Genomic DNA, 144,179 nt, shown 5'->3' on the forward strand with positions numbered 1-144,179 from the left:
TCACTCTCCTTAATGATCCTTTAGATAACAGTATAAAAAAATGCAAGCTTCTTGTACCAGTGCCATCATAAAAACAATTAATTCAGCTAAGTTCTCACTAACAATCCTCTGAATGAGTTTCAGGCTCCAGTTTCTAAGCAGTAATTTTTATAATTGAGGTACAGTACTGAGTAGTGCTCAATAGCCTGAGTCAGAAAGGAGTCCTCTGAAAAGGAGGACTAGTTTAAAGGCATAATATCTGCTCTGTTTAACTTAAAGACACCTAAAGATTTAACTGGATTTAGTCTAAGAAGATATTTGAAGGACTATCTTCTGATATATAACTAGCTCTTCTTAAATGTACAGGACAAACAATGCAGAACAAAAAAATTGGTACCCCCTTAACTGCTGGGCTGTTTAAGTTATTATCCCTTACTATTTCAAGAAAAAGATTTTTCTCTTCCGTTTAATCCATCACCAAGTGGAGATTATTTAATCTCCTAACTCAAAGGAAAACTGTTATTTAATAACTACCACTACAAATTCCTCCATCATGCATATTTTCCTTGAGGGCCTCCAATCCAGACTGAATGCCTCCACTTTACCTTCCTTCCACACATCATTTATAAGATCTGACAGGATCACAGTCCAGAGTAATATGGCTGCAGGGCACATAAATAAATATTTAACATCTACTAAAGGAAAGATATTTCTTTCTTAATAACACTGAATTTTACAAATGCAAGTCAGAAGTGTCTGCAGATGCTCTATAGCACTAAATGAGGTTCCATTCACATGATAGAACTTACTAATATTCTCTCCAAGTGGAAAAACAAGCAAATATGGTCTTTAGAAGCTGGTCAAGTCATACTATCCCCAGTGTTAACAGCTTTTACTACTGTCAGGACAAACTGCACCCGTACTCTGGAATGCCTCTGAGAGTCTCACTACTACATGATCAGGACAATTTATACTTTTCTCTATTTTTCCTAAATAAAGAGTGTGGAGAGATGATGAATTCATGTACATCACAAACTACAGGTATCCAATAAGTCAAAACAACTTATTATTTCTAGATTAGTAACCTGTTTATGACCAGTTTCAGTGATTTTTACATCATCAATAACCTCTTTCTTCTATATGTGAGGGATGTAAGAGGATGTCCTGGTTTAGCCAGGATAGGGTTAAGTTTCCCCAGCAGTGGGGGGGGAGCTCTAGCCGGGTTATTCATATATCATGTGGATGTCACATCCTGGCGCCCAAGCGAGACGGGTCGGTTAACGCGTGTGTTATGCCATCGCGCTTCTCACTGCTGTATTGGTAGATATTTTGCTCTGTTCATTATTATTATTGTTACTGTTATTGTTGTTGTTTGTTGTGTTGCTGTTGCACTGTTGTATTAAACCTCTCCTTATCTCAGCCCCGGGGCTTTGCATTTCACTCCCTTTGTGGGGGAGCGGAAGCGGCTGCGTGGTCTCAGGCCCCGGCAGGGACTAAACCACTACAGAGGACATGATCTTGACTTTCCTTCTGTGAAGTTTACTGAAATTTCATTTTAATCTACATGAAACATCTAGTAAGAAGAAATGTGCTTTACCTGGAAAAATTCGTGCAGAGCTATTGTTTTTATTAATGGTGAATTCGTTCCTAAGAAGTAACTGAAAAATTGTCATAAAAGAATCTCAAAAACACAAGATGCATCTAAGAATATATCCCTTAAAAGAGACTCCTAATTTCCACCACAGAATAAGATATTTTGCTGAAGCCAAGAATGTGCAAGTCAAATCACTGATCAGTCAGTCTGGGAGCAGTGTTGGAGCAGACGGGGAGTGTGCAACGTTAAGGGGTTGCCAAATTCAGTAGCCTTGTAAAGAAAAGGCTGCCACAGCCCCATGCCTGCAGCTCCAACAGATAGCAAAAGTAAGCGTGTACTCTCAATAGGCACATGCACACAAACACATGTATACAACATGCATACATATACAAATGGCCAATCACATAAATCAACACAGACAGACACACTCAGCACCCATGTGAACACAGACAGCACCAATGACCTCATCCTGTTCCCCTCTCTGGCTGATCAGGATTAAGGTCCTTCACTGTGAAATACATTGTTGTTATACAAAATGGTTCCCTCAAGCAGCTGGGCTCAGACACCCAATCTGCCCAATAATGGGCCCTGCTGCTGGAACCTGGGGACAGATGAGCTCCCAGGGCCACAGTCCTACTACAGCTGCTGATACAGACACAGGTGCACACACACACACACTGTGGATGCCCTAGTCATGGGCTCAGATGCTCAGTCTGTCCAGTATCTGAGCCTGCATCCTCAGTCTCCCCAGTTGCCTTCTGCACTGCCTCCAGCACATGTGTGCACACACACACAGAGACAAACAGGTCTCTCAGTCAAACTCCAGACCCCATGGCCTCTCCAGAAGCTGGCTTGGACCTCACAGTTTGTCCAGTAGCCACAGCACAGACCCCTTGTTTTTCCAGTATTCATCCTAGACCAGTGGTTACTCTGATTTTGAACTGCCATACACATACCAACATACGCACCCTCACACAACATGCACACACACCCTAGTCTCTCCAGCTGCTGACACCACAGGCACACGGGCCCCCAGCTAGTAGTCTACCCCTGGCACTGGCACTCAGCTCCTTCCCCCAGACAGCCACACATCCCAGAGAGCCCTGCACCCAAGAAAATCACTAGACATGGAGTTTATTGAGAAGCCGGAACAGACTGGTCAGGTGCAGGCACGACTGCATAGGCACCCATCCCAGCACCTGTTTGCACAGGACTAGCTCCTTTTCTCCCCTTCTCGCTCTGTTTTCCCACAACTGTTCCTTCCCAAACTACTGTGATCCTTCTGTTACCCCACCTTCATTGCTTCCCCTAAACATCCTATACTAAGTCCTGTGCAGTTCTGAAATGCTCTTCCCTGCACCCCACATTAAGCCCTGTACCCCAGGCAATGCCCTCATTCTGTGGGTTGACACAGAGAACCTCCTCTTTGACTCCTGGTGCTGGGTCTCCACTGGCCTGTGGTGCTGGGGTTGCACTGGGACAGCCCTGGGGCCAGGGCAGGGCTCCTGGGTGTCGTGGTTTGAACTCAGAGGGCAACCGAATACCACACAGCCATTCACCCTCCCCTACCCCCACAGCACTGGGAAGGAGCGAAAGAAAAGACCCAGGAAATTGAGATAAGGACAGGGAGGGATGATCTCATCCTTTAAGGCACAGGCAAAAACCAGACTTACTGGGGAAAGAAAAAAAACCCCATAAATTTAATACAGACACTAACAACAACATGTAACAGACAGAGTAGGGCTGTGAGAAGCATTACCACATCTGAAAACACCTTCCCCCATCCCTCCCTTCTTCCCGGCTCAGCTTTGCTCCCAATATCTCTACCTCCACCCTGCCAGCAGCACAGGGGGCAGGGAATGGGAAGTCCAGTCAGTCCAGCCGCTTCTTCCAGCTCAGGGAGGGTGGGAACTTCTGACATTCCTCCCCTGTTCCAGCGAGGTCCCCCTCTCACAGGAGACAGTCCTCCACAAACCAGCTCTGACATGAGTCCCTCCCATGGCTGTGTGGGTCATCTCCGCATGTTGCAGTCCTCCCAGCACCAAACTACAGCAGCGCGGCCTTCTTCCCACAGGGTCCCGGCCTCCTTCAGGTGCAGTCACCTGGGTCAGTGCGGGGCCCCCCACAGGCTGCAAATCGTTATCAGCTCCACCGGTGACCTCCATGGGTGGCAGCGGGGGCAGCCCTGCCGTCTCACCCCGGGATACAGGGGAGTCTCTGCTCTGGTGCACCCCCCCCCCCCTCCTCCTTTCTTCCACTGACCTCGGTGTTTGCACAGATGTTCTCCTCGCAACTCCTCCTCACAACTCCAACCATTCCTCACAGCTTACCATTCCTAAATAAGTTATAGCGGAGGCGCAGCTAATTGGCCAAGCCTTGGTGCAAAGTCAGGTCCAGCCTGGAGCTGGGGGTACTTTGAGAAGCTTCTCACAGGGGGTCACTGCTGTAGCCCCCTCCCCTGTTACCAAAAACCCCTGTCACTCACTCAAACCAGGACACTGGGGCATTGGGGTCACCACTGCCATTGGTGAGCTCCTCTGGCCACGAGGATGAGCCTTTCAGCACCCCATAAGATCAGACTGTGGTTAACACAGGCAGGGTATGCAGAAGCACCTGAAGAATGGTGGCATGAAGCCTCCATTTTTCTTCCACTCTTGCACACTGAGAAAACTCTAAGTATATGTGAATCTGTAAAGCTCTCATACAGGACTCTCTTTTTTAAGAGATTTGAGATCTCTTTATTGTTCCACAAATCAAGTTGGCTAACAAGTACGGAAGTATCTGTGCCTTGCCATTTACACACAGTTTTCTTAGACTGGTTAAAAGAAGAAATACAGTTTGCAAATGTAATATTCTTGTCCGGTCTCGAAAGTGATTTTCTCAACCCCATCAAATGCAACTGGTGAGACTGCATTTCCCAAAGTAAATCAAGATCTTATATTTGAGAGTCTACATGTAAGCCCCCGGGAGATAAAAAAATACCCCTAGAAATATTAGCATTCTTTTTTCCTCTGTTTACATTTGCCCATTCCTTGAAGTGTCAGATAAGAACAGATACTCTCTATAGCTTTTCTAGCTAAGACTTACTTGTTTTCAGCATTTGAAATTCTGATGATAAACTTTCCACTGCTGATTTATATATTCACCTGTATGCCATGATTTATCCTCTAAGTGTATTCTTTGCTTAATAACAATTAAAGGCAAATGCTTTCAAATTCCTTTATATCAAATGTTTTAGAGGCCAATTACAGTCAATAATAATTTAAAAAAAAAAAAAAAAAGAAAAAGAAAAAGAACAGTGGCAAACTCCACAAAAGAAATAAAAGAAAAAAATCTTCAAAGAAAATTATAGACTTAAAATTAAGCAAATAGGTGAAAGAAGATGGAGCATAAAGCAATAGCCATTTTTGTATAAGTATATTTCACTAAAATTAAACAAGTAGGCTCATCACATCAGAGTTGGTTGCTCCCTTATTCATTAATTAGCTAATAAAAGGGATTTTCTACTAAAAGTATTTTTGTGTAGGGGATGTTCCTTAGGATTTTGATGAGAACCACATGCAAGATAGTGTTCCATTACTCATACTAGTCAAAAACAAAGGTCAGCTCTAAAGGGATTATTTTAGGAAGATTTAAGTCTTTTTAAATAAGTAGTATAATATATTCACATGCTATTCTGTAATAATTCCAGATTTATTTCTTACTGATTATTACAAAAGGACAGTAAATTATATTTTGTAAACCCATATTCCCTTAAGAGATGTAAGGATTAGTTTATGACTTATTTTTGCTTTTGAACTGGGTAAGTTATGAGGGGTGACTTGAAGACCAGTGATGGGAAAGATATTTTGAAGTATTAATGTAGGAATTTGAGCGTGGTACATGAACAGGAGTTATCCTTGGTCCATCTTCTCAAATCTCCCAATCCTTGCTCACTCTGCAGTCCTTTACATGTGTGACTGACAAGTGAGAAAAAATTAGGAACAAGTGAAAATAAAAGCTTTTTTATTCCATTTGAACACATAAAAATGGCTTAAGTGAATTCTGTGATATGGCTTTTATGATGTGCCATTCAAAGTGATGTTTTAGGGATGTTATACTTCTCAAATGAAATAATGGACAAATTTAAGCACCTGTTATTGAATGTAAGTTCAATAAATTGACCAGCTCTTCAGTCTTCCTTCTCTCAGCATTAGCTTATCCTGTATCCATGCTCTACTGCCCATGAATGGTGCCTCCACAAGGCATAGCCTATACCTCTGAGGGAAATAAATATGCCATTTTGCTTCATGATAGGATACTTTGTTTCCAGCAAATTTCTGATACGGTTACCCTTTATCCATTTTATTTTCCTAGATCAAGGAAAAGAAGAACAAACAAACAAAAAGTAACTCCAATATCTTCACACCTGATAAAACATCACTGACTGCTGAGAAATAGTTTCAGGGGGATAGAAGATCAGGAAAGAACTCTGTAGTAGAAGATGCATAAGAATAAGCTGAGATGAGTTACTAGAAAAAAACTTGCAACTAGAAGATTAAAGACCTTAAGTCTGATTCTGATTTTAAGACATATATATGAGTTGATTCCTGTATTATTTTAGTTTTTTTTTGATTACTGACTTATATTTGGTTCAGCAGAATCTTATTCTTACTGATGATCAGGAAGAAACAATAATTACCATCATTTTCCTTTAATCACTGAGATATTATAGTAAAGAACAGCACACTCTTGTAAAGTTGGAAAGATGAAGTCCAAAAATAAACAAAAAAAAAAAAAAGAGGTAGGCAAGCATAGCAACATGACTAGGAGAGAAGGAAAAATATTTACAAATTGGAAGAGATTGAAATAGTCACACAGATTTCAGTCATTTCTTTACTGACAAAGAGACTAGATATGGTGCCAAGCAGCTTTGGTTTTCTTTCTGTTCCTCACTAAGGCTGACCCAATCTCACACTTAGTAATTATGTGTCTTTCATCACAAAAAAAGTACATCTTTGAAGTGAGACTCCATGAGCCAATTAGGCAGATTAGTTTCAAAACACACAGGATGTAGTAGTTCTCATTTGTTGACCCTTGGACAGTTGTGCTAATGGCTTTGTCTCTAGATTATCAATGTATTAGCTCAATTACAGCTACTTCAGTTTTTTAAAATGTTAGGAACCTGAAGTGTTTGCAGCCCAGCTGAAATTTGTGGACCTGCTGTCCAGCTGTATATTCCGTTGCCCAGTTTAGAAAGCATAAAGAGGACAAAGATATAGTCAGTGGAGTGTCAGCTCAAAGTCCAGGTCTAAATGTTCCTAGTTGTGATTGCTTTAATTGGCTTTATCAACAGAATTTTCCTCTGTAAACAGTGCATTGTTTATTTAAGATACAGACAGCAACACTGACAGAAAATGTACATATTTTTCTGTTACTACATAAGTGATGAATGAATCCTAGCTTGATTTATTTTTTAGAAAGATTTAAATTTCTATATTTTTACTTTCAATATTGTGTTATGTATAAAGATATGTACTTTAATAAATGTGAAAATACAGGAGCAAATGCAGTAGTCATTACTCTTTGGTAGTGCTATTTGTGTCTTTTTAATTTTAGAATTATTTGTAATAAGGTAAGGAATCTAGAGCTATCCCTTTCCCTGGTAAAGTTATGGGTAATAGTAAACTTGCAAACAAATACTAGAACTTCAATTTAATGTTTCAACAGGAATAAATCAGCATCTCATATCATAACTTCCTCTCAGCCTGCTGAATATTAATACTGAATCTAGTTAAGGCCAAGAAAAAATGAAGAGTTGAAACATGATGATCTTCAAAAGATACAGAAGGTATTACATCATTTCCTCTCTTTGCCACTAATGTTGTAGGGAAAAATACAGCTAGACCAGAATTCTGTTATCACATTGGTGCTGGTGATTACTGTACTCCAAAATCCGTTAGACTATTCCTGATGAGAGTAAAAAATGTTGAGGAAGACTGGTCCGTGCATAACACCATCAGGATCGGGGTTCTGTGAAAAATAAATTTGTGAACCTCAGCCTGATCTAGCTCTATCCCAGGTGAACGGTATTTATGATAATACTGATTTTACTTCTTGTTAAAAAAAAATAATTCTTACAGGATTTTTCACTTTGATAGGGCTTTTTATCTTTTTGTTGATGATAGATGAAAACAATTTTTTGTATTTTTTCAGTGAAACCTGAACATTGTGAAGAAAAATTAAATTTTACAGAGAGGAAAGGAGAGGGAGAGGTATTCCACAATCACAGCATGCAGGAAGAGACAGGCATCTCTAAAAAGCAATTAATCTTACCTTACTTAGAGATCTGAGGACAGCAGAAATTCCCCTCTAGAATTAATGACAAGAAAGAGAAACGTGTCTTGATGTGTCAAATGGCTAAGGTATCAAATGTAAACAGTATACTAGTAGAGAGTTATTTTCAAATAATTTAGAACTAGTTCAATAGCACAATACATGCATAAATAACAATTAAGTTTATTGTGAGTAGGAGTACAAAATCAGATCATATAGCTAACGCATTTCTAGTAAAAATGTAGGATTTAGTTATTGAGCTCATGGAGAGTGTTGAAGTGTTATTTAATCAATGTTATGGATACAGTTTTACTTGGGTCTATTTTTGCTTAACTCATGCTTTCACTTTTCTGTATATATTCAATCAATTTCATAGTTTAGACATGTGACACATCAAATCCTCTCATTTTTCCCCACATTATTTGTGACAAATTTGCAGCTCTTAGCACCAGGCTTGGAATGCTCTAGATGATGTATGACTTACATGGTGAGTTCCTCAAATGGTCAAATATCAGGTGACATAGCTCCTTTATATACCAGTCAAATCTCATTTAATTCTGGGAGGGTAATCTTATTTCTTAAACTATTTCATGCAGCCTGTCAACAATTTATTTTTCCCTCACAATGCTGAATACAAATATCTAGCAAAAATAAACCAAGAAATTTCATGGAAAAGTATATGCCACTGGGGTGCAAGGAAGCTATTGTTAGATGAGAGTCATGATGGCTGAAGTATTCCATAATACCATGGAAATAAAAGAAGCAGAACTGGAGGATTACTGACTTTGCACAGGTATTTACTGCAATGCAATGGACAGTACACTGAAAGATCAGGTTAACAGAGACATGCTGAAGGGTCAGGAAGATGTAGACGGCCATAAAATTGAAAATTCTCAGATCATCGCATAAAGAGTTTCTTCAGCACATTAACCTCACCTTTGATGAGTTTTTAATATGATTTTTTTTGCAGTGGGTGCCATTTGTTGTACTTGAGTGTGCCTTTTCAAACTACTTTAAAAGATGTAGACGCCCAAATGGATTTCTTATAGGAAGACTTGCATCATTATTTAAAGCCTTAAACGTACATTTTTATTCTCCTCAGTTCAATTCTAAGCTGCAGTCTTGAAGTTGAGAAGGCCAGGGATGCCTTTCATTTCTTTTGTTGAAGTATGGATTTCATGAAAAGAGCAGCAAGTATGATTTTTGACTTTATGCGACTTCGATTACCAGAACATTTCAGGGCCATTCCTTTAGTCTTCAAGAAGATTCTCTTGATGACTCAGATTATAAGGATAGATATCATTTACTGATCAGTGCAAGCAGACTAAGTTTCTGACACTTTCATATATTGTCTTTTTTTAATAATCTTCCTAACAGAAGAGCTTAAGGAGATGAAATATAAAATAGACAGTTACTCATGAATATAGAGAAACTGCCTGAATTAAATGAGGATTGTTCCCTGTGAGCAGGAAAGCTTTAAAAGTTGAAATAAGAATTTTTTTTTTAATAATTAATATTTTAAAATTGAAATTGATCAAATGGAAATTAATCTGAAAGTTACCTGGAGAGCTCCACAGAAAGTGTACGCTCAGTACAGCAGTTTCTTATGGACCTTCAATGCATATATGCCAAGCAAAATGAAAGTGAATAGATATAAAAGCTGTATTCAATACTGGGGTTTTAAATTATTTGATTGGGATGATAAAATTTTTTTAATGCTGAGTAAAAACTTGTCTGACCTTTTCTGTAACCCTATTTTCATTAAATATAAAAGATACCAAGAAAATAGCTCTGAGAAGTATCTGCTTTCTGAAGCAATTTTCTTTCTTTTGTCTTTAAGGATGTTTACAAATTATTGAACATTAAATAAAATGTGTATACAAATGTGATAAAACAACTTTTACAAATGTATGGATATTTTTGTGTTTATATTTACAATATAAATACATATATATGTATATAGATATAGATAAGTTCCTGGGGTTTAATTTAAAATTGTAATTCACTGCAGTCACAGTCAGTTCCCAGAACTTACCTGCCTACACAACTGGTAGATTTTAATGGTAGGATTTACCCAATGAAACATATGGCTGGTATTTTCAAAGCTGGTCCTGACATCTCCAGCTGAGAATCACCAACTCATTTAAAACAGGTTGCAATCAAGCAACAAAACTGTTGGACAAGTCTGAAATTTGCAGAGCTCTATGAAGACCCTAAATTTTCATAGGTATTCAGAAATTCAGTTGTAAATCTAATAGTAGATTTTGATGCACATCAGAATAGGCATGTTTATTCTTGCTCTGTATTAAAAGATTAATTGTAGAAGGCCATAAACTAGCTTCTTAGAGGTTTATTTGCTTTAACTCTTCTATAAGTTAATGGAAATCACTTTGTAAATAAAAAGCACCATTCAGAATTACATCACAGCAGGGAGAAACTCTGCACTGCATCTGTGAGTCACTGTCATGTAATGCAATCAAAGGCAGGAAGCTAACTGTGATTCTTGTCAGTGCACAAAATGTTTCAGAAACACTATTGTTAACTAAAGCAAAGAGACTGCTACACTTTGAACTTCGTAAATCAGACAAGCACTAAGAAACAGAGCTGACCATGACCTTTGTGGATTTCAGTCATTGTTTCCTTCCTCCCTTCTCCTTGTCTTTGTGCTGTTGAAATGAAGGCTTTGGAGAACAGCTTAATTCCTGAGAAGACACTGTTTTTTTCACTGTAGTGTCCTCAGGCAACTGATTTATGATTGTCTTACAGCCACATGTACAAGCATATATGGGTTGGAAAAGCTGGAGCAATCACAGCATGTGGCACTAGACGACCTCCCCATACTCTCCTCTCACCTTGTAGCCTTACTAATGAAGAGTCAGAAGCTTGTTTGAAGTGCTGATCATCAGTCCAGATGTTGCCCATGAGGACTTCTCATGCATACCCTGTTCAAAGTCGCCTACCTTTGTACAGGAAGTTGTTGTGGTTTAGAGAGCTATTTGTTTGGTGATGTGGATCAGTCAGGTTTAAGGATAGCAGATAGAACAGAGATGATGTGGATGATATCATAATCTACTCCATCTTGAAGCAAGTGTCTACTCTGATGTAAATGTTTCACTGAATGACTACAACATAATATGTCACAACCTGTCATGCAGTAGCAGAACCATACTGCAGTAAGATTATTCCTACTCAGCAGCAATCATGTATATTTTCAGTTAGAGAGCATTTTGAGAGACATAACAGTGCATTTGCAAAGCACCTGTGAAAGGAAACAGTGATGGAAGAGCTAACCAGGTAAGGACCAACTACTAGATTCCACTTACTATCTTTTAGGGTAGGCGCTACTCAGACATTACTGGGAAAGCAAAGACTTTCCCATTTGTTGCACCCTGTCTTGAGACTGGGAACTGGGAGAGCATGCCTTATCTTGTGAAATGGAGGAAAAGATGTAGTGGGAAAGAACACGTTATACCAGCATAGCAGCATATGAACTTCTCTTCAATCACTGGTGACAAAAAGGAGCTGTCTGTGTTTCAGCACAGCAGCTAGGAATACTCAAAGGAGTAGGAGGCCATATGGACCTTCCCTTTGCTTCACATCCTCTGCAGGTCCACAAAGCTATATAATGTTAACCAATTAATACAATGTAGGGGTAACCGACTGGATTTACAGATACTTGTTTTCGTAGTAGAAAAAGGAGATACGGTGACTGTGAGCAAGATGACTTTTCAGACAGACTAGACACTGTTTCTGAAACTCTAGTGCTTGATTTATATTTTTAACTTCACAGACCATTATATGTTGACATATAATAACATATGTTAACATTATATGTTAGCATCTAATCCATTAGCACTGTTACAAACGTCCATATCTATTTCTTTCTGTGCTAATAAAGCCCACTTAGAAATAAGTGACTGCGTAGAGTTGCCTTTAACTTAATATGTGGCTTTGAGTTTTGCTGAACTCTGAAGTTATTTCTAGGCCAGAGGTGTTAAAAAGCGAGTAGCTGTGTGGTACTCTTTCTTCAGGGATACTAGCAACCTCATGCTGAGAACTTATTGCCTGCAATTCTGTAACAGGGGAAGTGGTTCTTTAGCTGCTACAGAGGTGACAAGGAAAACAGTATGTGTTCTGAGAATACAAAAATATTAGTAATCACTGATACTACACCTTGGATTCATAGGTTTCGCCTTTCTTTGCAAAGGTCTCAAGACATAATTTCTTGTATGCTTAGAAATGTAGGAAAACAGAGAAAAATCAAATCCAGAAACTTGCTTGGAAATTTCCTAATATAATCCGTAAGACAGATTTGAAACAAATTCCAGTTATCATGCATTTTAATTTCTTTTTATTTATACTGGAACCCTATTTTAAAGGGACAACTAAATATATTCTAAATAACACAAGGTTTCCTATAAAGCCTCTATCAAAAGAGAAAAAATTTCAAGAGTGGAATGTGTTATTCCTGAGTCTTCTTATATCTGAAGGATTTTTGTGTTCATTCCACCCACCCAAAGATACTTCCAGCATGTGATTGCTTAGAATTTTCATAGTCACATGTGTTGGTCAAAGAAATTATTCCAGAATGTATTTTCTATAAAGTGAGTGAAAATTTCTTGGCAGAGAAACCCTCCTAAGGACAGGCATCCTGAAGTGGAAAAATCTATACACAAAGCTTTTTGATTGGTTCCGTGTGAGTTTCTTAAGGTTTTTGGCAAAATCCATCAGAAAGAGAAGTTCCAAAATTAAAAATTTTACATTTTCCCTGTGGATTATATTCATGCACACTGAAGCTTACAAATACCAGAGAAAGAATGACACAAACTGTTTAGCCTAAAAGTCTGGAGTCATCCCTCGACATGGTTTGGGGCAGAGTGAGGGAGAATCTGGACTATGTTCAAAACAGATACTTCTTAGCATAACTCAGTGAGATGAGCCCCTGAACTGAGCACCTTGCGGCACTGAAGCAAGACATTGCTTAGTTGATGTGTACTGTGGATGTTTAACGGTAATCTGGAGAATGCAAAAAGTGTGAGGCAAGCAATTTTCACCCCAGGCTCTACAGTCAGCTGTCTGGTCTGCACTTGGAGAAAGGTGAGAGAAAGGTTATCATTGAGGCCTCTCAGTGACTGCTGTTTTCATAAACAGAAAACACATTGCTGAGTCTGATGACATAGATGTGGGAATAAGTTACTAACTGATACACAAAATGGAGTTGTAAATGGTTCCAGGGTGTTTTTTATGATTGTTGCTGATGCCCTACACCAACTGCAGAACTTAAAGCAGTCCTCTGGCTGCAAACTCCTGTTAATCTCAAATTCTTGAGGGCAATTCAGTATGTCACACTTTTGAGCCCCTGGGACTACATACTTCTGTTAACAGCCCACTTGCCACCTCTACCAGCTGCGCTGAATCTCCAGGTTGCTGCTGCTGCTGTTAAGGCAGAGTTTAAGAAAGGGTTTTTAATACCTTTTCACTTGATTGCTTTTAAGACAAAATCTTGCTTTAATAAACCTGAGTGGAACCCAGAATTAAGACTATTTAGTGACATTGTTACTTGTGGGAAAAGTATTGCTAGAAAGATTAACTCTCCTGAAAAATAATTGCTACTCTGGGGCACTGTTTCCCATTTTCAGTTACTTTTTGTATCCAGACTGAACTTCTGTGGCTCTGGGTTTGAGGATGGGAAGACAAATACCTAGTTCTGTGAGGCAGTAATTTTCAATCAACTCAGACTGTACCTCTGATAAAACAAATCCAGTGTTCATGTAAACATCAAAGAGCTGACTGTGGATTTTATTAATACCCAATAACCAAACCTTTTATTTGCATTGGGCATCAGCTGAGTAAAAAGGAAAGTGGACATTATCAATGCCAATCTATTTTATTTCAGTCTTTCAAAAACTATGTATGGCGTATCTTTTGAAACCAACACATTTCCTATGATATTCCCCAAACACAATTCCATAGGATTTTCCTGGTGTGCAGGTATTACCAATTTCTTTTATTGGTGCTCCTTTACTTTCCATTTGCTGTTGGAAGACATACAGTCCAGGTGGCTAGACTGGCAAAAGATTGCCAGTCTCTGCAGTACTAAAAATTATCAGCAGGACAGCAACTCACTCCTGAATCCCCAGCAGCTTTACAAGAGGGAATCATGGGTTCATTCATGTCAGGCAGAAGAAAGAACTGAATGTGTCTCTCTGTATGTCTGATTAATAATGTCATCATTGCCAAATCCTGTTTTTACATAAGTGGTCTCCAAATCTCCCTTCATTTCCATTCAGAAGGTCCAAAATGGAATCAAAAATCTTTGTTTTCTAATTAAGGCAAATAAACAGTTTTTCTACAAGGGGAAAAAAAACCCTTTCAGCTCAAACTCAACCATTTTTCCCCAATTATTCAGTTCAGTGATTGAACTGAATAATTATAGTACCTAACTGCTACTCATCTATCATTCAGGCCAAACTGGAATTGCAGTTATTAATCAAAGTATATTATGATGGTTGGCAAAATGAATCACTGTTCCTCCAAAATAAACTCTGTCACTGAAAACTGGTACACGTGTGATATTTCAGAAAACTTTGCCACTTCTTTTGGTACCTACCTACAGTTTTAGGGTTCTATGGGACTGTTTCTGAAAATATTTTTTTGTGGAAAATACAAGCACATACAAGTTATGGATATCTGAATCAGATTATGCAAGACAAATCTTTCCTTTTAGTATTCAGTTTAAACTTATTTTAACAGAAACTTTTGAGAGTTTTAAGATGATTCAATAACACATATTTCACACGGCTTTTGTGCTTAGAATTAGAATACCATAGAAAGAGTTTTATTAAATGGGTTTTGTAGGTCTCCATGAACTTTGATAAGGACAGTATATCCAAAATAGGTAGTGCTGACAAACTTCTGCCTGTCTTAAATGAAGAAACAAGGGTAGTGGCATTAGCAAATTTCCCATTCTAATTTCGTAGACATTAAAGGGTTCAAATAGATTGTGCACATTTCCAGCTTATGAAATATGATATGAAGCAGAAGTAGGAAGGGGAACAGCCACAAGACTTGACTGGGACTGTATGTAGTTGGTATAGAAGGCACCAAAACTCTTCTGCTGTCACAATAGATCTGTAACAGTTTTATAGAAAAAAGATATATTGCTTAATTAACTACAGTTACACAATTTCCAGGGAGAAAAATATAATTAAATTCAGAAAAAAATAGACATAGCAAAATAAAGAAAATTCACAGCTTTTGTAACAAAAGAAACCCTTGCATAGATACTACTGCTTCAAAGTACTCAAATTAAAATTGACAATTTCCAGACTTTAGCATCTAATTCTATCTTTAGTTGAAAAGATATGTGCAAGATTTTAGGATGATATCTACAACTGCTGAACAGTGTCTCCTCCAGTCATGTGTTTCGATTCAGGTCTTTCTTTATGGAGACTTGGCCATTTCCAAGAAATTTCTCAGATTTTTTTTTTCACATGAGATCTGAGAATTTTTACTTTTCCAAATGGTTAGAACAAAACTTTTTTTTTTCCCCAATTTTTGTTTTACTTATTGTTGTTGTTCTGCTGTAATTATTTTAAAAGAAGATCCATGTCTAGCAGCTAAAATATATTACTTAATGGATATTTTTTCAGCATAGTCAGTATGAGTGAAAAAGTTAGGAGGAGAAGTGCACATGAAAGAGGGGAAGTAACTTAATTACCTTCCAGGCCCATTTACTCTAAATTTTGACAAAATTCTAAAAAGAAAATAATTTAAGATGAATAGTAGCTTTTACAACTTACTTTTCTTTCAGATAATTTGAAATATTGATTTAAGGTAATCTGCAATTCTAAAATTTTAAACTGAATTGAAGAAAGTACAGTTCCAGATATTTTAAGATCCATCTGTGCTAATGGACGAAAAGTGGGTTAAGTATCCTTAAAATATCATTCTGTCCCAGTGTTTCTGGATTTAATATCTTGTGAGAAAAACAGTGGAACTGTGGATTAGATCAAGAGTTCCTTTGTACAGAAGAGACTACCATACTGAGATCTCATGCTAGTCAAAGAAACAGAATCATGTCTTTACATATCAATTTTGAGGTCTAAACATTATTACATTATACAGTAGGATCCTGTAGGAAGTTTCTATGAGAAAAACAATTGTTTGGAGGGGTGGATATATTCTAACCAAGTATTTGTTACCTCATGGAATATACTTACCATTTGGTGTCACCAGGCACTGGAAATTAGAAGTCACTTAATGAAAGTTGAACTACTTATTCAACCAGTGAATGTCAATCACCAATTATGTGTCTTTTGTTAATGCATTATATCTACCATTTATTTTTATTTGGCTTATGATTCTGGTTTTACATTTAAACAATAAAATATCTCTGATTTCTAGGGGATTGTCTTACCTCAATTTAAGAAGATGAATTGAAGCATTATGTGCCAGGGCTTAAGAGGAGGCATGAGGAAAAATAAATGTACACAAACATACTAGTAGAGATATAATTATACGTATTATAGTATGTGCATATTATGGATTAGAAACTTTATTGAATGGCAATGCTTTTAAGTCTTGATCAGAGGAATAAAACTGTGGAGGTTATTACTGCTGAGCTGGAGTGGTAAATGTAACCTATTAACTCAATTTCGGATAACCAATAGAGTTAAAAGGGCCCATTACTAGAAGAAAATACCATTTGTAGGAAAGCATAGTAACAGCTGACCTTAGAGACAAACTACAGATTGAGGTCTCCATCTATCTTGCCACTGAACCATGAAAATAAAAAACCTCAGGAATAGGTATGATTTTTCTGAATTCAGTGTCTATTACTCAGCAATGTGTTTTAGTCATGCAACCAGATTGAGTGAGGCAATGTAGCTTTAGGCATGCAAGTGATATCAATGATGTCTTTGAGCAGGGTAAAATATCACACCTTGTTCCCTGTGCCAAAGGGACAATTTTACCACTACGTATTTATAATTTTTTATTTTTTTGCTTGGCCAATGCCTGAAAATGGATTATTTATGAATATTACAAATTCTCAAATATGTAAATATTAGAAGGGGTTAGAATCTAAACAAAATCTAAATATACTCTGGTAGCTGAATCAACATTTCCATATCAAGGAGATTATAGATAACATTTTTTGAAAATAGATTTTACAGTTATTAGAAATATAAAAATAAAGACCATTTGCTTTCACAGAAAATGTTATTTCTTTCTTATTCAATAGTTCATGTTTTACACCTTTGTTTCCTAGCAGCTTATTGTGCTTCTATGTAAAAGTTGTGTAGATAGCATGCAAAGGATGTTAGTATCTCTGATATTAATAATATCCCTAATATCTCTTTAATATCTCTAATTTTAAATATCCAATTACATTCAATAAATAAACACCAGTTTAACTGGGGTGTGGCGTATTGAAAAAGCAATCATAACCTTAAGTCAACTGACAAATATATAAGATCTGGGAACTCTTAGAAGAAGACAAAATAGAGTTATCTACATCCACTGTTTCAAGCCATATGGATAAATTCCTCTTCTCTGTGAAAATGAGTATTAGTGGTAAAAAAATGATATTGCATGTACATGGAATGTAGAAAAACATTTCAAACAGAGTAATGGGGAAAAATCCTGGGTGTCCAGATGGCATTTGAGTATGACGTATGGCATATGGCATATGAGATTACATCATAATTATGGTGGAATTAGGAACAGCAAGGGGCTGGTAGCATGTTCTCCTGCTGCTAGTATCTTTCCTACACAAGGAATCTTCCAGTTCTGTTTCTGTATGCAAGAAGAAGTGATTTTGAGATCTTAGCCACATTTAAATAGTGAATCAATTAATACATATATGAATAAATACATAGATTAAAAGTGTACATAATTTACTATTAAAGAGACTAACAAAACAGCATTTACATCCTTTCAGAAACTTTACTTGGAAATTTTATTTTCTTTTTTCTTTTTTTTTTTTTTCCAATTGTTTATCATACACATTTTTCATTGTAATTTTCCATAAATATATATGGACAAACTTGACGTATTAGACACTAGTACAAGCCTGGAATAGAAGTTAATGAGCAAAAATGCACTTAAATACAATGTAATGCTGTGCGTAAGCATTTTACAAGGTTAATATACATTATGAACAATTAATTTTGTCAGGTCAAAAAAAGAATTTGGCATCTAGAATGTTATCATTTACCCAGATCTCTTTGGAACATAAATAGCACCTCTAGCTAATGAATGATTGTCAAAAAAAAAAAAAAATCTAGCCAATATATTCAAGTAAAAACTGTACAGTATTGCAAAATACAAAAAGGAAGCAAAAATTTGTTAGTCAAGAACAATGGCTACTGCATGTTTAATTATTGCATAGCAATACCAAGTTCTGTTGGTAGACTGCAGGTACAGTGAACTTTCCAAGTAGGCTATAAGTGGAAAATGCACCTATGTCACACTTCAGGAAGGGTATTTATGTAAGTGTTTTATGTACCACTCTGAAAAAATCTCTCAATAACTTTAAGTTAGAACTTTTAAAGAGTCAGAGACGAATGTACACTTCTCACGGACTTGACTACTTACAGACAAAATAAAAAACCCGAAACCTGGAAAAGGTATGAAAAATTGTCAGTGTTTTTAGAGCCTAGTGTTCTGTAGAGTTTCCCATAATAATTTAATGGGAATTTTGTTTGCAGGGCCTTGAGTATTCTCATTTTCCATACTTTTTACAAGAATATCATGTCCATCAATACTTAGTATGATATGTCATACATCCTCAATAGATGAAAACTCAGTCTATGTGTTGCAGTCTGTTCAGAGATCTAGTTAATATTTCCACAACAAAAAACACCCATTCAACCCCTCCACCAACAACGTAGGTTTTAAAGTCTAACAACAATGAAAATTCTCAGTGATCCTAGGATACTTTGAACTGAGTCATGGTTAAAATACTAGTGTTATGTAATATTGCAGTTTTCTGGATGGATTTCTACTATAAATAAAACCAGCAGAAACTGAAAAATAATAAAATATACTCTTACAGAAAACCACTAAATTTATCTGTCATTTGCTGAAGTATTTTATTTACTTACAAATATGTTTTGTTTATCAGACACAGTATGCAATTTACTCTAAAACCCTATATATATTTTATATATACATAAATATATATAATATATAAATTAGAGTTTTATATATAGGGGAATACATATATACACACATACACATATATATTGCCTTATATATATGTCTATATATACATTCCCAAAAGACATAAACTATTTTCTCTGGAAATAAGAAAAATGAAGATAATAAACTGCTGAAGGAAGGCTTGAAAGGAAATAGATGATTTCCTTTGGGGTTAAACAGATTTGTTTGGATATTTATTACAATAGATCCTCTATAATTTATAATCTACACTCAGAGTTTATGGTGTTTTGGTTTTGTTTTTGTCTTATTTACATAGACTATTAAAATAATACATATTGTGCGTTAATTTAGGGACTGATTCATTAGGAATAATATGCCACTTGCAACAAATCCTGCATTTGCTGTGTTATATCTGATACTCCTGAGATTTGATATGGAGAAAATAAGGCTGAAGCCTCCACTGAAGCCATATCACCTCCGATGTCTGATAAAGCTCTTTGCCTTTGATAGGGGTTTTTATGTTGGCTTCAGTGGATTTTATACTGGGTCCCAGAAGGCAAGAATGGTTTGCAGTCTAAAAAGAATATCTTTGAAGAAACAATCATCTCTGGTTTTGTAAAGAACATATCAAGAACAATCATTATTCCTTGGCCCCAATCCAACCTTTTGTGACCATCTCCCTCAACTGCCCCACAAAAGGCAAAGCAAGCTAAAATTCTGTATCATTTATAAACCAAAGAAACATTTTTTTTCAGGGATGCAAAACACAAAATATTATTTAAAACTGTTTGGATGTATTAACTATGAAATGCTTTCATTTAATTCCACTAACTCAGAAATGTAAAGAAAATGAAAAAAAAAAAAAAAAAAAAAAGAGGGCCAAAGAGGGCCAGCATCTCACACATCTCACAGAAAGGGCAGTAAGTAGACTTTGGTTATTTAAATGATACATTGAGTTTTTATACCTGTTCAGTGACATAAAAGCTACAGAGGTATGGGTTAAGTCTTTAGACTTAGTAAAGCTATGCGAATTGATATAAAATTTGGTCATAAATATGCACTGCCTTAAAAATAGAACTGTAAGTTGTTTCAAATATTTGGGAGACTAATAGTCTGTACAGCTTTTATCATTATGCTTTTGGTTAACTGTATTCTTCCAGGGCCGTGGAAGTTTCCAAACTTCAATTGAGAGGTAGATGACAAGAAAAATTTGAACTGCAAAATAACAACATGCAAATTATGTTGAAATTACATAGCAATGCTTATGCAAATTGTGATCAGAAAGGTGATAATACATGCAAACACTTACTATATATATATATGTGCACAAATATCAGAAAAGCACCCACCCCCAAAAAAATCCAGAGCCTTGTTAAAATTGATGTCACCTCTGAAAATAATTTTAAAATTCCCTTTATATTCCTCTCTGTGAGTAGAAAAATAGTCATCTATAGAGAAACTAACAAATGTTGCCTTGATTCAATTTTGATATAGGCAAAATTGTCAGTATCAGTTACAGCACGTTCATCTATAAAAGTGGTAACTGGCTTTCTTTAGTGAAATCCTGATGGCTGCCCTAAATCTGGCTGTATATGGTACCTGTAGCTTATTATATATCTGAATAATACCTCCCCACTAATACTCACAACCATCCAGACCTGAAAGTAGCAAGTTAAAAAATGTTGCTTAGGCATTTGAGGAAGGAGAATGACAACAAAGCATTTAAAAAAGTCACTACCTTCCAGGTCCAAATTCTTTGTGGAGAATGGGGTGGGGGGTGCGGGTAGGGAGCCTTCAGAGGAATAAAAGTTTTCCAGGAGGAACAATTATGCACACACTGCCAAATGTTTTTTAAGCACACTGGATTCACATTAAAATTCATGTGAATTTTGAATCATGATGTGAGTGAAAGTGCTGCCATTCACTTCAGCGGTAAGTAAAGTCAAACTTTCTCTCAAAAGGACAGCATCATTTTTAAAAAAAAAGTCTATTTGAAGATAAAATAAGACTTTCCCTAACTCTGTCAAAACAGTTCACAAATCGCACTCCTGAAATAAAAGGATTGTAGCCCGACTACTTATGCTACAGCATTTGACATAAAAAAGATGCTTTTGTGAACTTAATAGAAATACAGAACTAGCAACAGTTGCAACTCCAGTTCAATGGGGAGAGGTGGAAAGGGTGAACTTTTAATATGTTCTTGAAAAAGCACTGAGAATTATTGGTAAGAAGTCTTTCTCTGGAGTTGGGAAGGGCAATACAGAAAACATTCCAGCTTCTAGAGAGTACAATGTCAAAAAACCCTAAGGAGATAAAAGTATCTGGATGTGTGCTCTGAAATTACTAGAAATTTAACCTTGATGTTTAATTGGAAAAATATTGTTGATGTTATTCCCTTTCCTACTAATTTTACAATTTTGGCATTTTGGCAATCAATTCTTGCTTGATCACATAAGAGCAAGATGATAATTAGGCTCAGTGATATTGTGGCAGAGAAATGAAAAGGATGAAGTATATGTAAGTATAAATGAGATTAAGACCAATTAAGGATTTGCTTGCACTGACTGACAGAGACTACAGGCTCCATAGTGCATAACAGATGCATGTGGTATGTCCTGAAGTTTGAGAGTACATTTCTTCATTGTAGGGCACAGGCATCTCTTAGTCCTGACCCTGCAGTGGTCCACACTGGGGGTGAGGTAATTAAAAGAAACCAGGGGAATTGTGAGAGATGGTATATCCTGAAAGCAGAAATGTAATGATGAAATGATTTGCAGTACAAATTACAGCTCAGTGCGAGAAAGAGTGATATTCAGGGGTTTGAAGGCAAGTTATACTAATTTTACTACTTTGCTGCTCAGTATAGATTTGATTAAAGGCAATTTATTATTATTACTACTTCTAGAAATATGAACTACCTATACGAGGCAATTGCCCCTTTAGGACCTGTTATTTGGAAGACACTTTTTTTAATTCCAGACAGTTTTTGCATAGATATGGTTCCAATTTTCTTCATTGATCTCTGGATTTTAACTTCTTTAATACTCAGTAATATCAAGAGTATTCTGATGGGTTTTATTTTGTGGCTAGTATTAAGAGGAAAAGTAATGGAGGAGGTGTAAGAAAATGTTTCACTTGACTCAGTTCCTACTGCATATTGCTCCAGTTGCCTGCTACATCATTCCACTTTATGGGATTAAAAATTGCACACTGGTGAGTGGTGGTAAAGCAGCTCTTTCATTCCTATTACATTTTAACATAATTGACCAGAGATGAAAGAGTAGTATCTCTGCAGAGGGTTGTGTTTACACAAATTTTTATTTCCTCTGAGATAGTAACATAATTTTTGTTACTGGTGGTCAGGTGTGTCTATGGCTCAAGGAACCTTGTTTGTCCCTTATTTCCTATGCCATGTTACATCGTATTCTGCGATCTTGCATAGAACAGGTAAAGTGCCTGCATGTTTCCTGAGAACCTTTTTCTATCGCCTTTTTTCTTTTTTTTCCTTTATTTACTCAACTGCAACTTTTATCAAGTTGACACTTGTCTTCTATCCTGTATTCTTAATCATGCTGTTTTTTGCAAAGAGATAATAAGCACCTAGAATTTTGCCTCAGTCATTTTGGTTCAGCCTATATATTCATCTCTTTTCAAATAATCTCTGCCTTTCTACCACTTGCTGTCAAGAGCAGAGTGATGTTCCTGATGACTACTCTTTAGCTAAAATTTCAGTTCATCTTTCATAATCCAGTATTTATAACTGATATTCCTCACTGTATGAAAGCTTAGTGTCTATGAAACTCCTCATGACTTTCTGGGTCTAGGCACATAGGACCTTCACAGATCCTGGAATTCACCCTGTATGTTTGTATAGCCAAAACAAGAGCAATGCTTTTACCTCATGGGGTGCTGGCAGGGCTACAGTTTGGAAGGAGGTGCAATGTGTTTATTTCTTCTCCGAAGCTGGGGGCTGGGAGAGGAACTGGGACTATATCATTCATTTTACTTGGACTATATCATTCTCCTTTATACAGTTTCACTGCTCAAATCTGAGCATATAACCCATATTTTCTCCCCAAACTCTGAAATGCACATATTTTGTTGCCGATGCACCTATAAAATTACAGGACTTGTAGAAGATGTTTGGCTTTCCAGCATATAATTAGGTAAAAAGTAGGTATTCATTTCTATGCCATGCTGTGAGTAGATTCATGATGCTTCTCCCCCAAAACAGTGCTGAGATAATGAAAAAATTCAGCATTACTGTGGAACTTCATTGACGATAAACCAGCAAAACAGAAGCAAGAACTACCAAAATCCTTATAATATTGAAAATAATAATACTACTATTAAGAAATAAACACTACTATTAAGAAATGGTTTTCTTAAAAGCACTCCCATATATGCTAGATTTTACTATTAATTTTTTGTTTTGTTGTTGGCACTTCAAAGTGTGTTTAACACAGCTAGCTCTCTGTCCAATATATCTCCAACTTTTTGAGATCTAAAAGAGGGCTAAAATGAATGATATTCTTTTCCCGGAATTGAGTGTATGTGTATCCTACATAAACAGTGCATAATTTTTTTATGAATTAGACCCTTAATTTTCACAATTTCTGAGGCATTTATATGCATCTCTCCAAAACGAATAGTACCTTTCCTCACCTACAAATAGAACAGAAATATTTTCACTTAATACCTTCAGAGCTTGCACTTTGAGATTTCAAGTGCAATGTTTACTGATTTTTGTAAAGTAAATTCAGAGACTTATGCTTTCTTTTGCCTAAAGGAAGAGGAACAATTGTGTACATTTTAATTGAAATGAGTGTCTGTGTGAAATTGTAGACACAAGACCAAATATCCAGCACAAAAATGATATGTCAATACAAAAAAGAAGTCGCTTTTCACTAAATATGTAAGAAAGGGAGGTGAGAACTGGTATGAAGTTACCTGTCTGCAAAGACCTTAACTATCCTTTCAGTAGACCATCAAACAACTAATGACTTGCCAATAAACCCAAGCATCTATTCTGAAGTCATTGCCATGAAACTGACTGAGACCACAAAAGCCAAGGGCAATTATCCATTTACCATCAGCAGTTTCTGAATCTAGTCCCTTTAGGGAGAAGGCTTCACAGTCCAATCCAGATCCTTCAGCCATACAGGAATACATAATTCAAACAAACTAATTGCCACTCATATTAGCAATGTAAATCTGGGTTTTAAATCCTTTTACGTACAGGCAGATTTTAGCTTAGTTTGAATTAGCGAGGTCTGAATGTACTTTGTGTTCAAACGTATATGTTGAAGTACAATATAGTCAGCTATCACAGGAGGAAACAACTTCTGGAATAAATTGTAATTCAGCTGTTTATTGTATTTTAGAGATGTTACCCACCAATTTTTCATCTATTAGCCTTAACTTTTACATCCATATTATAATTGTTTATACAGACATAATGTATCTTTTTGATCTAGTGGGCATACAAAAGAGAAAAAAGTTTCAGTGTGCTTTGCTTCACTCAGGTACTTTGTCTCTTTTTAAACAAATCTTTGAGTTTATATTCTTCTTAATATTAGTGGCAAGTACAGTTTGGGCAGATTATTTCAACAGACTTTAACAATACTCTAAAGATGAACACAAAGTATCTTCCCAAATAAGAGTAGGAAATACTTTTGGATTAGATATACTTTTGAAACAAAACTGTTTGTCACTAGAAGGCTTTATAGTCTGGTTTGCCTTACTCTTGATTGTCCAGAGTCATAGTTTGATGGACTCATTTGCATGGCATCACTACCTCTGTAATCTCAATTTTGTATCACTGAAATAAATAACTCTAGATAGTAATTTAACTTAGAGTCTTGCCACGAGGCAAAATTCTGTTCCCATCCAATATTGTGACTGATCATTATTACCACAAAACCTGGCCTGTGTCTTGAAGACATGTTTCTAATGGCAGTCATAAATGTTGCCTTCTGAGCTATATTGCAGATTAAATATTGGTTTCTCTTTCTGAAGGATCTTCAAGAGCTTTATCAGCTCTGCTGGCAGCATCTTCATTCTCATTGTTTGTTAATGGTTCTGCTTCCTTTGAGTCAGCGTTCTTTTGTGCTTTCTGCTTCTCATCTTCTAACTTCTTTTCTTTTGCCAAAAGCCTGTAGTTAATGGCATTGCCAATGAACAACCAGATGCTGGCCACAATCACAATGACTCCACAGACAAAATACATGTACTGATATTCACCAGTAACATCCACTAACCAACCTGAAATACAAAGACAAGAAGAGAGAAAAAGATTCTTTAGAACAGCATCCCCGATATGATCCAGATCTCTCCCTAGGAGAAGTACCTATATATTGCTTGGTTTGGAAGTTGGAGCAGAAAAGCATTTTCAACATGTTCAAATTGTCTAACATATACAGTGGAACTCTAACGAAACCTGTATTAGTCAAGGTAGCAATTGTCATCGGAATCACTGACAATGATAAAATATTGAAGAACAAAGTAAAGCTTAACGAATAATGACAGACAGTTTTTAGTTCTTTCATTTTCATTCTTCCATTGCCTTATTTTACTCACCTCCTAATTTTGTTTCCTATTGTTTTGGAGTGACTGTCTGACACCCACAGAGGCGGCATACAGACAATAGGATGAAGAGGTATGTGCCTTTTTAGGCTGCTGTCACTGTGCATCAACTGCCTGCTTTTCATTTTTTCTTTCCTGTGACTGGCGAAAGAGATAGAAAGGCTTGTCCCTTCAACTACCATGCTCAACTGCTGAGTTTTAAACTATGAAGCCTGTACCTAAAAATTACATCCACACCTCTGAGATTAATTTGGTCATGACAAGGAAAGTAACATATAACTGTTCTTCCACTTATATAAGCCATTCTTTCTAAATTTTCCCAACTCACAAATCAACATTTGTACATATCCAAGTATTTAGCTCTGAGCTCTGCTATGCTATCACTGAAATTCACAGGATAACCTGTGCACTTCAATTTAGTATGTATTTAGATGGTTTTACTGGGTTGAAGCCATAATGCTAGCCTATTCACCTGATACACATTTACAAGTCATCAAATTATTTTAGTCTTTTCTTTATTTCACAAACCTAGCGTTAGAAAACTCAAATAGCACTACAAGTGTATAATTCACCTATTAGTGTAAATAGTACAACTTCCTGTTTATCAATGAGCAGTCTCATAAAACTGATGATTAAAAATGAAATTCTGTGTTAGCATTACTTCAGCGTAATATTTTAAAGGATATTAACTAGTCAAAACTGGAATTTAGCTTTTCCATGTGTTCATCCCCTTTGTTGTCTCTATTTAACAAGGTAAATCAATTATTCATACAGTTATAGCACAAACACGCTTTTCAAAACTCATGAAAAGCTAATATACTGAAAAATAAATAGTTGTGCATGCTATTGCTCCATAAATATTAAATTTAATATCTTTAGAGTTAATATTAATGTTGATTTCAGAACCAGACTGGAAAGGCTGGACTCCAGTGGTCACAGGCTCAGTCCCCCCACTAGGTGGCACAGGAAGAGTCTGTGTGAGAATAACATATTTTGTTCTACCATTACCAAAATGAATTGGTACGTTAAAAGATGAGGTAAATATGGACCATCTTAAGGACTATTAAACATTTACTTGTACAAATATTATTGTACCGAAGTGAGTGGAATTGTTTTGGCATATTTAAAATTTCACTCAACAATGCTATTTTCATAGAAGTGCTGACAGCAATCCTTAAAATACTTTGATATGTATAAATGGTTTTAGGTATACATAATCTTGCTGACTTTTGTGGCACTGTTTATGTGGGTATAGTGTATGTTCACAAGGCTGGTAATCTCATTATGTTTATATTTTCATATTGTTGGGCTTACACTGCAACATAGACACATACATTTAACTAATACTTTTCAATAAAATTTGAGCATCTGTTTCTTTAGTCTCTTGTCAGAAAGCATAAGATTACAAAACTTACTAACATTACTGCTAAATACTGACTAAAAAGTTAGCAAACAAAATACTTTGGATAAGACTCTTCACCATTTTTGGTGCTAGAAGCCCAAAAGTTATGAGTATAGTCCAAGCTATACACCTATGTTCCCTTTAAGTTCCTCTTACACTCAAATGAGTGAAGTTGGCAACATTATCATCTTTCAGTCAGTTCACACTCTGAATTGACTTACACGTATCTGTTGGCTATAGAAACAGGCTAAAGGACTGGCTGTGAGAAGGGCTGTGGTGTGAAATCATGCCAGGACGCAACGCTCCACAGCACCGCTCTGGAATCCCACCATACGCACAACCTGTCTGGGCTGCTGAGGATGCCTCTGCCCTTTCTGACACTTCCCTGCTGGATTGATTCTTCTCTCTGGAAATGCCAATCCTCTCCATTTAGACAAACTAAAGTTGTTATTTTAAATTTAATCAAGTGCTCCTCTAGCTGCCACTATGTTAGAAGAACTATAAGCCACTCTGTGAGATCTTCACAAAAACTGACGCGTGGATTCGACCAATTCAAGAGAGTAAGAACTGTGGGAAATTGGAGCTGAATACACATAAATGAATGTTGCAAAGTTAGCACTACATGCTATCAGGAAAGCATACGTTTATCACCTGGATTTATGGGCCAGTAAAGATATGTTCTTAATCTCTCTCTTGCATATGCACGCAATGTATGCCTTTAGATTCTCACGTGGATCTGTAGCTGTAAAGCCCAAAGATAATTGATGCAGTGCACTGCTGTTACAGTACATTCCTAGTCACAGCAAAACATTAAATAACATTAAGAACAATGTTTATATTAATTCAAAGATAAATTGCAAGATAATGCTATAATGCCTGAAAAAATGGAATAAAAGAGATTCTTACCTCCTAGAGGAGGGCCTATGAGCACAGGGCAACATTCCACGATGGTGACAAGTCCAACCGCACTAGAAAATCTGGCAGCCCCAACAAGGTCCATCAATGTCTCAAAAAGAACACTGCTAACCATCCCAAATGCAAACCCAAAAAATACAGCATATATCACCAAGCCAGTGTAATTTGTTGCCAGAGGGCACAAGATATGACAGACGCCATTATACAAGACAGCAAAACTAAAAAAGTACTGAATCTTTGGCCGGATAAACTTGGAGTTTGCTACAAGTCCCATCGAAGGCCTAGCAAACATGTCTACAAAGGCTAAGATAGATAGCAAAAAAGCAGCAGAATATTCATCAATTCCCTTGTGTTTAGCATAAGGAGCCAAGAATACTATCGGAGCGAAGAAACCGATAAACATAATGACATTTCCTGACAAATAGATCAGAAACCCTCTGTGTTTGAAGAGGGACAGATCTAGGTATTTATTCATAGTTTGCCAAAAAGACTTCTTGTTGTTTTTGTTCAAGGTAGAATCTACTGTGCCTTTTTCAACATCTTTTTTCACAGGAGGGACTGTTTTCGGTCCAACAGGTCTCATAAGTGACCCAGCCACACAGCAGTTCAAAAGAAGTCCTCCCAGAATGAGAAAGCTTCCTTTCCAGCCAAACGCATTAAAGAGGAATTGATTGAGAGGTGCCAACGTGCTCAGAAACACTGGACTTCCAGCCATGGCCAATCCATTAGCAATGGGACGCTTCTTATAGAAATACTTGCCAATCATGGTCAAGGCAGGCTGTAAGTTGAATGCTAAACCCATACCTAAACAACACATAAAAGACAGTATTATTGTAGGTCACGCACTGAAAAACATATTACCCCTCTTTCAAGTTATTTTTAAAATGACCAGTGTCTAATCCAGTGATTCCCAATGAAGACAGAAACCAACTAGCATCAGAGAATGAAATACAGCTTCATTGCTGTCTATATGTGTTAATGCCAAGACTGTGTCATGGTGGCATTCTGCCATTTCCTCCTGTAGCACTGCAATAAAAGCCAAAACTCCTTGTTGTGTTTCAGCAATGACAGAGACAGGGGAATCACAGAGGAATGATGGTATCAGCACCTTGACTCACCATTTTTATATTTACTAAGCTATAATGCAATTCTCTCTTGCCTCATTTCACAAAAGTTATTAAATGTCACCTCAGCTACAATGAATGTAGGGTGCATTTAAATGCATGTCTCCTCACTTCTTATTTCCAGCCCTTTAAGACCAAACTTGTGTACAAAAGTGGAGCTTAAAATGGCTAATTATTTAGGAGCACATTTAGCTCCACTTCCCCAGGTATGGAAGTCACTACTAAAGGTGGAAGAGATGTAGAAGACATACATGGGACCAGACCACCCATCCACATCATTAGAAATAGTGTGACCAGCAGAAGTAGGGAGGTGATAGTCCCCCTGTACTCTGCACTGGTGAGGCCACACCTGGAGTATTGTGTCCAGTTTTGGGCACCTCAATACGAGAGGGATATCGAGGTGCTGGAGCGAGTGCAGAGGAGGGCAATGAAGCTGGTGAAGTGCCTGGGGAACAAATCCTATGAAGAGCAATTGAAGGAGCTGGGACTGTTTAGTTTAGGGAAGAGAAGGCTGAGGGGAGACCTCATCACTCTCTACAACTACCTGAAAGGACATTGAAGAGAGGTTGGTACTGGTCTCTTCTCACAGGTAATTAGCAATAGAAGGGAATAGAGGGAATAGAATAGAGGGAATGGCTTTAACCTGCAACAGGGGAGTTTAGACTGGACATTAGGAAAAACTTTTTCACAGAGAGAGTGGTTAGACAGTGGAATAGGCTGCCTAGGGAGGTGGTGGAGTCACCATCCCTGGATGTGTTTAAGGGTCGTTTGGATGTGGTGTTGGGGGATATGGTGTAGGGGAGAACTTTGCAGAGTAGGGCTGATAGTTGGACTCAATGATCCCAAGGGTCTCTTCCAACCTGAATGATTCTGTGATTCTGTGATTCTGAGTCTATAAGCTGAACCTCTAGGCCTTCTCTCTGTATTAAGACATCTAGGCAGTAAGGTCTAAGTAGCTATGCATATTCTGGATGGTACAGGAGAGAAGTTTTCTTCTCTGATAGGCCCCTTCCTGCATCCTGACTTTGTTCTTTCAGTGGGCCCCAAGTTTAGGATGTAAAAAATAAGAGCTTTAAGAAATAATAAATGAACAAAGGACTCCTTTACTCCAAACATAAAGAAAGATGAGCTTGAGTATAGGAACAAGTATTATCCCATTCATTTATTACCTACCAATATTTCACCTCACTTGCCTTCTTTATTCTGAGGAGGTAGTTTAAAAATAACCTCCACAACTTTTGATAAGGAGGTTATTTAATTTACTGGCTTTATGATCACTTCAGTTCATTGCCTTAGGCAATATCCAGGCCTTTGATGATATATGAATAATTTTATTTGGGGATTGACACTGGGGAATTTTAAACAGAAAGCTATTGAACTGAAAGTTGGTATACTTTTCTGTGAGAGTATATGTACATACAAACCTACAGAAAGCTGGTACTAGTTTTCTCATTTTTAGTAGAATGCTGATAGCCTCTGCCACCCCATTTGAAGTGCAATATGACTGAAAGCTAAAAGAATGAATACGAAATTCTACACAAATGACTGTAATAAGTGCTGTCATGAGCCAATCAATTTTTATACCATAATTACAGTGCAGCATGGAACAGTACATACATACAGCATTTATTGAATAAAATAATTTCAGTTGTTCCTGAAATATCCTAAGAAATTATTTAACATCATACCAGCTAATTTAAAGAATTAGATAGTTCAGGTAGCTGAAATGAACTGATCTTGCTACCTTCTTGGTTTGCATTTGTACAATGCCTTGCACGGTGGGTTCTTGATCAGCAAGGTTTCATTGGTAGACCAGTATTAGAAATAATATAATAAACATAATTAATGTAACGTAATGTAATGTAATGTAATGTAATGTAATGTAACGTAACGTAACGTAACAGAATAGAATAGAATAGAATAGAATAGAATAGAATAGAATAGAATAGAATAGAATAGAATAGAATAGAATAGAATAGAATAGAATAAACTTTTTTAAACAGGATTCTTACCTCCAACGACACCAATACATAGATAAAGTTCCAGGACACTATTGCAAAAAGAGGAAGCAATCATTCCGAATGAACACAGGATACCTCCTGCTATCATCACAGGCCGGCTACCATACTTATTCACCAAAATGCTGCTTATGGGACCTGTTGGTAGAAAGAAAATACATTAACAGGTAACAGGTAACTACATCATACAGGTCTTTGAATTTAGGATATGTTGGAATGCTTTCCTCTTCTATCCCAGAAAATGTTCAGCTGTTTCTATACCAATTTGTCTTACAAACACTCTCTGTGAGTTTGCAGACACATAAGCCTGGATGTGGATATATTGCCTCCTTGACAATATAAATATTGATTAGTCATGGAGATTAATAAAAAGATTAAAGACATCAGACAAGCAAGAGGGATTGTTACAGTTCACAAGCAATCAATACTTAGATTGGTCACTGGAAGTTTTGAAAGTGCAAGGACTGAAGAATTTAAAGTATGAGACAGATATTAAAACTCCACAGAGCAGGAGAAATTGCCAGGCAAGCAAACTAATAACTGACCTTAATACTGCAGCATGTCCTGGATCCCTACTTAAAACTACACATAGACTTTAATTATCAAATCAGAATGTAAATCTCTGGCTCCTGAAGCTCAGGTTCCCTTACCTCATCCAGATAAGAGTGTTAATGGGTAGTAAGATGACTATAGGTTGTCTGGGAAAATCTAAGATGTGGTTTAGCATAAAGACCTATAAACTTTGAAAATACTGATGCAGATTCATTTTTCAGTTTCAACTGCAATTCAGTTTATGGTGTAATTACATCCATACTAAACAAACAGCTAGTGTGCAATTTAGCATGACATGCATTATATGTATTTTAAACGCCCGTGACTAGAATAGATGGTGTGCTACGTATCAAGATTAAGAAGTTGTCAAAGCTCTTTAGGTAAACCTGCATACCATCTGACTGCACTATATTTGGCCCAAACCATTGTGAATAGTCTTCCTTTTGCAATAACTAAACTTATCCAATTCAAAAATAAAAAAATGAAACATAACAAAAAGCAATAAATTTCAAACTCAAGATAAAGCAGGCACTTACCATAAACTGGAATGCCAAGCTCTTAATCTGATTTCACTGCAAATCATTCACTGTACTGGTATCAGTTTTAAGTCTCTCTTTTTATAAACTTCTAAAGAAATAAATGCCAGAAACTCCATGATGTGAAAAAGCCAAATCCAACCAAATTTAAAAGTATGTTTTAAACACACATAGGCTCAGTGTTAGACTCCACTGTTTCAATTACCTTAAATGTATTAGAGTATTATTATGGATGTACTGTAAATGTTAATTACTACTTGCATATCAACAACAAAAGACTTAAGCATACACTAAATGAACAATTTTTAGCTTACTTCGTTACAGAAATAAGCTTCTACAATACTGTTGCCCTGTGCCTGCCTATCTTTTCTAATAGCTTGTGAATCCAGAGGTCAGTTTGAAATTAACTTGACTGAAAAGCAAAGATTTGAGTCAAGTTTAGATCTTACAGTTTGTGCATTCATTAAATAGTTTGGGGTCCTGAGGAGTCTAGTGAAACTCCTACAGGCTCCCTGTCCAGGCAGCAGAGACACTGGCCAATACACTCAGCTTTTCACCAGTAAAAGCAATGTATCTTCTTGCCCAGGCCGCTGTATCATTCAAGGTAGGTGAGGGCATAGAGGATAAACAGGGTGGTTATTTTACTGAGAAGGTAAAGGATGCTCAGACTGAAGGCATTAGGTCTTATCTTACAGACACATAGGAGATCAGGCTCTGATGCTCACTGAACTGCAAGTTAGGCATAACCATATATTGAAACAGATTTAAACATCCACAGCATGGAATGGCCCACCAAATATACAGTAGCCCAGAGATTTATTAAAAGACTTTAAATCAGATATTAAGCACTAAAACATTTCACCAATAGCTTATATTATGAGATACCTAACTCTTCTTTATTTGCATCTGGAGGGAACCACTGAGCAGTACAGTGACAAGGTGGGCTTTCTCCTTTGAGATCATACAGAGAAAGCAGCAAAACATGAAGGATGGACAAATTTCACTCCAAGCACTTTCCAAATATATCATGCTTACTTCTCCTGTCTTAATAAACTTGTGCTCTCATAACTATGCTGAAGCATAACTTCAATCACATTTTTTAAATTTTGTCTGGACAATCAGTAGTTTGGCTCATTTTTCAATTAGAAAGAAAGCCCTTTTGAAATACATGAACAATATAAGTATCTTCTCTGGGTCAAAAAAGCCCCTTTTAATTGGAACTCTTTCTTTAATGCAAAGCAAAAAGTTTCATTCCAATATCAAGTAATATTTATATTTTTGAAAATAAATTAAATTTAAGGCAATTTAAGTTTTAATTAGTATTGCTGAACACAATAACAGTATTTCACTTCAAAGATACCAAAATAATGACTTTAAAATTATTTTCAAGTTTTTTTTCCTATGATGAGATGGAAGTGTTTACAAAATTGTAGATGAAAAATCTGTTTAGTATTTGTTAACATTCTGAGCTCCCCTCAAATTGCTGCTGTAATAAATACTGCCTTGCTATAGTCTTACTTAAAATGTTCCATTGCTGGTTCTTAGAAAAAAATGTAGGAAAAAGGCATCATAGAGGGGAAACATTTGACCATACTATCCAGATTTATTCACTATAGGCAGCACCTGGAATTGTACCCTTACATAAATACTTTACTTATGATGTAGATATGTATGATGTTAGCAATCTGTTTCTTTTCTCATTAAACAAAGACAGCGTGAAAAGCCAGAAGGATAGGTGTGAGACCAAATGAAAAAGATGAAGTAAATCCACACATAGCAGACTATCAAATGTTGGAAAGAGATGAATGGCATTAAAAAAGATTGTTGTGCAATGTTGCTATACTGTTAGCATTTTAAACAAAATTATGGATCAAAAAGACAGCATTGCACAGCACTGACAAAGTTTTCCAACCATAATCAAGGACAAAGACGAGCTCTGCTGTAATATCCCAAAATCGTACTGACTATAACAGTAATATGCTTTAATACTGTTCCTTCTCCTGTAGGACAGGAAAATGAGGCAGATTCTTGTTTGTTTAGGGGTTTGGGGAAGAGGTTTGTTTTTAGTGTTTGGTTGGTTGTGTTTTTTGGGAGTTGTCCAGAAATGGCAAGTTTCCCTCTACTTTGAGGAAAATAATTTTGCAGACAGTTCCTTATCAAGAACAAGAAAACTGCATCTCTGCAGATCTTAACCATGGCAATTAGTCCAGGACTGCAACTTACAGCTTTTCAGATCAAAGCATGTAATGTTAGGCTCACCTACAAGACCTCTTAGCTGAGGTCAAATATGGAAGTATTAATTTAGGTAGGCCATGGATGAAGACACTAGAGGAAAGACAAAGCTGTCTGATGGGTCTCAGCTCTGTACTTTCAAATGACCTAAAACCGGAATGTACTATGAATTTAAAATTCCTTTAAACATAATATTCTTTTTGAGATGTATTCCTTAAGTAAATTATGTATATTTACCACCACAGCTCCACTTAATTTTGGGTATTCTTTTAGTATATTCCAGTATTTTGATTTAGAATATGTGCATGTGGGAGATATTAATTGTTCTATAAGCCATAAAGCTAGTTTATGCTTACTCCCTAAGTCATCTAGGAACCCTTCCAATCTGATGATTAGTTTAAACATTTTCCTGTGATATCTGTGTATATACTTGGATTTGGAGTCTCATAAAATAATGCATATTCATACTTTAACATATATGAAGCTACATGAATTCCAGCTGTTTGCCTGCCATCACATATTTTATAGCCATGCACAAATTTCATTTCACATCTAACAGTTTCTATAATTATTTAAGCAATGCTCACATGCCAGCATGTATCTAAATTCTTTGTATATTTTTTCTTTTTAGCAGAAGGAAGATTAAGTTGTTTAAGTACTATAATACTGCCAAAACCATACTATACATTAATGCACATTAATGCACTGAAGGACTGCTAGATTTCTGAGCCTACTTTCCCAAAGCCTGAAGTAACTACATAACAGATGTTAAGTCAGGAAGCCCACAAGAATATTTACTCTGATCTCTCCCTTAGCACCTACAAACCATCATCCACAAAAGACTATATGCTCCCTAAACCAAATTTGAAACCATTATCATAATATGCTAACAGTCTCCTGGCTGTATTTTTGTTTTATATCTTTCTGTTTGAGGCAAATGACCAGACTGTGAGAAGGAATGACAGCAACTGTAACTGGTGACACTGAAAGAACAGTTTCAGGAAGGGCTGTGCAGCAGGACACAAATGCTTTAGAAGACAAGAAAAAATAGCAGCTTTTCACATTCTTTGTCATATGTCAAGGGAAAGATGGCAAAAGTCATTTCAGCTATGTGAGCAGAGACTGGCTCATACATTTGGGAGCTGTTTATGATGTTTTATACAAAGCCTATAATAATGTGACACCTATGTTCTGTTTTGATGGCTCAGCAGAACATTCTCTTGCACATCTGTATTGTGCTAAATGTGAGGACAAAGCTGCTTTCGCTGGTCTTCAGTAAATACCAAGACCTCTCGGAAAAAATATATTGCTCACAAATGAGATTAATTATTTCTTATAATAACAAAGGTAACAATAATCCATATTTTCCTCTCATTTCCAAGTTTACTTGGAAGTTGTAAATGAATACTGTCGTAAATGAAAAGCAATAAATAGACTACATAACTGAATAATAAGCAAATTTTAAAAGCCAATGTTTGAAGAAATAATCACTTTTTTCCCCTTAAAAGATGCTTATTGTGCTAATATGGTTTAAACATAACTCGAGCATTAACATTTCTTTTTAAAGAAAAGTACTGCTTGCTATTTTTGTGGAAATTAAGAGAGGGCTCAAACTATGCATTATAAATGTAATATTATTTCTTATATAGTTACATTCTTAGAGAAACACACACTCATATACACACATCTATCCATTTATTCACTTTTTTCAGCAATAAGAAAATATACACTTCAAAAAATGATCTGACTCTGGAGACAATGCAACAACTTTATATCTAGTATTTCTAAAAGCTTAAAGGATGCAAACCAGATAACAATATTTCCATTTTGTAATACCTTGAGGTAACAGTACAGGCACATCAGTGTTAAGGCCACAAAATAGAATAAAGGAAGATTTATTTGGCATAAAATCTATAACTTGCTCAGCTCTCAGGTAGAATACCATTTATAAGTCCAAATGCATTAGGTACACTCCATTAATTTATAAGAGGAAGAGAATCTAGGACACTGGAATTCTTGCTGCCTTTTCTTTTCCATCATTGTTTTTCTTAATAAAATGAAAAAAAATGTTTACTTTAGACAGTTCTCTCATAAATAGACATCACTTTCTGTGAGGGATGAAAAACTGTTCTGCAACTTAAATGCATAATAACAGTCAGAATGTTTACAGTAGTAGGGATTGGTTTGTAGCAGTATCAAGATGCCATAATTGTCTTTTATGTCTATAATGAGGTCATCTTTGGGTCTATTCTATATTCATTCCTGTAGGAATGAAAGTTTCTTTAAAAAGTATCTATATGTATATATATGTATGTATTTGTCTTGGTTTGATTTCTCACTGCTATAATACAGTGATGTAATTAAAGATCATTCTCATTTGTAATTTGTTTCACATACAGCCAATGCATTTATCCTTTTTATTTTGCTACCTGCATTATTTTTAGTATGGCACTAGAGATGAACCTTCTTGATATAAAGGTAATTTTTTAAAAATATATTGACAATGTCATAGTGTCATAGTGCCACTGATCCAAAGCAACCGGAAACAAATCAGGCTGAACAATATGACATTTATTTAAGTAATGTGAATTGCTGAAAGAAGTTGAAAATAAGTGCAACAATAATATTTCAAATTGCACTAATGCAATATTGTAGATTGCATCCTGTCAAGTCAAGTGATTTAAACACAAGTACATTTTCAACCATCTGCTCTGCAGTCAGTGCAGCTATCTTTCCAGTCCAGCTTTATTTTTTATTTGTGTTTCCTACAAGGCTGGAAAAGCCTGATGAGCTCCTAGAATTAACATCAGGATAAACTACTTGCTAATATCAGTCAGACTCTTTTTCTTTTTCTTTTTCTTTTTCTTTTTCTTTTTCTTTTTCTTTTTCTTTTTCTTTTTCTTTTTCTTTTTCTTTTTCTTTTTCTTTTTCTTTTTCTTTTTCTTTTTCTTTTTCTTTTTCTTTCTTTTTCTTTTTCTTTTTTAATAAAATATAAAATCCACTTGCAGGAGCTGATTTGCTTTGTTTGGCAAAGAATCCCCAATATTTTGCTGAAGTAGAGCCTTATCTTTCACTTTAAAACAAGTCCTTCAACTGCAAATGCTTTAAGCAAGTACTTAGTACTGCTATTGGAATGTAATTTCTGGCATCCAGAGGAAAAGCAACTCAAAATTGATTCTGATCATGTTTAAAACCTGTTCATTAAGTTGGAAAGCACTTTAAAAATATGCTGCTTTTCCCAAGCAGGACTACATCAAAATACTGAGCATTATGTGACTAGTCTTATCTCTAGCTCAAAAACCTATGGCTAAATACTTTTTGTACACTTGGATAAGCATTTAAAGGAGACATAAAAAAATCCAAAAAAAGTATTGATGAATTTGAAAATATTAAGATGTCATGCAATTATTTTTGTGTTAGATTCTTTATCACATTTCTGGGAATGGTAACCTGCCTTTCTGACATATCTTATGTGTTTGTGTAACAGCAATGAAGGTAACATAGTTCAACAATTGTTGGAAAGGTTTCTCTGTAGTTCCTCCATGCATTTGGCAGTATGTTTTTTCCATTTCTTACAACATTTACAACTGGCTGCACTGATTCCATAAACCTAAATAATACAGTAACCTTGACAGAATCAAAGAGAAAAAAATGCTCTTGCAATAAATATCACCAAAAATAAATGACTACCATTGAGTTAGGGTCGCTAATCTATGAGTTAAGATAGCTCAGCAGCTGAAAGCACAGCATGCTGGGGAGTAAGCAGTCAGTTGTTCAACCATCCATCACACTTTGCTCACCACTTTCCCTCCTCTAACTACATTTCCTCAGTGTCATTATCCTGAATGCACACATTCTTGTGTCCTGAAGGATCCTTGAATTCTATTGTTTCTATCTTTTGATTACTAATGATGATTAATTTGACCTTCAGATATTCCTTAGGACTTCTACAAGAAATATAGTAATCGTGTGTGGTAACCCATAGGAGCCTGGCTGATGATAGAGCACCTTAACACACTGGCTGCTTCTTCATAGATCCTCTTCCCAAAAGGTTGCACCTGATAATTTTGAACTGATGAGCTTAAGTCAGGAACACATAAGTCTCACTGCAAATATGAGGTCTCTTTTTCCTGACATGTTCATAAGAAACAAAGTAAGTGATCAGTGGTGCTGGTGCTTTCTCTAAATGGATCACTTTTATGTAGAAATTACAGATCCTTGATCTGTTTTGCTATCTGGTTTTTTGTTTGTTTTTTTTGTTTGGTTTTTTTTTTTTTTTTCCAGTGATGCATCAGAGACATGAACCAAGGGCATTACATATTTTGATTAAAACTGTTGTTTGGCTTACAGGTTTTTTCTTGTTTGCTAGGGTACAATGTGTATGGAGTTATGGACCATGTAATTTAGAAAACATCTTCAAGTTAGCAAATTACTCTGTATCTATGAATTTTAAAAAGTTGGAAAATTGCCCAGTTTTTAATCAAGGAGTAGCCATGCTGATTACTATTTACATGGATACATATCAATGCTTTATATTAATTATCTTTTACATGCTCTGCTACGGAATTTTTTTTATGAAAGCCTAAAACACTTGATCACAAAGCAGAAGAGTTTAAGATGATTTATGACATTTATTTTTAAGTTAACAATATGAAACTTCATAATATTTAATAGAAAATGAGTGTAATACTGTGAACTGCTGAACACTCAGCAGTTTTCAGAAACATTTACGGTCACCAACTACAAAAACAAGTTCTGTCCCAAAATCAATTGCCCAAATTTTACAGACACATTTATTGTGAAATGAAGTCAGATGCAGCAAAATACTTCAGCATTTTTTTAAACTTTCTTTATATTTGTATTCCTGTTACCTTCAGTATCACTGAGTAAAGTGAAGGCCATGCATAGATATTTGTAAAAACTAGTCTTTCAACTTGGAAAAAGGCAAGAAACAAGAAAGAAGAAAGGAGGAAAGAAGCTAATGATGAAATGGAACCAAAGCACCTGTAAGAGAGATGCATATAAATAGAAACATTGTAACACCAGGCACATATTTTTCACAAAGTGGCCTGCATGCCATTGTAATGGGGATAGCTGGAAATACCATCAGCACATGATATATGCATTGCAAATGGTCTTCTCCGAAAAATGTTCTTTTCTTCTCAGAAAACTGATGCAACCAGCTTATAACTTAAACAGTAAATGTCGTGTAGTGTATCAACATGAACATTAGAAAATTCATTGACAAATATGAGGTACTTGGAAGAATTAATGAAAGATTCCTGCAGAAGAAAAGACAATTAATTTTTAAAGCTTAGTATTTAACCGCAATTAACTCCTCAGGACTTCAGGCTTCCATGAATCTAAACTTAAACCAGTTTTTCAGGCCCAAAAAATGTGTTGGGGATTTCACTTTAATAATATTACTGTTGACATACACAATGAACCTGTGCCATTAGAGGTTACTTCTCCTTCAAATGAAAAACCAGACAAGGACTTACTCATTCTTCCTCTGCAGAAATACAGTAAAGATAATAATACTAATATATAAATATTAGTAAATATAATTCTCTATAGCAGTAGTTAATATGAAGGTATTAAAATATACTTTGTTAAATTTATATCCTTTTCAGGGTTTCACCAGGAATTTCAGGAAGCATAACTCTAAGTATAGAAATTCTCCAATGAAAATATTTATTGGTTTTATTCCAGAGGTCTCATCCTTGAACTACTATCCGTTCATCCCCATGGTTGCTCTTTCTTTCTCTGTGGATGGCTGCAAGGGAAAGACTTGGTTTAATTTGGTAATATCTGTGTTTGAGCACTTGTACTAAAAGAAGCATCACATCTCTGAAAAGATTAAAATAAATCCTATCTAATATGTCTGCTTTCAGGAAACAAAGGAAAATACTAATCCAAAACTAAAGGTTCATTTTTAGTTATCCAGTATTTCTACCAGTTTTTCTATCTCAAAAGTAAACGTACTAAAAAAATGCTATGCCCAGACATAGAGACTACATATTCACACAAACACACACACAAAACCCCCCCAGAAAAAACCCATCACTTTTCCTCATCTGACTGGTGGACTCTTAATGATATATATGAGTTGCTTTTTCCTGGGATAACAGAAAGTACTCATCCCATTTATAAGTATTTTTCACCTGGAAACTGTGAACGCACTCTTTCAAGTTCAAAGAACTTTAAAATTTGTAACTGAAGAAGACTGGTTTTAGTACTTTGTGCCTTGCCAAAGCAGATTACAATTTTTAGGTATAAAACTTGTCTTTACAGTTTGCTAACTGTGTGAACCAGATTGTCAAACAAGTTCTGTATATTCTGCTGTTACAAAGGGAGAACAATTTTCTGTATTGTTGCAGATCATAAAACTGAAAAGAAAGACAGAGGCTATAGTACACCATTGTCACAACTACAATTATAGCAACTTGAAAATAAGAGATATGCTGTTAATCTCAGAGCTAATTGTTGGGAAGAAGAAAAAAGCCAAAACAAACAGTGCTTGCAAATATTTATCTTAATTCTTCATAGACTTTTTCCTAAACCATGTTATTAGCTAGTTGCAAATATCTCCCTTTTTCCTTTATTCCTCTAATGAATTACTGTCTTTTCTACAAATCTGTGTATGCACATGTGAACACAATATTCATAAATGTTCATTACTCACTTGCTATTATTCCCTATTATCATTCATGATTTTTATACACCTTCTTAAAAATCTGTAACTACTTTTCCTGGAAGCAGAAAAATACTTTGTAATTTGGAAGCCTAGCAGACATCACAGAGAGCAAAAAGTCATAGCAAACACTTTTAGAAGACCTTGCACAGGCATTTAGTAGTTCTTATGAATGTAGGATATATTCTCTATAACTCAAATAATGAAATTTTTCAGATAACGCATTCACTGTGAAAAATTCAGCCAACTTCAGTTAAGATGAATATTGTCATTTGCATTTCTCTGTCTTCTAAAAATTGCCCATCATATTAATGTTCACATAAAATCACATTTTTACCCTGCACATTATCCTATAGTTTATTTGGTTTTTTTTTCCAGAATAATGTAACTAACTCAACTTGGAAATGATTCCTTATATATTGTTACAGGCAATAATATGTAATTTCAGAGAAAGCACAAGATACATGATTCTTCCCAGTTGCTTCTTTATTGTATTCCCTTCTGATCTCAATTTTGCACTGTATAATTAAACTTCAGATTGAAAATACTCAATCTACTATCTATGAAGTTTTCGTGGACCACTTACTGTGAATTATGGATCATGAGTGGATCATTAAATCTCATCTACATATTCAGGATATATGTAACAAGAAGTATAAATCTGAATGTATTTATAACTTGGAAGTGTCCTAAGAAGTTATCAATCAATCACATTGTAAGATTATTTCCAAATGCATTTGCTATTTAACACATATGAATCATTAAGCTTAAAATGTACTTTATGGAAAAACATTTGTAAAACATTATTTTATCATTATTTTCATTATTATTGTATTTTTATTAATATCCAGTAAAATGCATATGGTGAATTTCAGTGGTAACAATTAGAAGCTTAAGAGTGGGAATTTCCCAAATTCATCTACAGCCTATAAATTAGATAATGTCTGAAGAACTGCATAAGGTAAATATATGTGAATAATATTTAGTTCACAACATACTGGGAAACAGGAAGAGGGAGGGAAAGGGGAAGAGGGAGGGGAAAGCAAGGGCAAAAGGAAAGAGAAGGAGGAAGGGAATTTATTTCTGTTTCAATGATATCATACAAAATGGAAACTGAGCATTCTCATCAGGTTTGGGCACCTAAGGTATTTAGAGTGTTAAGTGCAGACAATGGTAGCATATTAATGGGATCATACAAGGTACCAGATATGCATTTTTCCCAGTATTTTGCAAAAGCGGAGACTGAGAAATTGGGGTGGGGGGAGACATAACTACATTCAATTGTCAATTAAAACTGAGAATCTTTGGGGGGGTTCATCTCTGGGTTTTTTTTTTTCCTTTTTTCTGTCAAGTGAAAAAATAACGTGTATGTATATTGAGAAAATCTGTTTAATTATAGAATAATATGTAAAGGTAACAGTGAATATTTTGTCTTCCAGGTCAAAAAGACTAAAAGCAATAAACAAATGGTTAGAAACATGAAGAAAAAAATCAAAATTAGAATAATGAAAAGCCAGAAGTTATCAAAAGATTATCCTCTCAATCAACAATTGAAACAAGATTTATGTGATGTTTCTAATCTTTCAATGCATTTCTTTATTTCAGCTGCACCTGAATCAGTAGCCTTTATTACACCCTAGAGGAAGCAGAGCCTTTGGAGACAATTTAGCAAACAGGTCGAGAATTCTGAAAGTGTCCCACAGGTTCAGATCAGAACATTTTCCAATGTGCTTAAACTTTAGACAACCCACATTTAACTGCTTTTTAAAAACAATAATCTTCAGGAAAATATTTTCTGATTAATCAGTAATTTAAGAATGAGCTCTAATGTCTTCTCTCCTCGTTCTTTTTTCCTTTCCTCTCCCTAGCCTTTTACAGCAAAATACACATGCCTGAGAATAACACTCTATCCAACAGAATTGGAAGAGAAATCAGATACATTTTTTTTAATCTGTACATTATCTGAGCAGATGTCAATTTATCTTTGCATATTCCCATACCCACCTCACATACTTTTTGTCCTCAGAGTTGAATTTGTCATCAAGTTGATACTTTCAGATTTCCATCTACAATGGAAAGAGCTCTACCTGATGGTTCTTTCAAATTTTTAGATGTTTCCTATGTATATTTACATGCCATTTCTTTGTGGACTGGATCAACAAATACACCTTACGTGGACTGTAATCAACCAAAACATGATTATTTTCTTTAATGAGGGTGAAAGTATGCCTTCCCCTGTGAAGACAATATTTCATAAAATGTGACCAAGTAAGGAGTGAAAGAGTTATGAAAAATTAGTAGAGGAAGCCTGGGACTTAAGCAGTGGAAAAGGAATATATTATAAGGGAGTTGGGCAAAGGTCTTTATGGCATTTGTGTTTTGTCTGGACTAGAGAGGAAACAACATGTATAATGTCCTCTACATAGACCTTTCCCTTGTAGAGGCAGAGGAGACATCTCCATAGACAAGGTCTTCTGAAAATGGCAGGGTGGGGGAAATCTAGATAGGGTCTGCTTACATGAACAGGGAATATTTGAGCTCTGCTGTAAAAAGCAACATGAACTGGCTTGGTGACCTATTGCCATCTTATTACACTTGAAGATAATATTTGTGTGGCTTTTGAACCAGGCCTATTTTCTTACCTAGTGTGAAGAAATGAAAAAACCACCACTGGCAGAAACCCTATTCTCCACCAGGTAATGTCAAGGAGCTTACTTCTAATGATTGTGATGCATCATAAATTAAAAATAAATTAGTGCCCATTAAAATATAGGTTCTTGTTATTTGTATTACAGATGCTGCCTAACATTATGCATTCCTGAAGCCACCTTTCATCTAAGGAGTTATGTTGATATTCTTCAGCCAGAACATATTAAAATAATCCAATGAAATATACCCACTACTGCAAGGATTTAACAGGTGTGCCTATGAGGAGAATATTACTCAGGTCTATTAATGAAAGAATTATTTTCTTCCCAGAGGAGAAACTATGCTTCTTTAGTGAGTTTTAATACATCTTACTGAAAAGCAATTGGTTAGAAAGTTGACTGATCTAGGCAATATGTATATCTGAACACCTTGTCAGGTAATTTTTTTATAACATCAGGATAACTGATCCAGATGAAATTCTATGATACAAATTTGTTCTTGTCTTAATCCCATATGCCACTTCAGCACTGTTTCTCTGAGCATAGGGTCAAGTGCTTTGCACTCAAGTTACTGTTTACATTTGAGTAAGTAAATATGAAAAGCTTCTAAATCACAATGTCAATGGCTTGTATAACCTTGCACACTCTTTGCACAGGTATAAACTGTGGCACTGTGTGAAAGACAAGAGAATCACTCCTACATGTGTTATATTTGTGACATGCTATTTGATTTTTAAGGAACGATACATAAAATTAGAACTAGCATTGCATGAAACACTCCTATGCTTTAACATCCATTTTATTACCAAACTGAAATTAAAATTTCAACTCTCAGAATTTTCAGCTGAATTAAAACTCTTCAAATAAATCACTCTGAAATATCTCAAATGTGTTTTGTTGTACAAATAGACAAATTAGAATTATAACTATCTGGCATTCCCATGATCTAATTCTGCCTCTCAGCTTTTCAAAATAATTGCAAACATTTTATTTCAGGTCATTTGGTACTATATTCCATTTCATTATCAAACAGTCTTAAAAAAATTGCAGCTCTACAGTTTGTTAATTTAGGATAAACCCAATTGCTGGACTGTGTTACTCATTATTGTATGTGCAGACACATAACACACATTGGACCTTGCTCTGAGATGAATTGCCCCGTCACATTCTGGGAGCTGTAGTCCTCCTGCAAGTCCAGGCCATAGGAGTCAGGGGTTTGTGGTGGTTTTTTGTCAAACTTTGTTAATCAAAAATGATTATTCACGCCATCAGCCCCTTACAACCATCTCTAAAGCTGACTACATTCTCTTCTCAGTGAGAATCACATAATTTCAGGTCACTGGCTGTTGTTACATAGTTACCTACTTGCCTGTAAACTACTTGTTACATAGTTTGTTCCTTCACTGAATAATCAGAATAACCCTTACAGTCACAGTGCCTGATTCTCCACTAAGTGCACTGCGCATCACTGGAACTCTATGGAATCCAATAAATTAAAATTGAAGTTAGAAGACTCATAGTTCAGGTTAAATTATACTGTGTCCTTAGACTTTTATTTTTTATTTATGAAGCAGAGATAAGCTTACTGACAAATAAGTCAAAAGTTTAATCACAAGATTATTTTAATAAAGTAAATACTACCAGTTTTGCTCAAATACTGTAAATCCTCAAAGCTAATCTTTTATATTTTGGGGAAAAGACACAAATCATTTATGGATAATGTCTTTTTAAGGTTGATATAAATAAAAATGAGATTTTTAATGAATGCCTCTGGGAGCATTTAAGTCATTGAAGGTACACGGTCAAGAGATCTTGATATTACAAACACCTATGGATAAACACATTTTCATAAATATATAAAAATGTTTATGTGTTGACTTTAAGGAGGTGAAAAATTTATTTTAACTTTGAACTTTATGAAATCACTAAGGTATTTAACATTAAGAACATACTGCAGGATTAGCACCATGGTGCCTATACTTGGAATGGAGTCCCAGGCAGTTATTTCACATGTCTCTGATAAGAGCATAACATGGTCAGTGAAAACTGTCATACATCACTATGATATCAATGGATCTGATGTAAGTTTTCCTACTGTCATCTTTTATTTTTTCCAGTGTCACTAGCCAAACTATGAGTCTACAATATTTGTCTATAAATTCAAGGACAACCTGCAGATTCACCATATGTAGCACATGAGCTAAAGTTCATCAATAATGTAGCTATTTTACTTTAATTCTTTTATTTTACTGCATTTCACTGAGCAGATGTGCAGGTAAATTAACTAACTCACTAACTAACTAACTCACTGACTAATCTTATTTCACCATAAGTAATCTCATGCTGCTTCTCACCAGCTTTAAGACCTTATGTTCCTTAATTAAATGTTTCATGGTAACAGTTATACAGTCTTGGTTTCTTATAGATTGAATAGGTCCTGCAAAAACAGTATTTAAGTAGAATATCCAGAAGTAAAATCTCCTGCACTTTGTTTACTTACTTGCAGCTCTGGAAATTACTATTCTGATTAGGCAAATAACAGATTCAGCTACTTAATTGCACATACTCAAAGCTTAGCAATGTCACAATAAGGACACCCTCTTTCTCTTGTGCCAGTCCTACCCCGAAAGCCATTGCAGAGTCCTTGGGAAGTCCTGACATTAATTTATAGTCTATGATGTCGAAAATAACTAGAAGATAAAAGCTAGGACACATCTGCAAACCTGGAAGCAGCACATGTGGGACAGAGAAGCTCATTCTTGTAAAGGAAGAAAAAATTTCAGCCAAGTAAATTCTGTTCCTGGAAAAGCAAAGGAGTCCTCCATAGGAGAGCAGTATGAGTAAGGTTTGTACCATGACAGAATTGGTACTGGCAGCTGATACTGACAGGGAAGTGTTTGGGGATCTTGTTATAAAGAGGCTGAAGTGTACTCAACTTTCAAATCATTCACAAAACAGAAGAAAATGTAACAGATCCATAGATTTATCTCAGCTTATAATCAGCTACAAAAGAATGTAATTATTAGACAATTATTAGACAAAACAGCTGTTCTCCCATTGGTGTTTTTTTCTTAGCTGGTGATGGAAGAAAGGGAATTATGGGTCTGAGGAAGGTCACTGCAAGGTTAGATTTATAAGCAAATATGCAATCTTAAAATAACCAGGTATTTTTAATAGTATCAAAACTAGTACAACTGAGTCAGTGTCACTGAAACATGGGACAATTACAACCCATGCAACATACAAGAGAAAGATTAAATAAGAAAATCAAACCTTAACAGAACAAGCTCAAAATCTCTAACCATGGGTGCATATCTCTACAGGAATGTTCTTAGATTTCAAGGTCTCTAGGGAGCAAAATATAATGTATTAGTATAGGGCAACAGTCATGTAGGGTGGCATCACCTCAGATCTGTGCAAAACGGACATCTGAACTCTTCCTCTAGATTCCTTTAGCACTCAAAATACAGAGAAGTCTTTCTAAACCATGATTTATTTGATGTGTTTCAGACATTTAACTCAGGAAGGGATGAATCAGGAATTCACATTTTTATCAACTGACAACAGAAGATGTCTAGACAACTGGATCAGATGTAGGTGCCTATGCTGAGGAAGACTAAACACATGAATCCTGCCATATAATCTCTAGTTACTATTGTTAAAAAGCTGTAAGGGTATAACTACTTCCTTCAAAGTTTTCTAAAAGTCAAAGCACTTAATGATAAGTGTTTCAAAGCAGTACACATAGAAAACCAAACAGGGCACATGTTCCCATAATCAGAAGGAAAGTGTTGCAAGAAATGTTTGAACTAGATGAGGAAATCAACATCTTATTTCACAATACATTCTCCTATTTTAACCACATTCTTTCATTTGGTTGTCTAGTCATATTACATATTCACCCAAACAAAAGTCAGGTAAAACTGCAGTGAAAATGCCTGTTTCTGAGAATTAAAAAAAAAACCTGCCAAAATTTGTGGAAAAGAAGGGTAAGATTTTCTTTTGCTTGTATGCACCAATGAAACATATATTACCTACTAAAGCTGCAGTTGTTTGTGCTCTTTGACATACTTAACAGAATATCACTGTTAGATGAAAACATTCTGACTGATCAAAAACTCTTTGTATGGTATATGTTTGTCTACATGTGTTATATATGATTTCCGCAAAAATCTTCAAAATGTTAATCAATTAAAAGAGTGTTTAAAGTAACCATAAAAGAATTTAAAACCACCTCATTCTTTGATTTCTGTAGTTCCCCTGGCATCAGCATAAACCTGTCACTAAGTCCCTGGTCCACTAACCTCTGTTAATGACTACAGATCTACATATCTTTACAAATCACAGTAAAAGTCTCAGCTGTTGCTATTTGATACTGGCTTAGAATATCTTCTAAACATATCAGTACAATTCTGTTTCCCTTGAATATACCCTTCAAAATAAACAAGGGAATAGTTCTTAGACATTCCAAAACAATGGACCAGTGAAATTCTATAATAAGTTCTTTGTAAAGTGCTGGGTTTATTAATTCATTTGAAGTGCTGGTATGACTACAATGGTATACACAGACTTTTCCTTCCCCACAGTACTTCTCTGGTATCTGCCTAAATATCTCATGATTTCCAGTTGTGCTAGAGCATTGTTTCATTACCTTTGAATTACCCGACACACATCACAAATACAACCATTGTATGATCCAATAATATGAAAAACTATATGGGAACTAATCCAACGTTATTAGTACACACAAAATAAGCATTCTCTTGTCAAAGTTTTACAAGCTCAGTGAACAAATCAAAGGCCTAATTTTGTCCCTTGATATCTTTCTTAAACAAACCCAAAGTTTTAGCCCCTTAGAAAATTTATTTTATGATGCATGTTATTTATTATTCTTTGACTTTGACCCATTACTTGAAACTAAGTGGGAGAGAAAAAAATAATCTTTGCAGGAAAAAAAAGCTGTCAATACTGATTACTTATGGAAATCCCTGGCTGTAACACGAATGAAGATCAAGACAAATACAAAACCTTAAATAAGAAAAGAGTGCTTAACTAATGTTCATTATGCAATCCATGTTGCCTACTTGTATGTAAATGAGAACTGTTTTAGTAAAGGGCTTGAGTTAATTAAATTAAAGTTACCACAAATATTTCTATGATATGCATCAAAATATTACTAATAACCTATGGTTTGAATACTGAAAGAGCTTTGTAGAAGCACAGTGGGAATTCCTTGTCATGTTATGTCTTTCTGACAATTATTCAAAATTAACATAGTGTACAATAAAAGACAAAAAAACCCTTTATTTCTCTCAGTGGCAGCATGTCCTTAAATTTGAGACTGGCTTCCTGAGTGTGGCTCAGTAGATCCCAGTAAAAATTGTTTCATGAACTCTTGATAAAATTAGACCCCCAAAAGCCACTGAATATTTAACAATTAGATTTTATCTGTTCAGCCAAACAGAACAAGTTGCAACATAAAAAAAGAGCTTGCTCCTCTAGATAGGATGACAAACCTGTTTAAAAAATATGTATAAAACCATCTACAACAGATCTGCTTTTTTTCATCTTTCTTCCCATGACCATTTTAAAGAGTGTTTTCTAAACATTAGGGAAGGCCTCTGTTTAAAACAGCCATCGCTACCACAGACCACTGCCCTACAAGTTACAGTTTTACTAAAACTCAAAGCCTTCCAAGAAACATAAGAGGAGGCTGCATTACCTTTCAGAGGCTTTATCAGGCTTCCTTAGCATGCAGATCTTCTTTTTCAAAAACTAAATTACTGCAAATTTATAATATTTTTGTTACGCTTGATACCTCTTTTTTGTACTTATCTCCATTTTCTAGTAAGATTCCAAATGCTCTGTTCTTGTGTCACTTCATTATGACTTCTTTTCCTTTATCTGCGAGTCTCAAATTAACTTGACATAGATGTTTTACATATATTTTAGGCTAAATGTGAAGTATTCCCTCATGCCCATGAGGCACTCGGAAAGTTGATAAGTTCTGCTCTCAAGGACACTCTAAATGAGGTTATTAAAATTCAACACTTTGCATATTCTGATGGAGAAAAACGCTTGTCCCTGACAACAAAGGACATAGGTCAATTTAAGAAAGCTTCTCAATCTCCTTATCCATGGCTACTGAATTCCTTGTGCCAGTATTTCTATAACCAAAATAAGAAAATGTTACCAGGGAGGAAGAAAAGTGTAGGAGCCCAGGTCCTGTCCAAAAGTAAAAATCCATAACCATCTGTTGTTTGTGTTACATGGATTTTGCAACTGTCATCTCCACTGTGAATGCCATTTCATCTTCACAGCAATATCACCAAAACACCCACTGAGATAAAAATCACAAATATTTTGAACATACCATATGATATGTTATTTTCCAAATTAATATTTGACAAAGTCAAAATGAGAACTTGTCTATAGGTTACTTTTGTGTTGTCACCTGAAAAAACCTTTCAGGGTTTGCTACTGTTTGGAAATACTTAACCTCAAACTCAAATAACATCAGAAATACAGAAGAGAGAGGAAGATATTAAATGCTGCATCTTTTAATCATAAGTGTGTTTTGAAAAACAGTTATGGCCACTACTTACACTTACATAGCATCTTTCTTCAAAAGGGGTCCAAAGGTACTTTTAAAATTTACTTACTTAGAAATATCATCTAGAATTTAAATGGACCTTTCTTTTTTGAACTTCAGACCAGCAAGACTACACCACATTTCACAGCTGGGTATAGCTTGAAGGATTTACCAGCTCTCAAGATAATCTCTATAACCCAATGTCACAACCAAAAAGTTACTTTGGAAAAAAAAACCAAACAAAACAAAGAAACAAAAAAACCAAACTGAAATTGTCTTTGGAAAAATGACAGAAAACAGTTAAAGACAAGAGAGCAAACCAACTTCTTTCTCCCTAAGGAAATCTAAAACCCAAGGTCAGCTGTCTGAAATCACCAGACCTGTCACATGGCTTTCATAGCTTCCACTAAGGCTCCTATCAAACCTACACTGAAAGCATTGAAAACATTTTTACTGGAAACAGATTGAGCTCTGATAAGAAGCTCTCTAATCACCTCTGGTTGTTAATGCTGTGCAAAGTGAGAGGTGAAGTTTTGAAAAAGAGAAGAACGAACTTAGAGAACTTGAGGCCAAATGTATTCGATCTTTTTGTTGAATTTCTTAATGCTTGTTTGTTTTAGAGCATAAATATGGCTCTATAAGTATATGAATACATGTATAATTTATGTATATAAGAATACATACATGCACACACATTTTATGTATGTATGTGTTCATACACATACAGAAACACAGGTTGCCCTGTCAGGATAACTCAACTAATGCCATTTTATCTCAGCTTCCGTCCTCCGGTAACAGAAGTTTGGTGGTCTCAGTCACAGTCCCTTGGGTGTAGGAGTCCATCACAAAACCATCATCCTTAATTTAATACAATTGACAGTCTCTGCTCAAGAGAGGCAGAAGAAGGAGTTGCCATGGAGACTGAACTATTGCTCTTCTCCAGAGGATGCTTTTTTCAACCACGGGCTGAACAGTAGAGGCTGTGCAATACCTGTAACCTTGATCACATCACAGGATCTTGCTTTTTGGGATGGCTTTTTAGTAAGCTTTAACAAACATCCAGGAGAGGAAGGGGGGGGGAGAGAGAGCTTAAGAAAATAAACAAAAACCTAAAAACCAGCAAAAAACAGTATGAAAGTGCATATTATGCCAGATTGAAAGGGGAAAAGAGTTTCATATTGATTTATCAGATTTGTCACCTCTGCTTAGTGCTTTCCTAACGGGGTGAATGCTGTGCTTGACCTATTTGCTGGAATTAACCAAGACTGCAGGAGACCATATGGATCACCAGATGGTCTGCTATAATTTAATGCCATTTATTCTAACTATGAAGTAAGTGATAAACATAATTAACATTCTTTTAGCTCCTTACTGGATGCCTTTTACTAGTTTGGTTTTTTTTTTCTCAGGCATTGAAAGGTAAGTTAATACCTTGTTACTGAAACACAGATGCCAGCTAATTACTGCAAGAGGCTGCAGCCTTCAAAGCAAAGAGTGTCTGCACAGACTCTAACTTATTCACTGACCCCACTGTGATGATTAATAGGTTGAATGTTAAGCTCTAATGAGGATGAGAGATCTTAGATGTTTTCAGGTTACCTTAATTAGTAGTATGATGAACAGAGTGTTCATTGCAGATGTACGTATCACACTTTATAGTAAACAATACACCTTGTACTCATGGTCTGAACATGTACTTCACATTACAGCACATCAAATGCTAGGGAATCAAACCACTTTCAGACAGTAAAAACAATGGAGTGATTTCCTTCAGATATGTTTTTCCTGATTGCTATTTCATATTCTGCCAGTGATTGTCTAAATGGCCTATTTTTTAGGAAGTGGTTCCAGAGAAGCTATGGCTTCAAAGAGTGTTTATATCAGGCAGGGTCGTCATTCTCAGCATTTTAAAACCACGAGTCTGTAACAAGGTATCCAAACAACTTTGCCTACTCTTCCTGTGCTGATAATCTTCATAGTGACTGGGGTAGGTGTTAGCAGAACGATGAGTAAACCAATTTTTAATGTCAATGTACAGGTGAAGTTAGTATGCTGGTACTCAGAACAGTAAAAGTATTAAAGAAAAGGAAGAAGTACTGAATGTTTTATATTTTACATGAAAAGTTGTGCACGTTGAACCTCGCAGATAAAAATGACCACAGCTAAACATCCTGGGATTTGCATCTGTACTGTTAATAAAACTTGGGTGAATTTTGAGATGACAGAAATGGCATAAATTAAATGTTATTCAGAGATTAAAACAAAAGAACAGCACCTGCACTATAAGCAAATCTGCCCTTAGAAAATTTAGCTCCAATTAGAAAATGTGGTGAAAAAAGTCCAGGTCAAAAGTCATAGCATAGGGAAAGCAGAAACAAACTCCAGATTTTCAACACCTGTGCTCTTCCCTTGTTCCAGATGGGTCCAGCACTTGTTCAGGGGCCTCCACAGTTACACATGTACACACCACAGTGCAAGTGCTAATGCATCCTTAAGAAGCAACTACATTAGAGGGGACCTGAATGAGATGGGACATACCTGCTCTTTTACTCCACTCTTGATTGCATTAGTTCAAGTTACTTCTTCACCTGGTGAATTTTGGTGAATCACTTGGTTATTGTCGCTGGTCCTATAAAATCTTTTATGATTCTCTATTAGTATATGAATAAAAATGGGATCAAAATATTTGAACAGCATACTTTTGTTGATACTGACACCAATTGTCAAGATGTCTTTATAAGGTCTCTGTCTCTGTCAGCATTTGAAAAACAGGATCCATTTTTCCATCCCATTAACTGACAAATATTTACCTGAGGTGGTTAAGCTAATGCTATGCTGGCTGCAGATTCATATTTATAGTCAGAGGGGAAAAACAGGTACTTAGAGAGAGCAACTCAGGTAGCCTGAATTTCTCTCTGTAGGCACCTACCTCTCTTCCCTGACTGCTAAAGGAGCTAGGGTCATTCAGGTGTCAAAAATTAGGGAGGTTGAAATCAGAGATAAAAGATTACTACACTAAAAATGAGACTTCATGCTTCCTTCAATAGGTTGTTCACTGGACTTGATAATACCATACTTCACTATTACACAGACACCACTTCTCAAAAATATTGGAGTGATGGTCTTCAGTGATTAAAGATATTGAATCTCAATGTGCTATTGGCACAATGTTTTCTGTTTCTATGTATATATATTTATATATATATATACACACACACATATATAAAAATGTATGCATTTAATTGCTCCAACACTGCAAACAGTCTGAGATGTTCCAAGTGGTTACCTCATAATATCCAAAGAACAGGCAATGCCAGATCTATTGCCTGAAATAACCTTTTATTTAGACCTCTGGACTGTCTGAAGAAGTGTTTTGCCTAAGTAGCAGCTAGCTTCCACCAATACTTAAAAAAAATATTCTGAAAGAATGAAGTAATCAAGCAGAATTTAACAGTCTTTGAGGTTGATAGACACAAAAGCTGCCAACGCGGGTTTGACACTTAGTACTTAAACATGGCTTTATACTTTAAAATCCTTTTCCATCTCTTTTGTTCTTTACTTGCTTGCTTAGAAGAAAGAAGATATCAGAGAATTTATGTTCACTGTTCATTTCAGTCCCAAGAATAAGATTGTATCTTAGCTGTCATACAGATGACATGTATGAAACATAACTCTTGGCCTAAATGGAAATTAGGATTTTATTTCAGGACAAATAGGAACAAGATATAAAACCCCTGTCTACAGAGGAATACCTGTGCCTGACTAATGAACCCTCATTGTCATAATAATTTTCTGTGTTTAAGCTCCATCATCCAATCCACTGAGAGATCTCACCGAGGCAGCAGAGGCTGAGTAAATGTACCCCCAGTCCCAGGAGAAGTTACTTGGGCATTGTTTGTTGGAAAATGTGACTCTCAGAAACTGTGCATTTAGGGCAAAACTGCAAAATAGAATTAGGTCGAGGAACACACAAAAGGCCCTAAAGGGAAAACAAAAAGGAAGAGAATATAAAATGCTTTAAAGGAGAAAGTAAACAGTGCTTTAATGATGATGTGGCTACTAGTACTGTCTGATACAATAGGATACCAAAAAAAGTATGCATTTTGGTAAATTCTTTAGGTAATAATGATAAAATCAGGTAGTAATTAACTTTAAATGCTTTAAGACCATAGGAAAAAAACCCCCAACTATAATATTTGCAAATTTCACAAATGTCTTACCTCCTGCATACATGACAGCCAACATTATTGATGATATCCAAGCTATCTCACTATACGATGTATGGAAGATTTCTTGTATTTCTTTGAAGAATACTGTGATGGCTTTGGGGAATGCATAGGAAAATCCAATGGAGATAAAAGCCCCAAAGACCACAACCCATCCCCAACCTCCATCTGGAGGTGGGTACTGTGGTGCTGCTGGTGGTGGTGACATTTTTGGTCTCTGTCTCTTCTCCAACTAGGCTGAAAAAGAAGAGAAGAAACAAGGTTTCAGTTTTCCTTTTTTCTTTATCAAACTGCAGTATTCAATCATAATCTGCAGAGATTATAAAGAATCCTCAGAGGAGATACCAATTTCCAGCTTTCAGGGGACCACAGAACACAAGTGCCTGGTTTTAGAAGCAAAATCTGTTTTGCAAAAAAACTTGTGGCAAGAATGTTTGCAATATCCTACTCAGTATGTGGCAACTGTTATAAATCACTGATCTCAGTTGCTGAAGTTGTATGTGCAATTAGTGATTTATTGGAAAATGACATGTTTGTATTGGTTAATTTATGTATCTCTACTGTCTAGTGTGGATTTAGCACAGGAATTAGGAAAAAAAATGGAAATTGGACTTACAGGAAGAAATGGAAAAAAATTACAGTAAATTATCACTAAATATTATTGTGTTAGCAAGATTTACTGGTACCTCAGCAAAAGCATCAGCAACGACAGCAGGTAATTAATTCATTACATAGGTTTTTATCATATGCTGTCATTATCCAACTTCTGACCATTGTTGATATCTCTTACTTATCACATGAGAACATCTAAAAAAGCTGGTTCTAAGCAGAGATTTAAAATTCCCTGTGTACCTATAAAATAAATACAAAATATTACTGTTTTGTTTTGCACTCTTATTTTTAAAAATTTTCATCTTCATATTAGTTGATGTTGATATTACTTGCAGGAATAAGGTGGAGCTTGATGGTACTATTTTTGTTCTGCTTCCACATGTCAGAAGACATCCGGAAGTCTTTCACTAATAACCTTACAAACTTTCCACAACTATTCTCTAATTTAGAATTTACCATAATAGATGCTACCAGAGTGATATCTTACAGGGGTTCTGAGAGGTGCAACCAACACATTCAGACAGTTCAAGGAATCATACATAATGCGCATAAAACTCCTAAGGCCTGAAATAAATTTCATACTGTTATTATCATCCTGATATCTAAAATCTTAAACTTTCTACATCCTGCATAACCTTTTTAGAAAACATGTAGTAGCAAGAATCTATTTTGTAATACTGAGATTTTTCCACTGTCAAATCCCTTTATTATTAAACATATAGCTGGAGTCCACTGTGTTTTCTTCTGTGTAATCCAGCCTACACAGACAGCATGAACTAAAAATTCCTCCTTCCTCACCATTTCTTCCTTGGGCATTTAGGCAACTTATTACTCTTGATTGGTTTCCTGCCATACCAGTATCGAAAGCTGTGGATGATAACAGTGTATAAGTTACTGTTATGCTTATCATTACCAGCAAGTCTCTATGTGATTTCTTCCGTGCCACTTAAGGCTTATTTCAACCTCTTGCAGCAAACTGCATTAGTAGTGGGAGTGATATAATTAGCTTAACAAAAACTAAAAAACTGTGTCAGCTTATATTAATCTCTCAGGATAGTGCCTGGAGTATTTGCAGGGTAAATGCCATGTAGCACTGCACGCAATATATGCTACAAAACTAGCAAAGTGTTGCTTTTAAGATTATCTATCACTAGGCTAGCCCTGTGATAGAAACCCACTGTACTTCTGATTCTCCACTTTATCAAAGCTGATTGTAGACATCACCCTGATACTGGCCACCAAAACATCTGGCTTCTATGCAAGGTTGCAAAAGCCCAGGTAGTTTGCCTTCTACATCATATCATACAGATTTGCTGCTGGCAGCAATAGATATCTATTGCTCTGTACATAGAGCATATAAATCTTTTTATACGCATGTCCAGAAAGAACCTCTGGCATACATTTTGTTTCTGCTTATCCTAGTCTCAGTTTAATATTAGTCCACTGACATACATCAGTGAGGAAAACCTGGGCCTGCCACTAGAAGTTGGACAAGTAGAGATAATTCTGGTCACTGAGACTTAACTTTGGCAAAGCAGTTAAATACCAGTTTGGTTTTGCTGAGTCTGGACCCATGAGAAGGAGAGTATCTCAGAAAGCCCACTGTAACTTAACACGCATCATGATTGATTGCCTTCAAAAGCACAAAACCTCAAATTGGCATGAAGAGAGAACTCTATTTCTGTGAACTGAGTGACTGTAAACAACAGTTTGCTAGCTGTCCCAGAAACCTGTTGTTCTGCTCAACTAAGAAAACTTTTGATTATTTCCTAAAAAAAGGTTAACTATTGTTTTCTTACACTTCAAAGGTTTGAGCATATTTGTTTTCATATTTCATACTCATACGACAACACTTCTATCTCTGTTATAAATTTTAGTAATGCCACACAAGATCAAGGCATTGCTCTCCATAGAAGTGGAAAGGGATTATCAATTTATTGAGGAAGCACTCCTTTTCCTAAAAATAATACACAACTACTTTGAAAAATCACTGCCACCACATTGGTCAGAAGAATGTTGAAGGTTCCTGAATGTCACTGAGGCAGCAGCGCTTTGGAATGTTATATCCACCTGTTTAGGGCAGCAGAACAGGCTGTGTTCTGCTGACAATTCAGTGCTTTCCTCCCTTTAAAAGCTTCACCGTAAACTAAGGCGGCATTAAGGAGACGAGCAAAGGGACATTGGCTGCTCCTGTGTCTCACCCTAGACGCAAACTGCTGCAAAACCCGCTGCATGGCCAGCTTGTAGCGCTGCTGCAGTAAAAGGCTGTCTGCTAACCTACAGCAGACATTACACTGTCACAAAGAAGAGACTGGATCATTGTATCTCACACCTCCTTTTTATCCCACAGAGTTAATAATAGCTTCCCTGTTGTTCCTTTATGATCATGATAGCCAATTTTAGCTCCGGTTAATAAAAGGTGAAGAGGAAAAAGATAATAAATACATGTTTGCTCCAAGAGGAAAAAAGTATTCGTTTTGTCAGAAACATTAAATCCAACTTCTCCAACATCCCATAACTGCTCAGGAGTTAAAGCAACTTTCTTCTGTAAAATCTGCACTTAGTATCCCTGAAACTGATCTCCTCCTAAAGCAGTCTAGCAAATTAATATACCTAGCTCTAATCTAAGCCTAACTAGTAATATTTGGGTAGTATAGGTAGTATACAGACAAGGGCAAAATCCATTAGCCACCAAAACAAAACATTTTAGATGAGTGGATATAAATGTTGACAAGGGAAGAGGCAGAAGAGGGAGGAATGAAGCAATGACAAGCAAAATGCCTTTTCAGAGCTCTGAGAGCTTATTATGGGCTGTGAAGAATAAAAAGAGATGGTAGAAAGCATAAAAACAGGCATATGTGATGATGTTCATGTGAAGGACATGGTATCAGACAAAAAAAAAAAAAAAAGGCACTTGAGTAAATAAAGGTCACCACCAGTGCTTTCAGCCAGTCATATGAATTCTATCATGTGCTTAAAGCTAGCGAACAAGCACTGCTCATACCTATGCTTTTATAGGCAAGCAGTGGGTGAGGAACGCTGCCTGCCCCTCCACCCAGGGAAGCCGCAGGGGAACAGTGACTGAAGCGTGTCCTGAGTGAAGCCATCAATCTCCCTTCTCTCTGTCAGATACAGAGATAGTCCTTTCCATACCCTGAGTCAGACTGTGCACAAGGATTTTTTCCTAAACTCCTTCTAGTTCCCCTGTGTAAATCGCATTTATATAAGCAGAGATCAAAGAATAGGGCTTACTGTAGTAAGAGCTGCATGTATCTACTAACAAATAATAGGAGAGAAACAAGGCAAGAAGACACTTTTAAAACATCTGATATGCAACATTTTCTATTGTATAGGTCTCAGCACATTTGAACTTAATCAGGCAAATGAGAACTAGTGAATGAAAGAGAGAAAAGGAGGGAAGGAGGAAGGGAGGGAGGGAGGAAGGGAAAGCAAGAAAAAAAAGGGGAAAAAGATAGAAAGCAGCAAGCAAGCAACAAGGTCAAACTAAGAGCAAATGCTACAGACAAATAATGTATCTTGATATCATGCACCGTAGACTTCAGTCAGTCATGATCAACCTGTTCAGACTTCTTGTACCAATGCTTCATTACTATTCTGCAGTTGTCAGCTGCCAGAATCAGCTATCAATACAACAGCTTGTCAAAGACTCTTCTGAGAAGGGGTTATGTTGTTCTCTTGTTTACAGAGACTCTGATTTTACTGAGAGTTTTAGTTGTATTTTTCTGCAACATTAGAGTAACTGTTTGCTTTTCTGCTTGCATTTTGTCTCCCTTGTCCTCAATGGGCCCCATCATCACTTGACTCAGCAGCCATTCGTTCCACAGTAAAAGAGGTGGTATGTGAAAAATCCGTCCCCAGTTGCTGTAGGATAGTAGGAATTTTTGGCACGTGTGTACTGCATGCCAGTTCCACACAGTAAGCCAAGGACTGCAAAAAGCTTTGCAAACTTGAGCAAATTCAGTCTTAATCCCTGACATCCCTGTGGGGTGATTGAGAAGTATCATCCACGTTCAGACAAGGGAAACATATAATAACAGGCTAAATAATTTAAGTCTTGTCCCAAATCAGTGGCAGAGCTGGGATGTGGACTAATGTCCAAGTAAGCTGTGAATGATGACTGAGGTTTTTAAGCACATGTGTTTTAGAAGCTCATTAAGTAGTAAATGCAGATTAATTGTACTGTTTAATACTCGAGTTAGGAGCACAGGTGGGGTACAATGTTTGCTTTATAGGTTTGAATAGTCTGCTGCTCTAACTTACCCCTAATGAATGTTCATTACATTGCTGTATTTAAGATAAATGACTTGGTGGTAGCACTAGTAAAATATTGAACTGTATAGGAATTATACTCTTATAAAAGATCCTTGCTTAAAAGCTGCAAAAATTTCAGTTTTCTTATTTTTATTAACAGCTCTTTAATGAGTTTCAAGCCAGATGGCAGGAAGCGGTTATCACCTCATCAAATGGTATTGCCTCACCAACTTCTACAAGCCATGGTCATTATCTTGCGAATGAAATACAGTATTTGAAGAAAAAAATATCTTGCTAGTTTTGTGACAAGGTTTTGCTCTAACTTGGGATTTTTTTGTGGAGAAAGGGGGGATGCGGGAAGACTCTGACTGAAGGGATCAAGAGAGCTTGTCCTCTGCTTTTAGCTCTAACTGCTTAGTTCTGGAGGCAAAGTAGCTCCTAATGAGCTGTGGTACCCAGCCTGGCTAATCATCCTGAAAGAGGAAAATAGTCTCCATTTTGTCCCAATGTCTGTATTCAGAGACTGAGGTGATAATGTCATAAATGAAACCCAGGTAGATGAAAGATACACACAGAATCTGACTTTGCTACTTTTTTTCCACTAGGGTCTAACCTGCAGGACAAATACAACCTGTGTGAGATCAAAACTGCTAAAATGTGCCCAGGCTATCTAGCATTTTAGAAAGCTTACGATTTTTGTAAAGTTTCTCCAACAGGCTTGAATCACAGGGCCATGTCTGTTAATGCTTTCTAGGCTTTTATGTGACAATAAAATAAATTATATATATTACATTGTATTTATGGGGTTTATGTTAGGATTTATTATTTTTGCTAAAAGTCTAAGCAAATCTTTGGAAAAAAAAATCACCAGCCTTACTTAATTTTAAAGCCTATTTCACTTCGGTCTTTAATAGCACAATATCCAACAATATTAAAATATATTACTACAGGTATTTTAAGAATAAAGCTGTATCTTATTGAGAAAAAACAAATGTGGGTGGTTTTTTTTATTGAAGAGGAGATGAAGGAACTAGTTATAAATATTCGCATCTATGAAACAAACATGGAGTTATTCAACCTATCCATAATTTACAGTTAAGAATCAATATTGTAGGATACTTGTCATCCCACTGAAGCAGTAACAAGACAAGTATGTGCTTGAAGACAGTGTGGGAAGGTAATAGTCCCTCACACATCCAAAGCAGGCATATTAATACCATTCTTCCAAATGCCTCAGAGGTTTGCAGAGGCAGGCTCCATGGAGGGAAGCAGATGGGAGGGTAAGGCACATGTTGTAAAATAAAAATAAATGAACAATCCCAATAACTTTCTTTCTTCTTAAGAGTCTGGCGTTGTAATGGGCTGATTCTTAGTAACATCATAAGCTGAGCAGGTAATAGGATGTAAAAGCAAAAACTGTTTCCTGAGTTAAACAAGGATGGTTACAGATGTGAGTTCCTGATGGCTGTGGGAATAATTAAAGGTCTAATTCTCTTTTACCAAGACAGGAATAAAGGCATGTGTCATGTAATTCCTTCTTCCTGCTTGAGGACTCAAAATAGGATTACTGAGACAGAAGTGAGCCCAGTAAGATATTGCTATATAAAACGCAAAAATGTATAAATTATGCTGTGAGAGTGTAATTAAAATGCCATTTCCACTAAGGCCCTATTTCATTATGGTTTAAACAGAGGTTGAGGCTAAAAGCTATTACTAAGTCAGTAACTAAAGTCAGTTTTTCACAGAACTGGAACCGCCATCTGAAAACATTATATCAAAACTATATTGGAATTGTTACATCAGTGAGATCAGATTTTGAGCACTGCTGAGTCAGTAGTGAGATGACTAACATGATTTGTCAAAACTAATATTAATATTAACGCAGCATTTATAATTCATTGGAGTTTTGTTTGGGTAGTTGGATATTTTGTTGGGTTTTTTTTTTAACCTCATATGTTGTGCTGCCACATTCTCCTGGGAAACTGTAATCTGTATTCACAATCACAGTCATGGGTTGGACTTCCATTCATCATGTCTTCTGTTATTACCTTTTTTCATTGACTTTAAGGGAAACCTAAATGACTGACTTACTCTGGATGACTAAATGTCTACATGACTAAAGTTAAATGAAATGAATTCCAACCAAAGTGATTTCAATTCTGTTTTAATTACTCCAAAAAAGCAGTCAATAGAATATTTAGCCTAAAGATGTTGTCACTCCACCCAAATTGAAGTGCACTGAAATGAAATGTTGATGACTAAATTGAAAATGCCAGTGAACCAGTCTGAAGAACTAATCAGTTTTAACAATGAGCTGATTGAGGTTGATGAAAAATTCTGCATACCTGGAAAAAAATAAACTGTCAAACTAATCAACCTTTCAAAAACACCCCAACCAAAACTTTGTTGTGCCATTGAAGAATTAGTTTTAATAAGTCTATCTAAACCCATCCTTTACAACTCAAATTGTTGGCTGCCCACACTGCAAGAATATTGATCCACTTATTAATTAATTTCTAACCACTCGTACCATCCTTTAAATTCTAGTACTACTCCCTCATATTTAACTATGATAGTTACCAGCTTTACAACATGTTTTATAAGCTTACTATTTTAACTCTGTATAGACCAATTTTGAACAGTGTTTGGTAATATAAGCTTTTTCAGTACATCAGCACACTCATCTTCTTTAAAATTCACATTGATTGAATGTTATAAAAAAGAATACCCAGAATAATGGAAGTCATGTAAATCTGGAGCTGTATGATACATATTTTTAAGAGTTCTGACGTTTGGCAGAAGGGGAGTTATATTTTCACTTATTTGTTATATTTTATAAATGGAAGAACTAAGGTTTCAAGTCAGTGTTAATGGAATTGTCTGCACAGCTGCTGCACGTTGCTTGAAAAATAGATAGCACAATCTTTTCAATGCAGCAGATTTTCCATTATCAGTAATAACAGATATTCATTTCAATATCATTCTCTCAATACTAAGGTGCAGAAAACAATATCAATGGGAAAAGATAGTCTATTCTTAGGCTGTGCTATTAGTTAAGGTTTTCAAAATCAAAATTCCTATCTTTTTACATAAACATATAATTTGGAAACAGCAATATTTAATTCATTTATTGCTGAAGATAATATTCACATCCATCAGCTTAATGTTTGATGTTATGAAGATGCAATAGAATCCAATGCAAAATCTGCTGACATTAATTTCTGTAAACTTTATCAAAGTTACTCTGTGCTCTTGAGATTAGAATCTAACCCCTGGCTGTCTTCTCTACTTCAGTATTATGGCCCAGTGTACTTTCTGTATATGTCCTACCACTCACCTAAATCCTGGCCTGGAAGCATCATCTCACACATACTGGGAAAATATTTTTCTTCTATTCTCGTGCAGCACATGACTCCCATGGGTGGAAATAGTTACTAATGCTTAAGTCTCAGTGACAACTACTTAGATTATGTAATAGGAAGTAAACTGATCTGGATTCTGTTCCTAAGAGCATATGACTGGAAACACATAACAGGCCAAGGCTGGAAAATAAATCCAGGCTGCAAAAGCTTATAGAGGGTTCACATTTCATTTATTCCTGCCAGTTCGGAAATTGTTACTGGTTTAAGAAATATTTTCTATATTATTAATAAAATGGAAAAAGCTAGGAACACTTCTGATGACATACTTTAAGAAGTGTGAACTGGGAAATCTAATGAATTATTAATTATCTGTTAGCAAAGCTACAATTAACTTATGTAGTATATAGAAAATTACAAGACAGAAAGGCAATGGGCAGAACCACCAAAACTTGCAATGAGGAAAATAGCTTTTAAAAGAAATTACTTGGGAAGCATTGTATCTTGGAAAAGCCAGAATAGTTTCTGCAGCTGTAGGTATCCAGTCTAAAAAACTCCCCAGGATTTAGGTCATAAGTAAGAAGCTATTTGGTTAATGTAGATTTTAAAAGCTGTGTGAGAGTAGAGGAAGCAAGCCATCTCTTTGTATGAAATAGAGTTAAAAACATACAGATAATTCAGACTGGAATATCCAATTGATACAGCCCATAAAGGCTTGATGTGTGAGTCCTTTCTGCCAGTGAAAGTTAAAATGTAAGCCACTGATTCCAAGCACTATATATCCAAAAGACAAATTAATCCAGAGGTCCTTCCAGAATCACTAAAACATATTAGGTTAGTAGAAAGGAAGAAAGGAAAGGAAGGAAGGAAAGGAAGGAAGGAAAGGAAGGGAAGGAAGGAAGGAAGGAAGGAAGGAAGGAAGGAAGGAAGGAAGGAAGGAAGGAAGGAAGGAAGGAAGGGCAAACAAATGAACTTCATCTGCCTTAACAGAATTTAACAGAGATGAAAACTTTTTATACATTCATAAAAAACATTTTTAGAACTGAATCAGTGTGGCTTCATAAAATGAAGTAGAAGAATTCTAAAAATGTCAACATTTTTCTCACAGACATAGTCTACCTGAGAGTTTTCTTGGGCCAGAGACATTGATTTTCATTTTATTAATCTCGTAACTGGTGAAACCCATGGCTCTGAAAAAGCAAAACATGACAGCAAGGTATGCTTCTCACTCCAACTGTCTCCAGTTCCAGGCAGATAGATAAGTCATGCAGATATGCTAATACAGTGCTCATATTTGTGGCCATGCAGAGGCCATCCTTGCACATGCATTTGCCATTTCTTAAGTACAGAAATCAGATTTTAATAGCACCTTGAGGACTGCGGAGGGGAAGGTAACACCACTAACCACCTAGCATTAAAGTAGACAGCTTTGTCCAGTGCACTCAAATTTCAGCCTTATGCTCATATTTATGCTGGTAAAAGATTGTAAAAGAAGGTCTATTCTTATTTGATAGCACATAACTTTGAGAGACAGCTAGAAAATAGGGAGGTATATATTTACATGGGACAGTGTAGTGCTACGCAGATACTCATATCTCTTGATGGCTAAACATGGCTAGTAGGAGCAGAATAGCTATCTTAGCTCAGTATTCCATCAAGGCAGCTTAGCTCTACTCGGGTGTCAGGCCTTGTGCTACATAAAATAAGTACATGTATGATGATTATTTGTCCAGTCTGGAACATGAAGATAAAAAGTTCATTTGAAGTATGTACCAAAACTGATATAATTTAGGCAATGGCAATGTTTTAGCATAAACAAATACAGGGAAGGAAGAAGTTATGATTGTATTTGATTTCCATGGGAAGGAAGAGGATGTTTAATTACAAACTTACTATGTACTTTGTCCAAGTGTTAATGAGGTGACCTGCTGATATATATATACAAAACAACTTTAAAGACCAAGAGGGTTTAATCAAATTCTGATGTGTACTCCTCCACCCATTGTGAGAAATTGGACATGGGGAGATCAAAAAAGTTCTCTTGTCTGTTATGGAGAACACTTTTTCCTAACACAGTTCACAACACCCAAGGAGTACAACATACTGCTGTACCTCTCAGAGAGTAGTTCTACAATGCTACAGCGAAACCAATCTTTGACTAATTTGCAACAAGCTTTAGAATTCATCATGAGTTTAATGTAAATCACATTGTTTATACATTTATCATTTACAACTTTTTCATTCTGCCATTTACTAAATCCCCACAGAATGTCCAGAATATACGTGTGAGGCCTATGGTTCTGCTCTGGCACAGTGGCACTGAAAAATTGTTTAGTGCTTGTCAATACACGCAAAGAGATGAACAGATGACCAACCACTGAAGGATGCAAGAGAAGTACTACATAATTCTGAAACCCCTCCCCTCTCATGCTGACATCGGGAATTTCAGAAGAATCTAGAAATAATTTTTTTTCCATATTTTTTCATATTTTCCATATTTGAATCTCCCATTATAGACTTTCCATTTAATCCCAGCACTATGCATTTATCTTGTATAACATCCATTTCCCCAGCTTACAGTGGGGCACATAAGCCTTCTGGAACATAAGCCATTTGACCAGAACTTACCAGCTATCTTACCCTGGTATGAAAGTGCTCCTTTCAGACATTAAGACAATAGGAACTCCTTTTCTTACTACAAACAGATGATCCAAGTAGGCCACTGTCTGGGTTGCAGGCCCAAACAGAACACCTGAAAACTTAAGTAAGAAGTTTTAACTGTAAAACTTCTCCCATGTACCAAAGTGCTTTGCTCTACATAACCCTTCTTTGCCAAAACCACACCAAAGTAAACACTCACAAGCATTAGCTTTTACATTTCTGTATCATCACAAGAAAAGCTTTACTCTTCAGATTGTTCTTCTGTGAACTAACACTCATTATTCTCATTATTAAGAATCTAGATCAAAATAATTCAAATCCTCAAAATTTCACTATAATAGTTGCAATAGAAACAGCAGTACAGTTTACATAAATATACAGCAAATGAGACAAGAAATATAAAGATCTCTGTGGTATTTGCATCCTTCCAATTAGCAAAAGGGCACTGTAAAAATATTCACAGAAGCAACTACTTAAAACGTATGTATCTGGAAGCTTAATAAATCAAGAGCAAGCCATATCGAAGGTAGGGCAATGTGTGCATCAATCTAAGCAATGACGCTGTTGTCCATTTCCGGACAGAAGTTTAACCAGTTCAGAGGCAAAGAACTGAGTTGTGTTTTTTCTCATGAAAAGTAGATACATACATTCGGTTGTTATTATATAGTTTCTACTGAAGGCCAACTTACACATAAAATCAAGAGTTTAGCCAAACCTTCTACATGTAAAATTGTTCATAATGTGTAAAAACATGTACAGCACACTCCACATATCATTTTGTCTTGATAACAAGACAGGGAATCAGCAGTGGAGTTTTGTAAATCTCAAGGTTTTTCCTTGAGGAAGCAATGCAATGCTAGGATTCACAGCCCAAGAGCATTATAGTCCACTGAAGATTACTCTTTCAGTCTTCAAGACAATAATACTTTGTGAACAAAACACTCAGCTCTGGAGTTTAAATATTTTTCTAAAACCTTTAAATACATGTCTTTTACTCATTTCTACTGAAGTCTTAAACTGTTATCCTACCTATAGGTAGGTATACCCATAGGTATGCATAGACTATGCATAGACTTCTTATACACAGACTTTCACATACAGCCCAACTGACTTCAAAGGGGCTTAGAAGGATTTGAACTACAAATCTATATTTCTAAATGTCATTTATCTAGATTCTTTCTCAGTCAATAGCTGCAGATGAAACAACCACCACCTTCTGGGATGACTGGATTTAAATAAGAATTTTTTTTTTTCTTTACAGATTCTTCTCCAAACACACTTTTCAATATTTCACTTTTTTCTCAAAATATTACTGGATGTACTGCCAGGTGTTCCTGAGGGGATATTGTACTTGTTTTAATCTGTTTGATTAGTATTATTATTAATAATACTATTAGTATTATTTTTCCCTTTTCATGATATTTTGCACTTTGTATATTAAACATAGAATTTGTGTTTTTTTTTTTTTTTCCCCTGTCAGTTATGTAGGGTGAGATTCATCTTTTCAGTCAACAAAATGTTTATACTAGGAGACAAAGGTTGGGTAAAATGAATTCTTAATTAATTCCAAATAAATCTGTGTGGCTTTCATGCACAGAAAGAGCATGGGTGGTTTCTTTCTCTCATTCCTAGTATAATTTACTGATTCAAAAACTATGTCCGTAAAATGCTGCATACATTTATTGCACCATTTACACGATAAAAGAAGCATATGATGGAAAAACATACCTAAGTTGTGGTTTTGTGCCTGTGGATCTCAGAAAATGGTACAGTGTGTTGTAGGTGGTAGCACCTATGAAATGAAATTTGAATGCACAGATTTTTTCAGCTGCCCTTTGCAGGGAAATGTGTGATTGGCCCCTGCAGAATAAAGCTGACTGTTAAAAGATGCACCACTGATAAACCCTGAATTTTTAGGAAGTGAAAAGGGACAGTAACAGAATGTATCTGTTCAGGTTTCTTCAGCAAATATCAGAGTGCAAAAGGATGAAGCAAATAGTGTTGTTTTCATCTCCAAAATGTGAGTAAAGCTATGACTCATCTTCTTTGCAAAACAAAATAGGACTTTGAGGAGGAGCGCATGAGATGTTGTCTAGCTCTGGCTATTTATGAATTTTTCAACTGGCTCTAGGTTCTATCTGTTATGCATCAGACCTAAACCTGCCTTGTAGAGTTAGCTGCTTTCTGTAGAGTCATGCATACATTTGCCATACATACACATTACAAAATATCCATTATTACCTATGATAGCTGTGCATATTTTAAATGGTAAATTAACACAAAGTACTGTTTAATTTTCCATCAATCAAAGGAAAATCTTAATCTTTTCCAGCACCATCCCTAAATAAGACTATTGTAGGATTTTTTCATATGCTAGTTCATAGATTTTTTTAGAATTATTTAAATGAAAACAACATATTAATGCAAAGATGATGTACAAATGCTGTACATAAATGAACAAAATATCTTCTATATGTACACTCCTTCAGTCATATTTCTGGAAGAGACAGAGTGGGGGTTCTATACATTATAATCTGCCAATTCAGTAAAACAGCAGAAAAACAATAGAATGAAAAAGTCTGATTTTGCATGATAGCAAACTTTTATGTACTTTTGACACTTTTCACATCCCACATTTGAACATGCAGGTGGTGGTTTCTAACAAGTGGATTTTTCTGTATCTATCTCCTGCAAATTTAAGCATAAACGCTCACCCAGAAAAAAAGCTCCCTCAAATTTCATTTGGATTTGTCAATTAATTCTGAGCTGGAAAGCTGGCTCAAAAAATCAGTCCCATAAAAATAAAAGATTAAAGCTATTTTAAATAGAACAGGTACTAAAATTCTTTAATTGTTCTTAGGTATAAAATAAATAGATCAAAGTTCTGCACTCAGAATACTTGTTTGGTTATACTGAACTTGTACTATCAGAGCAGCCAAACATAAAGATACAATATAGTTCTTAATAAGAGAATTTGACCAAAATTGTGACTAGAAGCAGTGAAAGAAAACATAAATGAATGTACAAACAAACCAGCACTTCTGTCATATAAAGTTGTTTACCTTATATGATCCAGAAAAAAAAAAAACCCCAAACATATAAAGCAAACTCCTTTGAGGCACGTAGGATAAAATTACATGTAAAATAGATACTAAAGCAATACTTTGGTAGACTCAAGGATAAGACTGAATGGTTACTCACTACTTAATGTATATCTCATGCGTTTCAGACCAGTGGCTGGATCACCTAACATAAACTGTGCTTTTATAAATGCTCCTGTTTATCTTGATTTCTTAAAAGACCAAGAAAAAACCCTCTTGAAGAATATATTATACCTATCTGCATATTTCATTGTTATGGGTTGGTCCTAAGTGTTGTAAAAGGCTATTCTGACCATTGCCTGAGCTGTGAATCACCCACATTCACCTTCTTCAAAGTTTTCATATCATTCACTGAAATTCACTGTATTTTGGCTTCTGCATGAGGAACATTTCCAAGGTTCATTAGACAAATACTTTAATACAACTACTCTAGAATTATTTCCATTTTTTAAAAAAAATCTAATAATAGCATAATTATTTACAAGTTAACACAATTTGAAGGAAAAATTTTACAAACGGTATCTTTCTATAAAAACCTAAAAAAGTGAAATAGGACAATATTCTTTGTGACTAATGCTTATATAATGCCTAGAAATCATTCAAAATTGTGAAAATTACTTAGAAATAGTAATGATGTTGACATGAGCTGAACTATAAGGTTGTACTTGGGCCTCCTCCATAATCACATCAGGAAAAAGTAATTCAGAGTTACAGATTTCACATACACTATATATCTATAAGTCTTTATGATGAAGACATGCATAGCTACACCTTACTTTAAGAAAATTATTTATTTTGTCTGTTAACAGAGAAAAGCACTGGTTTATTTGCTCCAGTATATAATACGTACCTGTGAAATAATGTAATATTACTCTACTGTTTGCTGCCAAGTAACTACAAAATCATTGTTAATTGCCAATAAAACACTTCAAATAAAGTGCTTATTTAAGCAAAGAAAAGATGGCTCTAGGGCATATTTTCACCATGGGACTGACATAAAATAGCCACTATACAATCTGAGATGGAGTCTTTATCCTTACAAGGAAAGATATATTTTATCAACAAACCACTATCCAAAATAGTATTATTATGTGCATGACAGAATATTACACTTCAGAGAAGAATGCAACATACAGATAAATTTAAAAATAATATCTGGTTGTAGATTTTTCTTTCTTCTGGATATCAATGCTGAGTAGCTGAATGTGAAAAACACGCAGCCCTTCTGAAGTATGATGTTTATTTTACAAATAGGTTGACATACCCAGGACAGGAAACATGAAGCTGAGAGATGTATTAAGTCTTTCAAGATGTACATTAGCTCTTTCACCCTGGAGCATACTTTCACTCCAGTATGAGTTGATTGATATGTGTCATTGACTGACACATTTAATTCCTCCTTTTTTGCAATTTCTTGTTTTCAGTAGATGCCAGTGTATTTATTCTTTCATCTTAATGATTAATTTTTCATGATCTATAGTCACTATGTGAGTGTACCAATAATGTTAAGTATACACCTGACTATTTTTAACTCTGCCTCACATGGAAGCATAGTCTTCCAGTCAAGGCAATGACTTAGGTTGCAGGTGACCTGGACCCATCCTCTCATTCTGCATCTAACTTTTCTCATAATTTTAGGCAAACTTTTCATGTCCAGTTCAACAAAGAGCTTAATAACACACATATATCCATTTTTATTTCAAACAAAACATTAAGGCTCAAGACCTTTGCAGGCTGGCTGCTGGTTCCAGGTGTCTACCGTATCTGTCATGGAAAGACAGTCACTTCAGGAAAACCTAGTCTACATATCTACCTCCAAAGTAGCAATTTCTCCTGCTTAGGCTAAATTTTGTTACTACTTGCATTTTCAGCAGCCAAGGAATATGATATTATTGCCTCAAAAACTATTTTATCAAGATGGACTGACAATGTCCTCCTGAATAGTCTCACAACCGAAGTACTCTCCTGAAATGCAAAATATGTTGGTTAGAATTTTCTTGGATACAAAACAAACTTGAACATTACTTAATGTTCTGATCATTGAGCAAGTGCCTAAAAAAGGAAGTGCCAGTGTCACCTAATACAACCAACAGTGCAACACCCTATTGACAAGGTAACCTCTACAAATGTAGAACAGTCCAGACTATCAAATGATCTCAAGTTGTTTACTTAACAGATCCCAAGGGGGACAAGACATCCAGCACAATCAAGGCTGGGGCATTTCTGACCATGCTAAGAAACAGAACATTAGCACTCTGAATCAACTAGGAAAATAAATTTAAGGGCTTTCACTATCATGCAGCAGCAATTTGAGGTTTTGATTACTGAAGTTCATATATTAGCTTATATTTATTATCATGTATGTATGAAGCTTATTTATCAAGCTTACATATGAAGCTTATACCCTTTTCTGTATCAAACTTTATTGTAGTGAATTGAGGGATGATGAGAACTAGCCAAATACATGTCCCCGATGAAAACAGCAATCGAGACCATTTTCTCCAGCCATGAAAAGCTCTCCATTTCAGTGCCTATATATGATCAGTTTTGTTATCTTTATTTTGTCCATTCAGGGAATTGAGTGATGAGTGACTGTTACAGAATATATTGTCTATTGGCTGGTTCTTTCCTCTTTCAGTCTTCAGCATGAGAGAATATGTATGCTTCTCAATGGCAAGGTCTTTAACACTATTATTTTTGCCCTTTAAAATTGCCTTTAGCACAAGTCAATGTCAAAACCTTTTAAACTTATCTGCATTTTTAAAGTGTTTATCACTGTAGCTCTGCCTCCAGAGTGGTATACAAACATTAAAAAAACCAGGCAGGCTATCTGCATGTAGGCAGTGGAATCTGTGTGTTCTGAGTGCTGTGATACCATGAACTTTCTCTGGAACAATCAAGGGAGACAGAAAAAAATTGGGGTCTGCAAAAAACTTTCCAAAAAGAGAGTGGTAGTGGGGAATCCCAAGTTCAGAGTAATTTAAAAAAAAAAAAAAAAAAAAATTATTTATTTTCCCATATTCATGGAAAAGCACCAAAGGTTTATTTATTCAAATAACCTGAAATCAATGGGAAAAGGGTTATTTCAGAAACATTCTTTCTCACTCTCTCTTTCAAAAAGAAAAAAAAGCCAGAAACCCCCAGATTTTTAAATGCAACTTTCTGGTTCGGTCTAGCGCACTCATTCAAGATTTATAGATGCATCTGTTTTGCAGGGCGAACAATAACAAGTCTTTTTTCAGCTGAAAAAGAGACAAAAAACATTAAAGTCAACATTTCAGATGAGGAAAATTTTTAGTGATATGAGAAACCATAAAAGATTAAAGCCAATGTTTCAGACTTTGCAAAAATATTCCCCTTTGTCTTCAGTATAAACTTGGCAACTTCAATGTCAATCACATTTTTAATTGAGAGTGAACAAAGCCTAGCAGCAGTTAATTTGTTGATTATATGATAGCAACAGTCTCTCTACAGTTCATCCTACATTGTTTCTCTCTCCTAGGCAAAGAAATGTATCTTTTTGATTATTCTGAATTCAACAGATTCCTTCTTCAGTGGGCCAAGTGGAAATCCAGTGTCCAAGTTCTTCTACTGGAAAAATATGACATCTTGATTTTTAAAATTGGAAATCATGATGTAGCAATAACCTCTTCCTTTTACTTATTGCAAGTGAAAGAAGCAGTCCATAAAAGACCCAGTATTCATCCCAAAATGTAAGGATTTACTGGAAAAATTAAAATCAATGCTGGCTTTGGTGTTATACATCAGTTAGCTGAAATCATATATGCAAAGTCCACACATTCAGCACTAGCCAAGCTATTGTCTGTTTGTATTTTGCAGCATGAGCAAATGCTTGTTAAAAAACACAGAAAGAAGAGCAGATTAGCATATTTTCTGTGCCAGAGTAGAATTTACTCATAAAAAAGAAAAAGTTGCCATAAACAAAACAGGAAAGCATTCTGGGGGATTAGAATGGCATGCATAATATTGTTTGGAGCCTCGATTGTATTTGTCATCCATACTGCCTTCTGTATCATCACATTTATCTTATTTAAACTGCTTTTTATTTCTCCAGTATTTTAATATCTATGCTCACACTTAAGGATATTGCAGGAGGACTCAGCTGAGTTTTCAGATGAAATATTTGCATCACAACAGAACAAGGTCACCTTTTAGCCTCATGACTAGAGGTTTTGGTTCACCCTCATTGACCCTGCCTGGACTATATTCTGAGTTAAGTCATGCAAGGAGGTGGGAAGGATTACACAAGAAAATGTGGGCAGGCTCAGTAACGTGTATAACCATATGCACCTCTTAGAAAAGAAGCACTTGTCTCTTCCCTCTCACAGTAGGGTCTGCTTCTCTCTGTGGTCTTTCAGTTCCCTCTTCCTTTTTGTTCTTTTCTAGTCAAGCTAGAGAAACGTTCTGTGCTTTCACACAAATAATTACAGTATCTTTCTTTTCTACAGTATAGCACAGTCACAGGTATTTTTAAAAACTATTTGTGGCTTGCTGTCACCCTGCAGCACTTTTTCCAATAGCCGTTCTCGCCTCAGCTGACCAGCACAGAATGCCACAGCATTTCTGGAGAACTGCCACACTAAACAGCTTTCAACTGTGAAATCATTCAACAGATTTAGGAAACAACATAGATCTGGGCCAAACTGCTGGGTTTTATTTGATAGAATTTATCAACACAGAATTTCATGGAAATTTAACAGTCTACCCCTTCTTCATCAAGTGGTCTGATTAAACACGAGTTTTAGGAGCAAATATAAAATAATTTCTATTCTCTGTAACCATTTCCTTACTCTTAAGCTTGTTCCCTGGCATCCAGCATACACCCAGTTGTTTCTTTGCAATGATCAGATTCATTATTTCCTCCAAGAAATACTACTGCATGGGCTTGATCCCCCCTTCCGAAATACTGCTGGCCAACAGAGTAGTGTGAGTACAGCAAAGATCAGCTATGATGAAGAAAACACAGCAGCAAAATTGTTTTTTATCTTAGAACAATCAGACCTTGAATGAAATTAGAGAGGAACAACAGAGGAATTTATAACTAGGATCAGAAGACAGGAATATCTACCATAAACCTTTTTTCTTCCCTCAATTTCCAGGGTCTTACACACACGAGGGGGGGGAAAAGAAGAGGGAAAAAACCCAAACAGTCTTTATTGTTGGACCAAAATTATGTAAAACTTGTTACAGATTCCTTTAATAGTAGTTTCCAACAATTACATCTATATGAAACTGGGACTTGGGGTTTGTTTTCTCCCAACATGTCTCTGAGACAAAAGTCATATGAAATGTTGATTCTGATGCCAAAGTACTTGGAAGAAGAAAGACATTAATTGAAATCGTTAAACAAACAAAATCAATATGATTCTAAAACCCTAGCAATTAAATCTCCAGAATCATGCTCTATTTGAAGCATGTCTGTCTCACCTGTGCGTGCAAATAAAAAAAAGCTGCTCTAGAAAAAAGAATTGCTCTCAACAGTTAAGCTTTAAACAGGGACTCAGAAAGGATGATTTTTAAAATTGACCAGTTTTTTAATGAATCTCAATTTCTGAGTAATCAAGTCATCATGACAAAAAAAAGAAAAAAGACTCATTCTCAGAAACCGTGCAAAGTAACACAGTACAGTTAGGGTGTAAGGCAATAGGAACCTGGTTCTGTGTATGCAAGGCACTGACCAAGTTTCTCATACAGAAACTAAAAAAATTCAATGTATTTTGAAAGCAAACACATCTGAATCTGTATAGCTCCCACCATCACCTGATCCCAAACATTATAGGAGCTTTAGGTTTAAAGAAGACTTATGGGTTGAATATCCAGATTTCAGATTAATGCTGCCTAGGCCTGGCATATTTCTGACTGAGATTTTCTGGGCAGAAATATGAGCATCTGTTTTATATGACAAAGAAGCAGTGAGTCTTAGCTACTGAGCTGCAGGAGACCACTGTACATCCACAACAGACATATCTGAGATTTCTGGATAATTGCCAAAAGTCCTAAAATTCTGACTTGAAAAGATTTCCTGATGAGAAACAAGGATCTGCACATCAGGGTACAAGTATCCTCTAAAGGTACTGAACTAAGCCATAACCCAATTGCAATGAAATACATAGATGAACACTTCCTCTATCTATTTTAATAGTTTGGATAATATTTGATAATATGTTTCACATTATCATCTGTGTTTTGTTTTTGGATATCCCATTGCCCATCATTCATCCTTTCTTCATCACTCTGTCATACAAAACCCCCTGCATTTATACCTGTTTAAATTCTTTATGGTTTCTTTTTATGAAGAGGCAAAAGAATCTTATTCAGAAATTATCTATCAATTCAGAATTCATCAAGCAGCAATGCTGTCCACTTCAGTTTCCAATTTCAAAACCAAATTTTCTTTCTAAGTAAATATATGAAACTTCACCTTCATAATGCAAATTAAGAATAGGATAAGAGTATTTCACATCCAAGACATTGATTTATATGTAGTAAAGCCAATTTAAGCATGTCACATATGATATGTAGCATTTTATGAAATGTGAGCAACAAGGCAACTAAAGCGCAGTGACAAACATTGGAAGTTATATCAGAGGAATAAAACCAAATCAAACCAAAGCAAAACCAGCCTTATTTTAGTTTTATTCCACATACCGCACCTCAGAAATAACCCTACATTTTACAAACTTGTTGCAGGACTTAAACTACAAAAGCTTTTGCTACTACCTGACAAGGGTAATTAATGATCCATCAAAAATGACAAGGAAGTAAATTTTATACTAACGCAGTAACATGCTGAACCACCCTCAGCTGGCTGAATCCACATAAGTGAACCAAGTCATGCCATACTATATCAAGGCCTAAGTACGATTTTCCTGCTTGCATGGTATGCCTGTGACAAATACAGTCTGAGGTTTCCAACAACAGACATGCTGTTATTATGGCAACCACACAGAGCAATGAAAGAAACCTTGTGAAAATCACACGTGACAAAAGTTGAAAGGAAAGTCATGGTAAATAATTGCTTCCCTGAAGCTGGGCTTACTGCTACTCTTTCAAGTATTTCCATTACCGTTTGTTAGTCTGTACATTACACTAATTCCACAATAAAATAATTGTTAATAGTATTAGAGGTATGCACATGATATTAGGTGCTGAAATGAGAATTTTGCAAAGCAGGCTTTAGGCTAGAAGAATGTATTGATATTTGATTATTATACCATGATAGCATCAATTCATTGTCTTTAACAGACTTCATCCTCACTTACAGGGCATAGGAAAGAAATAAAGTTGGTTCTCTATTCATAAAGACATTAGGATGATCAAAACCAGGAAAAGGTGGATGTGTGTTTGAGATTTCCATTAAATAAAACTGCATTTTATCCCAGTACCTGTTTAAATAGGTAAGGCACTTCCAGGTATGAATATATAGGCATGTGAATTTGATGGAACAAAGAGAAATCAAGGTGAAGGAAAAAAAAAGAAAGAAAAAAAAGGAGTTTAAAAGATTAAATTCAGCATAAAAAATGTACAGGAGATATGCTGTTATAACAACAGGTTACTTTGGGGAAATATTAAAGTAATGCAGAGTAATTTTTATAACTTATAATGCTGTCATATTTTTTCCTGACATCTCCCAGAAAAACTGTCTATGAAGATATGAGGATCTTCTGGAAATCTAGCACTTGGATAAACCTTTTCAGTTCTGAGTAGGCAGAATCACGTTTGTACTGTTCATACTGTGCAACAAAAGAAAAGATCAAGAAGTGGCTAAATGTCAGTAGCCAGGCACTTCTGACTCATGCTACAGGTTCAGAAAAATCCTCTTTTCAGTTCATTACAGAGCCAACATATTTCAGAAATTGTAGTGCTCACCATGAATAAATAAACAAGCGATGCTCTGAAAGCAAGTTCAGACACTGTCCTCATAAGAAATGAGGAAATAGTAGAAGTAAGCCTTTGTGTGAAAGCATGCCCCTCTCTTACTTGCCATTTTGAGATACCACATTGAGATATCTCAGAGGCCAAGATCTAGCTCACCAGTTTAAAATTACCCCCAGACTCATCAGGAACGCTTTTTTGTCTGATGCCCGTATATGTGGCCATCAGGATACAGACATCAGGATAGTCTGTACTTTATGTGGACATTTCATGTCTCATATAAAAAGCCAATACATCCATCTCTTCATGACACTGGCTTCTATTACCAGGTACACACACACTGGGCTGTGTGGCATCTGGTAAAACAGCTTTAGTAGTATCTTGACTGGATGAAGACAACGTGAATGAGTGTAGGTGAAAGAAGAGAAAGAAAGGGGAGAGACAAAACAAAACATGCAAGAAAGCGAGAAGAAAAAGAAAAATGATACCTGAGAGAGAAGAAAATTAATTGTTCTTCATTGAGTATTGGCAGACAAGGAAAAACAGTTTCAACTTCTTCACTGTTATTGTTAGCAGGGAAGGAGAGATGAGGAATTTACATTTAGCTGAAGAACTGCATTTCCCTAGTGACATAAGGAAATTAATGCATACCTACTTTTCTATGAACTTAAGGTTAAATTGACCTTCAGACATCTGCTAGAAATTAAATGCTGCTCAAGAATAGATATCAACTGTTACCCCAGTCTTTAGAAGCAATTTGGTGACTCAGCTGATAGGACAGTTGCAATAACTACTGAAGCTGCATTTCTGTCATTGTGATATGTATAATACTTCTATTTGTGAAGGATTTGCTTCTGTAATTTTTCTTCAAATCTTCTATTTCAACTCTACAATACCCAGCAAATCATCACCCTTACAGTGTGGTTTGATTACACACAGGGCTAGCACTATTTTCCTCAGTTTATATCTACTGCTTGAATTACAGTAACTTTTATTTTGGAACTAATTACACTTTCTCATATTAACACATCTCAAACTGTCTCTACTTTGTCAGTCTGTTTAACCAGCATTGCACAAGAATACTGGGCCCTTGAGCCTAAAATTATGTATATTTGCATGCCATATTCTTCTCTTACTGCTATCACACGAGTAATTCAGCTGCACTATGCAGCCAGATGTTAGTACACACTGTTGATCCGTATCATTCTTGCCAAGTCCGAAATTAATATCATGGGATCATTTTGAGCAAATAAAGTACTTACTGAGGGACAGAAAACAATGTGTCTTATATGAAGGATGCAATGCATCCCACGAGGCTTTTTTTATGGACTGTAATTAACTCTTTAATACTTTCATACATTATAGAAAGTCTGTCTCATAAGTCAGAGATGAATTACTAAGCAAAAATTATTAATGTTTGTTCCAATGGTGTGTTTCATACTGATTGATACAAATTACTTTCCTAATGATATGTGAAGAGAGTTCATTAGTAAAGCAAAAATTCCTACTCTATGGAGTTACATTCCTGTTCACCTCTTTTCTTATTTCCAAGTTAAAAATGACGCAATTGGAATTTAAAATTGAGGACACATCAGTAATCTTATGTACCACAGTAACACTAAAACTCAATTCATACTCTCTGAAAAGTCTTACAAAAAATAATAAAAAAATAATGAATTCAAGCCAATTAAGATACAGGAACAGACACCCAAAAGCACTTAAATGGTTGTTTCATTATACCAGTATTTTAGAACTGTGATGTTCTACTTATGACTAGTGATTTAAAGTGTCTGTAATGCCAAATTTAGTTAAAATATTTTTAAAGATTCCTGATTTGTCATTAGGCGGGATTTGTTCTCCCTTTTCCATTCTTCTTTATTTCAGTATTCAATATCTTTATTTTAAGTGCCTGTTTTGTGGGGATGAGGTGCATAAAATGAAAAACTGCTTTCTCCTCACACTATGCTTAGTCCTCTGATTTGCAGGTGTATTTTGCCCTCATTCAAACAGAGCTTTTCAAATGTTAACTGGTACTCTTAAGACGAGTGGTTGTGATAAAACTATCTGGGGAGAAGGGAGATGGCTTTCCCTCTCACAGCTTAAAGATTTCTGCATTTGAGTAGCTAAGCTCAGATAACCATGCCCAAAAAGAGCTGATTCTCCTTCTTGTAGCCCCATCTCAAACATTCTAACCCAGAAAACACCAAAAAGAAGGGTTCTTTGGCTGCCTCTCATGGAGCCTTCTTCATGTTGTATGGCCATGTACGCCATATTCTCTTCATCCCAGATACGTCCCCTCAGTCCTTTTGCCTTTCTGCTGCATGTTTCAAGGTTTAACCTCACTTCATGCCTGACATCATTCTCTTTGTGCAAAGAGACAAAATCTAAAGGGCTCAAAAAGACTTTCCCACAGATCAGCTGTTCTAGGTTTTCTTTTCTACCTCCTTCTCTCGACCTAGTGCACTACCACCACAGATTGCTTGAGTTGCACACCACCATCAGGCTGTCAGCTGAAGTTATAATGACCTCAGGCTGAAGTTACATCAACCTGCCATTTACAATGTAGATTAAGTTTTTCTTCTCCTGGCACCCTAATTCAGATGTCTTCAGGCAAAGGCTATCCAGCAGCGTAGGCACGTGTTCGAGTTACCTCCTAACTTCTTCTGGGATCACTGGCTGCTGCGTACAGCCTGCCAGGGGCCTCCCTTCCACCAGCAACCTGGGTACCCAGGCTGAACCAGCATGTCTCCATGTCTGCATTCCCAGAGAAGTGCAGGCTGCAAAACAAACACAAGGACCAAGCCAAAAACTTTCACACTATGTTATCTAATGAGTATCCCTTTTTTGCAATATTCTTTTCTATCATATTCTTCTTTCACAAATACCTGAGGTTTACTGTCAACCAGGGCAAGTGCTGCAGCTTTAATGAATCTGATAGCAATGAGGGAGAATGGAAAAATGAAGTAACACTTCATACAGCCACCACAGATAGACACCCTGAATAAACTGGAATACATGAGAAGGTTCTACCCGGTCAATGTAAAGATGATGTAATGACATCAATCACAGATTCTTGCTGCTCTATGTCTGTGACACTGTAAAAACTCAGTGATGTAGAGAAGGATAGTAGGTAACAACTACTTGCTATTTCTCACAATACAAGGATGAGGAGCTACTCAAGGAAATGATCAGGTAGATAGATTATTTAATGATGCATGTTTTTAAGGCAAATCCACAGTGAGTGAATTGTATTCCATTCTACTTACCTATATAAACTAACGTTTAAAAGGTTTCCTGGTATTTCATCCTTCTCCCACTGGTCTAGATTTCAGAAGACACTGTGTGGACTGCCACATTTTGCAGTCACTGTCAGAGTATTTCCTGAACATATTGCAAAATTAACCGTTTTGAAAAAGGGAGAGTAATTATTATTCCCAAATGTGGGAGTTAGTCCTTAGGGACAGTGATGAGAGCTCTCCTGACACCAGGCAATGCTTAATTTAATGAAATATAAAATAGTTTGTTAACTACTAAGCATCGTAAACCGTTAGTTACCAGGAAAGCACTCATTTCTTCCAACAATACTCCCTACAACAAATCTCAATAAACAATCTCATTATCTCTCCTAATAAGGACTATACGCTTCTCTCTAGGAAAAGAATCCTCAGCGATTCAGTGGCACAAACACATGCTAAGTATTTTTTCTGGATCAGATCTAGAAAGCCCAACACACCCAGAGACTGAATTCTAGACAGGCAAATGACTGCAAAGAAGTGCACCTTCCCCTTTTGATGCATGTATGCAGCTCAGCTGCATGATGGCTTGAGAGCATAACTACTGCTGTCAGGCTGATCTCATGAAAAGCAGGGGGACGTACAGGACAGCTGGCCAGCAACAGATGGGGACATGCTGTTCCACCCCGCAGGTTGGTAGAGCTCCTATTGCAGCACATGCTGTCCAGAAAGAATTCTAACTAATGCAGCACCGGTCTCCCAAAGGAGGCCTGGCTTTAATCCACAGTCACTTCTTAAATTGTCTATCCACTCCTTAAACAGTCCAGTCATTTATAGTTCAGATCAGTTGTTTATGCTGGAAATTAATTAGTCAGTTCTTTAAATTATTTTTTGTTTAAGATAAGGTGAAAGTATGCTGTAACCTTCTCCGATTTTGTGAACAGAACTTGATATACCTGCCAACAGCTTAAGATTTCTTGTCCTTGAAGGAGAAAATTCTTTACTTTTCTAATCACATGATAAATGCAAAAAGGTCATCATCAGTCCCAGTCACCACAAGGCTGATTGCTCTTACTCATTCTGCTTTGCAGTAACATTGGCTTTGACCATCAATTGACTTCTAAAACAGTTAAGCTGCATTAAAATTAGGCTGTTGTTATTGAAATTTACAATGAACTGAATTTATCTTTTATTCATTCTCTTAACTTTGTATAGACACCTAGAGTTTAATTTTGTTCTTTTGATATTTCAAATTAAATATTACTTGAAAACAAAAAAGTAAAACTCATTTGAAAACTTATAGAAACAGAAATGAAGATACCAGTTCATTTTGACCTTCCGAGCGGAAAGAAATGAATAAATTAAATATCTATGCCATTTCTCATTATCAAGGTGACTGGATGCAATTGTAGGGAGCTCATTCCACTATGCAAACTCACCCTGACCCAACTCATCATTGTATGTCAATATAAAGAATTATCATATCATTTTACCTCCTTAACGTAGAGATACTGTCTAATATGGATAAAGTTATCTATACCATGTCATACACAGAATATCAGAGGACAGTATTCATTTATAGTGTTAGATTCACACCAAGGTTTAAATTAGATGGCACTAATATAAAATAATGGAAAAGCTGAACCAATACCTGAATATACAAAATCCTACAAAACAGGATTTGGCTCAGAAATACTGCTTCTTTGCATTATCATCTGTGGCACTGTGTACAAAAAGTGTTTTAAGTTCACAGGGTATGACAAGAGACCTTGAGCTCATTCTTGGTGGATTATTAGAAATTTTATGCAAAAGACACCTGTACAATCCCATACCGAGCCATCAGTGTTCAGTAGGACCTTTTTTCTCTTTTAAAATGGCTTTCAAGTGAAAAAGATATATATCAACAGTGATGTATAAACACATCTGTGTAGTAAATCCTTTTTAAACAAACAAATTCTGAATTAGAAAAATGCATATGGTCCAATATTCATTAAACGCTATTTTTATATTTTGTATTCCCTTTTTTTTCTGAACTGAAGGATCAGTTTACAGAAATACTTACGTAGTCTGGCCCTTTTGAAATGCCTACTGACTTCAAAGAAAATCTAAGAACAAGAATGCATGTTTTACAGCTTCTTCCTCATTATCAAAAAATATTTCAGTATTTGAACTAAAGGAGCAATTCTTGTGAATGCTTACACAGAATTTCCGTACTTGTGCATATTCTTACTAGATGCTACAGCATTGTTTCACTCTGATGAGCCTCTTAAAGGGAGTCTTGATGAAAAAAACCCTACAACTTTGCATAATGTGCTCTATAAAAAACAACAAGATACTCAGAGTACTCTGAATATTCAGACTAAATGTTTACAGATGTGAGCCTTTAAACAAATGCAGTGAGCTAGAACTGAGTTTACCGTACTGTCTTAGCTACTAATTCACCCTCATCACAAACCAGAACATAAATCAGATACAGTTCAACCCAGAAAAAGGAGCTGAACTTGCTGAATAAAATATTGCCATTTTAATGTCTTCTCTTTCTCTGCACATTCACAGCCTACCCTTTTCCTTTTTCGTGGTCTTTCTGTTCTTAAATTTGAGTCCTACACATAAAGGCACATCAGCAGCTTATCAACTATCATTTTTTTAACTTATTATTAAAATAGAATTAATATTCTAGCCTATTATTCTCTAGTTTCTTCATACGTCAGACTTTATTGTTACTGTTTTGCGCACATGTGCTATATACTATCCATGTAAATCACAATCCCTTTATCAGAGTTCGAAATCTAATGTAAAAGGACAAAGTATACGCTTATAATTTTCATAATTTATATAATCGGCATATATATGGTATATAACTTTTGTATCAGCACACATCATATACACTGATATTTTTCTGATTACAGAAATGCACAAATTATGATTTACTGCTGATAAACATACAATATTAATTTGCCGCAGTATAATCAAAGAATAGAATTTTAAATGGAAATCTGATGATGGAGATAGTTGAGTGTTTTGTCAGTTTTCAGGATTACAGGACCAAACGTCACAAATGGCAATTTTATTTGAGGTTGATGACCAGTTCCATTTGTCATCTACAAGAAGTTGATTCCATCAGTTTTGTATTGTTTTTAATCACCAGATAACACTTTTCCCTGTTCTAAAGACTTACCATCTGAGTGTGTAGGTGTTAGATCTGGGAGAAACACTGCCAGCTGAACTGAGATGCTGTATAGATGTTGAGTGCTTTAACAGTAAAGAAGCACTTGTCTTGCTTCAATCTCTCTCTTTAGCTGAAAATATTCTTTCTCAAATTAGCTGTTGTAGACAAGCTATGTCTACAGAAGTGGAAAAAAAATAATTAATCCCCACACACTTTTGTCAACACATACGCACTGCCCAGGGACATTTTTAAAAGCCATTCTTTCACATTCCTTACAAGACTATATTTAAACCTGCACTTCTAACTTGAATAAAATAATATCGACAAAATGAAATAAAACTTTGTTGAAAAGTTTGTCCACTTCTAAGTACCATTATAATTTTGTTGCTTCTATTCTGGTTATATTCTTCAAGTAATTCCTCTCCCTTCTTTCCATGTGCAATCCACAGGAAGGGAAAAAAAAAATCAGAAAAGTATGCAGTTGCGGCAAGAGATCTCAGTGAAGTCCAATCATGATTCATTATCATCACATACTAATGGAACATCTCAGTGGAAACACCACAAAGCAATGTTTAAACATCATGCAGTGATTGTTTTACAATGCCTGTAACTACATTGTACACACATCTTTCACTCTCCTGCTTTCCTCTGTTATGTGGCACAGTGCTTCCTTTCTCTGTGACTTTGGGGAGAAGAGACAGGCTGATTTTTTTCCCCTCAATTTCTTTCCATCTTCTAACTGTTTAAGGGGATAGGCAGTTGTACGGGTAAATCAATTTTGTATGACAATTGGAAAAAACAGTTTTTTAGGAGGTAAGTTAAAGCAAAAGGAATTTTCCTCATGTTGAAACTTCACTAAGGTTGCATGCTGCATCATGAAAAATCACTTGTACAAACATGATTCCTTTATGTAAGAATTTGGGGACCTCTCTACCTGTACGAATACCTTTGTTACCTCCTTCCATTTTTACTAACAGGCAAGTGACTATTTTTATTGTTGGAGAATTACAATACATCAGTTCTACACGAGGATGGGACTATGCAAACATACACTGAGGTCCCAGACACTGGTGAAAAACAAAATATTACTTATTTTTTGATGTCCCAAATATTTTCTTTCTTCATAAATAATTTATGAATAAAATTTTATATAGCTTTATTGTGAATCATATAATGAGCAAATACAAATGAAAAAAATATAAAGAAAGTTATAAAAATACCCATCAGAAATAAGCACGAAAACTGTCACCATTGACCAGCTTTGTAATTTTTCGTTTTGCAATTGACCCATTTAAGTCCACAGCCTTACTATGTGGTAAGTCCTTCTGACATCAGAAGAGCTGTGAAGATGACAGCCAAAATTTCGGCCTCCAAGCGTGCTCTGATGAAAACAAAGACAGCTTTGCACTCAGTTTTGAGCTCAGTAAGCAAAGAATTAGACCTTGAGGCTTTAAACTTTGATAACAGGGATGACAAAAACAGCACCAAACATCACCAGGTTATCTCCATGGAATAAACTCAGTAAACTTTTCTCCAAAATTATGTATAATCAGCCATTGTAAAACTGCTAGTGCATTAACTACTGGCAAAACTGTTTAGGTTGGTTGCGGATTTTAGAGGGATTGTTATACATGAAAAACAGAATTGGAAATTAGTTTTGCACTTGCTTCAGTCAAAGGAATCTAATAATTTTTAAGTGCCTACAGCTAAGACTAGGCATAGAATACCGAATTCTGAGGTTGCAAAAGACTGAGAGTTACTTGTGTCAGTGAAATATACACCCACCCTTCTCACTTTAAAGCAACCCCTCATTCTTTATTATAAAAGTCTCTGGCACTGCAGAAGAACCAGCTCTGGTTGGTACTCAGCAAGGCTGAATAGCCTTCATTCCATCACTTGGTTTCATGCAGCGGCAGTATGTTATTTGCTGCCTTCCCAAATCCTTATGAAAATAAGATGTTCATCATGAAGACTTGTAAGTAAAATTGATATTGCATTTATAATTACGTGTTACTTCAGAACACATGGGATTAATTCTCCCTGTCAGCCCAAGCTCTAGTCTTCATTCCCACACGTGCTGCCACAGCAATCATCTACCTTGCCTGTTGCCTCAGCTATGTCCAACTTGTCTACAAATCTCCTGTCTCGTTCATCTTTTTCCATATTAGCTGAGAGCTTCTTGAGCTTCTTCAAAGCTGTGTTTCTGCCACTTTGCTTGCACTCTTTATCACTATCCTATCATTCCTCTAATTCAATCCAAGTCACATAGCCACAGAATCACTTCCATCATATCCTTCACTCTAACTCTGGTTTATGTTTCACATCCATCAGTCCTGATATCTGACCTGAGCAACACTGTTTCCCTTTCTTTAAAGTTTCTCCTTAGAAGACTAATCTTTGAATTCTTTATTTTTTAAGAAATGTTGGCAAAATATATGAACAAAAAATATCAATCAAATCTGTAAAGCCTGACAAGACTGGGGAGTGTCACCATTCAGTCATTAATCCTTGTTACAACTTTTTAGGAGTAGACAGAGCGTAAAAATATTTCTTCTTTAAAGTGCTTCACACTGTTTCGTCAATATATGCTAGATAATCATTAAAAAGCCAATAGCGAATACTGTGCAACGTGCACTGGCGCATTGATTTGTCTTGCATTTAATTAGTCAATTAGTTTAGCATGGGTTACCACAGGAATCTGAAACTACCTATTACTACTAAGTAAAGCTAAAAGGAAATAGAAAAACAGCACATTACCTGGCAGAGAGCTGCTGTCCAAGACAATAATCTGAACTTGATAGATACAGAGCCTTTGTTCAGTTTGAACATTTAAAGACTCTTTGGGGACCTGATTGGCTGATTATCACACATGATGTTTGGATGGCTTGTTTTGTGTGACCAATTGCCAAACCAACAAGCATCTCAAATTACTGAGGCGCAAGAGGTTAAGGTGAAATTCAACATTCAGAACACAATCCCACAGAAGGGCACCCTTGATTTATGAACATTGTCTGTTTAGGGTTTCTTCCACAGTTTCTTTGTCTGATATGCAGGATTTTTCCTTATCATCCTCTGTGCACATTCAAAAGTGCACAGCTATAGCCTTTGAAATAGGTGATAATATCTGGGGACACCTGAACATAGTTTGTGCCTAATGCTACAGGAGTTCAGCACATACTGAGATGCTGGGTGTGAACCTGCTCTTTAAAACATATTGTGAACTAAGATCAGCATTAATATGATTTTGTTCAGCAAATTAAAAATGTAATAAAAATGCTCTAAAGATCATCAGCAGAAGCTTAAAAGCAAACTTGGAGGCACTCAATGCAGCTACCATGTTGCAAAAGTCTAATTTTTTTCTCATTTGAACAAAATTGTCCAGCAATTAACAGTAAATATGCAATTAACTTAGACTTTTTTAGACTGCTTCATTAACAGGCATAGTAAAATACCACATTAGGCTTTATGGAGTAATTAGAAATTTCTTTGTATTAATAAGCAATGCTAGCCACTACATTATTTAAAAAGCTGTATTTTGCTGGAGATAATGCAGAATTGCTTCAAAGCTCCAAAAAATATTTTCCATTACTTCTTAAATTTTACAAAAACTCACCATTTTTTATAGGAAAGAAATTGAATTATCTGCAATACTAATGATAAAATAAATGCATATCTAAAAGGCAAGTTGTACCTTAGACCAGATCATAACTTCACTCAAGAATTCTGAGCAAAATGCTTTTACAAGTTCACATCAAAACCCTTTAATTTTTAATTGCAAAAATGACCTTAACTATTCTGTGAAGAAGCAAACAAAAAGGTGTATGTGTTCTTACAATTGTTATTTTTCATCAGTCTCACACACCATACTTGCCTTGATGTAATAAATGCTGGAAGGGACGAAACTGCATGGCTAAATAAAACAGAAAAACATTCTGACGACTCAAGTGAAAAAAAAATGAAATCTTTTCTTGTCCTATATATTCACTGTGCAACTGATATTAAAGCCTCAAAGCTCTTAGAAGTGCTTTTTTCGGGAATTTCAGGCAGCCTATGGGAGAGATTTTATGAGCAAACTGCTGTTACTTTCACTGCCCACCACTTTGAATATTCACAGGGAAAGAAGCAATTCTCCCAATGAATTTCTTAATTTATCTGAAAAGAATGATGCTAATGATGATCTGTATTTCTAAGACCTGTGAAAATCTCCCATGAAAAGTGAGATGAGTTCTAGAACTACTGGAAGCACACCCAATGTGACAGTTGCTTACAGAAAAAGACCAGCCTAATCATGAAAAATATTATCATTTAATTGATCTCTGTACTGTCTAAAACTTTAATCTGACTCTGAAATGGTTCCTTTGGGAAGGATGAAATATATTGAAGATAATATGCGGCAGTGATAGGTAAGCCTCTAATGCCAAACTGTGGGGAGGACTATTTGCAAGGGGAATTTGCCTCAGCACTGAGGACAACGGCAGGAAGGGAGCATGTTTGCTGACACAAGTACATAAGAAGGAGATAAAAAAGGAAGTAAACATGGGTTGCTGAACTCTGACGGAGACCCTGCAGTGACAACAATACTGCGTTTCCTATTATTGGAGAGAAATAGGAAGTGAGGTATTGTTCATGCTGGACACCCTCTGTTAGATTTTGACAACTGGTGTTTAGTCCCAGGTACAGCTTCTCACTTGTGTCAGCAAAGCCGCTCCCCCCTGCCGTGCCCTTTGGTGGCAGGCCCTTCCTTCCACAGGATCCCCATCCCACCCCGGGCAGGGGAAGAGAAAATCACCTCTGGCCTCAAGAATTCTGCATCCACAAAAAGCAGCCACAGAAAGAGGGATTAACAGCAGGTACCACTGCAATGTCCCTAGAAGGTGAGGCCACAGCTGTCCTCTAGGGACGCTAACTGCATCGTCAACACGAGCGAGCATGGCACAGCACCAGCTGGGCATCACAGTGGCGGACCATAGCTGCCTTTTGTCCATCCACTTCAGAGACCAAACAGAAGGGTTTAAATCTGTGCCTACATCAAGACTGATCTTCTACATTCAGGGAATTGAGCATGAGGTAGGTCAGAGCTAATGCTAAAGTGTGCTTGTGAGTGACAGAGCTAATTGGCACACCAGTGGCAGGCAGTTGGCCTGCAGTTCACTGTCAGCTTGAACTTGACAAAAATAAAAGCTAATACTGTCTTGGGCCGTTGTCTATAAAAACGTATAGATACCAAGAAGACTATTACTCAATTCACCATATGAGACTAATCTGGCAGTGTGTTTTGTGAATAATAATGGCAGTGTTTTTTTAGAGATAATACTGGAAAGCTCCTCTGAGATAGGTGCCTAGATGTAGTTGCTTTACTGCACCTTGGTGCCCACTCACACGTAGGCACATGCTTACTAAATTTAACCATTCCTTCTTGGAAAAGAGCCAGACACCAGAAAGAGGCCGAGGTTTTCTTTCAGGATCATGAGCTTAGACCGCTAAAACTGAAGTTTACCATAGCCATTTAGTCTGGATGCTGATCTGAACTTCAGCTCAGGTTTGCTATTCATTAACATCTGTTTCAGTACAACATCTGTTTATTAATAGACACTTAAAAAATTAATCTCTTTCGTACAGAGCCAAGTGAGATTGTTAATATTACAGCACAATTCTTCCTTCAGTTACAATCCAAGGGTGTTGGTTTTCTTGAAAGAATGCTTTATGTTAGCAGTGGCAATAGTACTTAAAGCCATATAGCAGTTTGTTCTAACAATGGAGGTTTGATCACAAACTGTTTTCTGTTGGTGTGAATTTTTTCATTTTGGTCTAATCCCCTGTAAAACCTCAGATACTGAGTGACAATCTCCACTGCTCCTGTTTCTGCTACTAGTATATACTTTCAGCTTTTCACATTTTAGGGAAGATTTAAGTTTGTAATAAAGCTCTGCAACATATTCTTTGGCTTACACACAATTTGTGACCTTTTCTGATTTAAGGGAGGGATTCATCACAACCATGTTTAGACATCAACAGTGCTGACATCTGCATGTGCCCTGTATACCTAGGTTCCACTTATAGTCAATGGGCAGAAATGAACTTCTGGGACATCTCTCACTGACCTGTTTTAGACATCTAAGCTATAATGAAATGATATGTGGCCTGCAAGGGCCTATATCTCTCCATTATATAAAGTGAATCTAGATAAGTTGCTCAGTTATAGATATCTATGCTACTGAACTCTGCATTTGGATGAACCCAGCACTATTTGTTCATAATACAGTTTCTTGTATTGCAGGGGACTGAAAATAATAACCCAGTTCCTTCTTTCAGTCCAATGTTTTTAAATCTTAAGTATTTTGGGGTAGGTAGGAGGAGGGTTTTCCTGTTTGTTTATTTAACTCTTACCAACTAAGAAAGTGAAAAATACGTGTTCTGGATTCTAAAAATGTTGCTTCCATCTTCTTTGAAATAGATCCACAGCTTAACAGTATAGTGTTGAAATCTGAGATTTTGCAATCTTTTCTGCTGAGAAAAATACGTTGTTTGGCTGAGTAATGAGTCTCTGAAAAGCATGTGCTACAATGCCCAAATTTTGTTGCTGTGTTTGTAAAATGTGCAACTTGGGAATGTTGCATTAAGAACATTTTTGTGGCTATTGTGGATGCATAGAAGAAAATTTATGGAAGGTGCGGATAATCTATCTCATGCTTTATGTACGTAACCATAGACAACTAGTACTATCCTTTTTGAAAGTAAATCTTCACGTCAAGTCTCACACAGCAAAAGCAAATCTCTGTCTTGTGAGACAAAAACCAGTGATTAATTTCATATATGCAATTTTAATTCACAATTTACTCAACTAAGTCACTGCATAAACCATCCAATTAAAATTTGAAACAATGTTCAGTGTCTTGCAAAACAACAGAGAGGGCAGCTTTCCTTATGTAAAGACCGGACAGTTGCCCAGAGCTGCAGAATTGGAGAGGCAGCATTTTTAGAGCCGATTTGTGACTGCACTGATTAAATTGCTAATAAGACATTAATTTTTATAATGCATAAATACTTTGTCTCATATTTTTCTGAAATTGTGTGAGACTGTATTTCATAATAGCTGAATATGTGGCATTCTAAAATTCTATAAAAATGCATGGTATTAAATACTATTTTTTGCAAATGCTGGAGTAGAGGCAGCAGAATATATTTTACTCAAGGCAACAAAATAGCTAGGGCTGTCTCTGATGATGCATATATAGAATATGCATCGAGGACTGCTCACAACTGACCAGAAAAACAGTGTTTGCCAGAGATACTGCCAACACTTTTTGAATAAGCTCAAGAATTCCACAGTAGATCCATTTGCAGAAAAAAAGGCAATATTAATTTAAAACTCTTCTCTGAGACTTTCAGGCCTGAAGTTTTGTTGGCTTAGATAACTGCAGAAACACAAGAGCTTGAGTAATAAGATATGCCATAGGGTGTGACAGTGCACAAGTCTGAGTGTGTTAGGTATGAAGAAAATGCAAATCTGGAAGGTATGTTGCACATCACATTGCCCGACACGCAGCCTTTTGGGCTGGTTCTTGCCTGATTCTCCTGTAAGCACTCTTTTGCAGTGGTTAGCATCAAGGAAGTAAGGAGTGAATGGAGAAGACCATAAGGAACCATGATGGACAACAGCAGGACCAGACCTGCTGTACCTGGGCAATGTGAAACACAGAGATTTTCCACCTGTCTCCAAAATGGTAGTAACTCTCTCCTCTCCTACGCCACCCTTCAGAATGAGCCAGACACATTGGTTGGTTAAAAACTGACTGCGCACAAATAGCAAACACACAGGGGTAATTAGAAATAGTAGTATCCTTCCACCACCTGTACTTTAGCGCTCAGTGCACTCCAAAGAAGACACATGCTTCGCCAGTAGTCCCTTAGTCTGCCAGCCCTCCCCAATGGCGACCGCTGTTTCAGCCTGCTCCACTGCCCTCCCTCCACTCTTCCTCTCTAATCCCCCAACCTCAAAGGCTGGCAGTCTCATCCCCCTTGTCCTAACAGCTCTAGTAACTCAAAAACATACCAATGTACAAAGTCCAAGGTAAGGAAAAACTATTGCATAACTGACTTAAGGCTTGCTCACCACAAGACTGATATTTAATATTTCCCCTGGTGCCTTGATTTCCTTTCAGTCATCCTCACTATCTTTTATTTAAATGTATCTATATGAATATATAGATAATCATACACAAAATAGAAGAATGCAATACCTTCAAAATTATTTTTTAAGGCTACTCTATCAGGGCAGAGTTAAACTGTGATTATTTGAATATCACCTAATGCCTTAAATAAAGAAGTATAAACTTGGCTACTACTATTCTTACTTTTTTAAAACACTGCAGTAGCTTATGAAAACAAAAATATGTTCAAGTCACTAATATATGCTTGCAAATTTTCTGTTTTACTCAGATCACTTTAGATTCTTATAACAAATCACTTTCTTTGTCTTTCATAAATGATTTGTGGGCAACAGTATTTTTTTGAGTAGAAAAACATCTTTTTCTAGTCAGATCAGATAATACGTGTGCGCCTGATTAAGTGGAACTGAATGCGTACATGAGATTTACTGAGTATTAGAAAATAAAGGGTGTTCTTCAGAGGGGAGAGGATGCTATGAGGACATTGAAAAATATAAGTGAAAAGGAAAATGAGCTTGAATGGAGTGGTACTACTGCCTTTATTGGCATCTTAATTTTCAATGGTATACATCTTGTGAAAGCCTGTAATTCTTAGCTTTAACTTAGCAAATCTCTGTAGTTGCATAACTATTATGTTAAGCAAAAAACATTTGTTTCCAGCCTGCAAGAAAATGCAAGATGGTCTCCAGCTCAAAAGTTTATGATTTATGTATAGATACATAAATTGCTAAACATGTTCTATTTGTTGGAGGTACACTCAGCTTTTCAGCCAGATTTGGACAATGATTAAAGGAGGTATTTAAAACAAGTAAGCAATAAATGCAGGTGTACATTATAGTAGGAACATGACAGTTGTACCTGGATATATATTACTTTAACATATAAGCACAATGATAAATATTCAGCAATTGATGAAGTAATTTTATTTAAAGACAAGAAGGAGATATAATCCATAGTGATTAAAGGGTGTAGCATAATATCTTTCTACTTCGCCTAGAGGGGCAGCTGTTCTGGCAGAAGCTTTCACCCCTGAGGGATCAACTCTTGGCTGTAGCTTCTACCAGAGTAAAGCAGGTTTATTTTTATGGGTAGAAATCCACACAAGTCCTGCCAACTGAGGCTCCTCAGGAGACAGATAAATTTTGTGCAACTCCCAGCTGGTCTGAATAGCCAGCACCTTTCCCTTACAGCTCACTTTTCTGCTCTCTGGACTAATCAGCTTCTTTAAGCCACCCTGAGTGTGTCTATCTGAGATAAATACAACACTTTTAGGTACCACAGGTAAAAGATTCAGATCAATGTACAGGTTCACTGTAACTCTACAGCAGCTATTTTGTGCACGTGTGATGTTTTTACAGATGGTAACCCTAGCACTAGCACAAACCACCTCTCAAAAGTCAGCCCATGGCCCCCAACAGAACTGTTCAATTTGCTCTAATACTTATGCTGCTGCAATTTAGGATTGAAATTAAAGACAATGTTCCAACAATACTCTGCATTTCCTCCACTTTGAGGCACAGAGGTTTTTTAGGTAGTTCATGCTACTACGGCTTTCCTCAAAAGCAAGGCAGAAAATGAGTCAGTGCATTGCTGGACTGCCTGAGAATTAAAGCCCAGCAGCCTGACAGCTTATATGATGTACTTTTCCTTCTTTCTCTACCTTCAAGACCTTGCATCTTCTCACTGCTATCACCAGCCTACCTACTACTGCTTGAGAATCACTGCAACACCCTCCAAGACAAGAAATTACCAATTCTCTGAAGGGAAAAAAAATAAAATCAAAAACTGTCTTACATAAGCTCTTCTCTCTTTACAAGCAATAGTCTCTTGTGGTTCCCCTTTGCAGCAGAAAGTAGGCAGCCCATATCTATCCTCAGTAGGGCCCAGATAAACAGTTCTACCCAATGAAGAAATAAACAGGGATTCCCTCTGGCAAGGTCAGAGGAGCAGATGAAAATGACCCTGGGAGCATGACTTCAACCAATTACAAAAGGTTCCATGCTCAGTGGGGTTTGGTTAAATAATTCACATCCAATCTTTTAGGAACACAAATACAAACCATTCCCTTCTCAATGGGGTAACAGAAACAAACACACAAAGTTAATGAACCCAGCAGGGATTGACCAAACAGTTCAAACTCCCCTTTAGAACAGCAAGAATAGCTATGAAGCCAACAACCTTAGCCACTTGGCACTGGAAAACAGAACCTGTTCTGCTTTGGTTGGATAAGTTAAAAATTCCTTGATTACAGGAGTCCTTCATTCTTTAGGGGGCTAAATTTGCTATTAAATGCTCACTAAAGAATCAACCATTTGGTTCTGACAGTTCATGTGCTAAGTCAAAGCAATGGCAGTGAAATGTCTTCTTCAAGAATTCGATCCCTTTGATTCCTTACTGGGTCCAGATTCTACATCTCCTCACACTCCTGTACTGCCAACATGCAGGTTCCCCTCCTTCAGTCCCATGCTTTCTTTCACACTCTTCTCCTTGTATGAAACACTCTTTTTATTCATCAGTATCCCCTACACCTTCTATGAACCTGGCCATAGAAGTATTCCAAAAGAGACAAAAGGATCATATGGAAAATACATCCACATGTATATATGGTACTCACGGCAGATCAGTATAGTCTGTAAATACCATACTGCAAACTAAAACCTCCTGAAACATCAAACCTACATACCTGCGCTCCTTCTTCCAGTGCTTTCTTCATTTCCCCGCTTCATCTCCTAGTATGCAGCATGTTGCATATTTCTTTCCATTTTTGTATCACCTTGTGTATTTGTATATATACATACAATTATTTCTACTAGAAGACTATCTACTCACTTAGGTATATTCAGTTGTCATAATGAGAAGCAAGTAGATGCTTCCTTGAGACTACACCAGAATGCAAGATTCTCTGCTTATAAAACAACTATAACTGCTGTTTAAAGTACTTATAAAATAGGCTGTTCAGCATAGTTATAACTTCTGATTTCATCCTGTAAGAGTGTTACTTAGAAGAGAGGATTGATTTAAAAGTAAGATTTAAGCTTCTGTTATTAAGAGATAACAAGCTACTTACCCAGGATCCAGTAACACTGAAATTAAAGATACTAATTTAAGTGGATAATTTAGGTTTCACAAGACTGTTGTGCTGCATATGAAAACTGTTGTATTTATACAACTGGGATAGAACTGGTAAATGGGGGGAAAAAAATTTTAAAAGAATTAAAATCTGTAACTACCTTATTAAGGTTAAAAGCGGATTCTGGATCCTCTGTAAAACATATCATTCAGTATTCTGTAAGAATCCTATTCTATTAGACTAGCAATTTAGGCATAGCAAATTAAAAGCAAGTTTGAACATGGCAACTACAATAGCTTTGCTAATTTTTCAGGAAATAGCTACAGCAAAAAAATCTCATGGCCTCATAGTTAAAATACATTTGCATTGAGAACAATAAGATTTAAGTCATCATTTTAGGTATATGATATTTCAGCAATTCTAAAGTATATCCAGAAGTGCAAGTTGATTACCTAGTAAGGCAAGAACATCTTGTTTCATTAATACCTTTCTATGTTATCACGTTCAGAAGAAGAACCTATTTCAGTTGTGGAAAAGACAGGCTTTTGTATCCTATTACATTGTGGTCACAGTATGACTGTATTTTCCAGGTTGCATAAAACAATCAGCTTTAGTATTAAGCACAAGGGTGGAAGCCAGTATTATTTTTTTAATCACAAAAATAATTCTGAGGTGGAAACCATCAGCTAGATCAACACTCCTGTATGCATTTGGGTGCTACTGGACACAGCCACGTACACACGACATATTCCATTTCACATATCAGAGCTCCTGTTTCATGGCACATGTGAGAGGGAGTCGCCTGTGCATGTGCACATCAACTTAACAAATATGCACAGGAATGTGTTAGCGGACTGCAGGCTGGTATGGGGCTTTCTGGTGCTGTAGAAGCTGTAAGTGAGGAACAATCTCTCTTTTGCCCACCCACTGCTAAAGCACTTGAACAAATCCATACTGCAGAGTCCATTTTGGCTCCTACTGAGGTCACAGGCCATCATTACTCAAGTAAATCTAAATGATATTTCTAACCTTTATTTCATTTTACTTTGTTAAGTGTAATGGTTTTGAATGTGTTTTACATTATTTGCAAGGTAATTCTGGACGTCAAGATATTCTCAAACACCAGGCTAAACAATGACTATAAAACTCAACACTCACCTTTTATTTTCAAGGTTGCAATATTAATGTTTGAGAATTGTATTGCTCAATTGATTGTTAATTTTTTTATATCATATTTCATATTCATTTCTTTATTAACATCTTGTTTGGATGTACTGGTATACACAACAGCACACCCGTTTGGTGATCAGACAACACAACTATTCATCCACAACAAAAACCTTCCTATGGCCTACAATTAGCACACAGAAATAATAAAAGTAAAGGTCAACATTCTCACTACTCCTTTCTCAAAAATAAAAAAGAAAAATTAAAAACTCTGAAGACAACTAAAAACCACTCTGACTGAAAATCACAGAATCACAGAATCATAGAATGGTTTGGATTGGAAAGGACCTTAAAGATCACCTAGTGCCAACCCCCCTGCCATAGGCAGGGACACCTTCCACTAGACCGGGTTGCTCGAAGCCCCATCCAACCTGTCCTTGAATGTTTCCAGGGATGGGACATCTATCACCTCTCTGGGCAACCTTTTCCAGTGCCTCACCACCCTCACAGCAAAGAATTTCTTCCTTATGTCTAATCTAAAGCTACCCTCCCTCAGTTTAAAACCATTGCCCCTCATCCTATCACTACACACCCTGATAAAGAGTCCCTCCCCAACTTTCCTGTAGGCCCCCTTTAAGTACCAAAAGGCCACTATAAGGTCTCTCCAGAGTCTTCTCTTCTCAAAGCTAAACAACCCCAACTCTCTCAGCCTATCCTCATAAGGGAGGTGCTCCAGCCCCCTGATCACCTTCGTGGCCTCCTCTGGACCCACTGAAGCAGTTCCATGTCCTTCTTGTGTTGGGGGCCCCAGAGCTGGACACTGCACTGCAGGTGGGGTCTCACAAGAGTGGAGTAGAGGGGGAGAATCACCTCCCTCAACCTGCTGGCCACACTTCTCTTGATGCAGCCTGAGAGACGGTTGGTTTTCTGGGCTGTGAGAGCACATTGCTGGCCCATAGTCAGTTTTCTATCCACCAACACTCCCAGGTCATTCTCCGCAGGGCTGTATTTGTGCTTGGGATTACCTTGATCCATGTACAGGACCTTGCACTTGGCCTTGTGGAACTTCATGAGGTTTGCACAGGCCCACGTCTCAAGCCTGTCAAGGTACCTCTGGATGGCATCCCTTCCCTCCAGCATGTTGACCACACCACACAGCTTGGTGTCGTTGGCAAACTTGCTGAGGGTCCACTCAATCCCACTGTCTGTGTCTCCAACAAAGATGTTAAACAGCACTGGTCCCAACACTGACCCCTGAGGAATGACACATTGACACATTATTCCACTTCTGCTAGCTTGAAGGTATTTGCCTCTGTGAAATTCCTCAAAATAATATCTCATCAGGTCAATGTCCCTTTCCCTTCTACTCTTCTCATCTTCACCATTTGTCATTTTTCTAAGGCTACATTTTTTCTTTGCCCTAATCATAACACCTGAAAGCCAGAATTAAAAAACAGAAAGGTAAAGAATGTTAACATTTGTAACTCTAAAGATAAAAAATAGCATTAAAAAGACATAAATACTGGTTACTATGGAGGAGCATCATCTATTCCATATAAAAGCTGTCCTGCAAGTGAACATGTCTCTGACAGTTTCCGGTTTTAGTGTGGAAAACCCAGTATGCTGGTAAGATGAGCAGAGCAGAAGAGTAACTTGATCTTTTACCTTGTGTTTTTTTATTCTAATAAATGGGGAGAAGGAAAATGATTTCATAGAAAGAAGGAGGGGAAGAGAAGGATAGAGAAGATGGACACATGAAAGCATTTGTCTGGAAACAGAGAAATCATTTTGGTAATCATGATGAGAAATTATTTCCATTTAAACCAATCAGGCAAGTCAAAGCATGTGATCCAAAAGACTAACTAACTGAATCTTAAGAAGCAGTCAAAAGAGTCTCTTCAGCCATTACTGGGTGTAACCCATGAGTAAACCCTTTTAACCCAATGAAACTGCACAAGAGGAAGGGAGATCAGGTTTGGACCTGGAGTCACAGCCACAGAGGAAATGCCAGTCAAGCAACACTCCCATATTCTTTGACTGAGAGAAAACACCACAGTGTTTTTAGCTCTCACTTTTAAATGCCCTTCCTGGATTTCTCTAGCTCATGTGAGTTTGGCCCTTATATTCATTTGCTTTGCTTATAAACCTCTTTCATTATTATAATATAGTTAAAACAGAGACAGGCCATGCACAGCTCTCATAATGCTCTAGTGTTATGTATGAATGAGGAAATAAGCTAAATCGAAATAAAGCACTCTCATATCTAGCATAACTACATCAAAACATCTCTTTTTGGATAACTACATCAGGAAAACATGAGAAGAAAAACTACCTTATGCCTCTAGCCAACATAATCATATCTGCACAAGAACAAGAAAACAGGATCTTCTTTTTTCTTATTCTTCACAAATACAATACATACTTCATGCTTGTAAATATAGGCTATTATGGCATATTATTTTCTACCCATTTACCTTAAATATACAAGCCAGAGGCCTCAAAATACACAAGCTTTTTTCACTTCTTGATAAAATTCGGTGTTGTGGCTTCTAAACATGGGCTATTGAGAGTCCTCTGATTCACCTTTTGTAGTGTTGTTGAGAAGAAGGGAAAGAGGCTGCCTAAGGGGAGACAGCGAGTTAGGACCCCTGTGTGATACAATGAGCAGAGATCTTATAAATTCCTCAGGGCAGAAAGGAAGCCTTTAGCTTAACACTATGTACAAATTATTAATAAGATGTATGTCTTAAAAAGGGTTCGGTAATGGGATGATAGGCCCATTGCCTTCTTCAGCTTCCAGCGCCAATTTCCCTCCACAGTGTATTCTGTTCTCTCCACCTGCTCCCAGATGCATGCCTTCTTCAGCCAGCTTGAGTCTCTGTCCTAGGCACATTTTTTCTGCCTCTGAAACCAGTCTTCAGTTCCAGTTTGCAGTTTACAACTCACCAATTTCCATTTCTAACATCAGCAGGAGACATTGCTGAGAACACAGGGTCCAGTATCCAGTTTCAGACCCAAATCCATCCCTGGCAAAAAAGCAGTTAACTTCTAGAAAAGATGTGTTCAGTGGAAAGTGTACTCAGCAAAGGCAGAATTGTCACGGAATTTAACACGTAAAAGTCCAATTGTTAAGAAATCAGGCACTTAAATTCCCATGGGTAGCTTATTTGCATCATTAAGTTGTTCTTTTTTTCTTTCTTTTTTGAACCTGCCCTGAGGGCCATATTAAGAATGCAAACTATAGGAGCTCAATTTAGTAATCGCAACTCCTATGGCATTTTAATTCAATGGCATGGCAAACGGTTGAGATGTCCTACATTTTAAGGTTTCCAATTTCCATCTCTCAATAAGGTCAGCAGAGAAAAGAAGCTATGTCTCTCAGAAGCCAAGCTGTTATAGTTGGTAGTTTGAACACAGTCCTATGTCACTTTAAAAATTCAAACATTCACCACCAAATATTTATATTATTATCCCAGAGATTTGGAAAAAAAAGTCACAAAGCACTTCATTTATAATGCTAAAACCCCCACTCTAATACAATTGATTTCAAAAGCATATGCTGAAAGTGAGCATGTTTCTCTATCTGCAATACTAGTCAAATATATTATGGTAGGAACTGATATTGTATAAAAAAAATCAAATATGCACTTTGCGTGTATGCTTTTGACATTTTTGTCAGCACAGAAATGGTAACTTCTTTTTTATTTGTTTCTTCACATGTTTTTAGTACTGTAAAACACGTACTTTTTCTCAGTATTTCATGAATTCAGAAAACAAGCACTGAGAAGTACAAGTCTGAAGTTGACACTATGAGTTTGAAACTAATACAAGAGACAAATTGAGTTTTCATCTTTTTTTGTCTCCTTTTTGCTTGTACCATAGACTGCAACAGTGTCTAAGTGATGACTGACAAGCATGAATGCTAAAATCTTAGTTAATCTATTTCTATGAGAAAAAAATAATTTCTATCTTTTGGGATGATGTAGTGTTGTTTTGTGACTCATTTTACTAATTTCTGTTGCACGGAACACATGCAAAAAGCAACATACATCATTCCACTGTCATTACCACCACCATAGTGACAACAAATGGTTAAAGTTCTTTGATGCCAAACACATTTCAAACACCATTACAACTCTTTGTCATATGTGCTGTCCCTAAGTGCCAAACTTGGGAGTGCTGCCAACAGTTTGTTGTCACTGAGGCCCTGTGATGGGAGGGCACTACACAGTGGTCATGCCTGAAGCTGCAGCAGGCGTCTGCTAGCAGGTGTGGGAAGATGAGCTATTCTAAAAGACCAGAACTTTTAAAAATACATAAAGATAAGAAAAGCCATGAAATACAGGAGGTGTTCTGAGTTTTCTTCTGTGCAACATGCTTTCTGAATGTTCCCACAGCACCTTGATCATCCCCTACAGCCGAGTCCTCTATTGGAAAAACTTGAGAGATAAAAGCGAAATAACTACCAAGCTTGCTGTCAAAGCAACTAAAAAATCTTCTTTTGGGGGGTACAAGTATTCAGTCTGGGAGAAAGCAAACACTGTTTAAACAATCCTGCACCTTTGGGCAAATGCAGTTCATGGAGTTTTATGCTTTGACCATTAAAATCAGATGCTGTCATTACCTTTCGTAGTAACCATATGAAAGTCAAATCCACCTATTCTGAAATATTACAACTTCTACAATGTTTGGGCTTTCTGCAGTTTTGTCAATAGCTGACTTAAAAGTTCCTACAGTCTAGAGTTATTAGCCATTTCTATACGATTTACACTATTATTCAGAGCACTGCTTTCTTCTTGGGTAGAACTGAAATACATTCAATACTTTACATTCAATAATCATGACACCAAGTTAAAAGAAAATGAATCAACAGCTAAATTTAAAAAAAAAAAAAAATCAGGCTTAAGTTTGTTCTCTAGTGTTTCCTGTTTTTGTGAAGTAACATTAATTGCATTCCTTAATATCTTAAGTCTTACAACCACAAAGGAAAAGAGTGTATCATGCTAAGGCCCCATTCTTTTCCATTAATTTTTTTCCTTCATTTTTGGCAGCTTTTTTAATTGCCTTAGTTATGTTAATATCCTTTTGGAAATGCTTATTCAACATTATCAGCAAATGCTCTTAATGCACAGCTCCAATTACATATTGCAGCAAGTGTCATGAGACAGGAAAGCACCATGTTCCAAACATAAAAAAAATATTAGCATGTAACTGGGGGCTTGACCTTGAAGATAACAAATAAAGGAATTACTCAAAGACAATGCATAAAATAAAATTAGAAATATAATAAACAAAACAACAAGATGATGATGATGAATCTCCCCCTCCCCCCCCCCCCGACACAAATATTATGAATTAAAAATCTTGAGATTGCACAGAAAAAAACCAAACTGAGAGTCCTTATAGTTTGTCAGCCACCATGACCAGGTTAGCTAGACATCTGCTCTTCAATAAAAGCTTAATATTATTTTGATTGCTCTACTATAAGACCAAGAGCTATAAGAAATACTGGAAATGATAATTGTAAGCCAAATAGAGCTCCCCAGTCAGTTTATCCAACATCCTCTATTCCTCACATAAATGAGTATTATCTCCTTACTCCTATATCCTAATTAGTTTTCTTTGAATACTGCAAACTTTTCTTCAAATGTTCCAAGATTCACAATAAAATTATGAAAGTTGGCACAACAGCTCACAAATACATGCAAGTCAAGGAATGCAGGTTTGGACTGAGATGCTTATGAGGGACACAGACTGTTTCTCACTTTCATTTGACACATAAACCAGTTGGTCAATGAGATCCTATTTTCCTGTCTAAGCTCCTCCTTGTTGCTTTGCAAACATTAGGCCGTATATATTACATGAACAGACACAGAAACTGCTAACGTTCTCTATCAATGATTAACGGCTATGAGATAACCCTTTTTTAATAAAATTCAAAACTGAATAACATTTTCATAATCATACCAACCTTGAAACATAAAATTCATTTAACAGCACAGACGATTAGCATAGCCCAAGAACATTCTTCTTTTCTTGATCCTTGTATAAGAAAATGGACAGCTGTAACTCTGGTAAATGGTGTAAGGGATACAATTAATTAGGAATTATATTCAGACACCATCTTTGCTAAAGCAAACATCTACTCAAGAAAAAGTCAACCCTTCACAAGCACCCTGTGATGTTGCAATAGGAAAAAAAAAAACAAACAGGTGAGCAGTAGTTTTTCTTGAACTGGAAGGGTTCCAATAATAACCAGATACTGGAAGCAAAACCACCTGGTCATTGTAAAAATAGGACAAAATAACTTACTTAAGAAACGAGGATATCAAAGAGGACTTTTTTCTAAAATGAAAAAAAAACAATGGGTGCCAGAAATATATATATATATATATATATATAGACAAGAAGTATGGCATAGCAAACCAAATCCAAGAAAGATGAGTAATGAAAGAAAAACATTTTAAAAAACATCAGTTTCTGACTCAAGGAGAAGTGATCTTTCCTCTCCCTTAACTTGTCTGTCTGTAAATCACAGCATCTTCTTTAAGGCTGCCCAAAGGATCTCCTGCCTCCATAAAACCTGGATTCTAGAATGAGGATTTTGCCATAGCAAGAGCTGAGTGAGCTTAAATCCAATACATACTCCAGAGAAGTAAAAGATGGAATTAGGTTACAGAGCTGGAAGGAGACTTTTTTATATACTATACTATTTATATACTATTAATGATTTACACTGAAAATCGCTGAAACAGAATTCCACCTCTCTCCACTGCAGCTGCAGAGCCACGATGTTTAACTACACTGTTTCTTTGATATTTCCCTTTGTAATATTTCAAAGTCTCCCCCTTTACCTGTTCAAATCAGTTGTATCACTACATAATCCAAAGAGTTTTCCTATCCATAAAACACGTGAATTTAGTTTTCCACCATCCATGAAGACCTTCCATTAAGACCACAGTTGATATTTAGGCTATTCCACATCTCCATCATATAAATAAAATAAGGTTGATTTCATTCACCAGAATGACTTACTGCTGCCATAAAAGAAAATCATAACCTCAGGCCACTGTTTGCCTGTTCAAAATGATGAGCGGCTTTGCTCTGAAGCCACTTACATTGTAAGCACTATGTTACAAACTAAGCTAGCTGGGCCCTTATAGATACATGGAGTTACAGTTCTATAATAAATTGCACAAATAATACAAACATCTGGAGTATAATTTCTTCTCTGAATTTATTCCACCATGTGGATGGAAGGAGTAGATATTCAGCATGTATTCTCCAGGATGATACTCAAAGTTAGCAGACAATAATGGAAGGAGAGAGCTGTCTTTAAAAATAAGAAGGGAATCACTTATACATTATTCCCAGATTTAATACTTGTACATAAAAGCATTTACCACTTTTATTGAACTATTTGTCAGTTCTCTGCTTCCTTTAAATATCAGTCTACATCCCTCTGTCTTGAAGACTAACTTTCATATCATGATTCATCCAGATGGAGCTGAGGCAATATTTTGTTGGCTCGACTGGTGTACTGTTAAGTTTATGGCCCTATTCCTGCAATGGAAGCTGCAAGCACCTACTTCATTACTATTTGATAAGTAACTTGAGAGCCACAGATGGATGTCACTATGGAAACACGAGTGATTATTATAGAGACCAATGAAACAAGAATGGACACCTCCATGAGGCATCAGCTTCCTTCAGTTTCTTTCTTTTTCCCAAAACAGCTTTCAATAATAATTTCAGAAAGACTCCTTTACTGAAATCTCAGGCTGGCATCTGAAAAAACAGCTGTCTCTAAGTGTTACCCTTTTTTGGTTTGTTTTCCTATCCACCTGACTGGAAAAGCAGTGGAGAACCCATGTCAGTCCTGCATCCCTACAGGCCTGAGAGGTAATGTGCCCTCCCAGTGGTACCAGGGGACACTCTGGTCTCTGAAATGTGAACAGGGCAACTTCCTGGTCCCTTCTAAAATTGCTCTGGTGTCTTGTAGGGGCCACTTCAACAACCACGAACCCAGGACACAGAGGTAGGTCTCTGTGGGCGCAGAGAACTCCTCTTCTTTTGGGACAATTGCCCCTCAGCAGGGAGACTCTTCAGATCATTCCTTTCAAGGACCTTGAGTCCGCTGTGTGCTAGCAGAGGTCGAGTAAAGTGAACGATGGAGAAGAAGCATTTTCCCAGCTCTGGTACCAGTCACACCGGGAGCTCCGCTAACAACCACTAACTAAGCCAGCAATGTTTGGAGATGATAATGCCAGCATTGTCGGGCTCAGAGCAGCCCCGAGCAGCGCAACTGATGCTGCAGCTGGCATGGTGCAGCAGAGGGTCCATCCAGACCCACCCTCCCCAAGGTCATCTCGACCACAGAGCTGTGACATCAGCGCGTCTTGCAGGCCCCTTCCTGATGACGGCAGGCGCGGCAACACGGTTCTCGCTTTGCTGCCGCCGCTGCCGCTCCCCGCCCACATTTCCCAGCGGAGCAGCCCCCGGGGCGGGGGGGCCCTGGACCGCGGCTCCGCTCGGGACGGGCTGTGCCGTGCCGCAGCGCCCGGGGACGGGGCGGGAGGCGGCCTCGGCGCCCCGGCTCGCCGCCCCGCGGGGATGCGCGCAGCGGGACGGGGGCGGGACGGCGCCGCGCCCCCCCGCCCCCCCCCCTGCAGCTGCGGCCTCGGCCCGGCCCCGCCGCCCTGCCCTGCTGTCAGAGCCAGGCGCCCGCAGGGCAGCGGGACACCGATCGCGGCGGGGCCGGCGGGGCGTGCGGCGCCTCCCCGCAGCGGCTGCTTTGGTACCGGGGGGCAGCGTCCGCGGGCGGCGGCGGCTGCGCCCCGCGCGGCGTCCGTCCGTCCGTCTGTCCGTCCGTCCATCCCTGTGTGGGCGGCGGCTCGTGCGTGCGTGCGTGCGTGTGTGTGTGTGTGTGACTGACAGTGCGGCGCGCACAGCGCGGGGGCAGCCGCCCTCACGCAGCCGCCGGGGGCCACGCCGCCGCGCCCCGACTGCGGCAGCCCCTCTCCGTCCCCCGGAGCCCTCCCCGGCGGGGGCGACCTCAGCGGCCTCGCTGCTCCTCCTCCTCCCTCCTGACGGGTAGGTTACGTTACCTGGTCTCTAGCTCGGGCTGGATCTAATCCCGCAGCCGCCGCCGGCTCCTCTCCCTGCCGCGGGGGTGAGTGGGGTAATTAATTTATTTATTTCCCATGAGGTGTCCTCGGCAGCGGAGCAGCGGCGGGAGAGCCCGGGCCGGGCGACAGGGAGGGAGGCCCGGGTGCTGCTGCGGGGCCGACGGGGCGCCGCTGTCCCGGGGGTGCTGCCGGGGAGCGGCCGAGCCGCTTCAGCACCGGCGCGGGGGGGCGGGGGCTGCGGAGGAGACGCCTCCCGGGCTGCCCAACCCGGCTCCGCGGGGCCGGCGGGGGCGCGGCGCCCGGCCCGGGAAGACGGAGACAGCGCGGGCGGGGGGAAGCGCCGGGCCGGGCCGGGCCGGCAGCACAGGGCAGCACCGGGCCCCCGCGCCCGCCGGGGCGAGGCGTGAGCCCTCCCCGCCTGCGGCCCTCCCCGCCTACCTGCCCGCCCGGGGCCACCGCCGCGGTTCCCGGAGCCGCCGAGCGCGGAGCCCCCCTCGCCCGCAGGCGCGGCCGGAGCAGCGTGCGCGCCCCGGGGAGCAGACGGGCACGGAGAGCCCCACCGGCCGCCCGTCGCGCTCGTCACCTCACTTCTGGCAGCACCAGACGTGTCCACCCTCTCCAGCCCCGGCCCCACCCCGTCCTCCTCCTCTTCAGGACTGAGGATGCCAAGTATTTCACATTATAAGACTGTTTGGACTCGCTATTGCACGGAAAGGTCACAAAAAGGCTCATCAGTTTGCCTGTTAGGAAAAAAACCAAAACAACAGAGATCTTTTTGTGCTAAACGTGGGAACTTTGTCTTCTGAAGCAGAACTGAAATTTGGCCAGTCAGCAATGAGTTGTTGAATAAAATCTTGGGCACCTCTTCCTTTTCCTCTCCCTTAAAAAAGAATACAAGAACTGTTTTCTATATATCATGAACATATTTATGAAAATGGCCATTAAATTCGCTAGAAATTCTGTCCTTAAGGCTAAGGGAAAGGGATAGAACATAATCATATAATTGCATAATTAAAGCCTTTACCATAATGCCTATTCTCATGGGTAAAGGTTGCACGTTATGTGCAACATTTAAAGTAGTGTGAGGAGGCAGGAGTAATTACAGTTGCTGACATTATGTACAGAAGTAAATGTGGTTATAGTGATTTTTTTTTTTTACACTTTATTGCATATACTTTGTTTAGTGAGAGCTTTATGAACAGGATCTTGACAGACATGTTAGGAACTGAGGCTACACACAACTGTGTATGGAGAGGAGGAGAGAGTGCTTGGATTGTAGTTGGGGATATTCTAGTTTGATGAGCTGTTGGTGAAGGAGGGAAGGACTTGATAGGGTTATCTGTTTATTTTCCATTAATAACATTTGAATCCCTTAGTAAGCATCAGCCACAATGATCAAAAGATTTTGAAAAATAATCTGGAAAGGAGCATGGCACCCCTCAAAAAAGCTGCAGCATGTGTGAAGATACCTATTATGTATCAAAGAATCCATCCACAGAGGACTGCCGTCTTGAAGCACGAATTCATAGAAATCAGGTTTCTTTGACTCCGTTGCTTAGGAATCTGTTTGCTTATGTGAGAAGTGTTAGGAATTATTCTGCATTTAAATAGTCATTACAATCATTAAACCAGAAAATAGAGACCCAGAATTCTCAGTAATGTAACATTTTCTCATTTCTTCTTTCTTTAGGATATTATTGTTATAATTTGTGTGTCACCTGCTTCCACTGCAAGTTCTTCAGATTCATGAGAGAATACTTTGTCATGTGTTTGTAAAGCAGCCAGGTTGCTACATTCTCTGGACAAATTCTGCACTGTAGTCATACGGAGCAGTAAGTACCTCACTGGTAGAGACAGCAAACACTTTCATTCCTGAAACAACAGTTTGGAGTAATTTTTTTGACATCTCATAAGCTAACTAATACTTGAGTTATGTACCTGAATCCAGGGAAATTTTTAGGAGCAAACAGCCACGGTGACTGCCAGGGCACCTCGTGGAAAGACACAGTTGCATTAACTCAGGTAGTGGTGTCAGTCACCTCCTGTGAAAGTGTGTGAAAGGAGCTTGTGCCAGCATCCCCACAATCACAGTGTCTGTCCTGGCAGCAGGTTGCACTACAGGCATTGGAACACTAACTTGCACTCAAGAGAGGCCCACTAAGTCAAGTGGAGAGGAGAGCAAACACTACGCAAACATCTTGGATGTACAAGCAAAGGAGGCTTGGGTACAGATGCCCATGGTCAGACTCATTGTCACTTCCAGGCAGACCTACAACTGCAGAATTAAAAATGTGTAAATTAGGATGAAATCTGATGTAAGATCTTTCATAGAGAATAGTGCTGAAATCAAAGTTGTATACTTGGTATTACAGCAGTGTTAAGCGCTCTTCTATATTCAAACACTTCGTATGGCCTGAAGAAAATCGTAGGCCATATAGGACCTCAGACAGTTCCTGTAAAATGCAGAGCATGGCTACATTGTCTTTTACAGTGAAATATTACAGTTTACATACTGTTTTATAGAACATTAGGAAAGTGATTTTCAAAGGGAGCTGCAAAATAAACACATGAAGATAGAAATGGTAACTGTTTCTCATTGCATAGTTCTATTTTCTCTACTGATGTGCCTTAACTAGAATAAATATATAGTTATATAGATATAAATATATATTTCTTTTATATATAAATGTATACTATATATTATAGACAATAAATTTTACACAGTGATATATGTGATAAGGCATATCACATACACGTATTTGCTGTACTACATTGTACATACTGCAGGCTATGTATAACAGTTCTACATACAGTACAGATTGATGTATTCTGTGTTTATATAGAATAAATTTGTATTTATATTACCACTGCATACATTAACATATCTATACAGAAATAGTAGGTTATATTAACATATGTTAACCATTACATAGACATACACATTTTCTGTATATACGTATGTGCTTCATGCAGTTTCTTTCTATACCTCTTTTCAGAACACGCTCTCTAGTAAAGGTGTATGCGTCTTTATTGTCTTACTGCTGCTATGTGCTTCATCACATGTTGGATCTTCTCATCCGAGGCAGAGTCTGAACACAAGCTAGCTGCAGTTCTAACATTAAATTATGCAGTTAAATTATGTAGTTGTAACAGTGTGTATGATTCTGACCTACAGTATGCACAAGTTCAGATAAAGCTTAGTGTCTACATAGTGCTTAAAGTCACCGAAATTACCATGAGTCCTCAGACTAAAAGTTGATGTATGATTTTATTTTTTATGCTGACCTCGGCTGCAGTGACATCAGGTTTTTAAAGTGAATGCACTCCTCTGAGAGTGCTACAGAACAAAGGCTCTGAAGTGATTCGGTTCCCTGTTGCAGATTAAAAAAACCCTTGTCATTCTACATCCTTCCTGTCTTGGAGGCCTTCAATGTACGAAGCCCATTATTCAAAGTAAAAATGTTAATAGCTTGCCTCTAAGGGTAAGAATTAAAACTGTATGAATAATAGCAATTAATAATTTCCATGTGAATTTCAAGAAGCTAGCAAAGGTTCAGAGCTGTGTGTGCACGTGAGTACGTATCTGTGTATGGGATGGTGGCATTCTGTATTTTTCATTGATCCAATTGTAAAGAAGAAATTGAACAATCTCTCTATCTAGCATGTGTGTGAAAATAAGTCACATATCTGGTTATTCATTCCATGACCATTCGATAGTGAGATAGACTTCTGGAATGTTGCATGTTATGCACTCTCCTGTTTTGGTTGATAACAGCTTAAGGTCTTTTCAGTGATATTAACGGAAAAAGGTTTTGTTATTTTTCATGAGAGAAAAATAAAATGCTGTAAGTGTTGAATACCTGATTTTCTGTGAGTCTGTCCACTAACTATTTGGGTAAGTCTCCTACTGGAATAGTCAATTTTCCCCACATGACCCTTGTCAGGAAGTTTCATTTGAACCCAGAATTTTACAGGTCCTCTTCCAATCTTAGATTCCTCTGCTACATCACAGGTTGTCTTCTAGTAGCAGAGTCTGGATTTAAATGCAGCATGTTTATGATTGTGTGTCATTCCGGCCTACATAAGATTACATTCTGATTATGTGACTGATTTCTGTTCCATAAATATGCAACTCAAACTTCTCTCATGTCTATATGCAGGCTGGTGTGGTGTGCACGCTCCTTATCTCCAGCAAATACACAGGATATTATCATTAAAATTATATTGGTAAATCACCTAGGCCACCATCTGTAAGATTTATATCAACAACTAATCATTGTCAGGCTATGTCTCACTCCACCTTCATTCATACACACAGATAGCTATGTTGCTAGCATAAAACTTTAATGCTAGTTTTATTAGTGAGGTACATATACTTCAATATTTGTGATAAAATTCATATAAATATGATTAGACTATAGGATTCTAATGATAAAATATAGTCAAAGCATGTCTTTTTATTGAGGTCAGTTTTCTCTATATGCATCAACCATGTCTATGCCAGGCTCAATAAAATTCTTTTCTTTTACAGCTCCTGGGGACACAGAACACAGCACATTGTAACTACAGCAATAGACTCGACTGCGGAAGATCTCTATCAGGCATCACAGAGAATTTGAGGCAGCTGGCTGTTATCAGCTGAAGCAGGTAGTCAGTAGAAGTGTAGAAGATAAATAGATAATAGAAAAGCAATCTGGAAACCTGGGAGAGATAATAAACCTCTCTTCTAGAGGGGAGGTAACAACTCAGGTAGGTCACTGATGAACTCCACTACCAGATCACTGCTGTGTCTAATACTGCTGAAAATACAGGAGCAGCTCATGACTCTCAGCTCTGAAGTTGTATTCAAGATGTTGTTGGAAATAACTGAAAACACTATTGCAGCAGAGTGAAGAAGGGTCATAGTGCTGAAAGACAGGTGACCAAAATTCCAGGAACACCGTGACCCTCTATTAAATTACAGTTGCCAGAATAGAAAACTAGTTACACCCCCTTCTTACCCTGCATGCTACTGTGTCTATTACGTGCTCTTCTATGCTGCATGCTGCTGTGTTAGTATTACACCCTCTTATCCTGCATGCTGCTGTTTCTATACTGCCAGCACAACCATTACATAGTACTCCTGCTATACTGACTGTGGTCCTCTGTGGGGCACATGATTTCCTTTTTGTGTCATTTCTACTTGTCTTAAAATAACGGAACCATTCTTTTTTCCCTACCATGAGCATAGAGAAGAGAGGGAAAGGGCCATGTCTATGAGTAAAAGAATGTGTTGTTCTTAGCTGTATATTAAACCAGTTCTGCAAAACATCTTTCTCTTCAAGTCACTCTTCTAATTCTCAAATTCCTGTCTACAGAAAGTGTGAAATGTTGCATGAGCATGCAAGGAAACTGATACCATTTGATACCTCTTCTGGCTGTGTTCTGAGATCTTGTAGGACTATATAGGTGGTAGGCATCAGGAGATACTTTTGTGAGAGTGAGCACAGAAAAGAAGTCTGTTGGTGGCAGCTTTCCACCAAAGAAGTGTTCAGATTTCTCCACTGACATCTGTCTTTATTTTGTTAAACCACTCAGGTGGACCACAGGAAGTAGCTGATGTCAGTGTAATGTGAATTCTTGTGAAGCTGAACAAAAACAAAAACAAAACCAAAAAAAAACCCCAAAAAACTTCTACTGCTCAATTTGCTTTGAAAGATGCTTTAAAGAAATCTGTCTGTACCACAGGAGTTATATATCATTCTGTGCAATTACACTGAAAGAGCATAAACCAAGACACATGCATCAAATATTTTGAGTAGTAGTTACCACTGTTAAAGGAAGTCCTAACCAGGAAAGCAACGTATAATATTCACAAAAGCCATTAACAAAATTTAAATGTGTCTGTGTTGCGGGTTGTATAAATAAAGTGTGTCCTTTGAACAGTGTCTGTAATTCTTAAAAAGTAACTGAGGTACATGTTTTTATTTTTTATGTATTGTTCTAATACTTGTTTTATTGTGCCACTGGACATGAATAACTTGTGTGCCTCTGTAAACTCTGCCTCTAAGTAGTGACTGCTGAGGGTGTTTTTCCTTTCATACCTCATTCTATGACTGCTAAAACAAGAAAAGGTCGAAGTTTTAAAGCTTGCGTACATCAAAAGTTTAAAATGACCATTTGCTATTTTAAGGCCTGATTTGTCTTTCCATTGTGCCAGTACAATCATAGTGTTAGACTCTGGACCAGTCTAGATCCATTTTTTGTATCAATTTCTCTGTTTAGATGTTATACAACTATAAATTACTACCACTGTGTTATAAAATATGCCTAACTTCATTAGATTACAAAACTTTTTAGGTAGCAGGAGAATTTTCTTTCTGACTTACATACTTTTATTTGTTTTTAAAAGACGGTGAAAGAGAAATAGCAAAAAAATTGCTTATTAGATAAAATTCTAGAATGTGCCTAAATATTTATTATATAAGAGTCCAGTATATCAGCAATTATCAGCTATCAAGATGTTGACAACATGTCCTAAACAGTGCAAATAACACTTAGGGTAATATATGGAGCCAGAAATAAGAAAGCATCACTCTCAAGGAAGCATCTTTATAATTAGGATGGAAACAAATCTTTTTTACTTTTTTCTCTCTCTCATGAATCCTTTGAATATTTTGGTCTTTTTCTATGCTGTGATCCAGATTCAAAGAAAAAGTGGAGAATAAATAGTTCAGCTCTGTCTCAGGCTATGTAACTCGCTGAGATTCAGGGACTGCTATAGGAAATCTAAGCAGAGGGACGTCTTAGCATCTCTTTCTAGTCAAGTTCCGTAATTGTTCATAAAAAGAGATTTCCTTCATTATTTGGTTGTGCTCAAAAATTAATTCAGTGCTCTGAATCTCAGGGAATGAAGGTGTCTGTTCTATGTAGGACATGCATTAGATAACTCTTCAGACAAACGCCATAGTTGAGTGTTGCTAAAGGTATTTGCTGTACTGTCAGTGGAAAGGAAAAGGCTTTCTCCTTAAGGTTTCTGAATTTCCTCATGGAGGCACTTAACCCACTGATTGTATGAGAGCTGGGATGCATAAGGAACTACATTTGAGTCATCCTGGAGCTATAACAGCCTGAATAAGGCCCTTAAGAGTAGATTGGTTTGCAGAAACATTAAACATCAATGAGCATGCCCTGATGGGATCACATTCTGCACTCAAGGTGATGTGAAAACCCAAGTCCTGAGATGGTTTACAGAATATCATGAACACTTTGAATACCATGAGTATATTGAATGTGCAATTAATCTTCAGTACTTTCATTTGTTATTCATTGTGTTGAAAGCACTGGACTAGATGATCAAAGTCATACATAAAGAGCTTTTACTTCTTGCGTTTATGTCTTCTTATTAAAATCACGGTTTACTTTGCAGCTCCCCTCTGGGATAGTCACATTTTCCCAAAGTGGGTAAAACCTAAGAAATAGAAATGTGTTTGGATTACTAGTGCTTTGCATACTTCAAAACTGTAAAAAACCTCAGTATATCATGTATTTGCTTTCTTTACTGATTAGGTCAAAAATGTAGTTTTGCAAGGTAAAGGTATTATAAAAGATTTCAGATGTAGCGATATGTTCAAGTTTTGGAAGCTACATAGCCCAAGAGGTCATTCTCCCAACACACAAATAGACACTGGGAGACTTTTGAAGAAGAAGCCACACGATACTTGTGTGTGTGGTTCTACAAGGAAGTACGAGGAAACAGAAGGCAACTCTATTTTTAGGGAAGGCCTCAGACTGCTAATCCAAGCCCTATTTTCCCCAACACGTATGTGGCATGGCAACTATGTGTTTGCAGGTGTTCGCATATGTGCTCTTACTTCTTTTTGGTGACTCTCTTATTCTGTAACAATTAGGCCTGCCGAAGTTTCCGCTGGTACCCTGGGATCACACTATTCTGTTTTGGTTATTCCACAAAATCAGTAATAAAAATTTCATTTTTCATGTTTCCATTTTATTGTCAGTCATTGTCTCATTGCCAGTGATGTCTCTGTATGATATCTTGTATTGAAATATCCAGCAGTTTATTGTGGTCTAGGGTGAGACTTCAGCAGAGATTAAAATGCCTTAGGCATTTATATGGAAGCGTTCAAGTGTAAGCTATATGTGTAAACTCCTGTTCTAGACAACAGTCAGTGCAGTCTGTGGAGCCTAATCGGTGCCTTGTCAGCTGCTGAACTGCTTTGCATGTTTCAGAGTGAGCTGGGTTGTTCTCTAGGCTCCATCTGAACACAGGAAAAATACAGCACCTTGTAAAATGTACTGTCAGTTTCTGTGTCTTGCAGTTCTCTAAAGGACACAACTCCTAGCAACTGGAAACATATTCTACTTTAATCATTATCTTTCTTCCAAAAATAGTAAAAAGAACTTTCTTGAGTTTATCCCAAAGATAAATTAGGATTCCATGAAATTGTCAAATCTTCTCTTGTCATTTGCTGTGACTTGTGCACATCACACACCTCTGTACTCTAAAATAGTAACACATATTTGGCCAAGTAAAAGCAATTTTGAGTAATCTTTGTGTGCCTTTATCCTGAAAATATGTATCAATGTAATGACGTCAGTTCTTGAACTTCTCAGGCTTATTCAATACATTTAAGTAACATGTTTATTTGAGTTGGCAGCCTATAACAATGGGAGACTGCATTTGTTGATGTGGAAGGTTACTCTGAATTCAGTGTCTGAGTGTCTTACCTGTTCCACATGAATAAAATACTTTCCTGTAAACATAGTTTTTCATTTCCTTTGTAGCAATTGTGTATATCAGGGGAAGTCATTTGTCCCTTAGCCTAAAGATTTTTACTTCTCATAATGCCAACAACCTGTTTTGTTTTAGAGCACTGGGTTAGTCTGAAGATCAGCAGCTAATATACCAGAAAGCAGGTTTGAATCCAAACATCAGATAGAAATGAAAAACAATAGCAAAGAACACAATCCAAGTTATGGTTGGACTAAGGTTACACAGGGTGGCTACTGATCCAGGACAGCTACAGAGACAGAGCTTAGACAGCTGTAGGGCAGTGGCAGCCAGCCAGTGTTCCTGAGCAGATGAGGCGAAAAGAAGGATGACTTAAATCTCAGATACTAGCTGCTCAAATATAGAACAAGCTATATAAGAACCTTACATACTGAAACAAGAATTGCAGTAGCTAGTTGGAAACAAAGTTCTTGAAGCTTCTTGTGCAACTTTTCAAATAGAAATTCTCATAACCAAAGTATTTAAAAAATATTAGCTTTTGAGACATATTTAGTTCTAAAAATTGTATACACTTGGTACCTCATAAACAATCTTTCCCCTCAAACACATCATATAAAGTAAGGCCATGACTTCACAGGCACATTTCAGCTTATGCAAAGATAATCCTTCTTTGGCTGGGAATTAATATCTGTGAGCCCAATTATATTGTTTTTAGTATCCCAACTAGCCCACTGATCATGATGGTATACTGTGTCTTGTGTACTTTAATTGTTCTTTGGACAAACAAAAACTATTTATGAAAGCCCTATTTCTCTCTGAAAGTATATTTTTCAGATGTAATCTATAAACTGTGCACATCTCCACTGGCTGAAAAGGTTACTTTTTCTATCCTATTTATAAAGCATAATAATGCTTTACAAAATAGTTGCAGACCCTGACTTAAAGGCCTGGCAATTGAAAACCAGACAATTGGAACAGTTCAAAAAGGAGAAGAAATGCAGTACAAAAACGTCTCTGAAGAGAACCCGTAGCTGTCTGTAACCCTCCCCATTATTCTGTGTAGGATATACTCAGGTAGTTTGGATTAGCCATGGATACAGATGATGTCAGATCCATTCCTCTAAATCTTTTCAATTTTCCATTATGAAAATATGTTACAGAGCTGTGGTATCAGATAGGAAACAACCCCATACATGTTTTTTTTAATGTCAGTAGAATTAAGTTTTAAGTTATCTGTGCTGTATACTATGGGGTGGGTTTTTTTTCCTATTAAATCCAAGAATCTTTCCTGATAAGGGCATCCTTTCTCAAAGTACTTAAAATAGAATAGCTTGATGCTGTGGATAGCACTGTGACATTGAAGAAAGCCAGGGAGATACAAACAAATTCTAGCAAGTCTGGAAGTGGTGCCTGTATACTTCAGAAATGGTTTGACTCATTAGTGGGTTAATAGGCTGCAAGGAGAACTGGATCTTTGAAAGAAGTGAGTGAATTAAGGGCAGAATATTGCCCTGTAGCTCCCATTAGACTGCACATTAACCAGGGGAGATCTACAGATATTTCTGTCCCATACAAATCACTGGAACAATGGATATAGGTTTTGTATAAAATCAGCATGACCATAAAATGGAATGTAGGAACATTCTACAATTACTGCAGTTAGAATAGCCAAAGCCTTTGAATACAGCTTTGTCAGGATTTTTATCCTCAAGAGCCTACCTATTCACAAATCTGAGCTGGTTGAACATCACAGAGTTAGATTTCCTAGTACGGTTATTTTTGCTCAGTAATAATTCATAAAAACATTTAACAACTTTCATGTAAAAATATATTTTAATATATCTGATGGAAACTATACCTGATCTTGGCTGGAAGCAAGAGAATGGGTAAGATGACCTGTCATCTATCGTTGCAAGCCACTGTTCCTATCTTTATCTTTCAAACAGCTATCAGTTGTAATGACAGATACAGTGAAATACAGCAGTCCCTTCCAAAGGGCTTGTAGTGTTCTGTGTGTGCAGGACAGTCATAGGAAAGGTCAATAAGGTCCCAAACACTGCACATGAAAAAGTTCAGTTGCTGGGGGGGATCCTCTGCCAGGCACATTTTGAATTTCATTTACTTTATATGTAAATTCATATGTAAATTCATATGACCAAATGGAACTTTTGCAACGGAGCAGCTACATCAGAGCTAAGCATCTAGGCTACCCTTATTCTCAGTGGTTAGAAGTAGGCATCTGAAGGACACAGTTAATTTCACCGAAAAGGTCTAAAATGGGTCAGTGGAAATGTGTTCTGGAACTGCCCATTTGTCTCTATTGGCTACAAAGACTACCCAGGGTGGTAGTACAGGTGTCAACATCTGCAGTTTAAAAATGTAAGGCAAAGTGAAATTACTTCCATCCTGCATATTGCCATCATTTTTCAGGGTAAAATTGATCAGTGGACTCAAAACAGATTTGTCATACTGCCTTTACCTGATTTTTGACTGCTCAATAGTTCATTATATCCACTCTGTGTCCTACAGTACAATGACCTATCACACGCTTCCAATTTTGGCTGATAGTTCTGCACTAGGTAAGAACATTATTAGCTAAGCTGAAGAAAATAAAACCAAAAATCCATTAAATTATGCATGAGAATGTATGAATTTCCAGAGTAATAGACTTTCTCCTATAGTCTCCAACGCTGAACAATAACAAGGATGGAGAAGACAGACTGTGTTGTCTTTCCCAATTTTACTTTAGATGTAGTAAGAGAAATTTCATCCTGATTCTGCCTACCCATCAATGTGTGCCCCTAAACATAAAGACTTAAAACTTTGTTGGTCCGTACACTGTACTTTAACTGCAGATTACTACTTTTATGTACTCTATACAGACTATTACTTGAGACATGTGCTTTGAATAGATCCTGTAGTGAGGATGTAATATCCAATAGAAGTGAAAAAAATGGCACAAGTTTACTGCACTTGCATTTTGTGTAAGATATAAAGAATCAACTTAACAATGGCTTGAACCCTTATAAAGCTCTGCAGGAGTAGAAGTGTTTTATGCATTGACAAGTCCAAAGCTACTGCTAATGAACCCTGGCCAGCAGTGCAGCTACCACAGACCTGCCCATAGCTGACATGATCTGTGATATTCATGGAAAAGATATTTTTCCCCTGCATACAACATCTCTTTGCCAAGTAAATTCAGACTTGGCACAAATAGAAATATTTGATTCTTATCTATTTTCTGCTTTGATAGGAAATATTGGTGTTTGGTGAGTTTTTTCTCCCACATATGAAAACTATATTCTCTGTTTCTTACAGCCTTCATCAAATACTTAGCTAACCATAGTTACTGCAATACAGTGAAAGAAGTGATATTCAGGAAAAAACCCTAGCTACCAGTCTTCTTATAGTGATACTGATCATTTAGAATTATCAAATAAAATAAGGCGTGATTTTCAAAGGGGACTAAATTAGATGTATATATAATTAATTCAATTTCCATTTATTTCTCTGTGAGAATTTTTAAAGGAAAGATGGAAAAATTGTAGACATTTGTTTTGAGCAAGCACAATGACACTGATTTTTGTTTATAAACCAAGCCTGTTTTGTTATGCATATATGACTATACAATTAATTTTCCATCTTAGAGAACTGTGTTTGTTTAGTTCTTTGTCATACATTTCTGTCAATATCCTTAATTAAAGGGGTGAAGATAGGGTGACTTAAAAAAGTGAAAAAAAAATATAAAAGCTCCCCTCCCCCCTCAAAGAACCACCAGAAGTTCTGATGGGGGAAAGTGCTTTCTATATTGTGGTAATATTTGGGGTAATTTATTGGTGTTTGAGTTTTTCATATTGGTGGTGTTACAGTAATCTTTTTATTGTGAATGAAGTCAGAAGTGCCAGATTAACAAATGAGTGCTTTTTTAAATCTTAATAATGAAAAATCAATAAGCGATTCTAAAATTACTTGTGACAGATCTCAGCCATAATAGAGGAATATAGTTTTCAATTCACTTGTGTACCTCAGTTCACTTACGTCAATGAGACTGATTATGTTTTAAGGCTGTGCAAAGAATTGATTTTTCAATTTAGCTTCTGAATTAAGCAATAGAAATAATTTTTATTTTGATAAGCCAGTGTTTTGTGGTTTTTTTGTTGTTTTTTTTTTACTTTAGGTCCCAGACTGATGAAGAAAAAATCAATTAGTTTGAGATCGAAATATTGTGTGGCCTTGTACAAACAATTTTCTTGGAACACAGATAAGAAAAAACAAAGGAGAAGATGGACCAGATCCAGACAAAGCTGCTGGAGAAAGACGCATATTTCTTTCTGCTGGAATGTTAGAACATCCACCTGCATTGTGCACCTTAGGTTTAGTTTTCAGTTCACTTTAGGGGAATTAAATCTTAAACTCCTCTAATCCTAACTGCCAAGCTGCAAATGGTTTTGTAAACAGAAGAACAATTCTAGCAGAAATAACAGAAGTCTTATCTTCTCTCTTTTCTACATTACCCTCAAAATATCTGTAGCCTTGGAAGAATGAAATAACCTGTTTCAGATTCCTACCCTCAGAATCAGAAAGAGAACAGACCTAAGGTCAGACAAGCACCATAACAGGTGGGATGTGGAGCATCCTATGAATAAGATATCTGTATGTTGGAAGTACTCGCTTTTGTATAAGACATCATCACTGAGACAGACAGAGCAATAGCTTGATAGTATTGGGTTGAGAAAACCTTTCAAGAGCCACTGAATTTAAAAGCACTAATACAAAACAGTTCAGCGAAAGGTAAATATGATCTCCCATTTCTGCTTTGTACTCTGAATTTTGTATGAATGTCAGGAGCACTAGATTAAGCAGTCGTAATGATAGTTCTACATTTGTGTATAATGAAATTTTCAAAATTCTGATAATGACCACATTTGGCTTTCACTCACATCATTTTGAAGTGACTTAAAATGCATTTTTTGAGTAATTCATCATTGTCAAATCATCATCTCTATCATCTCTGCTCATCTGACAACAGCCTTAGCCTCAGTCCTTCAATGGATTAGGATGGGGCAGAATTAAAGGATACCATTGGGAACACTTGGCACAATAAGGGTGTTTGATACAGAGTAGGTTTCATTTTATATCATGTTACTATATTACTGCAGTTACAGGAAGGAGAACCATTTCTAGTTTCTCAAATGCACCAAATGTTGGAGTTACAGAATTAAATTGTTTGACTGAAAGAATTGAAATGCATAAATGCAGGTTCAGAAAAAAAGTGTTAAGATGCTGGATGCATTGCAAATTCAGAACATGACTATATGAACAAGGGCAATTTGGCAACACGGCAGTCACTCCCTCTAGTCCTCTGCTCATGGGGTTTAGTGACTTTCCTGACTATTTTTGACAGACTTTGTTTTCTTTGTCACACCTCTCTTTATTTCATAGGCTGAGCAAAGAGACTTCAGTCCAAATTACAACACATCCTATTTCCTGCCACATTAGTACCTACTTAATACAAAACTCTCCCTTCTCTCTGTCCCACATACACATACATACAGAAAATTAAGAATAGGTGTTTTTGCATAATCTGATGGTTTAAAAGTTTGTAGATGGAATTAGAGCCTGGATTAAATCAAAATGAGTAAGAGGTCAATTTAATCTATAGCTTTATATAAACTTGTTTTTGAAATAAGGAACATGAATGATGTAAATTATATTTGTTTGAACTAAAAGAACTCTTGATTATGCAATTTCAAGGTTTCTGGGGAGGTAATGAAAGTGTCTAACTGAGAACCTAAAATTTTGTTGAGAGGAAGTGTGCATATACAGCACGATCAGAGGCTTGCTTTTTATAGATCTCAGAAACAAGATTTCAAAGGATATATCTGGCAAACAAGTTCAATCTCCTGCTATTGCTGACTGTTTTTACAATAATTTTTAAGATGTAGACATCTATATTAAAATAAACTTTTCTTCCTAGAGTTTCTCAGTATTTTCCTCCTACACTTCCTCACTTCAGATGGATGCATTTCAGAACTTCTCCTCTCTGATAAGTGTAATGATCTCTCTATACTCAAATGGGGTACAATATTAACCATATCCAAGGTTTCTGTTCACTCTCTCCTTATTCACATATTTATATTTACCTTATTTTAACAATCTTCTTTTTAAATTAAGCTCTGATTTACCTTTTTGAAGATATGTCTTCTTTTTCTTTTTTTCAAGCTGCAAATTGCTCCCTGTAATTAATGACCTATTAGCTACTTATTGACTCAAGAAAGGATAAAACTTATTCAAAGAACTCAGGATGTAAATCTGAGAATGAAATATTTTATTTCACTGCACTATGCAGGTAGATTAACCTGCCCATTAAGAAGTGTACTAATACAAGCATCTTCATTAATTTATAGAGTTTATACTGGTCCTTGACTGAGGCCATTCACAACAGTAGTCAACTATTGATTTAATAATAGTCCTAGGGTGACTCACGCACAAAACTCTTTTTGAAGTGCACATAAAAATTATGCCAAAAAACAAGTAGCTATTCCCTCCAAAGTTGATAATCCTTTGCTGCATTTGCAGAGGCTGGGCAGATTCCCTCCCAACACTTTTTTTCCCCTCAAATTCCTATGCAAACCAAGAATATAGTTCTGATCTCCTTCAGCACTGAGTTCCCTATTCCCTGCAGCTATTCTAATTCAGATAGTAGCTTTTATACTGTTTTGCTGGAACAATGTCTTTTACTAAGACTTTTAGAAATTATTTTCCATTATGCTCTTAGATTGAATTTGGAGTTCCCTGCTTTCCATACCTGAAACAGATCAAGATATCTGAATCTCAGAAGGCACATACTCTTCTGTTACTTCTGACACTGGAGATGTCTGTTTTCAGTTAGCGCCTCTCTTTCAGTCTCAAGCTTTGTAAGTACATATATGATTGCAGAATTACTTTGTCTTCAGCAGCATTGCCTTCTCTACATCTGAACTCCAGAACAATTTAGAAACCTAAAGACTGTTTCCCAAAGGATCCAATCTAGTAACTGTACGTCAGAGAGTCTCATGAACTGGCAACAGAGAGTTCAACCTATGCCAAGCTACAACTGCTTCGTTCAGAAACCATGGCTGGGAAAAGAGATGTGATTGCTGTGGTGGGGGCAGCTGGCACGCTGTTTAGAAGTTGGAGCATTCTGGTGGAAGGCAATATGCCTAGGTTTTAATCATTGTTCCCTAGATAACTTACGCACATTAAATTTGATTTGGGATTAAAACAAAATAATAATAATAAAAACAACATACATTATTTGTCCTGTATGGAGTAGATCCAGAACTAACCTGTCCAGTTGGGTGCTTTGGGTATCACTGTCAGCCTCAAGCTAAGCTATAGCCTTGTTGTGAGGGCATTTGCTTGAGATATGAAAGCTGTGGATTTAAGTTTGTTGGAGTTGAAGGGAAATAAATAATTCTCTATAATATATTTATAAAATGGGCTACATTCAAAGGGTAGGTAACATCAGGTGTGTCTTAAAAAAGGTGAACCCTGCTTGATTGTTTATGTGTTTAGCCTAAAGAAAGGATTTAGCACCTGAATTCAAAATGCTTAAAGTCTCTTTAGATTCTAAAAAACAGAAAAGGGGAAAATGTGTTCAGTCAAACATACTTATTAACCATCCTCTAGACTCTCTAGACTCCTCCAGACCTCCATACTGAGAGTGTGTGACCCATGAATAGCTAAACCTTGTCAAGTTCAGTGACTTTCTGCATCACCTGCATCCCCACACTGGCAACAACTGATGACACTTGTACTTGTAAACAGACAGGTCAAGTGACCTAGTCTGGCCACATCCACACAATATTCTTGACCTTGGGCCTGTACCTGGTATGGTATCCTTGGATCCATATATGTATCAAGGATTTCTTCTTTATTTTTCAGCTAATATGTTTGAAATAATGAAAGAACTTTGCATCCCAGAATGTTGTTTTCAGAGCATGTTACTGAGGGCAGCTGTTGTAGTTTCTGGTGTGCCATAGACAGGGCTTGTGGGTGTATTCAAGGTACAAGACTTGCTGGAATAGTGCTGGAGGTGGGAGGGACAGGGTTAGTAGGGGATAGCAGGGTGGAGAAAGCTCTGGGTGCGGGAGTGGCTCTTGGCTCGTGCAATCCCAAGCATTTTCTAGGAGAGTGCTAGATGGTACAGGTGAAAAACATGACAGAGAGTATGTTAATAATTAAGTAGTATGAGTGGTTGGGTTCAGGGTTTGAGCTTGTTCTCTAGTCCCATTTTATTTAGCACTGTAGACTTAGCCAACTGAGATAAGGTTTTACTGCTGGGCTCATTTTCCACTAATCCAAAAAAATGTTCAAACATGACTAGATAAGGAGACAGAGGCAGATAACATCAGGCTGGTTTCAAGGATTGAACAAAGGTAGCAGAAAATATTTCCTTCTCTCATTCACAGCTAAAGTAAACTATGATTTTACCCTCTGCTACACATGTATGTTTTAGTGAATTTTATTAGAATGGGAATGGTACAGGGACACCAGAGCAGAAATAGAAAGTAAAACAGGAAAACAGATCTCAGAGGTGCAAAGAAAGAACTATGAACATGTTATAAACCCAGAACTACAGAAATGAGTGAAGAGGAGTCTTAAATAAGACTTTCATAAATACAATGACACCTTCATTCTAGTCCCAAAATAGATCTTTAAGAAGAGCTATTTACGTTAATACTGTGATACTGAATTTTATTCAGGTATTTGTTTTAAATAGAAGATCAAACTAATAAATGAGTCTAGAGATATGTCAGTAAAACAGAAAAATGACTTGATTTTTAAAAATTAGCTGATACATCTTTGGCCAACTCCAGTGTCCAAATCTATTTGTCTTAAAAATTATGAAAAGAGATGTTATCCTGTTTCTTTGAAAGGTCTTGAGACAATGTGTCCATAAAGAACAATAAAATAATTACTACCCAGATTCATTTAGAATATAAATAAGGAAATATGGCAGTTTAATTACTTCTTATTGAGTTTATGGATTTTTAAATTATCACTTTATTGTAAGTCATAATTTCAGAGATTGTCAAATTATTCTTATTCTTATTCTTATTCTTATTCTTATTCTTATTCTTATTCTTATTCTTACTACTATTTGTGTATCTTTGGTTAAAAGTGTAGACAATTCATTAATGGCAACAGAAATGACAAGAGACTTAGCAGTTGGCAGGTTTACAAAATAATATAACAATACATATTGTATAATGTGATACCTAAAGTAATTGTAAACATATTAACATTCAGTTGTAATAGTGTTTTAAAAATGCAGAACATCGTTGTTGCTCCCTGAAAAGATCTCTTTTCATGTCATTTTCCTCACAATACTCCATGCTGTTGGTTTTGTGCTGTATTTATTTAAATGAATGTTAAATCACTTTTTTAAACATTGTAAGTTATTATCAATTACATGCTTATACCATTTATTTCAATAAGACAAATTTAGAGCTGAGACTACGCCCTCAACCAGGTGCAATGTCTACAGTAGAAATGCAGATCCATAAAGGACTGAACTGGCAGATTGTTCTCCATGCAGTGCTTTTACCTTTCAGTTCTGTTGTGATTTCTGAGTTAGTGTGAGAGGTACTTCGCAGAATAATGGCCTGAAGTGAAGAAGTGCTGATCAAGCCTTTTGTCATTGCAAAATAAATCATCAGCCTGCTGTTTTTAGAATCCCATGGACATGGCTTTATAGTGTGACTCTGAGAAATATTTTTTCTAATTTTTCAAGAGGATGAGCAAATCTGTGAGAAATGTTTGCTGAGAAATCAAGAGCCCAAGTTGGGAAGGAAGGATAAGATATAACTTTAACACATTTAATTCCTTTGACTATGCCCGCACTATAAATCTGCCTACTTCTGGCAAGGGCACTAGCCTGTTATTTTTTAGTGCATTGACAGCCATATAAAGCTGCAAAGGTACTGAATCAAGTACGTTATTTACTAGCAAAGATGACAGTGGGAAAAGCTTGAATGGCAGCTCTACATCCTGCATTAACTTCTAAAGAGAAAAATCTGAGAACAAATCTATCATAAGGGCTTTATACCATAAGGACCTTTCTTTCAGATTGTAGTCTAGGTATTGGGTACTGATGAACCTGAGACATCCAGGTCTCTGCTGTGAGTAGGAGAAATAGTGTTGTACCACTTCTTCCAATGACAGGTTACTAGCACAAAACTCTATAAACTTGGATTAAGTGCAGTGTGTCTATATCGTATTAAAAGGATTTTACACTGTCTTACTTAAAAGATCTATGATCTGTGTAGATAAGATGATGATCAGCCTTAGCCACCCAGTCAAGTAATTTATTAAGATCATGGCTTTGTCCAGATTTTGCTTGATACTGTTTTGTGAGTTGCTGCCTTGGAGACCCTAAATTGTGAGGAAACATAATTTAAATTAATTTCCTCAACTATGTGCAGTTCACCTCAATCAATAGAGGCAAATATTGGCCCTACATGACTATAAAAGCATCTTTTTTGTTCTTATCTAAAAGTAAATCCATCTTGAAATTAAACAACTTGCTGCCAAGGTTCTTTTTTGCTGGGCTGATGTGATATTTTCAGATAGCAAGAGAGGCTGGTTTGTACTATAATCAAACACACTCCACAGGTGGTTACTTGACAGTGAAACTGGGAAAACTCTTATCTGTCCTTGTATCTTAAAAGGCAGGGAACGTGCTCAGATGAAGTGTACGAATATCACTGTGAGTAAAGTGAGAAGGCCAAATGCACTGACTGCAACTGGAAGAGGTTGCTGTGAGACTTGGTGATGAAACGTCTTTTGTATTAATCCTCTTCATCAAGGAAAGAATACACTTCACACAACAGATGTCTTGACTCAAGGTGTTTGGGAGATTCTGTGAATCCCTTGTCAGGACCAGTGTGAACCATTCTAAGGATAAAAGAGACAAAGCAGATTAATAAAAAAGAAAGGGACAGCTGAACAGCAGAGAGAGGTTTATCTGAGAGGTAGAGAGCCACATGTGATTCAGAGCAGATATTAAACCACTGGTCTCATTCTGCCTTTAAGAGCAGAAATCTCATTTTGAGAATCTCCGATGAGGAAAAATTATTACTATGAGCAATTGTGTAAATAAGCCTAGTTATGTTGTAGCTGAATTTGTCCCAAAATTTTGTTTGAATAACTGTCATATTTCCAAGTACCTGGGAATGAATATCTGACTGAAGATATTTTCCTTGATGATATAAATGTCTCATACCTTATTTGCCAGCAGTTGTTGTAAACTTACTGACATTTTTCCTGATTATGTGACTCTATACCCACAGCATTCTTTTGCTAGCTAATAAATCAACTAAAGTATCACACATCACAGGTTTTTTATATGTTATGGCCATACCCAAGGAAAACATTTAAATGGATGTCCTTCAGTAAACAAAAGAGTGACCCTCTTGATTTCAGAAATATAACCTGAAACTTTTGTTTGCTTCCTGTGTAAGATGACTACATTCTACAAATAGCTTTGACATTTCTTCTCATGGATAATAGATCTGCCATTATTTTCTAGAACCTGCTTATTTTGTAATTTGAATTTGGATTTCATCTTTAAGGAAAAAATGTAGAGGATCAGAAACGATTGAATTCACATTTATTTAATAAATTGTGAAAACTACAGAAACACTAATTTATACCCAAGAAAAAGCTGTTTTTTCTGGTTAACAAGTTGATAACTCCTATTGCTAAGGATTGCATTTCCATCACTATAAGCTATAATAACACAATGTTAGTATATTGTAAAATCTGTGAATGCAAAGATTCATATTAAACATTAGCATATTTTATGACAGAGATTTTTATCTGTAACTTTTCTAATACAGTAATGGAGACTGGTAATGGTAAAAATAGCATTATGCTAGATGGGTAATAAAAGCAATAAAAAAGCCAAGGCGTGGGTACTTGGATAGAAGAATCTATGAAATAATTGCTTACATAGCAATGAATTTGAACAAACAATTCCATAACCATTTTTTTTCCTTCTGTGAATTATTTCCACATATTAAAAACTCAGAACATCATATAAAGAAAAGGACAAATAGGTGGATGTATTTACAAGCATTGTACCAAAATATTTCTGAAGCTGATTCTGAGGAGCTGCAGAATGGTCTAGGTGACTAATTGTTAAAAAATGCAGATGAAATTCAACACCAATAATTGCACAGAAATCACATGGAAAGAAAAACAATCCTAGCATTAGATATAATGACATGCATCAGTGTAACTGTTTTCACTTAGAAAGAGATGAGAGCTTTTTGGTTAGTTCTCTGACAATCTGAGCTTGATGCACTGTAATGGTCAGAAACCAATCACAGTGAAATGATCTATTAACAAAGAAATATAGAGCAAATAAGGAAACATAATTATACCAAAGTGTAAAAGTGGTATTTGCAAATTGTAAATATTTCATTAATTTCTGGAAATGCAAACACATGAAAACCTCCAAACATGTAAAAAGCATGGAGAAGGGTGTGTGGCATGATAAGAGGTAAGAAATTGCTTAGGATGAGTGAAAAAGACCTTAGGGTTTCTAATTTCTGATTGCTTTCCCTTCAGATATATAATTTCCAGAGCACATGTTTGACATGTTGCTTCATCAAAAGGAAAAATAACTCAGTATATTCCATGATGCTCTTCAGGATTGTATGTATTTGCTCTAAATTAAAACTAGACACCTAAGTCTTAGCTGTTCACCTTAGCTATGCTATCCAATCAATAGAGGGAAATAGACACTACAGAAGAGTTTTGTCTCACCTTAAAATAGTAATCTAAAATTGCACCAATTAATTGCCCCTGAGATATCTGTTTCCATCCACTAATTTTAAAGATGGCTTAGAGTGGGTACCTCAGCTATAGTAATGTGCTACTGGTGTTTCTGCCATATATATGTGCCCTTGCTCATTTACTATTGTTGCATTTAAGGTGACAAATTAATTTGGTAAGAGATGAATCCCCTTGTATTCTAGCCGATCCTCAGAGATTAGAGGGGCTATGGGTGGCTGGATTTATCTTTTAATAGGTATGGCAATTATTGCCATAGCTATAGGCCTGACACTAGATGCACAAACAGCCCATATGCTGTAGATCTGGTTGCATTCAAGAGAAGCAGTCAGGCTTACAAATAGTACCATTTATTCTTATGCAACATCTACAGATTCTTTGAGATTGCCTACGATAAATGCACAAACTACAAGTTGGCTATATAGCACTACACACAAAAACAATTTCAATCACACACACTTAATTCCCAGGTAATCACCCAGCATAGCTGAGGGCCCAAATCTTACCAAAAGGTGTCCCTTCTAGGTGGGGTGGGGAGCAAGGAGCACAAACAAACCCGTCGATCTGTAACTCTGATTTGATATCGTGTTATTGTCCCCCAAGTTAGATACAAACTCAGGGCAGTATTTATCTAAGTATGTATGTGTGAGTGGATGGGACTGTGGTCAAGCCATTGTTTCTTGAGTAACGACAGAGCACATTCCTTGGTGCAAGATGTGTGCTGGTTTTGTGGGAAAAGAGGAAGAATGAGAGATAAGTTCCACAGAGTTGTGGAAAACAGTCCTTGAGAGGAGAGGAAGAGCAGGAGATAAATCTGCAGTGTTGTGTCAAATATTCCTTGAGAAAAGTGGAAGAACGGACTGTGCAGCCTTCACCTCACTTGACATTCCTCCTTGGTGCCATGGCAACACAGATCACTGGATCTTCATCCTGCCCTGTGTTTGTTCTGGGCACCATGTGTTAAGAAAAAGTATGTTTTGCAGTTTTTTAGCTGATTTGCTTTTCCCACACTTCCAACAACTATATACACAGCATCCATATCCATATAACATATACATAACATCTCTTTAAAATATACATATAACAGTTCAAGGACCGTTTTGGTTTTGGTGTGTGAATAGAGATGATAGCTCTTTGGTCTCCAGTGTTGTCCAGAATAAATATTCTATAAAGATAAAAGGTTGATCAGTTTTCACTTTACTCCTGTAATGGTTAACTTGTCATCAAGTCTTGGACATTTTTTTATTATACAAACTTCTAACGGAGGAGAAATCAACTAGATAGCAGTTTATACAAGAAAAGCCAGAAAAGAATCAGTTGAGGATGCAAACCTATTTCTAGCACTCATTTGCGATAGCAATGAAGAAAGAAGAGTATGCCTATTGTATCTACTGCTCACCTCTCTACAATGACTATTTATTTCAAAGAAGCTTCTACTGTTTCAAGAGATGTTAGTAAATACAGGTAAAAGCATGTTTTCAGTGGAGTGTGATGATTTGAATGGCATGTGAAGACATGAAGTAGTATGGCTAACAGGTCGTGGGTTAATGAAATAGTTTTTCTGTTTCCTTGCAAACTGGTGTTTTTTCATACTTTTGAAAAAATCAGAGTGTTAAAATCTGAGGGCAAAAATTTTGTTGCAAAGATTGTAATTAAAGTTCAAAGCTATTTGTAGTAAGAGCCAGTTATAGCCAAAATATTACATCGTATATGTGGGTAGGATTTTGCTGCATGGTTTTATTAGTTTAAGGCTATAGTATTTCCATTTTTATTGTTACCTGAGAAATCTATTTCCAGCATAGTTTGTTCATGATGCTACTAACCTGTTGTAAGTACATAAGATTTGTTCTTCAGACACTGCATAGCCTTCCTGTCAGATTTTGAAATGATTTAACAAAATTATTGTTGACTTTAACATGCTTAATGGTCTGGAACCTTTTTGTATAAACCATTTGCATATTCCTAATGGAAAAACGGTGAGGTATTTCTCTGTCAGCTATTTGCCAGTTATGAATATCACCTTATAACATTTGGACAGAAAGGTGTTTTTTTCCCCATATTCTCTTATCACATGGTTTTGCTCTTGCTTTTCTTAGCTTAACATCAACATGCATCTTGAGTTTGTGAAGCTGTTGTGAAATAAGGTGCATAAATATGCCTTTTATTGCATATTTATGCACAACACAGTAAGGTTGCAAGCCTGAACCTTTTATGTTCATTAGAAAAAGTCCAACTTAAAAATACAGGAGTGTGATCAGGCCCAGTGAAAGCACAGTCTTATGTTAAAGGAAGAAAATAAAAGTATCAGGAATGAATGCAGATTTAGGTATGGAAGAATATTAAGTAGAATTAATGAACATTATTCTTTTTATTCCTAAGCAGTGAATATAAAAGTTATTTTAAGCCATTATTATTCTTTATATCCAGTAAGAACTGAGGAAAATGTACAGTGATTTGTAGTATAAAGAAGACAAGTTTTGTTTGTGCTAGAATCAGAAATATGAAATGTGGTAATTTCATTCTTGGACTGTCCCTTTTGTTATGGTAACTCTTATATCTGTTTTTTATTAAGTAAGAAAGGTTATCTTTCATCTTAACAAACTCCTTGCTCTTTTACTTGATAATGAGAAAACATGCCTTCCACAGCAAATTTAGTTGTAAATTTTGTCAGTAGAAGTCTGCTTTATTTAACATAGTTGTTTCCTAGACTTCACTGTGTTCAGGTTATTACAGAATGCTATTGGTATTTTTGTAATTTTTTGTGATATTATTAGTATAATGTCAGTATATACATGGAACATCAACACTAGAGTTAGAGAGTGAAAGAAAAAAAAAAAACAACCAAAAAAAAAAAACCCAAACAAAAATGCTTTTCTGTTCCAAGAAGTTAGTAAACTCCCATGTATTCAGAACTAAACTTCTGGGCAGTAAGTGAAACAGGAGAGGATCATTCTGAGAGAACAGTTTATTGCAAAGTTCAAATCAATCAAAAATAGTTCAAAGCAACATAAATTTGAGATTTCCTTTTTAAAATGTTTTTCCTTTCCAAGGTGAGACCTATATTTATAATATAACTAATAATTTATATTTAACTAATTTATAATATAACTAAAATAACTAATAATTTTTGAACCTCACTGACTCTTCTCTCAAATTAATACCCAAAACATGAGACAGGTGTACAATCAGAAAAAGTCTGTCTCCATGTCTCCTGTTGCATTTCATAGATATTAAGAATATTAAGAAATTATTTCAACCTTACCATGGTCCTTCACAGGAATGAATTCTAGTTTCAAAATAGTTTCTCAGTTTCCCTTCTCAACCAAGGATATGTAACCATTTATATGAAAAGAAGCAACTGCATAGGGATGTTAATGTTTAAGACAATCACCTGGCGTGTACAAATGACAGGAGTTCAGGAAACTCTCCAAATTTGAAATAAATATTGGACTCATTCTTAAATCTATCAGATCCCTTTCAGACTAATTATCTATGGTCTCCTGAAGCTCAATACTTTGTCAAGAGGCCATAACATTGCTGGATATAACCAAAGTCATGCTGAAAGCATGGAAAAGTAATCTATATAGCAATGTACAACATGTCAGTGGATACTGAAAAATGTGGGAAATGGTTGAGGCAGAGGTAGTAGTTTAGTCCTGTTTAGAAGTGCAAATTAATTGAGAGTTGGCATATAACTTATTAAGAAAGTTTTATAAGATTTCATGAGATTTGGTCAGCCAAGATCAAACAAGAGACCCTGTTGTACTGAACATAAAATGGAGGGTGGCACAGCATATTCTGTGTTTCCTCACCCTGAATGTTCAGTGTGTTTAAATCTTATCTGGAATCTTTACAGCTTTATTTTCTAAACATTTTTTTTAATAATGGGAGTTTTCTCTGAACACCTGATATTCCCACCTCTTTTTCAAGCATTTCCTTTCATACTGATGTAACCTATGTATGGTCTCCATGTTTCAACTTCCTATCATGCAAATTGGCCTAATATCCTGTTAAAAAACCCAATTTTCTCTGAAGTCCTATCTTAAACACACAATTAGCCTTACAAATTGAATTCTAATAATTTCTTTCCCTCCTCGACAGATTGCTCCATCTTACAAAATAATGAAATACATGTGCTTCACAAGCATGGCTGTGAACAAAAGCTGGTTCATAGATGTTGTCTTCCCCTTCCAAGGGAAGGACAAAGGAGAAGGATGATTTCTAAGGCCCCTCTTCAGAAGGGAGTTTACAGCTCTAGTCTTGAGGAAACCAGCCATTTATGCTGAGGGACATGAAGTCAGAGCTCTAACTGTCATCTTTTTGTGAGTGTGTGTCTGTCTATTCCAAAAGAGTTTCTACTTCAAAAACCTTTGCTTCTGTTACATATTTCCTAAATTGGACACACAGGTAGTGTCAATAAGAAATAACTGCTGTCTTACAGATACTCTAGATTTTGATAAGCTATGAGATCAATTCAGTAATTTTTCTTCTGTTTTCCTGAAAAACTATTATTAGCAAAATTGAAAATGAAAAATAAGTCTGTGACAAATAAGGTCAGCCTTGCTCCTAAATGTAATTTGCTCTTAGCATGCTGGTATTACTGTTATGGTTGTTATGACATTTCTATGAATAAATAGCTCATATTATAAAGAGATCTATTTCCATTCCAAGTAATACTTTTTCATTTTTCACTAGAAATATTCAACCAGAATATGATTTACAAGTATTACCTAGTTTTTAAGTTACAATGGTTTTTTTCTGTTAGATGCTCACACACTTTTGTACATATATAGGAATGTATATATTCCTATATATTTTTATACAGTTTTGAATCTGCCAATTTGTATTATGAAATCATATAACTACTGCAAACAGAGCAAGCAATTCTTGTTGCATCAAAAAAGACTCAATATAAACTATGATGATTATAATAAAATTTCATGGCAGTGAAAACATTAACATTTCAAATATGACATTAAAGTGACAAAATCTCCTTTGCAATGTGTCTTTATATACTTCTTCAGTCTTTCAGAATCTCACTTTTCTGTGAAAATGCTGTCAAAGAAATGAATGCAGTATGTTTTTAGGTAACCCTGGAATCGCTATGTTTAGAGCTCAGAAACAGATCAAAGGAGAGATATAAAAGTTAAAGAGAAAGGAAATCCTTATGTTGTTTCCACATAGAAGACTCTAGGGAGCATATGTTTGAATGACTAAGAAACTAGAGCTGCAATGATTAGGCGATTTAATGTTATTTTAGAAGAGTTACTGCAAATGAACAGAATTTCTGCAAAATAAGGACAGCCAACCAGTTTAAGCTTGCAGGATCTCAGAGGATAAACTATGCCTCATAGAATATTTAGTCTTTTGCCGTTATGGAAGTACATTCTTCTGCTTTCTGGTTCTAGATGCTGAATGCCATACTCTCATAGAGATTATGTATAATTGCAAAATTTCAAAGCAACTAGTAAGACACCATCAGGTTTGTGACTAGCTGAGGAACCTGGGCATACATAAGTCTCTGGGACCTGATGAGATGCATCCCAGAGTCTGGAGAGAATTGGCTGATGTGGTTGTCAAGCCACTCTCCATATTTGAAAAGTCACAGCAGTCAACTGAAGTTCCTGGTGACGGTAAAAAGGGAAGTATTCTACTCATTATTAAAAAGGGTAGAAAGGATGACCCTGGGAACTACTGACCTGTCAGCCTCATGACTGTGCCTGGGAATATCATGGAACACATCCTCCTAGAAGCTATGATAAGGCATATGGAGGACAGGGAGGTGATTCAAGATAGCCAGCATGGCTTCACAAAGGGCAAGCCCTGCCTGACCTTGGTGAAGCCTAGTGGCCTTCTGTGATGCAGTGACTACATCAGTGGCCAAGGGAAGAGCTGAGGATGTTGTCTATCTGGACTTCTGTAAGGCCTTTTACATGGTCCCCCACAACATCCTTCTCTCTAATTTGGAGAAATACGGATTTGATGGGTAGACTGTTTAGTGGATAAGGAATTGGTTCGATGGTTGCATTCCAAGGGTAGTGGTCAATGGCTCAATGTCCAGATGGAGATCAGTGACAAGTGGTGTCCCTCAGGGGTCTGTACCGGGACCAGTACTGTTTAATATCTTCATCAATGACATAGACAGTGAGATCAAGTGCACCCTCAGCAAGTTCACAGACAACACCAAGCTGAGTGGTGCAGCTGACATGCCTCAGAGACAGAATGTCATTCAGAGAGATCTGGGCAAACCTCATGAGGTTCAACAAGGCCAAGTGCAAGGTCCTGTGTTGCCGCCTGGGTCGGTGCAACTCCCCATATCAATACAGTCTGGGGGATGAAGGGATGGAGAACAGCAGTACTTGGGGGTACTGGTGGATGAAAAGCTGGACATGACCCAGCAATGTGTGCTAGGCACCCAGAAAGCCAACCGTATCCTGGGCTGCGTCAAGAGAAGTGTGGCCAGCAGGTTGGGGAAGGTGATTCTGCCCCTCTACTCCACTCTGGTGAGACCCCACCTGGAGTACTGTGTCCAGTCCTAGACTCCTCAGCACAGAAAAGTCATGGACCTGGTGGAGCATGTCCAGAGGAGAGCCAAAAAAATGATCAGAGGGCTGGAGCACCTCTCCTATGAGGAAAGGTTGGGTGAGTTGCAATTGTTCAGCCTGGAGAAGTGAAGGCTCCAGGGAGACCTTATAGTGCCCTTCCAATACTTAAAGGAGGCCTACAGGAAAGATGGGGAGGGACTCTTTATCAGGGAGTGTAGTGATGGGATGACAGGTAATGGTTTTAAACTGAAGGAGGGTAGATTTAGATTAAAGAAGAAACTACTATGAGGGTGGTGAGGCACTGGAAAAGGTTGCCCAGAGAGGTGATAGATGTCCCATCCCTGGAAACATTCAAGGACAGGTTGGATGGGGCTTTGAGCAACCTGATCTAGTGGAAGGTGTCCCTGCTAATTGCAAGGGCATTGGACTATATGACCTTGAAATGTCCCTTCCAACCCAAACAATTCTATGATTCTAAGATGACTGTGTGACTACTAGAACAGATAGAAGTGGAGTATGCAGGGTATTTGTCATTATTGCTTACCTGGTGAAATTGGAGTTTCAAAGACAAACACAGCAAATAATGTGTGGGGAACATCATTTCATGTTTTCTCGTTATTCAGTGGACTTTTAAAATTGAACACAAACTATTTTCTTTCAAGTTTCTGTAACTAGTTTTAAATTCATCTTACATTAAGGTAATATGCACTGTAGCCACTGAAGGGGTGAGTGCCTGGTGAATGAATAGTAATAACAAACACAAGTTATGTAGAAATCTCAAAAGCTCTGGACTTCCGGGAGTTCTGGAATTTGTATATTTTATTCAAATTTTTCTCAGCCTCTGTTCTGTAAGAATGTCTATAACACAATAACATAATACAGTGATTCTAGATGTTGAACTATTTTACCTGTCTTATTTTCTACCCTACTTTTCTCCCTGCCTTTAAGGAATTTGTCCCTGGCTAAATGGTCCTGCCTATATGAGGAATTTGCAAATCTACGAAGAATCAACATTTGCCATCTTATTTCCCCATGGACCTTGCCTTAACAAATATTTTGGACCAGATCTAGTTCTCAGCACCCATGTAAGGAAATATTATTGCCAGTCTCAAGTGAGACAGTCCTCCAAATCAAATATATCCTGAGGAATCCTAGAGGAGATGAATTCCAAAATGCATTTCTAAAAAAAAAAAGATAGATGATATTGTTGTGCCTGACTGTAGATGGTCAAGGATGTCCTACTGTTCTTTTGGAACCATTAGTGATTTAGATTAATGAAGTGTACATGACGCAGAAGAAAAACAAAAAGTTTAATATATGTTTTAGCATTTCAATTGTCTTGAAAATCTTTACAACTGTATACTATTTCTTATAGAGCAATGTCACAATGACTATGTCACTGAAATACCTCATTACCTGTGGCAGGTGCACCCGCCCAATGAAAACAGGGCTTCTTGGCTGCTGAAGTGTAGCAGCTATTGATTGCCTTTGTTCTCGGGGCTACATGGTAATTGGGGCCCTCAGTCAAAATGAGCCATTATTGACTACAGGTCAGATTTGGCCTGGGTATAAATGAAGTCCCCTGGGGGAGCCGTTTTGAGCTTGTGCCCTGGAGCAACACACTGTGGTCGAGGACTCTCCCCTTGGGTCCGGATGCTGCCCAAGGAAACTCCTTGAGGTGACTTGGGTCGGGATGCTGCCCTGAGCAGGTCCTCGAGGTTGAGAGCCCTCACTTGTTAGGTGAGTGATAGAGCATTTGGAGTTGTCATTAAGCCCTGGGAAATGGTGCTTTGTTCTGCATTTTGGGTTGCCGTCAAACCCTAAGAAGTTGTTTTTTGTTATGTGTTTTGGATTGTCGTTAAACCATAAGAAGTTGTTCCACTTTCCTCTTGCAGACATTCAAACCTGTAATTTGCGGAGGGCTAGTTAATAATGTTGACAATAAATTTTTAATTTTTGGTGGTTGGTTGGTTGTTTATTTGAGAGCCTCTGTAACATTACCTCAACACTAAAAATATGTGAAGGACAATAATCTCTTTTAAGAACATTTTCTCAGGTGATAAATTAAAGTTTGTATTTCCTCTTCTAGGCATGATAACCACTAAGGTAACATGGACAAAGATTTTTTTTTCATCATTAACTTCACTGTCACTAAGTGTGAAAGATCTTTTAACTGTTTGCTTGGAATGTGGTTTTAAAAACTTCTTTTCACTGTTGGTAGATTGTGAAGAGCTGTTGTTTGGCAGTGAAGGCTGGGATCTTTATTCCTGAACTGGAATCTGAATTTGAGTGAGTAAAGCTGAGAAGTTATTCTGAGGAGAAGAAGATTCAAAGCAAAGTGGTAAGTAACTGAATACCAAAGGGAAGCAGGAGTTGGTGAGACATTTTGGAGCCACAGGTAAGGACATGGTAGAACTATATTTTCCCCCTCTAGGAAATAGTACTGCAAGATGCCATTAATGTCAAACTCTTTATTGAAATGGAATTTCCTGACAAAAAGTGGGAACACAGCAGAACATTTTCAGAGGTGGGAAGTTTTGAGAAATATAAATCCAAAAGCTGGATTTTCTCATACATTTGTAATATTCTCTTTCTCTGGTGAGTAGAAGGGGTTGTAATAGTATCAGTTTATTGTTGATAAAGATGTGTTCTTTGACAGAACTCCATATACTGTGCTAAAAGTGTAAGTACAAAGAAAAAAGTGGCTTCAGAGAGACATGTTTTAGAATATGAAGTAAGAGTCATTGTTTTGTAATTTTGCTTTCCTTTTGTTTTGTTTTTTCCTCACAGAAATACCTTAGCAATAGAAAAGGAAACTCTAATGCTAATGAGGATTTGTACACAGGCAACAGATGATAAAGATCTGTCAGAGTGTGTGTTTCTATCATGAGTTCCCTAAGGGACCAGTAGGAAATTAACCTAGACAGCACTCACAGGCAGTACATATCAGGCTGCCCCAAAATTCTCTTTGCAATAAAAGCAACCTCAGTTGCTGACAATATCATTGGGCTGCATAGGACATGTGGAAGACAAACACATTGAGAATTTTATTGTTGAAGTAATTTCTGTTAATTTTTTTAATTATTGTTATTCTCTCATAACTGAGGACTGGGACATCCTTCAAGTAGCAAAATATTTTATGCCATCTCGTATACTATGCATTTTTTATTATAATAATTTAAAATTAAGAATTAAATCAAGGGTTTGATATGGAATGCATCCATTTTTTTCTTTCTTTGTTTTTTTAGTTTCTGTCCTCAGGCAAAAGTATACAATACAGTTCAACTCTTGAGTGTCCCTCTTGGTTTATTGCAGTATCTTTTAAAGTATAAGAAAGATCTTAGGGCTCAGAAAGGCTCCACAAAACCTTTCCATGTAAATACTATGGTGTAACATATTCTGATATATCATCTTATTTGGATTCCAGACCAGGTAACCAGGTTCAGCTACACACTTCTGTGTGTTTCAGCTGAGAATTTCATGGCTGTCTGTGAGGTGAAGTGTGGGTCTCCTGTTGACATTACTGAAGACTACAGGGACTTCATTAGATACAGTATGTGTAGAATAACAGGTGTGTTTATGGGTGGTATCTAGAGGTATGGCACAGCAGGGAAACATTTGAATTATGCAATGATCCTTTAGTAACCCATGAGGATTATCAGGATAACAGGGTACATAGACGGATGGTTTTATGTAACATTTCCCCTAAATTATTTCTTTTTAATTGACCAATTCACTCAAGAAACTCAAGGTATGGCTATAATTCATTCATGAACCAACATTTACAATCATAAACCTTACCTGAGGCAAGGGAGCAAATCAGAAAACAGGACTATAGGCCTAAAATTTGGGGATCATAGGAACTGTAGGAAGTGAACAACTTTTTTGGTATTTTGAGCCCAGTACTTCCAACTGGAATAAGTTAACAGCTTGTGTTCCTTGATCATGGGTGTTAGAACTTAACTTCTTAATAATGCAATTTTGATGGCATATCTACTGCAGCATCCAGCATTATAAATTGGGGGGAAATTAAAATTTATGACTTAACAGTTTCTAATTCACAGATAATTATTTTGCTTAAAAGAGTCTGGGAAGAAAAAAAAAGTTAAATTTGCAAGCTTCTGAAATGCATTTAAAAGCATTACATCATGTTACAGAATGCCTGGGACTACTTCTATATTGGCAGATTTCTATGTTAAACAGGGAAAAATGTGGTTAATTTTCCAGAGAGAGTGTGAAAGTTGTTGCAATGGTCAGGTTGTATGAGTACAGTTTGCAGCATTCTCCAACTACAACTTGCTCCAAGTTGAATTTTAGAATTATGAATTTTGGATTACTTTTGGCCCAAGATTTTGGAAACAAAATCCTTATGTACTTGATAGTACTGTTATCATTAGAAAGATTGAAAGCATCCCCATGGAGTGATGAACCATTCAGGAATGTTATGCGTCCCGGTTGGAAAGGTGGGATTGATCAGCTAGAGGCCTCCTCTCTACACCCATTCTCGAGGCATTTGTATCTAACTGACAGTCATGTGGAATTTAGCTCTGCAAATACCAGGTGATGCAGCTGGAGACATATAATGCAACTTCTGTTATATGATGAGGCACACCACTGTAAAAGGAAGGACTATGGGTACGTTAATCAGTCATCAAGCCAACAAAATGATATCTTGGGCAAAAAAAATAACTACTAGGAGAAATCAGAGGTTTTTTTCTGTAGAGGTAGAGAGTATTAAAGATACTGGTGAAGTATTGTCTTAAGTACTAAGTTGTTGCCTTTGATCAAGACAGGTGAGCTGCATAAATGTGTAAAGGATTAGAATGAGCGGAGAATAAGGGTCAGTATTACCAGCAGATATTGCAAGAGCAAAAAGATGTCTGTGAAAGAGTATTTTTGTTATTTATAAATATATCAAAAGAATAAAAGTTATAAGGATAAAAAGTATTAAAGTATAGTGTTGTCATATGATCAAATTATTATAAATTTACCATGACTCTATTTAAGCTGGAAATTTAGAAGCTGTCTTCATGAAGAAAAAAGAAACTTACTTAGACTGATAAGTTGACTGTAATCAAAGGTTTCTGTGGATCTTTCATTAGTTTTCAGTGATGCCTCCATCAAATGACCTCTCTATATGAAGAATTTTGATATTTATTGCAGAGATAGGGTTTTGAAAAAGAAAAAAGGAAATATAATATTGCCCTGTTGATGGGCAGTGAAATGTTGCCTCCTAGAGCATGTACATATTGTAAAATAGTAGACATACTGGAATAATTTTATAAAGTGTAGTCTGTAACCATTTACTTCAGTAGTGATCATACTAGACCAATATAGGACAAGAGACTGGTCTGACAAGATAGGAATGAAAGAGAGACTGGCCATAAATTTCATGTGAATTTAGGTGGCAAGGGTAATAGAAGTTTTTGGACTTTTGTCAGGTGAGAACTTTTGACAGCATGAAACTTTCTTATCGTTTCAGTCTTGCATTACCTGCAGTTTGTTAATCACTTGAAGTTCCTGTACATATGTGTTCTCCATATATCTTTGCAAAAAAACAGATGGTGTATAAATAGGAGCATTCTGAATAATGCAAGGATATTTGCCAAGCCTATTATATTTTTCCCTGGGTCCTTTGCATTGGGCAATATTCAGTGTTGACAGTTCATGATTTGAACAGGTAGATGAGAGAAAGTAACGAAGGCAACGAAGCTGGTGAAGGGTCTGGAGCACATGTCGTATGAGGAGCGGCTGAGGGAACTGGGGTTGTTTAGTCTGGAGAAGAGGAGGCTGAGGGGAGACCTCATCGCCCTCTACAACTACCTGAAAGGAGGTTGCAGAGAGCTGTGGATGAGCCTCTTTAACCAAGTAATGAGTGATAAGACAAGAGGTAATGGCCTCAAGTTGCACCAGGGAAGGTTTAGACTGGGTATTAGGAAGTATTTCTTTACAGAACGGGTTGTTAGGCATTGGAATGGGCTGCCCAGGGAGGTGGTGGAGTCCCCATCCCTGGAGGTGTTTAAGAGTAGGGTTGACATGGCGCTGAGGGATCTGGTGTAGTTGGAAACTGCCAATGCTACATTAACGGTTGGACTAGATGATCTTCAAGGTCCTTTCCAACCTAGATGATTCTGTGATTCTGTGGTTCTGTGAAATTAATTTCATTGTTAGTATGCATTTCACTTACAGGGAAAATATATCAATACCAATGGACAATACAGAAAGTAAGGCATTTTAGAGCCCTTAAGTAACTATTCAGCTTGAGCAATAACTAACATGATAAGTACAGGTAGGAAATTTTAGGTTACAATCTTATTCTGTTAAAGGATTTACAGATTATGACAGTTCTGTATAGTGAAAGCAATACTTCAGGTTTGGTCTTTCACAGTGGATTTGTACTGAAGTTGAACTGAAAAAGAAACGACTTACCTATCTAGTCTCAGGTGAGGGTGATAATGTGGAAAAGATGGACCACGACACTTGCAGAAGAGTGATCTTAAGTGACAGAATTTTTGCTGTAATTGTGTTTCTCAGATATGTTTATACAGCCTATCCAACAACACACAGAAAATATTACTTAAATTTCAGAGTTAAGTATTCCAGTACTCAAGAAAAATTTATTTAATGAGGAGAGGCATAATTCACTGAATATTTGAGAGGAAAATGTCTTTAATAATTTGTTTGGTTTTTTTTTCTGGTTTTACCTCTAGATGTAGACAAGCATGAATGACCACTCATTTTCTAGCACCACTGGAAATATGCCATAGAGCCTCCATAACGATGTTTTCCCCCCTGAAGACACTTTGCTAGATTTATATGCATGTTGCAATATTGTGCAGGGATACCTAAGTGTATTGTGAAAGAATTAGCTTGGTTACTTGGTTATCTGAGCATTGTTTAGCCCATGCTAAAATGTCTTGTTACTCAGACCATTGTACTTCTGCTTCTTTTGCATGGCAGCGTGTTTGCCATCCAAGTACAAGGTTTCTCCTGTTGTATTCAGTTGTATTTCTGCTGAAAAATTCAGGTGGAGACATTGTAGCATTGAGGTCCACAATTTAAGAAAATACTGTTTACAAGTGACTCAGGTAAATATTTTTTACTACTTTTGGAGGTTTTGACTTATGCAAAAGATGGTCTTGGAATACTTTCAAAATTAAAAGCTGACCTCTGAAACACACATATATAAGAGCTAAGTCTGGACAGATGATCTGGATGATGAGTCTGAAATATTTCCAAGCATTCTGTCCTACTGTCTGTATTGGAGATCCTTTGACTTCAAATGAAAAGAACATTCTACAGGGTGTGTCTTCTCTTTTGGACACGCTGTGAAGTTCGATGCTTTTTTCCACCCGATCTTCTTAATGCAGAAGATAGGCTAGGACTCTCTGGGAAATTGAATAGAGTTTATACACTGTGGAAGCCATTAATATCTGTATGATCTATGCCACAGCAATATAGGTGATTTCTGTCACACACCCCTTCAGGTACTACTATCCAAATATTCCATTACTGTACACCAGTATCTTGTAGGTATCTAGATTTAATAGAAAGATGAGCATATATTATTATGAAATTTATCAATAGTAATATTGACCAATGACTAGAGATCTGGAATCTACTCACAGTTCCGCTAATAGCTTTTCACAGTGCTCCGCTCCATCTTCTAGTTAAAGTAACAATCTATTTCCATTGGAAAGTTGCAGTGAGTGTTCCTGATGGAAAGTTTTGTCTGAATGATGGAAAGAATGACAGGTTACCTAACCACATTTCTGTTGCAGATGCATTTATATGCAGGTACAACTTCACAGCTATTGCAGTTGTTATGTAATAGCTGCCACATTTGTCTTTTTAAAAGACATTGCCCTTTCAATTCAATACAGACATTCTCCAACAAAAGAGTGTTTCATTAATGATGAGTTAAGATTGCCTGTGGCTTTGTGCCTTCCCTAAGGAGTAGGGTCAGTGAAATTTAACCTTTTAAAACCAGAAAATTCTGTATTATAGGACGTGAATTTTTTTAATCTTCAATCTTTGAGCAATGTTCTTAAAAGTCCACAAAATACGGATTCAAACTTGGTTTTTTTGCCAACAAGGTCATATTTCAGAGGAAATAGAGCCCTTGATAACTTTAGGAAAAAAACTAAACCTTTTTTTTTTTTTTTTTAACTTTTTAAAGGTAAAAGGTGTTGCTAAGTGAACTACAATCAGTAGAAGCTATCCCCACGTGGGTCACAGCTAGGAAGTAACTCAAAATATGTATGTTTTACAATCCCTTTATACACTTTCATAAATTAAGCCTATTTTTCTACAGGATTTTTACTCTCACAATGTTGAAAAATCCATGACAAGTAAAGGCTTGAATTTCTTTGCACCAATATTGGATTAAGACACACATACACCTCTCTCTCCTTGAATACACCCAGTACTGGCTCAGACCCATAGCTCCTCATACTGCCAAGCTGCTCCAAGTAATCCTTTCACCATTCAATATCTCTGCACTTAGTACAGTGAATCCAGCTGAAATGCATGTGGATCTTTGCCAGCTGGGGAGGACAAGTAGAGCCAATGCTCACTGATAGGTATTTTAGAATTATTTTTCTTGATATTTACAATTTACATACATAACTCTTTGCTTCCCAGTTTTCAGATATCTGAAAGTCACTGGATTAAACATTCTGGAAAGGAACATGACCACACTGATCTTTTAAAATCTGGTAAAAGACATTTTTGTCAGGCATTTATTAGGTACCGCACATTTCAGATCCAAACAAACATGATTTTGCTGCATACCAAGCAAGGTAAGTTGCCAGGAAACATATTACACAGAGTGCAGCGAAATGGGAAGGGGGACTGTATGGCCACTTGGAGCTTCTGTACATACCTGGGGACATGCAAAAAGTTTGTGTAATAGAGCAGAGTGAGAAGAATGAATGGGATTCAGTAAGAAAAATAAGGTAAGGTCAGAAGATGTTTTCATGATTTAAAGCTCTGGGGTTGGGAACTGAAGTAGATGACAGGCACAAAGGGTTTCTCTGCAATACTTCTGACAGAGACATTATAGCTGTCCTGGGACTAAACAGTAGGAAATAGAAACATTGTGAATAACAGAGGGAATGAGATCAAGAACATAATCTGCAAGAATTTCAGCAGACAGTTTAGCCCAGAAGTAAAATATAGTTTTGCAGATTTCTTTTGAACTTGGGGATGTCTATGGCATTGTTTTGTATGGGGAGAGTGAATAGTTTTGTTCTCCATTTGTCCTAAGAGAGAACTGTGGGACTCAAGAGAGAAACATATTGCCACACCACCATTCACCCCACAGCACATGAAAAGAGACTATGATAACTGATCAAGGACTTGGTAGGGCCTGTGGAAGCAAAAATAGAATAAATGTTAGAGAAAATGCATCATTCATCTCTGGTGTGGCTGTGCTGATGCAATGACACTGTACAAGGGATGATTACTGATGAGGTGATAAAAGGCAGAAGGAAGCCATGAATAAAGATATCTAAAGAAGGTCATAAACACATGATTCATCAAGAAATGAGAATCCTTGGGAACATTTCAGTTTTCAAACTGCTGTGCAAGGCTCCCTTTAGGAAAAGGACTTTCTGATTATGGAGTCAGAGCAGTTCCCAGTTCCCTTCTGTTAACAAAATAAATACTCCAATTTTCACCTTGGAAAGAGACTACAGAGTGGAAAAAAAGTATTTTCAAAAAAATCCATCAATGACTTTGCTAAAGTTGTCAAAGTTTATAGCGTTATGAAAATGAAATGCCAGATTGCCACACAGCCTGGATCGTAACATACAAGGTAGGTGTTTTCATGCTGCAGGATAATTACAAATACATCTCCAGTTTCTACCTGCAGGAACAGCTACAGAAATTGCATGGCTGTAATTAACAGAATAACTCTATCTGATAAAACTTTTAGCTGTGAGGAGAAGAAAAAAGGAGAGAAAGCAAAAGAGATGACAAAAAAGACGGATGTGTTTTAGACATTAATTTGAATTACAGATAAATTGTATTGGAGAATTACAGCAGAAAACCTTTGGAGTTCTAGATTTTACCTAACAACCATCTAAATAATGTTTTGCCTCAATAGAGTTTTAGAAGAATATTAGTGTGAATCTGAAAAAGTAATAAAAATACACCAGTATAACACAGAGGGTGCATGTGAATGCAATACTTCTACAGTTGTTGTTAGGGAGCTGATTGTAGAGCTGATTGGTGTTATCAACATTTAACTGTGTAATTGGAATAGTGGTGCTACACAGAAAAAGTATTACCAGCTCTCAGTGTCTGGGGATGTTCAGGGGTTTTGGATAATGCCGTTATTATAGATCTGGATAATACTGCATATGAACCATAATGTATAGTCCACTGCACAGCTTATGAAGTTGGGATCCTCAACAAATTACGTCTTTGGAATGCAGTTTTCATAACATGATTTATGTGTTTATTCTTTCTCATGTAAAATATCCTTGCCATGATATAATTCATTATATAGTAAGTTATTATCAACATCAATATTTAAATAACACCTTCCTCACCTGCAATAAAAGCAGGGTAGATTAACCCTAATATTGAAATGCTTTTTGTCTTCAAGAGTGACTGCTCATCAAATGTATCTATCTCACCCAAAGTGTCAAAAAATTTTATTATTTTTTTATTTGTAACATCTTCTCTCCTTTATATTCCAAGTGAAGCAGAGACAGGACGTGCACAACCTAAAATTGCGAACCCCTGAGGTTCACAGTATCCATGTACTAACATGGATACTTTGTGCTGATACTTTGTGTTGCATGTTGAAATTGCAGGTTTATTTGTTCTTTACCTTCTTTTAATCTGAAGTTACTTCTTAATGGTATTTTTCAGTGTTCTTAGAGAAAAATGTGTTCTGTTTATTTTTAGATAACAAGGACAAGTTCAAAGTTTCATATAGGAATAAAGAGCCTTTGAGTTCATATTGCTTATATTATCTTTGGTTATTGTTCCATTTAGAAATTTCAGACAGTGCTTAAGCTTCATTAAAGAACATAGCAGATATGACTTACTGTAAAGTCATTAATAAATAAAAGCATTTTTAATTTCCTAACCTTTAACAAGTATGAGCAGAATGAAGTGATTTTGACTTCCTATATTTCATGAAGTATTTATTTCTTTTAGATTCTAAATTATGTAACCAGTAGCTTAAAAATATGCAGTTATTTCCATTCAGATCTTTGTTTACATTTCTATTGTATTATGTCAGCATCTAAAGAATAAGAACTTCATGATAAAACTAGTGACTATTCTTAAACTCTGCAATACCACATTTTATTACATTTTGGAAAGAAAATTTAGCAGAATGGAACATTTATTTGTTGGCATGAAAAATCTCTTAATGATGAAAAGTACTATTTAAAATTCATGTCAAAGAAAGAAATAATCCTAAAGATCCTAAATCATAGAAGAAGAAACAGAAATGGAAGTCCAGGCAGAGCTGAAATTACTTTTCACAGTGACCCACAGACTAGCAGTCTTCAGAATTGAATGTATAATCACAGACAATAGGGTGATAACAGCTGCTAAAATAAAATGGATCATGGTTGTATAGGGATTTGTAAATAATCAAGAGTACTTTGAAGAGAGTTAGTCTCA

The 144,179-nt window shown here is 36.8% G+C and overlaps 1 protein-coding gene and 1 long non-coding RNA gene across 8 annotated transcripts; one reads left to right on the forward strand and one right to left on the reverse strand.

Moving 5' to 3' along the window:
- Positions 1-17,816: 17,816 nt before the first annotated feature.
- On the reverse strand, positions 17,817-105,453 carry SLC16A7 (solute carrier family 16 member 7). 6 transcript variants are annotated; one of them, XM_074827364.1, is made up of 6 exons: positions 104,394-104,506; positions 101,258-101,357; positions 54,573-54,815; positions 31,093-31,236; positions 27,948-28,760; positions 17,817-25,318 (listed from the first exon to the last, which is right to left on the reverse strand). In XM_074827364.1, the coding sequence occupies exons 3-6, from the start codon at positions 54,784-54,786 to the stop codon at positions 25,047-25,049; spliced, it is 1,443 nt and encodes a 480-aa protein (XP_074683465.1). In that variant the 5' UTR covers positions 54,787-54,815; positions 101,258-101,357; positions 104,394-104,506; the 3' UTR covers positions 17,817-25,046. The 6 variants fall into 6 exon arrangements, with proteins under 6 accessions (XP_074683465.1, XP_074683467.1, XP_074683463.1 ...); XM_074827368.1 differs by lacking the exon at positions 101,258-101,357 and adding an exon at positions 27,693-27,783 and having other exon boundaries at positions 25,154-25,318; positions 104,394-104,530; XM_074827367.1 differs by lacking the exon at positions 101,258-101,357 and adding an exon at positions 27,693-27,834 and having other exon boundaries at positions 25,154-25,318; positions 104,394-104,530.
- On the forward strand, positions 103,967-113,174 carry LOC141924608 (uncharacterized). Of its 2 annotated transcripts, none has more exons than XR_012623590.1 (3): positions 103,967-104,379; positions 106,105-106,246; positions 108,946-113,174. It is a non-coding gene; the product is annotated as an uncharacterized LOC141924608 (long non-coding RNA). The 2 variants fall into 2 exon arrangements; XR_012623591.1 differs by having other exon boundaries at positions 104,333-104,458.
- Positions 113,175-144,179: the final 31,005 nt, after the last annotated feature.

The sequence above is a fragment of the Strix aluco genome, chromosome 5 (assembly GCF_031877795.1).
Source record: "Strix aluco isolate bStrAlu1 chromosome 5, bStrAlu1.hap1, whole genome shotgun sequence".
NCBI classification, from domain to species: Eukaryota; Metazoa; Chordata; class Aves; order Strigiformes; family Strigidae; genus Strix; species Strix aluco.

Coding starts and splice junctions, on each gene's coding strand:
- SLC16A7 (XM_074827366.1), bottom strand. CDS start 54,786: ATGTCACCACCACCAGCAGCACCACAGTACCCACCTCCAGATGGAGGT. Junction 31,237..54,572: donor GGCTGTCATGTATGCAGGAG/GTAAGACATTTG, acceptor TTCTACCAACAG/GTCCCATAAGCAGCATTTTG. Junction 28,761..31,092: donor ATGTATTGGTGTCGTTGGAG/GTAAGAATCCTG, acceptor TGTGTTGTTTAG/GTATGGGTTTAGCATTCAAC.